General features: G+C 44.4%; 1 long non-coding RNA gene across 1 annotated transcript; it reads right to left on the reverse strand.

Annotated features, from left to right (window-relative positions):
• Positions 1-26,557: 26,557 nt before the first annotated feature.
• Positions 26,558-105,784, reverse strand: LOC126101172 (uncharacterized). The gene is made up of 4 exons (XR_007522285.1): positions 105,697-105,784; positions 89,824-89,934; positions 51,332-51,476; positions 26,558-26,742 (listed from the first exon to the last, which is right to left on the reverse strand). It is a non-coding gene; the product is annotated as an uncharacterized LOC126101172 (long non-coding RNA).
• Between the last annotated feature and the right edge of the window lie 38,395 nt (positions 105,785-144,179).

Raw genomic sequence — 144,179 nt, forward strand, 5'->3', positions numbered from 1 at the left:
CAACAACGCAGTAGCACCTGCCAAGAGGCTTCAGCTGCAGAGCAGTGATCCCAAAAAACGCTTCTAAACTGCACAAAGCGTACGTCAATAGGAAAAGAAATGTCGAAAACTGAAGAATGTTATTTGGTCAAGTCAGTCACCTGACTTAAATCGCACTAAGCTCTTGGACCGCAGCATCTGCAAAAAGACTACAAAATCTTATCTCCAGAATGCCAAGAGTTTGTGCAGCTACTCTGAGGGCAAACGATGCGTACTTCGAAGACGCTAATATATAAAGCATACTGTGTTATACTTCATGATAGAGAGAGAAAATACACTTCGTTTGTCTATTTAGTTCGAGCGATGTGTATCTAAACTGAAATGAGGCATATAGTTTTTATCACGAGTGATCGAAAACTTTTGACTGGTAGATTAGATATTTAAAACATACAAAAAGCAAAAACTATGAAACTTCCTGGCAGATTAAAACTGTGTGCCGGACCGAGACTCGAACTCGGTACCTTTGCTTTTCGCGGGCAAGTACTCTACCAACTGAGCTACCCAAGCACGACTCACGCCCCGTCCTCACAGCTTTACTTCTGCCAGTACCTCGTCTCCTATCTTCCAAACTTTGCAGAAGCTCTCCTGCGAACCTTGCAGAACCAGCACTCCTGAAAGAAAGGATATTGCGGAGACATGGCTTAGCCACAGCCTGGAGGATGTTTCCAGAATGAGATTTTCACTCTGCAGCGGAGTGTGCGTTGATATGAAACTTCCTGGCAGATTAAAACTGTGTGCCGGACCGAGACTCGAATTCGGGACCTTTGCCTTTCGCGGGAGAGCATCTGTAAAGTTTGGAAGGTAGGAGACGAGGTACTGGCAGAAGTAAAGCTGTGAGGACGGGGCGTGAGTCGTGCTTGGGTAGCTTAGTTGGTAGAGAACTTGCCCGCGAAAGGCAAAGTTCCCGAGTTCGAGTCTCGGTCGGGCACACAGTTTTAATCTGCCAGGAAGTTTCATATCAGCGCACACTCCGCTGCAGAGTGAAAATCTCATTCTGGAGCAAAAACTATGTTGGCCAGGTGTTTGCATACTGCTGTCGTGAGCATCTGCGCAAAGTGGTTCAAGGACTGTGAATCAACCTGTAGGCGACACGGTATTCGATGTCTACACCTCATCACAGAACCTCCAGGTCGGAGGCTCGTCCGCTCTGTGAAGTAGGCTAGTCGGCGAACGATGACAGAGCGCGATGCTGCCGCAGGAGTAAGTGTTTCGGGACACACCGTTCAACGAAACTTTTTGGAAGAAGTGTCTCCGCAGCACTGGACCCTTGTATGTTCGCTGTTGACCCAACAACACCATCATTTACGATTGCATTGGGCAGAGGATCATCTAAATTTGGCCGTGCATCAATGGAAACGGGTCGCTAGTTCGGCAGGTTCACGTTTGTTGTAACACCAGGTCGACGGAGAGACCAGCTACTCAAAACGTGGATCGCTCTACAGATGCAGCTCGTTTTTGGCAGTATTATGCTGTGGAGAGAATGGCAGAGGGGTTAGTGGGAAGGGAGAGGGGAAGGGGGGACATTCATCTAGGCTCCCTTTGGAATTCTGGCAGTTCGAGGACGCCATGACAGCTGCGGGCTACGTACACACCACTGCCGACCACCTGCACCTCCTCGTGATTGATGCATCTCTGACAGCGATAGCCTCGTCCAGCAGGCTAACAGTGTCACGAAGTCAGAATCGTGCTACAGCAGTTTGATAGTAAACTCCCGTCGATGTCTAGACCACGGTACAACGCATGATATGAACCCGATGGACCCCACCTGGAAGACTTCATCTCCGCACCCACGTCCCACCCGTCCGTAATTTACCGAAATTGCGTGATCTGTCCGTAGACAATTGGTGCCACATACCTTCGGAAACCTACTGAGGCCTTGTCGAGACACTGCGATGCAGAGTCGTCATTCTACTGCGTTCCAAAGGTGGACTAACGCATTATTAAGCATGTGCTCATTGTGATGCAAAACAAAGTGACGAATAATGAAAAAATTTTACCGAGACTGGCATTAGAACCCAAACCTGCGCCTCAGGAGGCAGATGCGCTAACCAATACACCACCTTGGTGAAGTGGCTTTTTATAACTGCATGGACTACCTTACCACCGCGTCCTCGTCAATTCAGCTACTCACGCCTCAGCCCACTTCCATTCGCCCTAAACTCGAATAGGATTGCTGAAGCTCTCCAGCTGTATCCTGACCTTGGTACGAATTTTCGTTCATCACTTCAGACTGCATATCATAGTTGTTTGAGACTTGAGACGGACTCTGGAACTACATAATTACATATGATGAAAAGCACCTGTGCCTGCGTTTCAGGAAGGATCCTCGATTTACGTTCGATGCTATTCCAATACAATTGGATAGTCTCTGTAATCCGAGTTTGGGAGGGATACCAAATATACTTAAGCGTGAATGGGAATTTGAACTAAGGAGAAAGGCGTGCTAGATTCGTCCGTGCAGGTGGGAAAATCCTCAGCGCCAGGGTGACGTAGCCGTTAGCACCTGGGTTCGATTCCTCGCCTTGGTGCAAATTTTTATTCGTCGCTTCTGTCTGCAAATGTACATCATAGACGTTTGAGACTTGAAAAAGTATCTCGAATCACATATTTTCATTTGAGTGATCATTATGTTTTGTCTCGTCAGTGCATGTTCAGTGTTTCCTCTGAGACGACTATTGCTTCTGCAATTGCAGCAGACAGGCGACCACATGCACACTCATCGACCGTGCGGGACAGTAGTTACCAACGGGGCTCCTTCTCGGTTTTTGTTCCTAGTCTTTTTAGAGCTGTTGTTGTTTGAGGGAAACTCGAGTGTACTGACAAACGAAAGCAAGAAGAAAGACTGTCCACAGTTGCAGTTCCAGCCACCTGTGAAAGAAATATTTCTGATGGTGACTACACTAGGATTGTAGCAGCCTGTCCTGAATTTTTTTCTCTCTCCAGCAGAGTCAAGGCCACTGGTTTTCTGTTCTTTTTGGCTGCTGTGTCATCGACATCAGAACCTTGATACCCTCCTGGAAACTCGGATTTCACGCGGAAGTCGTTACCGCCGCTATACTAATTGAGAGTGTACCGGATGTGGTAATTGCGGGCAGTAGTTACAACAAACGTTTTTGAGTGCTGGCGAATACATAACTTTATTAGAGAGGCGATTAAAAGCCCATAAACCGAGACTTGTCGTGGTTTTTTATGCTGGACTACAATTAATGTGAAGATCCTCAGCTTTCATAATAACCGTAAATCCTCCAACACAATACGAGAACGGAAAATTCCGGGAGCATCGCGAGCGAGATAACGATGTTGCCCTCGAGCTGAGCACAAACTGGGCTCCCTAAGCGTTCGCTGTGAGCTGCAAACTGCGCCTGCTTGCTGGTGCTGCCTGTCATCGTGCGGAGTCCTCCTGTATAAACCTTAACTTGCAACTCTCTACCGAGCACGTCGTTTGTGCTTATTCGTTGAGGTGCCAATCAACAATTTCCTCTTTGATCATTAAAGAACGCAATTTCTTACTAGTAAAATCGAGTCGATATAACTGACGAACTTCTCATTGTTGGGGTTAACAGTCGTGTAGAACATTTTAAAGGAGATCAAATTCGCCGTTGAGTGTAAAGATTACTTATTTCACAATTACAATCTCGGCTTTAAGGTCATTATCAAGTGGTACTCAAAAACCTAATAATTAAAAAAAAATGAAGCACAGAATGAGCAAATGGAACTGCACTCACATACCATGTATACAGTAGTACATTTTGCGTCAATAAATGTCAGACTTTTAAATCCTCAAACATGTATACATATCTTCGTCTGAACTGCCTCTTTTCACTGTAATATTACAGCAGCATTGCAGGAGAGCTATGTTCCGTACATAGTCAGATGATAAAATTTTATGAACTATTGCCATTGTTAACACCCGTTACACAAATCGCCATAAACCGATGTTCTTACACACTGTAGAGGTGAAATCAGGAATCTGGCGTGAACATACATTCACAAGTCATATTTCTTTCCTCTTGTCAGAGATAGTACATTCTAAGAAGAACGATTGGAGGCTTAGTATCATAAAACAGTTTTACGTTTGTTGATAAAGTACAACTTTCTATGTAACTACACAGTCGTGCAACGGAGAGGGACTGAAACGGAAAATTTATTCATAACAGAGTAGCGTGAAAATAAATATGTTGTCTGTCCTTAGGGCTGAAAATGGCTAGGGCGTTCATGGCTACAGTAATCTTACATATCACCTCGCATGGGTGTACACTACACCTGATGAAACAGTACTGAAGGCACAAGATGCTCGGTCTTTAATCCCTACAACAAAACGAGATAGTAGCTAGCAAATACAGGAAATGTCTCTTTTACCAATCTCTGATATGTGACATGTGATGTAATTATGCAAAAATGCTTGTGACTATAATCATACAATTCCGTGGTGCTTAGAATATTATAGAGAAAGGTCCAAAACGCAATACAACATTGCGAACGGCGTTTCCAATTAGAAGTTATGAAATACTGACCTATACAACACTAGTAGCATGGAGGTGGGGTCCCACGTGACCTTGGATATTCAAGGACCATTATGTGGTATGTCGTAAATTACGTTTGTGTAGCCACTTCTATGCCTCCGATTACAGCCCCATCTGTGGTGAAACGAAGAAAATGCTTCAGATGAAACGTATTTAGATCTTGCCTTAGAATCGTAATGTACAATAAAAACTAAGGTTCCCATTGAAGATTTCGAAGTTGCCCCTGCCACCGAATTACGGTGTGGGCTGGGGGTCGAGTGTGGAATTATTAAAAATCCCGCTCCGGTGTAAACAAATTGTTGAACATTGAGCGCCAAATCACACAACTTCTATGCGTTCCTGCGTTGCCCCAACGACATGGTCAATTATGATTGCAGTGGGCACATCATCACTGAGTTTCCACCGTGAATCTACATCTACAGCTACGTGATTACTCTGCTATCCACAATAAAGCGCCTGGCAGAGGGTTCAATGAACCACCTTCCTGCTGTCTCTATCGTTCCACTCTCGAACAGCACACGGGAAAAACGAGCATTTAAATTTTTCCGTGCGAGTCATGATTTCTCTTATTTTATCGTGATGATCATTTCTCCCTATGTAGGTGGGTGCCAACAGAATGTTTTCGCAATCGGAGGAGAAAACTGGTGACTGAAATTTCATGAGAAGATCCCGTCGCAACGAAAAACGCTTGTTGTTTTAATGATGGCGACTCCAATTCACGTATCTTGTCTGTGACACTATCTACCCTGTTTCGTGATAACACAAAACGAGCTGCCCTTCTTTGTACTTTTTCGATGTCATCCGTCAGTCACACCTGATGCGGATCCCACACCGCACAGCAGTACTCCAGAATAGGGCGGACATGCATAGTGTAAGCAGTCTATTTGGTAGAGCTGTTGCACCTTCTAAGTGTTTTGCCAATGAATCACAGTATTTGGTTTGCTCTACCCACAATATTATCTATGTGATCGTTCCAATTTAAGTTATTTGTGATTGTAATCCCTAAGTATTTAGTTGAAATTACAGCCCTCAGATTTGTGTGACTTATCGCGTAATCGAAATTTTAGCTGATTTCTTTTAATACTCATGTGAATAACTTCACACTGTTCTTTATTCAGTGTCAATTGTCACTTTTCGCAGCATGCAGATATCTTATCTAAATCATTTTGCAAGTCGTTTTGATCATCTGATGACTTTACAAGACGGTAAATGACAGCATCATCTCAAACAATCTAAGACGGCTACTCAGATTGTGTCCTATGTCGTTAATATAGATCAGGAACAATAGAGGGCCTATATTACTTCCTTGGGGAACGCCGGATATTACTTCTGTTTCACTCGATGACTTTCCGTCTATTACTACGAATTGTGACCTTTCTGACAGGAAATCACGAATCCAGTCGCACAACTGGGGCGATACTCTGTAGGCAGGCAGTTTGGTTAGAAGGCGTTTGTGAGGAACGGTGTCGAAAGCCTTCTGGGAAACTAAAAATATGGAATCAATTTGACATCCCCTGTCGATAGCACTTATTACTTCATAAGTATAAAGAGCCAGTTGTGTTTCACAATAACGATATTTTCTGAATCCGTGCTGACTATATGTCAATAAATCGTTTTCTTCGAGGTGCTTCATAAGGTTCGAATACAGTATATGTTCTAAAGCCCTACTGCAAATCGACGTTAGTGATATAGGCCGGCGATTTAGCTGATTACTTCCCTTTTTGGGTGCTGGTGTGACTTGAGCAATTTTCCAGTCTTCAGGTATGTATCTTTCTGTGAGCGAGTTTTTGTATATAATTGCTAAATATGGAGGTATTTTATCAGCATACTCTGAGAGGAACCTGACTGGTATACAATCTGGGCCGGAGGCCTTGCCTTTATTAAGTGATTTAAGCTGCTTTGTTACACAGGGAATAGCTGCTACTATGTTTCTCCTCTAGGCACTTGTTTTTGATTGGAATTCAGGAATATTTATTTCATCGTCTTTGGTGAAGGAGTTTCGGAAAACTGTGTTTAATAACTCTGCTTTGGTGGCACTGTCATCAGTGACTTCACCGTTCTTATCGCGCAGTGAAGGTATGATTGTGTGTTGCCACTGGTGTGCTTTACGTATGACCAGAACCTCTTTGGGTTTTCTGCCAGATTCCGAGACAGAATTTCGTTGTGGAAATTATTAAAAGTATCTCACATTGAAGTACGCGCCATATTTCGAACTTCTGCAAAACTTTGCCAATCTTGGGGATTTTGCGTTCTTTCATATTTGGCATGTTTTTTTTTCATTGCTTCTACAACAGCGATCTGACCCGTTTTGTGTACCATGGGGGATCAGTACCATCACTTATTAATTTGTGTGGTATATATAAATGTGACGCCTGTTCTACCAGATCGATGGTTGTGTCCTTACAGGCCGACATCTAGGCGACTGGCTGCACCCAAATGTGCACCGCGCCACAGATGCAAGCTGGTGAGGGCAGAATTACGGTGTGAGGTACATTGAGTTCGACTTCCATTGGTCTATGGTGGTAATCGAAGGCGTCGTCACTTCATGCTTGAAATCTGGCGACGACATCTTCCAGCAGGATAACAGTACGTGTTGCAAGGTCAGAATCGTGATGCAGTGATTTGACGGTCATTGTAGTGAACTCAAATTGATGTCTTGGCCAGCAAATGTGCCTGATCTGTACCCATCGCAAGAGACATCGGGCGCCAGCTGCGTGCTCGTAAACCACCATCCCGTAATTTGCGCGAATTGCTTGACCTGTGCGTTGGCATTTGGTGCCAGATACTTCTGGAATCATGTCAAGCGCTTGTAGACTCCATTTCGAGCAGAATCTCTGTTGTACTGCGTCCGAAAAATAGAACAACGCGCTATTAAAGAGGAGATCATAGTGTTTTGGCTCGTCGGTGATTTGCAGGTGGTCTGCAGCAGCATTAACGCATCCTGCAGCTATCACGGTGCTTTCGTTTACTACCACAAGTTCAACGGAAGCTCAGTTGAATGCCCCCCCCCCCCTCTGCCACCGCCGGCCTCTGCCAGTGGCACGGTACACGTATTGAGTACATGTCTGCGTGGAGAGGGGTCGTGTGCTGCTGAACTGCATGTTCAACGGTGCGCGTTGCATGGTGTGCTGCGAAACACTCGTGCCTGCGTGCCTGCATCAGCACTGTGCTCTGTCGTTAGACCTGCCACAGATCGCCCCCCGTCCTGTTTTGCAGGGCGAACAAGCGTCCGATCCCCGTGACGAGGCGTGGATGCCTGACGCCTTTGTCGACTGCTCGTCGTCTCACCGTCCTTCAGCCATTTCCCATAGATGCTAGTGGCAGGCGCACGCGAGTACCCAACCGCCTTCTCTTTTCCCGAGATGCTCGTACCCTTTTTTTTTTCTTTTTACTTTATTGTTATTTTAACACCTGAGCGAACAGGTAGGCTGGCAGCGGCATGCTACGCCGCTCTTCAGCGAGAGAGTAGACAATCACAGTACAAAAAATGGAGAATAAAAATGAACATAGTGGCGGGCAAAAAATAGTGGTCACGGTCACACAAAAAACACGGAGTCGTTCACACTCGACGAGAAAGTCACTGAAAACACGTTGACACGGCGCACAGAACACTGATGAATCCGATGGCACAAGTGAACGGAGAAGCGCGACGGTGGACACTAAAAACACTAAACGACGTCACACACATGAGACACAGATGGCGAAGATCTCCGGCGCGCGAAAGTCCACGTAGCGTGTGCGAGTCCGGGGACCTGCCAAGAGGGGAAGCAGGGTGAGGGTGGGTGGAGAGGGTGAAGAGGGGAGAACAGAGATGCCAACGGCTAAGGAGAGGGAGGAGGAGTAGGAGGACAGCGGAGGGGAGGCCCGGGGGAGAAGTGGGGAGGAGGGGGGGGAGGGATGGAGGTTGCCCAAAGGAACAGATACAGGAAGAGGGAGGGAGGATCAAAGTTGGTAGGAGGGGTAGATGGAGGGGAGGAGGACATCATCAGGGAGGGGGAGCTGGCGGAAGCCACCTTGGGAGAGGGTAAGGAGGGTGGAGAGATGGAGACCAGGTGGGACGTGGGAATACAGGCGCGGCAGCGGGCGGGGGTGGGAGAGGAGCGGGGAGACGAGCGGGTGAGGAGGATCGAGTTTGCGGGAGGTGTACAGGATCCGTATCCTTTCAAGGAAAAGGAGGAGGTGGGGGAAGGGGATGAGATCGTACAGGATCCGCGTGGGGGAGGGGTGACAGATGCGACAGGCGAGGCAGAGAGCATGACGTTCAAGGATTTGGAGAGATTTATAAAAGGTAGGGGGGCGGAGATCCAAGCTGGATGGGCATAACAAAGGATAGGGCGGATGAGGGACTTATAGGTGTGGAGGATGGTGGAGGGGTCCAGACCGCACGTACGGCCAGAGAGGAGCTTGCGGAGACCTCTCGTTCCCATTCCCCGACTCATATTAGCAGCCCCTTCCCAAAGTCACTTTGTAGATATTCGCATATGGAATCCGTATCCTCGTTACAACAATCCCCCAATCTTTTCTGCTTCCCTTATACAGGTTCGTCCATTGATAGCGACCGGGACAAATATCGCACAAAATAAGCATCAAACGAAAAAACTACACAGAACGACACTCCTCTAGCTTGAAGGGAGAAACCAAATGGCGCCGTGGTTGCCCCGCTAGATGGCGCTGCCATAGCTCAAACAGATATCAACTCCGTTTTCTTAAATAGGAAGCCCCCTTTTTATTACATATTCGTGTAGTAGAAATATGAATATTTTAGTTGTACCAATTTTTTCGCTTTGTGACAGATGGCGCTGTAGTAGTCACAAACATATACGTACGTGGTATCACGTAACATTCCGCCAGTGCGGACGGTAGTTGTTTCGTGATACATTACGCGTGTTACAATGGACCGTTTACCAATTGCGGAAAAGGTCGATATCGTGTTGATGTATGGCTATTGCTATCAAAATGCCCAACGGGCGTGTGCTATGTATGCTGCTCGGTATCCTGGACGACATCATCCAAGTATCCGGACCGTTCGCCGCATAGTTACGTTATTTAAGGAAACAGGTAGTGTTCAGCCACGTGTGAAACGTCAATCACGACCTGCAACAAATTATGATGCCCAAGTGGGTGTTTTAGCTGCTGTCATAGCTAATCCGCACATCAGTAGCAGACAAATTGCGCGAGAATCGGGAATCTGAAAAACGTCGGTGTTGAGAATGCTACATCAACATCGACTGCACCCGTACCATATTTCTATGCACCAGCAATTGCATGGCGACGACTTTGAACGTCGTGTACAGTTCTGCCACTGGGCACAAGAGAAATTATGGGATGATGACAGATTTTTTGCACGCGTTCTATTTAGCGACGAAGCGTCATTCACCAACAGCGGTAACGTAAACCGGTATAACATGCACTAATGGGCAACGGAAAATCCACGATGGCTGCAACAAGTGGAACATCAGCGACCTTGGCGGGTTAATGTATGGTGCGGCATTATGGGAGGAAGGATAATTGGCCCCCATTTCACCGATGGCAATCTAAATGGTGCAATGTATGCTGATTTTGCTACGTAATGTTCTACCGATGTTACTACAAGTTCTTTCACTGCACGACAGAATGGCGATGTACTTCCAACATGATGGATGTACGGCACATAGCTCCCGTGCGGTTGAAGCGGTATTGAATAGCGTATTTCATGAGAGGTGGATTGGTCGTCGAAGACCTATGGCAGCGCCATCTAGCGGGCCAACCATAGCGCCATCTGGTTTCCCCCTTCAAACTAGTCAAGTTTCGTTCTTTGTAGTTTTTCGTGGTCCACGAAACTATTGTTCCTAACGTTTCGTCTAGAGCTGCACTGGATATCTTCAGAGGCGTTGCTCCTCTGCTGAGTCTTACCGACTGACGGGTCGGAAGTCTGAGAGCGATATATGTACCGTAGACCAGGGGGTGTGGCAGGAGATACACGTGATAGGCAGAGAGTATCCTTGTCAAAGATTTCAACTGTCGATTGTCGTCTTGTCAAAGATAAAAAACTCTTTAGCGATTCTGTAGAGCTACTGTCCATATGTCGCTAAGTTTCATGGTCTCTTCTTCCCTATTAAAATTATGCCTATGTTTACATATTTCAATGGTTTCAATGACTTCATCGATAGAAGAATACAGTTCCCTCCCTTTTGTTAAAAAAGCAACAGATCAGATCGGAAATATTTTACAGAAACTTGGCATTAGACCGGTTTTTAGACTAACAAAGAAAAGGATAAACGCCCTCTTCTATCAGCGCGCACGTGTCGTAAATTTTATATTAGAACATGCTGTGTTGGCAGAAGAGCCAACACAGTGTTACTAGTGGAGGCCGAAATGCACCCGTTTTAGCTCACGCAGGCTGGCGTGAGTAAGGAAGGACTATACTGACGTGAGGTCTGGAACATGACAAGGAATTAGAATTCAGAAAGCGGACGTAATTAGTTTGATACTTAACTTTAATCCATTAATGATGACCGTCGCTCTTGACGGTACATGATTCACAATATTATCTGTTCAGAATACATTCTTGAAGAATATGGCGCCTTGCTAGGTCGCAGCAAATGACGTAGCTGAAGACTATGCTAAACTGTCGTCTCCGCAAATGAGAGCGTGTGTAGACAGTGAACCATCGCTAGCAAAGTCGGCTGTCCAACTGGGGCGAGTGCTAGGGAGTCTCTAGACTAGACCTGCCGTGTGGCGGCGCTCGGTCTGCAATCACTGGTAGTGGCGACACGCGGGTCCGACGTATACTAACGGACCGCGGCCGATTTAAAGGCTACCACCTAGCAAGTGTGATGTCTGCCGGTGACACCGCAGAACAACCAAAATAAGCGTGATTACACGAGTAAAGGAACAGAAATGTCTTTGCTGAGAAGGGAAAATAGACAAATCGGCTGTACGTTTTCTGAAACAAAAATTGTATCTACGACGACGAATTATATTCCAAGCTTATGTAGCGAAGACATTGAAATACACTGAAGAGCCAAAAAAAAAGCTGGTATAGGCATGCAAATTCAAATACAGAGGTATTTGCGGTCGGCAGCGCCTATATAAGGCAACAATTGTTTGCCGCAGTTGTTAGATCGGTTACTGCTGTTACAATGGCAGATTATCAAGATTTCACTGAGATTGAATGTGGTGTTACAGTCGGCGGATGAGCGATTCTACACAGCATCTCCGAGGTAGCGATGGAGTTTTCCCGTACGACCATTTCACAAGTATATCAGGAATCCGGTAAAACATCGACATCGCTGCGGCCGAAAGAAGATCCTGCAAGAACGGGACCAACGACGGTAGAAGAGCATCGTTCAACGTGACAGAAGTGCAATCTTTCCGCACATTACTGCAGATTTCAATGCTGGGCCATCAGTAAGCGTCAGTGTGCGAAAAATTCAACGAAACATCATCGATATCGGCTTTCGGAGCCGAAGGCCCACTCGTGTACCTTGACGACTGAACGACACAAAGCTTTACGCCTCGCCTGGGCCCGTCAACACCGACATTGGACTGTTGATGACTGGAAACGTGTTGCCTGGTAGGACGAGTCTCGTTTCTAATCGTATCGAGCGGATGGACGCGTACGGGTATACAGACACCCTCATGGCAGATGTGACGGTTTGGCGGTCGGCTGGTTCGGCATGCAACCTCGACTCCCATATACTGCGGCCGATCTGCACAGCAATCACTGCCTCAGGATCGTCTGGAGCCTCTGAAACGACTTACGTGTAACTGTCAGCTCCCTCTATATACTGCACGTTTTTTGAAATCAGGGGACCATCTATATCGTGTCTAGTGATGTTGCTTTTTATCAGCTGCTGAATTACTTATCTCATTGCATACGTGACCCAGTATGTACTTTATAGTGTCGCTGGCTTGCTCAGGAGATTGATACTAGAGACACCTTTAAGTATCTGCTAACCAATTTTGTGCTGGGAGCTGTTTAACTCACAGTGTGATAACTTCTTCCAAGCTGATCTCTGCAGACTGCGAATAATGCAGCTTGTGATATTTTCCCAGGAGCTACTGATTTCAGGTCATTTGTTGGCTTATGAAGATAACGTGCCCTAATAAAGTATGGCGGTACCCTTGGAGACATTATTCTGTGCCTAACATTCTCCAGGCATTGCGCATTCGCCTGTACCAACAAATGACAATAGGAACTGCAGTCTGTGAAGATACATACAGCTCACGGGAAGATACCCTTAACGAAACATAGTAAACGAGAATTTTGTGGCTGTGTCAAGTGTCTTACACGTGAATTTGTGTTGTCCACTACCTAGAGTTTTTATGTGTGTGTTGTTAACTCGTCGACTTTAGCCTTTCCGTTAGTGTCGCCGTGGTGAGCCGATATTTTTTAAGTACTAGACTCCAGGAACACAATGTAGCCACATTCAGTAACGCTGACATGAGCAGTCACATCGTTTAACTGTTGTTGCTATGTGAAGTAAGTGTGTCATCCACTATCACTACCATTATTTTTTATTTGCATATGTGGTAATTACTTAGGTTGTCATATGTAGCGCAACTTGTAACTTTACTTCTGTATATTTTTATAACTTTTGAAATTGTAATAAGTTTACAATTATGTCTACAGCTTTTTATAAATTACAGAATATCGTCATACAGCAATTTATTGCATATCAGTTTGTGGAAATTGCACCAAACTGGGAAGTAGCTTCTACACAGGCGCACTTGTGCGATGTTCATCTTGTCCCTCACATACCCGGAACTTTTTTCAAAAAGCGTCTTCGGACAGCTGGTATAGGAGACATGTAAGAACCTTTCATTAAGGAATGTTGTACCACAGGTTTGTTATTACAGTGCACCTGCTATTATACTTAATTTTATCTCTGTATAATTTGATATTGTATCCATGCTTACTGAAACTGGTAATCGACAGTAAAGATCGTTTAGAAACGATATTAGTGAAGAAGTTCGCCGTCTCTCAAGAAATTATTATAGATAGCCCATTACCATTCAAGATCAGTAAACTAATGGGGCAGATTTCGCTAGAGGATGTCATTGCATGGTGAAATTTGTTACAGTTTTGCTGTGATGTCAGTTAGTGGAGAATTTTTTATAATTTTGCTGTTATGATGTGAATTTGTTACAATTCTGGTGTAATGTTGTTGTATATTGTGCTGTTTGTTACAATTTTCATTAATGTGGTGATGTATGGAGGCTAAAGAGTCATGTAGTCTCTATTGTGTGATGGTGTAAGCTAGCGGTATAAGCGAAAGATGAAAAACATTTTGTACTGTTGGGTCAACCTTACCATGGGGGTCACTATAACGTTTGGCTGACTTTGATAAGTTTTTGACAATTTTAGGCAAAGGAATAACACTGTTTGCTTTCCTAAAAAGATCAAACCGTTCTCATCAATATGTGCAGTTTCAGCTGAAAGTTAGAATAGCAACAGTGCTCATGTTTGTTTAGTAATATTGGAGAACAAATTTTTGTGTTATTTGATAAATTTAATGCATGGTACAAAGATCGAACCAAGCTCGTCGACAAAACGACCATTCTTTGAGTAGTGCGAATAAGCACTACTATGTTGATAAGTAATACAGACAATTTAGAAATGTTAATATTTAATTTGTGGGTCTATTGCGCCCTGCAATGCAATGTACAATAACAGAACTTCGGCTGTCGCCAGTGAACCTTAATCTGTAAGTACAATCAGCCAATATGCAAGCCATGTGTGTTTTCTATGTTACTAAGTTATGACGGTAGTAGCATGCACGTTTTGTGCTCGAAATCTCACTATTTTGAGAAACTATTTTATTTTGGTGCAAAGATCACATTTTTATTTGCTCCTAGAGATATGTAATTATGTATTATGGCAAGCTACCTGTGTGTAAGTTCATATACTCGATATCTTTTCTTATTTTGATAAATGATTTTATTTTATCGTAACGATCAAATTTTTGATTGCAACCCGAGATGTGTGGTGCAAAGGAATATCAAGTGTGAAAACTTGTTCCACTATTGTCTTTGGCCATTCTGTATTCTATACATTACGAAAGTGTTACAACGGGGAATAGAGATCTCATAAAAATGCCTTCTACCCATATGTTTCTTGGTCGGGGCGTTTATCTTTGGTTATGTTGTGTGTTTACATCTTTTTTTTCTTTTTTTTAGCATTACAATTATATTTTGTTATTAGGTAATAGCTGGTTACGGAAATACAGTTTGTAGATGTTTTAGAAAGCCTTGAGACAATAGTTCCGATTGGTAAATGTCGCAGCCTTCAGCAAAACTTCGTTTTGTACTTTACCTCTCGTGGGGCTAGAATAAATGGCATAAAAAGTAATAATAGCCATATAATATTATCGATTATATTTTTGCAGCATAGAACACGAGAACACGATACATTATCTCCTTCTTCATTAAAATGGTGTTTATTAACGTCATGAATTACGGAGAAACTACTAAACTGTTAGGTGCTCATACTTCGTACCATCACTAACCTAGCCTTTGGCAGGAATACCAATATCCTTTACGTAGTCTGACATACACTTTAGATGTGGATATATCATTGTACCCCTTAAAAGTGAGTGTGTGTGTGTGTGTGTGTGTGTGTGTGTGTGTGTATGTGTCTGTGTTTGTGTGTGAATTGATGATATATTTTTATAAGATGCGAAAATAACGTTGACATATACATTGTATTGATGTTGAAGTTTAAGTCTTCTTTCAGATATGTTAAACGTTGAATTAACACTGTATCTCTCGACAAGCATCATATGTTTTATAGAACAATCTTTAATTGTACCATTCATCTATATCTTCACACAAACTCCACAAGCCACGATATGGTGTACGGCTAAGGGTACCACGTACCATTACTACTCATTTCCTTTCTTGTTTCCCTCGCAAATAAAGCGAGGGAAAAACGACTGCCTATATACCTCCATACGAGTTCTAATTTGTCTTATCTTGATTTTCTAATCCTTACACGAAATACACGTCAGTGGCAGTAGACTTGTTGTGCAGTCCGCTTCAAAAGCTTCTTCGCTAAGTTTTCTTACTTTCATCATTATCATCAGGATCATTTAAGACTGATTATGCCTTTCAGCGTTCAGTCTGGAGCATAGCCCCCTTATAAAATTCCTCCACGATCCCCTATTCAGTGCTACCATTGGTGCCTCTTCTGATGTGAAACCTATTACTTAAAAATCATTCTTAACCGAATCCAGGTACCTTCTCCTTGGTCTGCCCCGACTCCTCCTACCCTCTACTGCTGAACCCATGAGTCTCTAGGGTAACCTTGCTTCTCCCCTGCGTGTAACATGACCCCACCATCTAAGCCTGTTCGCCCTGATTGTTTCATTCCCAGTTTTTCTTTGATTTCCTCATTGTGGACACCCTCCTGCCATTGTTCCCATCTACTAGAACCTGCAATCATCCTAGCTACTTTCATATCCGTAACCTCAACCTTGTTGATAAGGTAACCTGAATCCACCCAGCTTTTGCTCCCATACAACAAAGTTGGTCGAAAGATTGAGCGGTGCACAGATAACTTAGTCTTGGTACTGACTTCCTTCTTGCAGAAGAGAGTAGATCGTAGCTGAGCGCTCACTGCATTAGCTTTGCTGCACCTCGCTTCCAGTTCTTTCACTATGTTGCATCCTGTGAGTATATGCATCCTAAGTACTTGAAACCGTCCACCTGTTCTAACTTTGTTCCTCCTATTTGGCACTCAATCCGTTTATATTTCTTTCCCACTGACATTACTTTTGTTTTGGAGATGCTAATCTTCATACCACGGTCCTTACATTTCTGATCTAGCTCTGAAATATTACTTTGCAAACTTTCAATCGAATCTGCCATCACAACTAAGTCATCCGCGTATGCAAGACTGCTTCTTTTATGTTCACATATCTTAATCTCACCCACCCAGCGGGTTCTTACTTTGTATCACGAAAATAACATTGTCTTCACCATCTGTGAATCTTATTGGAGTTCATAAAGCATCTCCGTAATACTCACATGTTGATCGAACCTACCGGTAACAAATCTAGCAGCACGCCTCTGAATTGCCTCGATGTCTTCCTTTAATCCGACATGGTGGAGATTCCTAACACTCGAGCAATGGGATAGATGAGCTACACCTCTCTAAAATTCTCTCAATAAACTGGAACTGACAGTTGGCCTTCCCTGCTACCGTCCTTACGCGGTCATACCATTTCACATTGCTTTCCAGCGTTACAACTAGATATTTAATCGACGCAACTGTGTCAAATAGCACACTACTAATGCTGTACTCAAATATTACACGATTCTTTTTCCTACTCATCTGCATTATCTTACATTTATCTACATTTAAAGGTAGCTCTCATTCATCACACGAAATGTAAATTCTGTATCTATCAATTCACTCGATAGCGACTCTATTGCACATACCATGGCGTCATTTACCTAGTGTTTTGGATTGCTACTCACCCCATCCATTTGACCATTTATGTACATAAGGAACAAGGGTGGTCCTGTCACACTTCCCTGGTACACTCCTGACGATACCTCTGTCGCTGATGAAAATTCTCCGTCGAGGATAACGTATTGGGTTCTGTCTAAGAAGTCTTCGAGCCACTCACGTACAAATATTTGGGAAGCTATTCTGTTTGCTCGTAACTTCGTTAACAGTCTGCATTTGGGCACCGTAACAAAAGCTCTCTGTAAGTCTAAGTATACGGAATCTTCCTGTTGGTTCGCAGGATAGATGTTGTTTTAGATGTTTGGTTTGTGGGGCGCTCAGATGCACGGTCATCAGCGCCCGTACTGAGTCCCAGTTGTTTCATAGATCAATTTTTTACACAATCCGATCTAGCCACTGTCTCGAATGATGATTATAACGATGAAATAATGAGGACAGCACAACCACCCAGTCCCCGGGCAGAGAAAATATCCAACCTGGACGGGAATCGCACCCGGGACTCCGTGATCCAGAGGCAGCAACGATAGTTCGCAGGGTATCGTGTGAGGAAAGGAAAAGCTGAGTTTCGCATGACTGGTGTCTCCTAACATCCGTGCCGATTTGTGGACACAAGGTTTTCCGTCTCCAGAAAATTTATTGTATTCGAAATCAGAATATGTTCAAGAAGTCTGCTGCCTACCGATGTCAGGAATATTGCTCCCTAATTTTGCGAGTCCGTTCCTTTACCCTTTTCATACATAGGAGTCACCTGCTCTTTTCACCAGTTCCTTAGTTCTTTTCACTGGACAAATGGAACTTTGGGCATTGATATTTGCTGCTTAACCCATAAATTAGATCACGAGTGTCAAGTTACACTGGTATTATCAGTATCTTTATGTATTTGATAAATAATAGGACTCTTTCAAATATGGCGCCAATTTAAATAAAATTCAGGTAAAGCTGACATATTTTTGACCTGGAAATATTGCAGTGTTATCAATGTCTTTATTTTTAACATAATGCGAACTACAAACAGATGGTATACTTTCCACCAAGGTGTCATAAAGGCTGCTGGCACATATCAGCTACACTCCTGGAAATTGAAATAAGAACACCGTGAATTCATTGTCCCAGGAAGGGGAAACTTTATTGACGCATTCCTGGGGTCAGATACATCACATGATCACACTGACAGAACCACAGGCACATAGACACAGGCAACAGAGCATGCACAATGTCGGCACTAGTACAGTGTATATCCACCTTTCGCAGCAATGCAGGCTGCTATTCTCCCATGGAGACGATCGTAGAGATGCTGGATGTAGTCCTGTGCAACGGCTTGCCATGTCATTTCCACCTGGCGCCTCAGTTGGACCAGCGTTCGTGCTGGACGTGCAGACCGCGTGAGACGACGCTTCATCCAGTCCCAAACATGCTCAATGGGGGACAGATCCGGAGATCTTGCTGGCCAGGGTAGTTGACTTACACCTTCTAGAGCACGTTGGGTGGCACGGGATACATGTGGACGTGCATTGTCCTGTTGGAACAGCAAGTTCCCTTGCCGGTCTAGGAATGGTAGAACGATGGGTTCGATGACGGTTTGGATGTACCGTGCACTATTCAGTGTCCCCTCGACGATCACCAGTGGTGTACGGCCAGTGTAGGAGATCGCTCCCCACACCATGATGCCGGGTGTTGGCCCTGTGTGCCTGGGTTGTATGCAGTCCTGATTGTGGCGCTCACCTGCACGGCGCCAAACACGCATACGACCATCATTGGCACCAAGGCAGAAGCGACTCTCATCGCTGAAGACGACACGTCTCCATTCGTCCCTCCATTCACGCCTGTCGCGACACCACTGGAGGCGGGCTGCACGAAGTTGGGGCGTGAGCGGAAGACGGCCTAACGGTGTGCGGGACCGTAGCCCAGCTTCATGGAGACGGTTGCGAATGCTCCTCGCCGATACCCCAGGAGCAACAGTGTCCCTAATTTGCTGGGAAGTGGCAGTGCGGTCACCTACGGCACTGCGTAGGACCCTACGGTCTTGGCGTGCATCCGTGCGTCGCTGCGGTCCGGTCCCAGGTCGACGGGCACGTGCACCTTCCGCCGACCACTGGCGACAACATCGATGTACTGTAGAGACCTCACGCCCCACGTGTTGAGCAATTCGGCGGTACGTCCACCCGGCCTCCCGCATGCCCACTATACGCCCTCGCTCAAAGTCCGTCAACTGCACATACGGTTCACGTCCACGCTGTCGCGGCATGCTACCAGTGTTAAAGACTGCGATGGAGCTCCGTATGCCACGGCAAACTGGCTGACACTGACGGCGGCGGTGCACAAATGCTGCGCAGCTAGCGCCATTCGACGGCCAACACCGCGGTTCCTGGTGTGTCCGCTGTGCCGTGCGTGTGATCATTGCTTGTACAGCCCTCTCGCAGTGTCCGGAGCAAGTATGGTGGGTCTGACACACCGGTGTCAATGTGTTCTTTTTTCCATTTCCAGGAGTGTAGTTCAGCCATCTTATGTTTTTTCAATTTTTTTATTTTTTCCCAATTTCTCATTAGAAATACCGTGTTACATCCTCAATCTTGTATTTTTAATTTTCCCGCTTCCAACATCTTGCTGACATCAGGCATTCAAGGTAATTGATGACGTCATTGCCCCTGGCATGTAGAAAGCCTACAAGCCTCCCCTTGAATGCTAATCGAGTGGATCGGGCGCTGAATCATTTTTTCACTTCTTCTCCCTGCTATTCGTTCCACAACATTGTCTGCAGGAAAGTTTCGAGAACATTTTTCCACACAAGCAGCAAATCATTTGGGGCCGACCCTTCTACCCTGCTTCATACATTAGCTGTCGTTCTTTGCGCTTTTGTTAAGACATTTAAAAATAAAGCAAGATCTATTGGGTGTGGTATTGAGTTGGTTTCGTTACTAATCATCATCCATTTCATTTACAGATTTTGCACTAGGACACCTTTGGCACTGCTCATAGTTTGGCTCCCCCAATAGCTGCTTGCGTAGTTTGAGCTTGATACCGGCCTTGTGTGTCAGCGACGTACACTCGGCGCACAACACTCGGTGTGCATCCAGGCAGCACTCTGGTCAACCTTCTTAATTCTGAACGTGCTAGCTCCTCGCAGCCGTAGTTGTGGTTACACGAAAATGCCATGTGATCTGAGGCGATCCGAAAAACCATTCTCGATACACGCATTGAGGAGCTCTACCATTATGTACCACACCGTGAAGGGGTAGTTTAAAAGTCATCCGATCTTCAAACTCATTTTACATCCAAACGGTGCATTTGAGGACATGGGTTCCATATCAAAACTTTATCTGTAGAACCGCTCTGAGCCTGGAGTTAAAACTGTGAAACACCCTAATAGATAATGTTCAAACCTCCCCTAGGACCAAACCTTGACGAGGCTCGGGGCTCAGTACTCAAGGATCCAGGCGACCAATGCGGTGCAGTCTATTTCTGATATCTGGTAAGATAAACCACTGTTAAAAAAGGAATATTTATGTTTTACACCTTCTCTTATTCACATAACATTATCAATAGCATCTCCGTCATTGAACCGATTTTTTCTGCTCCTATCACAGATACTCATACTTTTGAAACATCACTGAAGTATAAGACGTTCCATTTCTATTATTTCCCTTGCACTTTTAAGTTACAAATCACAACATTTATTCCATCTGAAATCGCTTGCTTCAGTAAGAGAAGATGATTTTTTGAGGCAACGAACCTAGTGAGCGATGCAGTAGTGATGCCGCAGTATATGGAAAGTCCTGCCCCCTAGCTTTTGCCTATAGTAGCACGTTCCACAGCGGAAGGGACTTTGCTCTTTGCAGATCTGGTGCGTGATTCTGTTTTCGAACGCCCTTCCTAAGGGCAAGTCGCTCTGAGTGAAGCGGAACGACACTGCGTTAATTCTGTCCAGCCCATGACCCGAAGCTGCGTCTCCAGGCTTAAGAACCACGCCGAGTTTAGGCGCAAAATACACTACCGGCCATTGAAATTGCTGCACCAAGAAGAAATGCACATGATAAACGGGTATTCATTGGACTAATATATTATACTAGAACTGACATGTGATTACATTTTCAAGCAATTTGGATGCATAGATCCTCAGAAATCAGAACCTCTGGCCGTAATAACGACATTGATACGCCTGGGCATTGAGTCAAACAGAGCTTGGCATGTACAGGTACAGCTGCCCATGCAGCTTCAACACGATACCACAGTTCATCAAGACTAGTGAATAGCATATTGTCTCGAGCCAGTTGCTCGGCCACCATTGGCCAAACGTTTTCAATTGGTGAGAGATCTGGTCTGGAGAATGTGCTCGCCAGGGCAGCAGTCCACCATTTTCTGTATCCAGTAAGGACCTGCAACGTGCGGTGGTGCATTATCATACTGAAATGTAGGTTTTCGCAGGGACCGAATGAAGGGTAGAGCCACGGGTCGTAACACTATTCAACGTGCCGTCAATGAGAACAAAAGATGACCGAGACGTGTAACCAAAGGCATCACGCCTGGTGATACGCCAGTATAGCGATGACGAATACACGCTTCCATTGTGCTTTCACCGCGATGTCGCCAAACGTGGATGCGACCATCATGATGCTGTAAACAGTGCTGTAAACAGAACCTGGATTCATTCGAAAAAATGACGTTTTGCCATTCGTGCACCTAGGTTCGTCGCAGGCACCTAGGTTCGTCGCAGGCGCTCCTGTCTGTAATGCAGCGTCAAGGGTAACCGCAGCCATGGTCTCCGAGCTGATAGTCCATGCTGCTGCAAACGTCGTCGAACTGTTCGTGCAGAGGGTTGTTGTCTTGCAAACGTCCCCACCTGTTGACTCAGGGATCGAGACGTGGCTGCACGATCCGTTACAGACATGCGGATAAGATGCCTGCCATCTCGACTGCTAGTAATACGAGGCCGTTGAGATTCAGCACGGCGTTCCGTATTACCCTCCTGAACTCATCGATTCCATATTCTGCTAATTCTATTCGACCAACGCGAGCAGCAAATTCGCGATACGATAAACCGCAGTAGCGATAGGCTACAATCCGACCTTTATCAAAGTCGGAAACGTGACGGTACGCATTTCTCCTCCTTACTCGAGGCACCACAACAACGTTTCACCAGGCAACGCCGGTCAACTGCCGTTTGTGTATGAGAAATCGGTAGGAAACTTTCCTCACGTCAGCACGTTGTAGGTGTCGCCACCGGCGCCAACCTTGTGTGAATGCTCTGAAAAGCTAATCATTTGCATACCACAGCATCTCCTGTCGGTTAAATTTCGCGTCTGTAGCACGTCATCTTCGAGGTGTAGCAGTTTTCATGGCCAGTAGTGTACGACGGTCGGTGATTTTAGCGGCAACTTGATCTTGGTAGCAGAAACTTTGACTGTATTGTCTTTGAAAGAACAAGTAAACTCTCTGAAAATAAGTGCATCTGCAAAAGAGAGGTATTGTAATGTTACGCACTCGCTCTGTGCTGATGGCAGGAGCTGATTCCAAACTCATGCAACAAACAGTCGCTTCTTTTGGCAAATCATTTTTTTTACGGCTTGAATTTTGAGATCAGCAGAAAATATAAAAAACAGTACTGAGCTGCAGAGAGCAAAGCATAAATAGAAGTTCTTCAAAAAAATAACTTGTCCTTACTGAATCAGGTGTCCCGTGAGATTGTGCACTTTGGCTTCTCGTTTCCCGATTTAAGTTCCTTGCAAATATTTGTTATCCGTGCCTTGTCTCTGTACCCAAAAAATGGTCTTCTGACACGGTCTTCTCACTGAAAGTCAAGCATTGTAAAATGATTCAGCTAAATCTGATTTACACATCTGAGCCTCTTTTTTACTTTCTGCTGTTATTTCATTAAAAACAGTCGTGGCCCCTCTTGACCTGCTAATCTGTTTCAAGGAAAACATTCTCCCAGCATAAGAGGCGTAATTCATTCAAAACCATAAACGTTGGTTCTACCGATGGAAATGCAGTCATTGAGATACTTTTTCAACATTTCACGTCGAACACTATCCTTAATAATGAGAACAAAGTCTTCTCTCTTCAGGAGTGAACGTGCTGGGCTGCTTACCTCTTGTGGCTTGATACACACAGGATATGGTAAGTGCTGCTCTCGTTAATACACGCTTCTACATTGGTACCATTGTCTTTCCGTCTCGTGACATCTCGATGTAACTTATTATATTGCTCAGTGTGTTACAGATGTATCGTGTCGCCACATGAATTTGCTAGATTTTGGAATCAGATAGTGTGTCTCTTATTGTGTTATGTATTCCATGGAACAGAGTTCCGTTTGCAACGTCAATAGCTAGCAAGTTTCTTCCAGTTTCTGTCAAGCCTAAATCACTTATAACATTCTGATAACTCACATGAGTAGTCGTGTGTTTGTTGTTGGAGCTACCATGTCCAGACTTAGTTACTTCGGTGCTTGTTGGACAGGCACTTTGTATTTTGTTGCTCCCTCGAGTTTTCACGTGGTGTAGATACGCGCTTGCTTTCAAATATATAATGACCTGAACGGTGGCATACAAAGAAATGTCATGTGATATCTGGGAAGTGCATTACGATCCACGCGTTTTTACGTTAAGTGGCAATATTTTTCTTCCTGTCTGCTGCTTCCTGTCACTGATTTTCTGCAATAGCTCAAATTCAGTCCCAACTTAGGAGATCGACACGTTATATGTCAATGTCAAGCGAACAGAACGGTATTTCTTGGCAACGCGTGATAGATGGCGCAATGGGTATTTAATTTTGTTACTAAAAGCATTCTGTCATGCGTGTGAGTTCTTTCGTGGTACATTAAATTACGATGTCGCTTAAAATGTTTTCTTCATGAACTACACAAATATTTGCCCCTTTAACTGTCGGGCGATACACTTAACTTTGAGCCGGCCGGTGTGGCCGAGCGGTTATAGGCGCTTCAGTCTGGAACCGCGCGACCGCTACGGTCGCAGCTTCGAATCCTGCCTCGGGCATGGATGTGTGTGATGTCCTTAGGTTAGTTAGGTTTAAGTAGTTCTAAGTTCTAGAGGACTAATGACCTTAGATGTTAAGTCCCATAGTGCTCAGAGCCATTTGAACCATTTGAACTTAACTTTGATGGATATGCCTAAAGTATGTTTTTCTTTTAATTCTTGTTTTAATCGTAGTTTTTTCCGCACTGTGAACATGTATTTGTTTTTTACCTTTACTCATCATGTTTGTGATAATGTGATCCTAGTTCGGGCTGAGTAAGGAGAAGAACCTTGCTCCACAACAAAATCACAGAACATCAACGAAAACTACTCAGTCGATACGTATAGACGGAAGTCTCGTGGATCTTCGGCCGTTCCCGTGAGAGATACTGTCCGAAGATGCGCTTCAGGGGCCAGACATAAAACAGTGGGTATGTCATCTATCTGCTGCCGTCTGAACTCTCGTCTCTGACTGTGCGCTGAAACGAAATCTGCTGGCTGTTTAGAAGTATGTGCCGGACCGAGACTCGTACTCGGAATTTATGTCGTTCGCGGGCAAGTGCCTCACCAGATGAGCTACCCAACCGCGATTCTCGACCCGGTAGCATATGAGATTCTGGAGGAAGTGAAGCTCTAAGGACGTCTCGTGAATCGTTCTTAGGTAGCTCCGTAGGCAAAACACTTGCCCCGTGACAAAGGCCTCGAGTTCGAGTCCCGGTCCGACACTGAGTTGTAATACGACGGGAACTTTCAAGATCTGATCTTGTTTATAAACGTCGTCTATGTTGGTTGAACCTGTTGATATTGAGTAAGAAAAACTTTCTGTTTAGGAAGGAGTTAAAGAAGTTCCCGAACAGTTCAGTTTGCTTTTGAAGTTAATTTTATTTTCCATTAAATGCTTCACCTAACTTGGCAGCCGGTCAAAGATTCTTTTATGGCTGAATACGTCACTCCTCTCTGGGCACCACTAAGGTCCGGTGACGGGCAGTGTCAGTTACTTCTACTTCAAGTATCGGATTTATGATTGTTACTGTAGCTTTCAAACCGATAGATCGCTGATAACAAAAATCGTAAAATAGTAAATGTACTGCGAGACAGTTGGTCAGTATGCACAACTGTTTAAAGGGCTTGTGTGCAACAAATACCTTCCTTCTTGACTAAGAGTTGCTACAGAATATGGTGCCATAAAACATTAGTGAATGAGGACAGGAAATGCCAGTCAATATTTTGACACATCTCCAAAACCTGATGTAATCCGTAATTCGAATGTTGCAGTACTAAGTCATTTAAGATATGTGGCATGTGACTTCCACTTCAAAGTCTCACCAATACAAGCACCTAAGAATTTAGAATATTCTATTTCAATTGCTTTTTTTCCGTCGTACATTATTTGTAACGTTACTCGCAAGCCTTGGGCGATGCAGATGTGCACTATCGTGTTTCAGCTAAGTAAAATGACGACTCATTGTAAAGGAGTTGTGGGTTAAGACTTGTATGTATTAATGATGCGTTGTAATAATGTGAGACAGTACAAAAGCCTGAATAAAATGTGAAAGATTCAGTTAGCACTGTACATAAGTTTAGTCGGAAAGCTGGATTCCTTTATCCAAGCAGGAATGAACAAATAGACACTTGTAACAAGAACTAGAATGGCCACTGATGGACTGTCAATACGATATACGTGAACAATGTTCAATTTATTATAATGTCGATTTTAATATAGAGATAATGTAAGTTTTTCTCTTACTTCATTTCAGACTGTGAGAAAATCTACTGCAAAGAATGCCACAGCGGATTACTGTGAGGTAACTTTCTGATAACTCACATGAGTGGTCAAGTGTTTGTTGCTGGAGCAACCATCTCCAGACTTGATTACTTCGATGCTTGTAGGACAGGCAGTGAGAAATACATTACGATCCACGCTTTTTTACGTTAAGTGAGAACATTTTTCCCCCATTCTGCTGCTTCTTGTTACTGATTTTCCGCAATAACTCAAATTCAGTCCCTTCTGAGGAGATCTACACGTTATATGTCAATGCCAAGCGATCAGAACAGTATTCCTTGGCAGCGAGTTAAAGATCGCGCAAAGGATAGTTTATTTTCTTACTACAGCCATTCTTTTATTCAACATAAATACATGAGATGATGGTTAGACGGTCCATCTGCAGAGATTAGTTACTTATTTAAATGGTGATGTTATTTATGTTTCCAACTTTGGACTTTTCTCCATTAAGCTAACGCTGTGCACACATTTCCACTGCAACAACAGTACGAAAGATCTCTGAACTGGTACTTCCAACACAATAGTCTGTCTTCTTGCTACACACTTACCAACGTTTTTATTCTTTCTTTGAAATCAGACAAACAATCAAATCATCATCATTGCCGATATATTCGTCACTAGAGATTCCGCGTTACAATTACAAGAATAGGAGAAAACATACAGTTTGGATGACACTTGGGATTTTATCAGACAGCGTAAGTGAACTGGCTGGGAAGCAGCAGGAAAACAGTAATCAGACATAAACAGTAATTTCGATTAAACTTTATTTTTGGAAGAAAGTCTACTTAATACGAAGTTATGAGGGCTACGTGAAGCATAGAAGCTCCGAATATTAGAACCGATGTTTGAAGCTGAGTCTTGCAGTAATCGCAGTGTGCGAAGCCATCTTCATTACGGAAGTGGTGGAGCTGGAATCTCTTTGGTCGGCTGATCATTTCGCTGGGAACTTTCTGGGCATTCTTTGTCGTAGTATACCTGCAAAAATGAAGAGACTGTTTTCATTTACCCATACTAAAAACCAAATGAAAATATATAAATATTTGTAAAAAGTGGCTCATAGGATTTAAAATGCGAATATATTTTTTCTATATCTCAAAAAGAAAAGCTGGTGTCATAACTAGACGAAATCTGCCTTATAAGTACACAGAAATGAATGTATCATTTGTGGGACCAAAACGTACAATGTTCACTGAAGTTAAGGGTCTCTGAAGTATCGACATTGCTGTTGTAGTAGTTGTTGTTGTGTTCTTCAATACGAGGACTGATTTGATGCAACTCTCTACACAAGTCTATCCCGTGCAAGCCTCTTCATCTCTGAAAACTGCAGCCTACATCCATCTGATCCTGTCAACCAACCCCTTCTTTTATTCAAGTTGCACTACAAATTGCTTTTTTTTCTCTGTTCGATTCAGTACCCCTTAGTAAGTGATACCCTCTGCCCATCCAATATTCAGCAGTCTTCTGTAACGCTACAGTTTAAAACCTATTCTCGTCTTGTCTAAACTGATTACCATTCACGTTTCACTTCCGTACAAAGCTACACTACAAATACCCTCAACTACTTCACTGGAGTAGAGTATTTTGTTTGGTTGCCGCGAATAAAATTCAGAGAATAACATTAAGTAAGTGAATGTCATCTCGTATAACTTACGATTGCAGGGAAACTATTGGTTAAAAAGTTTGATTATTTCAAATTGTAAGTCTCACATCGCAGCATGACGACGAGGTGGTTATCTTTTCGTTATTCTTCATCTTCACTACGATACTTCAAAACTGAGTAACTCACTGCCCGTTGTTCGAATAATTTGCAGTTAATTAAGAATCTAAATTACGACAGCTAATCCGAGGGAAGCAGAAATTGGCAGTCTGAAATTGTCGTCATATTTCTAAATGCGTCTCTCAACGATCTGTACAAGTGTTTTAAAATTTTGTATATTACTCCCCAAGAAATTTCTGTATGCCGTTCAAGGAGTGGTACCTGGTGGGTAGGTAGTCAGACAGCGCACAGGATAAGGTTAAGGTTGTGGATGGGGACGTAAACAGTTACTGTGAGTTGCACAATCAAACATACAACTTTATTTTTCTAAGAACCACTGATTTACACATTGGCTTAAAAGATGACAATTAAACAATACGGCTGAAGGCCTACTTTAAAAAAACTTGAGATGCTTTCTGGGCTGAAGGCCCAAAACCATACAGCAAACCGAAGAACGGCTGAAGGCCTGGCTTAGAAATCGAAAACAATTAAAAATAGAAGGTAAAAACAATTGTAAAAACATGCAATGAAAACAATTAATGGCTGAAGGCCTGCACTACACGTCTGAAGGACAACTATAATTAAGGCACATTAATAAACAATTTTTTAAGCAAGAAAATTACTTTTAAGACTACAACAGAAAGGCCGAAACCTGATAAACTTATTGCACGGATGAAGGCCACAAACAAATTTGAAACAACGGCTAAAGGCCTGAACAACAAGTCAGACAAATAATTTAGAATAAACCCCCTGCTTCTTATTAAAAAAAAATCCTTTAGAGAATACACGTGATTGAAGGCCTTATTAAGGGGTTCACGCCAATCCTCGGCTGAAAGCCACACATAACACATGGAAGAACTAACGGCGTAGGGCCTGGATTACAAACAATTTCAGATAGAACAATTTCTAAGAAAAATTTTTTTTCTCTAGAACAGTCAGTGCTCAAAATTTTAATTTAACACGGATGAAGGCCTTCATGTAAAATTTAAAAAAAACGGAATTAATACACGGCCAAAGGCCTTGTAAAATAGTTAAACTAAAATGAAAATCAAAATTTAAAACAAACAGAAAAAGTGGTGCTCAGAAGTGTTCCAAGGATCGGCCTGGGAAGGTAGCTCAAACGTGAGGTGAGACAGGCAGTCAAGAGTTGAAGTTAGGTAATCTGATGGCAACCCAAAGTAGGGACGGCCCAAGGACCGACCAACAATTTAACCAATTGCCTTCTGTCCGACCAACGGCACGATGATGGAGAATGTCGGCCGAGGACGAGAATACGAACAGCACTACGCCTCTAGAAATTGGCGTCTAAAAACAGCCAGGGGAACAATAATCACCCCAAGCAAATACGAACCAAACAACTTGAAGGGCTGTCGAACTACAAGCCGTGCTGGACTGCAACAACGCGACGAGGAAAAGGGACACTGCCTACAAACTACGCTAACGACCATGGCAGGAAACTGGGGCGATAACGGCCACAGGGCAGAAAATACTGCTGGTTCACTTCACTGATAAGTAACAGTCAATTTAGTAATTAGTCACGACATAGGAAGATGTGTGCAAGATTTCGCTGACTCCAACACATCATACGACGCTGCTAGCCCGAATGGCCAAGGAGACAACAACCCGCAAATGAACGGAGAGGTGTCACAATAGTTGAGGTTCCATAACAGATTAACTGATCACTCAACTCCAGCGTCCAGGTTCCGTAGGCAACGAACCTGTCGCTCTCGCAGCTAGAGCCTCGCGATCCGACAGCGTGTGCACACCGCCAGCGGCCCTCGCCTGGCCGCGCGCCACAGAGACTTGCTTGCTGATCCGTCCCAACCGACTCACTGCATCCAACATGCAGACGTCGTTACAATAACTTGTCGGTCGAAACCACAAGCTGCACACAGTTCCGCGGGAACACTTCCAGAAACAACTCGAACGATACTAAAAGTAGTCACTGAGGAACAACAAGGACGAATCACAAGTCGACGCACACGGAGAATCCAGAAACGTTCGGCGTCCGAATACACGTCGTCCGGTAAGACGACTGACCGAACGAACCAACCGAGGTCGTCCCACTCGAGTGATGTGTGTCGGCAACGGTCGGGCGAGTCGCGGCTGTCCGAACCTCACTCTCGCTGCTTCCCGTCTCCCTTCGGACGCACACCGACCCAGAGACACTGGCTAGGACCCAACCATGCAGAGGGAACACTTGGCCATTGGCCGCCTGACATCTCCGCACAAGCAAGGAACCGACCCACGTCCCACAGGATGACCAACTGAAGGGGACTGGAAACGGTCGGGCGAGTACTCGCTGTCCGGACCTTACCGGTGCCCAACCCCTACTGAACTCACAGCACACGACGGCCCGGAAATACTCGCAGTCGCATCAAAGATAGTACGACAGTGCTCTTATCGATAATCGCTGCTGCTGCCACTCACGGGCAGGCAAGCCAGCAACTCAGTGACGCCAGTAAATCGAATAAGGAACGAGACGACAACACCGCAAAGACAAGATGCCAAGTAATAAACGGCACGAACAAGAGTCGCGCACGGCTCAAGGAGATCGTGTCCATGTCTATATGATCTTCTAAAGGCCTATATCTCCTTCCCGCTAGTGAAGACTCGTTTACAACTCTTCTGAACTATATCGATGTGGTGTCACCGCCAGACACCACACTTGCTAGGTGGTAGCTTTTAAATCGGCCGCGGTCCGCTAGTATACGACGGACCCGCGTGTCGCCACTGTCAGTGATGGCAGACCGAGCGCCGCCACACGGCAGGTCTAGAGACAGATCCTAGCACTCGCCCCAGTTGTACAGCCGACTTTGCTAGAGATGGAACTGACAAATAGCGCTCTCATTTGCCGAGACGATAATTAGCATAGCCTTCAGCTACGTCAATTGCTACGACCTAGCAAGGCGCCATTACCAGTATATTGAGATATTAAAACCTGTACAGTCAACAGCGATGTACACCTATTATGGATTAAAGTTAAGTATTCCAGCAGCAACGTACTTTATTTGCTACATTAAATTACATTGACCTGTTCCAGACCTCACGCCATCCTGCGTGAGCTTAGCGTGCATTTCGGCCTCCTCTAGCAGCACGGTGTTGGCTTTTCTGCCAACACTACAAGCGAAGTATCCAAAAAAATAACATCTTTTGCCCTACCACGCAAAGAATCGAGTTCCCATGCATGTTTGATATTGACTCAAGGGAAAAAGAAATCTGGAAATTGAGTCGTCTGCTGCGCCGCTGGAAAACTTTCTTTGTACGTGCGAAATAAAACTGCATCCCATGCTGCGGTTAACATTACGCATAAATAATTGAAAACCACAGATTTCGGATTCATATGTTTTTTTTCGCTTTGCAGTCGTTCTGAAACGATTGTAATCAACTGGATGTTACTCAGTCGACTTGCATGTCCCTAACCACTTATCCAGCCGGCGAATGGGAGCTAGAATGCGAGCCACGTTTCGTTTCTGGCGAACCTCCACATCCCTAAGAGGTGAATACTAGGTTAAAAGGCAAAGTGAAAAACAAGTGACCGTGCCAGGATTCGAATCTCCAATCTTTCAGCTTCTACCATCAGACCATCACACGAGATGCGAATTTGGTAGCGCTTTGTACTGCCACAATACACTGCTACTCTCTCGAGTAATGGCGGCAGTTCGCTGGCCCCAGTGGTATCATTTTCACAATTTAACTTTAATGCGTAATAATTCATTCAACTTTAACTGAATATTTATAAATAATATACAAAACCAATGCTCGTGAATCAGGGTATCTATTAATCAAAACCGGATCACAATCCCCATATTTGTTTCTACAGGTACTTACGGACGAGGAAGCAAGTTCAGTTTACATACACATAGCAATGTCAAGAAATTCCTCTTTTTCATAAATTCGTTTCTTGCGATAGTTAGTTTACATATTTTTATATCCTCTCTTTTCGAGTATCATCAGTTTTTGCCGTCCAAACAGCTAAACTCATCAACTAGTATTTCATTCTCAAGCTAATTCCTTCGTCACCGTCTGATTTATATGAACTACATTCTTTTACATTCTTTTAAATTGCCTGGTGTTCATCTTATAACCTCTTTCCAGGACACTGACCATTCCGTTCAAATGCTGCTGCAAGTCCTTTGCTGTCTCTGACACAATTACAGTGCCGTCGGCAAACCCCAAGGTTTTTATTTCTTTTCCCTGAACTTTAATTTCCTTTCCAAATTTCTCCTTGTGTTACTGTACTGTTTGCTCGTTGTACAGACTCAAAACATCTTGCATAGGCTACATCCTTATTTCAGTGCTACTGCTTTCTGAATCGCTGCTTCCCCGTCAAGTACTTCGATTGTTATAACTGTAATCTGGTTCCTGTAGAAGCTGTAAATAACCTGTATTTTCCCCTGCTACATCTAGAATTTCAATGAGTGCATTCTAGTCAACAAAGTCAAAAGCTTTCTCTAAATCTACAAACGCTGTAGACGTAGATTTTCCTTTCTTCATCTTATCTTCTACGGTAATATGTAGGGTTAGTATTGCCTCACGTGTTCCTACATTTCTTCAGAACCCAAACTAAGTTGCCCACAATCGGCCTCTGCCAGGTTTCCCATTCTTCTACAAATAAATAATTAGTATCAGCATTTTACACCCATGACAAATTAAACTAATGATTCGGCACAGTGCCATGGTGTAATGTGAGCTGCCCTCCATGGTGCCACAGTGTAACGTGAGCAGCCCTGCATCGTACCATAGTGTAATGTGAGCAGCCCTCCATGGCGCCATGGTGTAACAAGAGCAGCCCTGTATGGTGCTATGGTGTAACGTGAGCAACCCTGCACGGTGCCACAGTGTAATGTGAGCAGCCCTGCATGGCGCCATGGTGTAACATGAGCAGCCCTGCATGGTGCCACGGTGTAACGTGAGCAACCCTGCATGGTGCCACAGTGTAATGTGAGCAACCCTGCATGGTGCCACAGTGTAATGTGAGCAACCCTGCATGGTGCCACGGTGTAACGTGAGCAACCCTGCATGGTGCCACAGTGTAATGTGAGCAACCCTGCATGGTGCCACAGTGTAACATGAGCAACCCTGCATGGTGCCACAGTGTAATGTGAGCAACCCTGCATGGTGCCACAGTGTAATGTGAGCAGCCCTGCATGGTGCCACAGTGTAACATGAGCAGCCCTGCATGGCACCGCAGTGTATCTTGAGCAGCCACAACAGAGACAAGAGCGTTGAGAATAGGAAGAGTAGGAGAAAGAGATTAGTGTTTAACCTACCATCGACAATAAGGCCATTAGAGACAGAGCACAAGCATATTAGGGAAGGCTGGGGATGGAAATCTGCCATGTCCTTTCAAAGGAACCATTCTGGCATTTTCCTCAAGCGATTTAGGGAAATCATGGTCAACCTAAATCAGTATGGCCTGACATAGGTTTGAATAGTCCAGAATGCACCTCGAGAATTTGCTGGGGCAGATGAGTCAGTGTGTCCCAAGGCTGCATGCTGCGTCCACTGCCCTTACGGTCACGGAGATGATTTTATGGTAACACTTAAGTGGAATAAATGTATGTCTCACTCATGCCATTTCATTAGTGAGCAGAGCGCCAACTGGCCTTTACCACCGAACTCCTCGCTTTGAAATCCTGCAACCCTAAAGGTCTCGGCCCAGGACCTTACAAGTCCTAAAGAGTATCTGATGACTGCTAAGCAACTCACTCCATTTCGAGGGCGTTGCTCATTTAAGCAGTATTTGCCTGAAAATACAAAGAAAGTTGGATCTAAAGGTGGTTGCGGTAGTAGAAACGGAAATTTCTTGTCGCGCACATTTCAGGTAACGGTATATGGCTTTCAAATGTTCATAACATCTTGTTACATAAAAGACTCAGGAAGAAATACACCCATTGATAGCTGACATACTGGTGTCCAGCATGCCACGACCTTGATCAACTTGAAACTGACTAAAGGGAGACTGCACAAGAATAAACGCGAAATTCCTGCTGAGCTCCTGCCCAATAAATACAAAGACGTTGACTTCAAGTTTGCTTTGTTTTACAAGACAATGTGTATGTGTTTTACGTTCCCCTGAAGTCTCACTGTTTAGTTCTAATATAAGCAATGTTGACATATGTGAAGATACAGGTGTCTCCATAAAAATGTGACTCTATAACTGCACTAAGGGAAAGCTGGACGTGTGCGAGCATCTGTGCAACGCGCATAATAAGTACATGGCCCCTCGCTATGTTCTAATTTTTTAACATCTGCTCATTAAAGTCTTATCTCCTTCACAAAATGGTCCCAATAAAAAGATAAAATAAAAGGACATTTCTTAAGGAGTTTAATACTAATATATAATGGAAAAATTATCAGGAAATTTGCAATAGCTAAATATCCCACATTATTAGGGAGGACGAAGTTGTGTCTGATGGATACAGCAACAAAAGCACCAAATCAGCAATAGCAGGAGGAGCATCAAAAACACGAGGAGATACGAACTGGGCCAAATATTGCAGAAAATAAAGTGACGTCACACTGCCCTTAACATTGTGTGCTACTTGTAGGGGAAGTGTGTGCGAAACGCTTCCCAAAAATGTTTATCAAACTGAGGTATTTTGATGCTACAAAACTTTTGGGCTATAATTCGTAAACACTGTTTACGTTCGGTACTAGTATTTCCTTTATTTTGCACGTAACGTGTCATTAAGTTCCAATGAGTAAATGCTGCCTGTGTTTAAACAACTCAGTTTTTTTAATTATTTCCTTTTTATCAACGAACAATTGTTCTTATTGACTAAAATATAGTTTTAAATAAAATTATATAAATATAATTCAAAATATATATACATAAACATAAAACATCTCCCAAGTGGAGCACAGTTGTCAAAAAAGAGAGCGGCAAATCTGTGAAAGACTAGTCGCAGGTCACCTGAGTGCTGAATGTTGTTAATCCTTCTACATCCTTCATCCCTTCAGCATCAAGTTTTCAAAAAGCATCAGACCAAAACGACATGCGGAAGGTATAAAATTACCTCAATTCTGGAGTGAATACGTGCATAACGTAAAAACACACGAAAGTAAAGAACCAGAGAAAGAGGACATACGCGAAGAAACTTAAAAGCTTCGTTTTGCGAAGGATACGTATGATAAGGTGGGTAATCCTGTGGCAAAAAAGTAGAACTATCAAAAAGAAAAAAAAATTGTGCCTGGAGAGAAGGCTACAGTGCCTTTGCAACAGGAACGGAGAAGGCCAACGTCAGAGTGCATCGGCAGGTTTCTGCGAGAAACCGGTGCACGTTACAAAACCGTGAAACGTATATCAGAACGTTCTGCTCTTTTAGAGCACAGCTATCTGATCAAATCTGTGAAGCGGAAACTTCCAACTACTGAAAAAAAGTATAGTTTACAATTATAATGAGATTTCTGTAGATGGTATCATCGCATAAAATCCACGCCTAACAAGGTATCTTGCTAGCTACCAAGGTTCTAAGAAACAGAGCCTGTTGGTTGCACATATTTAAGGGTCTTACTGTTCGTTACTGAATGTTTTTCCGAAACTGTTCAGAATTTCATTTTGACGTAGAGATTTCCCTTAACTTTGTGTGGTCTGGTAGGATAATGAGAAATGAGTTTTTAAAAACTCGAACCAATTAAGAATCATCTTAGGTCCAGTATGAGTCAAGCTCTGCTCTCTAAATGGCTCTGAGTGTTGTGGCTTGGCAAGACAGCCAAGCCACTATGAGGAAGCCGAAAGGCACGCGTTTAAGCTCACGCAGGCTGGCGTGAGGTCTGGAAAAGGACACGGAAATGAGACTAGTAAAAAACGTACGTATCTTCTGGAATACTTAAGTTTAATCCATAATTGGTGAACATCACTCTTGACGGTACATGTTTTACAGCATCAATAGTGACTGGTAATGGCGCCTTGCTAGGTCTTAGCAAATGACGTAGTGAAGGCTATGCTAACTATCGTCTCGGCAAATGAGAGCGTAATTTGTCAGTGAACCATCGCTAGCAAAGTCGGCTGTACAACTGGGGCGAGTGCTAGGAAGTCTCTCTAGACCTGCCGTGTGGCGGCGCTCGGTCTGCAATCACTGATAGTGGCGACACGTGGGTCCGACGTATACTAACGGACCGCGGCCGATTTAAAGGCTACCACCTAGCAAGTGTGGTGTCTGGCGGTGACACCACACTGAGCACTATGGGACTTAACATCTGTGGTCATCAGTCCCCTAGAACTTAGAACTACTTAAACCTAACTAACCTAAGGACATCACACACATCCATGCCCGAGGCAGGATTCGAACCTGCGACCGTAGCGGTCACGCTGTTCCAGACTGAAGCGCCTAGAACCGCACAGCCACACCAGCCGGCTCTGCTCTCTAGTTTTTTAGTTTTGACAATCGAAAGAAATACAGCTACAGGTGACGATTTTTACCCACTGTTTCAAAATTTGCTTCAAAGTTGGAAGGGAGATTCATGTTTTGGATCTGTAGCTCTTGTATTTCTTTTCGTGTTTGCAGTTAAATTATTGGATGAAGGTTCCGCCTTTTATGAAAAAAAGGTTATTTTTTCGTTACCCAAAGATGTTTCGGCACCTCTATGCCATCATCATGGGTATCGTTTATTGAAAACTGTAAAAAGTGTATATACTTTAGGCTGTAACTGATATAACAAAGTGAGGTCTAAAGAAGATTTTTGTTCATTTTTCTTCTTATTGTGATTTTACATTATATGGTTTTGCAGGACCATCTGCATGGTGTCCTGCACTGATACCTTGTCGTCTGCAAACCAAGCAATGCAAATGTGAATTTCATTGGCAAGTTAACACATCCCTTGTTTTTTAAGAAACGTTATTTTGGAATGGCAAAATTCTTTGCGTATATATTCGTTATTACTCACGTTTTGTTGTGACTGATCCTTCTTCTTTCGCATTCTGAGAGCACTGCACACACATATTAATGTACTTTGCGTAATTTCGGTTTTACAAATGCCTTTTCACTTCACACACCGCAGTGAGCACTATGTTGTAGTGTTTCCCAATTCCATCGGCGTTCATTAGTTCCCGAGAGAGTTTAGCGCCGAATTTGAATTTTGTTTCTATACAGTGTGGTCCATTGATCGTGACCGGGCCAAATATCTCACGAAGTAAGCGTCAAACGACAAACTACAAAGAACGAAACTTTTCTAACTCGAAGGGGGAAACCAGATGGCGCTATGGTTGGCCCGCTGCCATAGGTCAAACGGATACCAACAGTGTTTTTTAAAGATAGGAACCCCCATTTTTTATTACATATTCGTGTAGTACGTAAGGAAATATGAATGTTTTCAGTAGGACCACTTTTTTCGCTTTGTAATAGATGACGTTGTAATAGTCACAAACATATGGCTCACAATTTTAGACAAACAGTTGGTAACAGGTACGTTTTTTAAATTAAAATACAGAACATAGGTACATTTGAACATTTTATTTCGGTTGTTACAATGTGATACATGTACCTTTGTGAACTTATCATTTCTGAGAGCGCGTGCCGTTACATCGTCATTACCTACAAAAACCACATTAATGCAATAAATGCTCAAAATGATGTCCGTCAACCTCAGTGCATTTGGCAATACGTATAACGACATTCCTCTCAACAGCCAGTAGTTCGCCTTCCGTAATTCTCGCACATGCATTGACAATTCGCTGATGCATGCTGGCAGGCGTTGTCTTTCAACTTTCCCCACAGAAAGAAATCCGGAGACGTCAGATCCGGTGAACGACCAATCCACCTGTCATGAAATATACTATTCAATACCGCTTCAACCGCACGCGAGCTATGTGCCGGACATCCATCATGTTGGAAGTACATCGCCATTCTGTCATGCAGTGAAACATCCTGTAGTAACATCGGTGGAATATTACGTAGGAAATCAGCATACATTGCACCATTTAGATGGCCATCGATAAAATGGGGGCTAATTATGCTTCCTCCCATAATGCCGCACCATACATTAACCCACCAAGATCGCTGATGTTCCACTTGTCGCAGCCATCGTGGATTTTCCGTTGCCCAACAGTGCATATTATACCGGTTTACGTTACCGCTGTTGGTGAATGACGCTTTGTCGCTAAATAGAACGCGTGCCATCGTCCCGTAATTTCTCTTGCGCCCAGTGGCAGAACTGTACATGACGTTCAATGTCGTTGCCACGCAATTGCTGGTGCATAGAAATATGGTACGGTTGCAATCGATTTTGATGTAGCATTCTCAACACCGACTTTTTTTAGATTCCCGATTCTCGCGCAATTTGTCTGCTACTGATGTGCGGATTAGCCGTGACAGCAGCTAAAACACCTACTTGGGCATCATCATTTGTTGCAGGTCGTGGTTGACGTTTCACATGTGGCTGAACACTTCCTGTTTCCTTAAATAACGTAACTATCCTGCGAACGGTACGGACACTTGGATGATGTCGTCCAGTATACCGAGCAGCACACATAGCACACGCCCGTTGGGAATTTTGGTCACAATAGCCATACATCAACACGATATCAACCTTTAACGCAATGCATTTTAACACGCGTAATGTATCACGAAGCAAATACCGTCCGCACTGGCGGATTGTTACGTGATACCACGTACTTATACGTTTGTGAATACTACAGCGCCATCTATCACTAAGCGAGAAAAGTGGTCCAACTAAAACATTCGTATTTCTTTACGTACTACACGATATGTAATAAAAAATGGAGGTTCCTATTTTTAAAAAAACGCAGTTAATATTGTGGTGTCACCGCCAGACACCACACTTGCTAGGTGGTAGCTTTTAAATCGGCCGTGGTCCGCTAGTATACGTCGGACCCGTGTGTCGCTACTATCAGTGATTGCAGACCGAGCGCCGCCTCACGGCAGGTCTAGAGACAGATCCTAGCACTCGTCCCAGTTGTACAGCCGACTTTGCAAGGAACGGTTCACTGACAACTACGCTCTCATTTGCCGAGACGATAGTTATCATAGCCTTCAGCTACATTTGCTACGACCTAGCAAGGCGCCGTATTCAATTGATATTGAGATTCTATTAATGTATCATCAAGAGCGATGTTCTACAAATGTGGATTAAAGAAAAGTATTCTAGAAGCTACGTACTTTTCTTTATAGCATTCATTACGTATCCTGTTTCAGACCTCACGCCAGCCTGCGTGAGTTAAGCGCGTGCCTTTCGGCTTCCTCTCATTGTGTCTAGGCTGTCTTGTCTAGACACAACAAATATCCTTTTGATCTATGAGAGCGCCATCTAGCGGGTCAACCATAGCGCCATCTGGTTTCCCCCTTCAAGCTAGACGAGTTTCGTTCGTTGTAGTTTATTCGTTTGATGCTTATTTCGTGAGATATTCGGCCCGGTCACTATCACTGGACCATCATGTATATGGCTTTGAAAATGGCGTCTGTAGCGTTCCAAGCAGAGACGTGTCATTGTATTTTTTTCAGCGGAAAACAAGAGCACTCAGATATTCACAGACGCTTGCAGAGTGAACCGCTGGGTGAGGCGTATGTCGTCATCGCAAAAAAGTCCAGCGCAAACAAGTCCATCCGCCGTGCGCCCGCCGGCTGGACACAGCTGTGACTCCAGCAGTGCTGGAACGTGCGGCAGTGTGTCGCGTCCAGGGAGCGGTGCAGACACTCAGTGCACTGGAGACTGGAGAAGGTCCGTCCAGTCAGCTAACGTGGAGATGGCTAACGGGAAGTTTGAAAGAGTTATAGAACTCTGACGGGTAATAATCGAGCAAAGGTAAGACTTGAATAACTGCAGTCTTTAATTGCTTATCTGAGTCACTTTGGATAATGACTTGAATGAAATTACACTAGTCCTGATTGCAAAGTCCCATGGAGGGAGGTACACGGCTACGTATGAGCGCGAGGAGAGTCAGGACAAATACAAAAAGTCCAGCTCCCAGGCCAGACCTAAACAGGTCCCTCTTGGACTGCTGAACTGTCCCACGAGCTACGCCACCTCCGCCGTTGTACTGTGCGGGCAGACCACAGTGCTGGCGCTTCTGGGCACTGTCCTGTGCGGCCTCCAGTGCGACCACATCATGGCCACAACCAATGCACTGCGGCCCTCGCGGCTCAACGTATCAGCTCACGTGATACCTCGTGAGTGTACGTAACATTTATGGCCTTTGCAAAAACAGACATAATGTCTTATGGGATAACAGCAATCAGTGATTTTATAATGTTGCTTAAAATCCGTCTTGATTGCAAAAAAATTTTTTATTATTCATGGCGGAAACCACGGAAGCAGACCGTAGAGGAAAACAAGTTCACACCAGCACCATAGATATATAAATCGCCCTATGTTTTTAGATCGTATAAAAATGATAATTTTACTGTTTTTTAATCCTGAAAAGTACAGATTTTAACTTTGACATCTACATATTTTAGCCAAATATTTTTAATATAAAAAGATCTACTGAATACGGTATGTACAAATGGAATGTAACAAATGTGCCAGACGCCACCTGTCGATAATAGTGCTATAATTAATATAAATGACGTGCACTCTGCCAACCAATTTTATGTGACGTAGCATGTGAAAGTTGCTGGATTTGGACGGGTTACTCCTGTAACTGAAATATCAGGTACGTTCTGGTACATTTGATGTTGATTAGATAGGATGAAAAACATTTGCTTCCGTGAAATGGTAAATTAGTATAATTATTTTTACAGATCTGAAGATGGTTCTGAATGAACCGAAACCGGTCATATGAATAATAAAAAAAATTTTTGCAATCAAGACGGATTTTAAGCAACATTTATGGCCAATGCCCAAACCAACGCCCTTCCTGTGGCGTCTCCCTTGAACTCTCAGAACTTTCAAGGTAAGTTATTCGTTCTGGCTCCTGTTCGGTAGCCTTCCAGGTGTTGCATTTTTTTTAAATATGCGACAATTCTCATTCGAGGTGATCGTCTAATCACGATCAAACACCCCGCTGCCGGCTGGAGTGGCCGAACGGTTCTAGGCGCTACAGTCTGGAAACGCGCGACCGCTACGGTCGCAGGTTCGAATCCTGCCTCGGGCATGGATGTGTGTGATGTCCTTAGGTTAGTTAGTTTTAAGTAGTTCTAAGTTCTAGGGGACTGATGACCACAGCAGTTAAGTCCCATAGTGCTCAGATCCAAACACCTCGCTGATCAACTGGATGTCTCTGTTGGTAGTGCTGACAGATTCGTCCACAGTGGCGACTCATAGGTGTATACTCTGAATTAGCATGTGCTCTATATGGTTCAAATGGCTCTGAGCACTATGGGACTTAACATCTGTGGTCATCAGTCCCCTAGCTTAGAACTACTTAAACCTAACTAACCTAAGGACATCACACACATCCATGCCAGAGGCAGGATCCGAACGTGCGACCATAGCAGCAGCGCGTTTCCAGACTGAAGTGCCTAGAACCGCTCGGTCACAGAGGCCGGTCATGTGCTGTATAATAGTTATGCTCATCAACATATTTGTACAGCTTCAACTGCTGTCAATAATGACAATAATAACAATAATATCAGTAATAATAATAATATTAATAATAAAGTTAATAATGTCCATAATTTGAAAAAAGGATGAATTGTTTGTGTGGAATTCTGTTGTTTTGTACATAATTGAGCAGTGGCTGGCTCGCGTCATGCCTTGTTTTTTATCATTGGTTGCAGTCCAGCAGAGGTTGTCAGGACCAGATCTTTAGCTTACGGCAAATAATGGAGAAGTGTTATGAGTGGAACAGGGAATTGTATCTATGCTTTATAGAACTAGAAAAGGCATACGACCGGGTTCCTAGGAGGAAGTTATTGTCTGTTCTACAAGATTATGGAATAGGAGGCAAACTTTTGCAAGCAATTAAAGGTCTTTACATGGATAGTCAGGCAGCAGTTAGAATTGATGGTAAATTGAGTTCATGGTTCAGAGTAGTTTCAGGGGTAAGACAAGGCTGCAACCTGTCTCCACTGTTGTTCATATTATTTATGTATCGTATGTTGAAAACAATAGACTGGCTGGGTGAGATTAAGATATGTGAACACAAAATAAGCAGTCTTGCATATGCGGATGACTTAGTTGTGATGGCAGATTCGATTGAAAATTTGCAAAGTAATATTTCAGAGCTAGATCAGAAATGTAAGGACTATGGTATGAAGATTAGCATCTCCAAAACGAAAGTAATATCAGTGGGAAAGAAATATAAACGGATTGATTGCCAAATAGGAGGAACAAACTTAGAACAGGTGGACGGTTTCAAGTACTTAGGATGCATATTCTCACAGGATGGCAACATAGTGAAAGAACTGGAAGCGAGGTGTAGCAAAGCTAATGCAGTGAGCGCTCAGCTACGATTTACTCTCTTCTGCAAGAAGGAAGTCAGTACCAAGACTAAGTTATCTGTGCACCGTTCAATCTTTCGACCAACTTTGTTGTATGGGAGCGAAAGCTGGGTGGATTCAGGTTGCCTTATCAACAAGGTTGAGGTTACGGATATGAAAGTAGCTAGGATGATTGCAGGTACTAGTAGATGGGAACAATGGCAGGAGGGTGTCCTCAATGAGGAAATCAAAGAAAAACTGGGAATGGACTCTATAGAAGTAGCAGTCAGGGCGAACAGGCTTAGATGGTGGGGTCATGTTACACGCATGGGAGAAGCAAGGTTACCCAAGAGACTCATGGATTCAGCAGTAGAGGATAGGAGGAGTCGGGGCAGACCGAGGAGAACGTACCTGGATTCGGTTAAGAATGATTTTGAAGTAATATGTTTAACATCAGAAGAGGCACCAATGTTAGCACTGAATAGGGGATCATGGAGGAACTGTATAAGGGGGGCTATGCTCCAGACTGAACGCTGAAAAGCATAATCAGTCTTAAATGATGATGATGATGATGATGATGATGCAGTCCAGTGGTGCCTTATTTCTTCTTCAGTTACCGCCATAACGTTGCTGTCTTCACTCCGTGAATGCCAGCAGCAGAGTGTATCGATACTAGTACTGCCATACTGTCTTTGGTGTGGGGGATGTATTTTCCGGCTGCGCGGTGTGTGGCATTCGGTCAGTTGGGGCAGAGCAGCGAGGAAGTCTCCGTGGCGCGTGGTCAGGCCGGAGCCTCTGGCGGCGTGCACGCGCGGTTGGAGTTGTGAGGCGCTTCTTGCGAGGGTTGCAAAAATCGTCGCCCACCGATCCTGGACACGAAGGTTGAGTGCTCACTTATCCTACTATCAAGCCTCAACTACTATCACATCTCTTCGTTTGATCCCGGTTGTCGCTTTCTGGGAGATTCCCGCGAGCAACAACGTGTGTGCTTTGAAGTTGGCTAGAATTGCAGCCGTCTTCCTGTCTGGTACTTAACTTAATTTAATTCATTCCTTCATTAATGAAGTATACCAGCAGTCTCTTCTGACTTGTGGCCGTTGACGTTCCGGTTACCTGCCCTGGTAGTTGATGCAGTTTTTGACAGTGTATTTTCTTCGTCGTGTTGATGCTGTCCAGCACGGCGTGTAGTTCGACAGCTCAGGTGTTGTTGGTAGTTCTGGGCATTTATTCTGAGTTGGCTGGATTGGGCACCAGTATCCAGAACGTTGTGCTATTGACATCTTGTTCGTTTTGCTGGTCTGGTGGAGCAGAATTGATCTTGTTGGTTGGTTCGTCGACTGGCTTTCGGTTGGGTTGCCTTCCAATTAAGAGGCTGTCGGTCTGGCTGCCTGTCTCACCCAAACGTGCGCTAGTGTTACTTTCCCAGGCCGACCCTTGGAACTTTCTGAGCGCCGCTCCTTGTGTTTCACATAGTGATATCCTTTATAGTCTTAAGTACTCTGTATGGCCTACAGCCGAGCTTATTAAAATTGCAAGGCTTTTCTTCTTAGGCCTTAAGCCGTAAAAAAAATTGTTTCTTGTTTGATATGTGGCCTTCAGCCGAGTTTCAGCATTACAAAATTAAAACTGAAAATTCGTTGTGCCTAGGCTTTAAGCCATAAATTGGTTTCAGTTTGGTATGTGGGCTTCAGCCGTGTTTTCAGCCTTTTCAACTCTAAAGTTGAATAATTTTGTCTAGGCCTTAAGCCGTAAGAAATATTTTCTAGTTTTTATGTGGCCTTCAGCCGAGTTTTCCAGCTTAAATTGAAAATTGGAAATTTCTTTGTCTGGCCTTTAAGCCATGAGATTGCTTGGGTTTCGTATGTGGCCGAGAGTTATGTGAAGCATTTTAGGATAAGGCCTTTAGCATATTTTAGTTGAAATTTAGAAGCTCTTCCCATTAGGCCTTTAGCCATAAAATTGTTTTCAGCATGGTGTGTGGCCTTCAGCCGAGTTTTAACTCTCTTAAATTAATTGCTGTTAAGTCATAAGATTCTTATTCCTTAGTATGAGGCCTTCAGCCGAATTTCACACGAAATATTTCAAGATAAGGCTTTCAGCCTTTTCAAATTGAAACTCTTCTTCCTAGGCCTTAAGCCATTAAATTCCTTTGTTGATATGCGGCCTTTAGCCTAGTTTTCAGCCTATTTAAAATTTGAAAATCTTTGTCTCAGCGTTAAGCTGTAACACATTTCTTGATTAATGTGAGGCCTTCGGCCGAGTTCTACGTAAACAATTTAAGCTAAGGCTTCCCACCTATTTACATTGAAGATAAAAAAAAAATTCTAAAGAAGTGATACCTCCAGAAGAATTCCTGTATCTCAGTTCCTTGCTTACGCCTTGTGCCTTGCATTTTCGATGTGGCCATCAGCTGATCTAAATTTAATCAAAGGAGGTCTTTCGTTAAAACTTTGAGAGTTTTGAGTCTTGCTTGTGTGATTGTGTGTTTTAAGAAATAAAGTTTATATGTTGAGTGCAACTGACAGTAACTTATTTTGGCCCCTTTCCACAAATATAACCGCATCCGCTCTGTCCTGCTAGCCCAGTGATTTCACTGAACAACAACAAAGACTAATCACAAGTCGACACACACACAAAGCCGATAGTCGGTCAGCGACCAAATACATGTCGTCTCATCAGACGACCGACCGAACGGCCAAGCGAGGCCATCGCCACTCAGGTTAAGGTACGTTGTCCAAGACGCGACGGACACTAGCAACTCCGACGGGTCGCTACGTGACGTCAGAAGTTGCCTGCTGGCGCGTGTGCAGTTCGAGTTTGGGATGCGACGCGCGACTGTTGCGGCAGCTGCCGCAGCACTGCACCAGTGAGCAGTGTTGCGACGGGAGTCGCACGACACAAAGACGTACGGCTGCCAGAAAGATGTCGAGCCACTCAAGGAAAACTGAAATGAGCCACTCACAGGATGTGATGTTCTGTCAGCTGGTCTCGCAACATCCTTGCCTTTACGATTTGAAGAACCCTAAATATAGAGACACTATGTTCAGAGACAGAATTTGGGAAGAAATTGGTGCACAGTTGAAACTGGCAGGTGAGTGAAATATATAATATTTTCCCATTAATGCAGATTTTTCAGGCCTGTTATGAAAATCAGTATAATCCATGCAGATATAGAATTAGAATGATGAAAATGAACTTGAAGGTCAATTTTCGCATTACTCTTTTTTGTGACGACAAAAATTGAAAACGGCAAGTACATTATAAAATGAACAATCTAAAGTACAACGAGAAAGTTACATTTTACAATACCTTCACTTTGAAAGTAAACGGTAGATTGGTGTCTTGATGATACCTTCGAGTTGTGAAAAACCACCACCAGATTGTTGTACAGCTTTCTGTAATCAATAGATGTTCGTTTTTGAGGAAGGCGTTTCTCAACAGATTGCGCAAACAGTATGCTGCAATAAGTAATTTGTCACATTCACTTCAATTCATTGGTAGAAGATGGTGCTCAAAAAACTTGTGCCAAAAGTGCACTATTGTTTTACAAGGCCCTTCTGGTCTGACACAGTTCACAATTGAAATTCGTCTTTTGTAAATCCTGGAGTCATGTTTGGAGTGCAGCTTGGCAAGATTAAATGTTCATGTCATCCATAACGATGTATGCTGTCAGAATATAAGAATATGGAAGTTCATTTGGATGGGAATAAAGAGTCAGTCGGCTATGAAAGTTGCCTTAGCTTGTTCCAAAAGTTTCTGCATGGGAGAAACTGACAAGTATAATTTGGGGAAATTTTGTGAACAAGCACAGACATTATTTCTCCCACATTTCTGCCAGTGTATACTGTAGACGCTCAGAATGAAAATTCTAGAGATGTTTAAGGTGTAACCCTATCTGTTGTCAAGAACTTGAAACAATGCAATGACGCTAGCGTGCGCTTATTGTTAATAAACTTATCTTTCAATGGAATTTTAGGTAAATGTGCAAAAACAGATGGAAGAATATTCGGGACTCGGATCAGAGAAATAAACGAGAAAGAAAGCTTGGAACAGGTTCAGATGCCTCAGCAAAACCAAAAAAATGGGTTCTGCTTGATCAATTGGCTTTAAGAAACCTACATTTCGTGGCATTTTAAATGAAATTGTGAAGAGCATATGGAGAAATATTAGTAACTCATACCGGAGAAATATATGACATAAAATGGTTTCATTAGGTCCAAATGTGTCAGCGAAACAAAACAAATGCATTCTCTATCGTGTGATGACCACACGATTCTCGTTGCGCGTCGACAGAACTGCCGGCTAGTCGCGACGCTCCCGGAGATATATGAGCCCAAATCTCGGAAATGGAGATCGATATCATTCTGATCTGAACTTTAAAAATAATTTCGATATGTTAGCTTCTTTTCATCGGCAACGATGTATGACCTAACGTGAACCATACGTAAAGTAACCAGCGACCACATTTTTCACTGTACACAATTCAAATGTTATGAAGTAGGTTACTTGTAAATTAAGTATCGGAATAACTGTAACGAATATCGGAAAAATAGACACCTCATTATCAAGCTGTGATGTGAAACTGTAAGATACGCAAACATCAATTTTTTGTGCCTTTTACTTTCCTCACAATTGATAGAGAAGTAATATACAGGGAAAAAAACACGCAAAACCGGAAGAGATACTTTTCAATTTTTTAAAGTAAAAGGAGAATCTGTATCGAAAAACTAACTCTGGGAGCCGATGTAACTTTGTTGCATTAACATACAGTATTTTTTACAGCAAGAAAATCAGAATTCTTATTTCTCTTATGTATTTGCATCCGCCGCCGTCGACCGGAGCTTGGGAAACGGCGACGACTCCTGTCGTGTTGCGGCCTTGTCGCCGTCTGCCAGGGTGGGAAAAGAGGAGGGGGAAGCGTCGCAGTCGCAGCCAACTGTCACGTCTTGCACAATGTAACTTTATGTGTGTCGGCAACAGTCGGGCGAATCATGGCTATCCGGGACTCACTGATGCTGCGCCCCGACTCAACTCGATGTCCGTTCGGAACTCGGAGACACGGCAACCCGGGCACACTGGCTCGGAGCCACCATGCAGAGGGAACACTGGCCCATTGGCCACCCGACATCTCTGCACAAGGGAGGAACTGACCCATGTCTGGCAAGATGACCAGCTGACGAGGCCCAGAAACGGTCAAAAGACCAAATACACGTCGCCCGATGAGACGACCGACCGAACGACCAACCAGCTGTCGTTCCCGCTCGAGTCTCCTTCCGTCGGACAGTACATGTGCGTGGCCAGCGGCCGGCAAGTACTGGCTGTCCGCGCCTCACTGGCGCTCCCTCCCCGACTGCTTCGTCCCCTCGACTGAACTCCGTGCCCGACTGAACTTCAGTGCTGCTGCATCCCGACTCCTGCTTCGTCCCCGATTGGCGCTCCGTGCCCGACTTCACTGCTGCTGCGCCCCGACTGAAATCACAATTGCCACACACAGCACACCCGGAAAATATATCCGCCACACCAAACATAGTACAGCAGTACTAGTATAGACACACTCTGCAGCTGGCACTCACGGAGAGAAGACACCAACGTTATGGCAGTAACCGAAGAAGAAATACGGGCACCATTGGACTGCAACCAATGATAAAAAACAAGGCATGACGCGAGCCAGCCATGGCTCAATAATTGAATACAGTTTATGCAAGAACGAAATAATTTTTAAACTTTCGTTACTATCCGTTTCGCACTTTTGTGTAAGTGGGAATTTACGTCCTGTTGATGAATCCATACTTAACCCTTTCTGCGTCTGCGATTCCAAATAGCATCATTAAATATTCCTGGTTTTTTCTTGAGCTTCCCAATGCTTCAATGATACCGTCTGGCATCGCTTCACGTAGTTCCAAGTTTGGCCAACAGATGACAGTGGCGTTTCCTTTCATGACTCGCCATTTGTTTGAAGTGCAGAACAGAGAAGTGTCGTGAGTTGTGCTACTGCATTTGTGAGTGAACAATAACTGTTGTGTTTAGTTTTATTCTGTGTATACTGAAATTCTTGGTTGTGGAACCAACTTTATGTAGTTCCTCAAGGGCAAGGGAAAGAAATACGGTAAGTTTACAATACAGTTATGTATGCATTTTTTTGAGTAATTATTATGTAATTTCTAATGATGCCATTTGGAATCATTATTTTATTTATTAACCAATAGCTTCAAAAGAACTTTTGCAATGGATATGGCATATGTGCAACATATACAGTAAATATTCATCGCAAAAAAAATTTCCTCAATTTTTTTCTAAATGTGACGCACATAGGATAAAAAAAGTTTCTTTTTTTTTTTACATCTATCAGTTTTAGGCTGAAATTCGTCCATGGAGCATGGAACAGAGCTTGTTCCGGAGAAATATTGCATACGTAAAACGAAAGACACACATTCTGGAACACGGAGAACACATTTAAACAGTTCATCGATCGCCTCACAGAAACACAGCCGTCAGTAGATTCAGGGAACAGACCAAATTGCTGTGTTGTGTTGTGCTGTGCTGTACTGGACTGTCCAGGCACGGCCGCTTAACCAAAGGTGTTAACATGTAAAGATCCTGCTCGGCATCTGTCTACTGCTATCATATTCGTTTCAACCAAAGCTAATGACTTAGGTGCGAGAGTCTGAACCGAAAAATATGTATAGATACTAGCTCAATTTAACAGTAGAATGCAAGAATTAGTTACAATTATTACGCTGTGAATACATAAATGAAATATTCAGTTGAACGGACTACAGATATGGCAATCAAGCGGAAAAGACACCATATAGTTATTCAGTCAATTAACAGAAACTTCGTAAAAACAAAAGTAGAACACAACCACTATGTACAACACAAGAGGAACGAAAACCAGAGCTTACAAAAAGTCGTATCGTCGTTACACAACTAAAACAGTAAGTAACTGCCATAATACAGAACTTTCAGGATTGTTTGATATAAAAAAGGGAACTACAAGTATCCTGTCGTCATTACGTATGTAAATAATTTGAATCACACAATTTCATGGGTTCAGTCGTCTCTTTAAAAACAAAAATAGTGTAGACACTCTTATGTACAATATACCTGAAACAGTAATCATCCTGACTATTGAATAAAAATGGGTGTAAAAATCATATTGTCATTACATCTGTAAAAATATAAACGCACCTGAAATACAGTTGTTATATTCGCTACTGAATAGAAGCTCAATGGCCAAGAACAAAGTGGGCCTTTCTGTTGTCAACAGTAAGCATCGTATCTGAATATAAAAACCCAGTTTCCAAACAAAATACACGCTACATACCGTCGATTTTTCTACATCTACATCTGCATGGATACTCTGCAAATCACATTTAAGTGTCTTGCAGTGCTTTTTAATCTTTTCGGAAAAATATAAAAGGTCTCTAATTCATGTATTACTTAACGAAGTAACTTCCGGGCTGAAAATCTGGCACTCTTACATTGTACCCTCACATTATTATACACTTCTTTGTTAAATGTTCGCTGGTAGTCATGCTTATTTGCAGTACAGATAAACTTGACCCACCATGAGATCAACAGATGTCAGAAGCATGAATAAATGCTACAGTCTCACAAGCGACGATGATGTGCTTTATGGTTCTCACCGCCTCTAATGGATTACTGTATGATAAATTTCAAAACTTAATGTACTACGGCACCAGTCCCCTAAATTCATCCTTTGCCGATCATCTCTTAATTACTGGACACGTGCCTAAAGCCATTGGCGACAACAATATTCCGCATGCCGAAAATAAGGGGCGAAGGTTAGATGTTTTAGAGGAATTGGAGATTTTCAAACATCTACCTCGTCATGATGGCCTCATTCTCAACGAACAGCTGCAGCTGCGAAATAAAAACTTTTTCGACTGTATTAAGCCGTTGCTCGATCTTTGATACAGATTTACTCATGCAGTTTGCCGAAATATTATTTTCCTGTTACGTCTTTGCTGTTTTCTTGTTCAAAAATGGTTCAAATGGCTCTGAGTGCTATGGGACTTAACATCTCTGGTCATCAGTCCCCTAGAACTTAGAACTATTTAAACCTAACTAACCTAAGGACATCACACACATCCATGCCCGAGGCAGGATTCGAACCTGCGACCGTAGCGGTCGCGCGGTTCCCGACTGAAGCGCCTAGAACCGCACGGCCACACCGGCCGGCTGTTTTCTTGTATGTCATAACTGACCTTTTTTTACGTTACAAAATGTATCTCTGTTTAAAGCAGATAAATATGTAACTTCATCTTATTATTATTAGTGCTTACGTTGTACCTGAATTTGCTTCATTACAGTTTCACGTGTCTAATTTTGAATGTATAGTAGCCTAGTTCTTTCTGCAGCTACTAGATGGCGCTCGTAGCAACACCATGTTTACTTGCCCACACTTTCTAACGTTGGCACCTCAGTTTTGTTGCAACCCGTGTTCACTCAGGTACGAGCAGCCCTTAGCAGCTCGCCATCTTATCTTATTTACAACTTTTCATGACGTCGCCTTTCAGGCTTAGATTTTTTAGAATGTGACTTGTAAGTACTGCATCTCTTTCCAGTCAGTACACACTTTAGTTTATTAATGTCTTATATACCTATTACGTTTTAGAACAGTTACCCCCTTCACTTTTCCTCTCCTTCCTCCCCCATTTTTCCTGTCATCTGACCAGTTTTCCCCCCACCTGCTCTCGGGTGTGGTATGTCATATTTGGGCCATTTTTTTAGTGCAGTGTTTTCGTGAGTGTTCAGTGTTGTGCGTCTTTCCACAGTGTTGCGAACAGAAATCATGCTGTCGCTGGGTGTGCATTTTATCTCTCTTGCGAACAGAAACCAGACTGTCGCCGTGTTTTTTAATTGTCTGTCTCTTATTTTTTCTGCTTCCTGTGTATTTTATTAGCATCATCCACCCTGTGTTTTTATGTTTTAAGCTCCAGTATTTTTCTGCCATTTTACCTTTAAGTCACCGATTTTATCGCCAACTGTTATTATTTTTATTATCTTCCTCTTTTTAAAACAACTTCTGTAGGCTGAAGAGCGGCGTAATAAGATGCTGCCAGCCCGCCCCCTTTAGGGGGAATCGAAACTCAATAAAGGAAAAAAAAATAGAACAGTTAGTTTAATTCCGAAGACGAAGCTCATAGTAGCGTCGAAACCTGGTCAATTTTGACTTAATATTTGTAACCGAGGACTTATTTGTTCTAATATAATAATATGGAGTATTGCGATCCTGCTTTCAGAAAAAAAGTGTTGCATTACTTATTTAACGCCCATCGTATTATGATCGTTGCTTCTCAGTAGACTTCCCACCTCTCTCTCTCTCTCTCTCTCTCTCTCTCTCTCTCTCCTCCCTCGCTACATTTTAATCATTCATTTTTCTTCTCGAATGCCTGATAAACCGATTGTGATAAATATGTTAAGCTTACAATTGACATGTAATAAGAAGTGAGTCAGTCACCGTTTTGTGCGCCCAGTGTCTCGGCTCCTCTTGCAGTTACTGCTGCGCCGGCCACACTCCTTGCGTTCCACCGTACAGAGCCAGCGGCACATCTGCTTCGCCTTGCGCTCGCCAGGTGTCATCCCAGTCAGAACGTTTGCGACCACTGAAACACATCGCGCGACCGCCGAAAAATATGAACACACTTATAAAATGGCACATAGAGCTAACGGAAAGTTTGAGCACTCTAGTGAGAGTCAAGAGAGTCAAGAAAACCACAAACTTTAGTCCTCGACGCACTCACTCACACACACACACACACACACACACACACACAGACTCCCAAACGTGTACGCACACACACAAACCTTGCCTACACTTCCTTTGTAAAAATTGCAACATCCAGAAATAGCAAGCGCACTACACATCCTAAGCAAGTAATCGACCCTATGAACATGTGTAAGATACAAACACGTTCGCAGACACACAATAGCATTTATATCTTTGGCCAGGACAAGGTATAAAAGAGCTGGGCTTTGACGGAGCTGTCATCTGTACTCCAGTGATTAGTGTGGAAAGGTTTCTGACGTGATTATGCCCACACGAAGGGAATTAGCAGACTTTGAACGCGGAATGCTACTTGGAGCTAGACGCATCGTCCCTGAAATTTAAGAAACATTCAGCACTGCAGTTCCAAACACGTAATTGGGAGGTTTCTGCTGATTGCACAGGTGAATGCCAGAAAAGGAAAGCCCTTCGAAACATTTCCAATCGAGACTCTCCCCCCCACCCACTTCCTAACTTACTGTCGGCTCGTCAGCCACGTGGCTGGAAATGCTTGGGACTGGGACTCGAACAGTTCACTCTGCTCTTTGATGCAGAGAATTAAACGTGTAAAAGACTCACCTGACCGTCTGGTTTGGACCTGGGAGCAGATTGCAAGGTCTAGGCCAGAGATTCAGGCAATTCTACGCTGGTATCAGATGCGAATTTGTCGGTCTACGCTATTAGGCAAAGGATTTTAGGGTTCCCCTTAATAGATCATGCGTGCACTGCACGCAGAAAGTGACTAGTGGGGTAGTGGATTACGTGTGGCGTGCACATGGAGGTTTCTTAGGTTACAGAAGTCCCCCTTCCCCTTTTCGGATTAGAGCCGAATTGCCTACCTAATTCGAAAATACATCCGCAACAATGTCCTCAGAGAATTTTTGTCATTGCAGATCCGATGTAGAGCGGATTGTTATTATACTACTAAACTGCAGTTGCATCCAGGGAAAGGTGCCAGAATTAGTATAGTGTATTGAAAATTATAATGCACACTTACACTGCGTTGAATAGAGTCATCGGACACCCCCAAATACCATGTCGGACCTCCTTTTGCCCGAAATAGTGCAGCAACTAGACATGAAAAGAATATCTTCGAACGTCCAGGTGGCATGTTGACAGCTCCCCCTAGACGTTCCCATCTGTGAAGACATGTCAGAGATACACATAAAGTGCACTCTACCGAAGCCTTCTGTACACCGTCATCCTTGCTACAACACGTCCAGTGGATGCTGCGAGATCAGATGCCAATTGCCCTACAGTACCAAGGCGGTACCGTCGTGTCCGTACAGCCAAATAACGATTTTGTCTTTCAGATGTTACACGTGGTCGGCTGCGTCCAAGGTCTTCAGGATAGTTTAGTTATAAACTGTCGCCACATCCTAAAAATAACAGGACGACTCACATTAAGCCATAGGGTGGTGGGGTTTCGGGTTCCGCTAAATATGTCAGGTGTCCACTACACACAGGAGGCGGGCTGAGTGGCGTGGACTGGGCGTTTTTTAGGTTAGACAGACTTGGGAAAGATAAAAAAGGGCTCCAGTCTCAAAGGGTACAGGGCAAAGAAATGATGAGAATCAACCAAGCAGCAGTCGGTATTGTAGTTGTAAATTGTCGTAGCTGTGTTGGGAAAGTACCAGAGCTTCAAGCACTGATAGAAAGCACTGAAGCTGGAATCTATATGGGAACAGAAAGCTGGCTAAAGCCGGAGATAAATTCTGCCGAAATTTTTACAGAGGTGCAGACCGTGTTCTGAAAGTATAGCCGGCCGCGGTGGTCGTGCGGTTCTAGGCGCTCCAGTCCGGAGCCGCGCTGCTGCTACGGTCGCAGGTTCGAATCCTGCCTCGGGCATGGATGTGTGTGATGTCCTTAGGTTAGTTAGGTTTAATTAGTTCTAAGTTCTAGGGGACTGATGACCACAGCAGTTGAGTCCCATAGTGCTCAGAGCCATTTGAACCATTTTTGAAAGTATAGATTACATAAAGTAGGTGGTGTTGTGTTTGTGTCTGTTGGTAGTAGTTTATCTTGTAGTGAAGTTGAGATAGATAGTTCCTTCAAATTACTATGGGTAGAAGTTATATTCAACATCCGTACCAAAATAATAATTGGCTCCTTCTATCGAGGCCGGCCGCGGTGGCCGTGCGGTTCTAGGCGCTCCAGTCCGGAGCCGCGCTGTTGCTACGGTCGCAGGTTCGAATCCTGCCTCGGGCATGGGTGTATGTGATGTCTTTAGGTTAGTTAGGTTTACGTAGTTCTAAGTTCTAGGGGACTGATGACCACAGCAGTTGAGTCCCATAGTGCTCAGAGCCATTTGAACCATTTTGAACCTTCTATCGACCCCCGACTCAGATGATATAATAGCTGAACGCTTCAAAGAAAACTTGAATCTCATTACAAATTAGAAACCCACTCATACAGCTATAATTGGTGGATACTTCAATATACCCACGATTTGTTAGCGAAAATACATGTTCAAAGTCGGTGGTAGGCAGAAAACATCTTCCGAAATTGTACTAAAGGCTTTCTCTGAAAATAACTTTGAACACTTAGCTCATGAACCCACACGAATTTTAAATGGTTGTGAAAATACACTTGAACTCTTAGCCACAAATAATTCTGATCTAATAGAGAGCGTCATGACGGATACAGGGATTAGTGAACACAAGGTCATTGTAGCGATGCTCAAAACCATGTCTACAAAAACCACTAAAAATAAACGCAAAATATCTCTGTTGAAAACAGCACATAAAAGTTCGCTTGATGCCTTCCTAAGAGAGAGTCTCCATTCCTTCCAAGCTAATTATGTAAGTGTAGACCAGATATGGCTCTAAGTCAAAGATACAGTATTGACATAAATAGGTAGATTCATACCGCATAAGTTAATAAGAGACGGGACTGTTCCACCATGGTACACAAAACACGTCGGAACATTGTTGCAGAAGCAACGAAAAAGACATGCCAAATTTAGAAGAACGCAAAATCCCCAAGACTGGCTAAGTTTCACGGAAGCTCGAAATATAGTGCGGACCTCAATGCGAGATGCTTTTAATAGTTTCCACAATGAAATATAGTAGAAAACCCAAAGAGATTCTGGTCGTATGTAAAGTACACCAGTGTCAAAAAACAGTCAATACCGTCACTGCGCAATAGCGATGGAAATTTTAGCGATGATGGTGCCACTAAAGCGGAGTTACTAAATACAGTTTTCCGTAATTCCTTCACGCAAGAAGACGAACTAAATACTCCAGGATTCGAAACCATAACAGTTGTTAGCATGAGTGACATAAAAGTAGATACCTTATGTGTTACGAAACAACTCAAATCACTTAAGAAAGGCAAGTCTTCCGGTCCAGATGGGTATACCAATCAGGTTCCTTTCAGAGTATGCAGACACAATAGTGCCTTTCTTAGCAATCATATACAACCGCTCACTTAACGAAATGTATGTTCCTAAAGACTGGAAAGTAGTACAGGTCACACCAATATTCAAGAAAGGAAATAGGAGTAACCCATTGAATTACAGACCCATATCACTGACTTCATTTTGCAGTAGGATTTTGGAGCATATAGTGTACTCGAACATTATGAATCACCTTGAAGAAAATGACTTATTGATACATAACCAACACGGATTCAGAAAATATCGCTCTTGTGCAACACAGATAGCTCTTTATTCCCATGAAGTAATGAGTGCTGTCGACAACGAATCTCAGATCGATTCCATACTCCTAGATTTCCAGAAGGCTTTTGATACCGTTCCTCACAAGCGGCTATTAATCAAATTGCGTGTATATGGAGTATCGTCTCAGTTGTCTGACTGGATTCGTGATTTCCTCTCGGAGACGTCACAGTTCATAGTGACAGACGGTAAATCATCGAGTAGAACAGAAGTGATATCTGGCGTTCTGCAATGTAGTGTCATAGGCCCTCTGCTGTTCCTGATTTACATAAATGGTCTAGGTGATAATCTGAACAGCCCCCTTAGATTGTTTGCAGATGACGCTGTAATTTACCATCTAGAAAAATCATCAGACGACCAATTCCAATTACAAACTGATCTAGAGAGAATTTCCATACGGTGCAAAAAGTGGCAATTAGCACTAAACAAAGAAAAGTGCGAGGTCATCCACACGGGTACTAAAAGAAATCCGATAAATTTTGGGTATACGATAAATCGCACAAATGTATGGGCTGTCAATTAGACTAAATACCTAGGAATTACAATTACGACAACTTAAATTGGAAAGACAACATAGATAATATTCTGGGGAATGCGAAACAAAGACTGCGCTTTGTTGACAGAGCACTTAGAAGATGCGGCAAACCCACAAAAGAGACAGCCTACATTGCACTTGTCCGTCCTCTGCTGGAATAATGCCGCGCGTTATGGGACCCTTACCAGGTAGGATTGACGGAGGACATTGAAAAAGTGCAAAGATGGGCAGCTCGTTTCGTGTTATCGCGCAATAGGGGTGGCAGTCGCTGAAACACAGGCGGTTTTCTTTGCGGCGAAATCTATTTACGAAATATCCATCACCATCTTTTTCTTCCGAATGCGAAAATATTTTGTTGACACCCATCTACATTGGGAGAAATGATCATTATAATAAAATAAGAGAAATTAGAGCTCGAACGGAAAAATTTAGGTGTTCCTTTTTCCCACGCGCCATTCGGGAGTGGAATGGTAGAGAAGAAGTATGAAAATGGTTCGATGAACCCTCTGTCAGGCACTTAAGTGTGAATTGCAGAGTAACCATGTAGATGTAGATGTAGATCGGGCTTCATCAGTTTGCGACTGTCCTGCTTCCCTGCATTCTATGGCTCTACACCGTAGAAAGTCTGGTAGGGATCTTCTCTGCGCCATACTGCACCGTCTGTGAGTGTACACAGCGATTGTGGATGTGGGACTTCTCGGCAAACACTATCCCATTTGATTGCTACCCTGACGTCATCACTGGCTTGGTTGTATGTAGACCAGAGTGCCATCTTTCGTTCAGGACACGATCGTATGGACACATGTTGACAGTTTGTATGATTATATCGCGAATTAGACACAGCAGGAGGAAATAGTGGTCTGCTGCTTTAATTTTGGACACCAGTGTATGTTGTTCGAAGCTTAAAGTGACGACACGTGTTTCCCTCACCCTTTCCGCGTAATCCTTTGTGAAACTCTCGCTAGGCAGTGACGCTTAGTTACCGTAACAGAGAGCAATTACGCATGAAAACATAATAGGAAGTCACAATCTCTGTCTTCCCCTACAATTTTTACACTCTACAGCTCCCTCTACTACGATGGAGGTTACTCCCTGATGTCTTGATATAATACTATAATCCTGTCCCTTCATACCATATCGCAAAAACTTTGATTTGCTTCTCTTTCAGTTTCCCCTGGTTAATGAATTACTTCCTTATATTGCTGTACTCTAGACGTATAAGGGACAGCAAAATGAAAACAAGACAGTTCGAAAACAGAAACTAAACTCTTCATTATTTGGAAAGTAATTGACATAACTGTTTAAATATTTATCCCACTGTGAGACGAGGTGGTCGCCTTCTGCATCCGCCTTCCGTTCCCCATATGACTCCACTGTGACCTCATCCCCTTCCCCCACCTCCTCCTTTCCCTACAACATTTGCACACCCTTTACACTCTCCACATGCTTCATCCCTCCCCCCCTCGCCACCTGGATTCCTCCTTCCACTCCACCCCCCTCCCATTGCCGCACCACTATCGCTGTATTCCTTTCCCTCTCTACCTCCACACCCTCCATCTCCTCCATAAGGGCAATTTCCAGCACCTCTCACTCACGTATGATGAACCTTGCCAGGATCTCGACCCTTCCTACCAACTGTAGCCTGGCCTTGTCCCCCCCCCTCCCTAGGACCCTCTTTCTTCTCCCCTCCTCCTTTTGGAGCTGTTTCTCGTCCTTCCCCTCCCCTGAGTCTCTGCATCCCCTCCTCAGCCATTTCCCTCTCCCATTCTTCCCTCCCAGGCCCCCTTCAGCGCCCCCCCCATCCCGTCTCCCCTTCTCTCCCTTCCCCCTCTAACACCCCCTCCCCACCTTTCTTCCCTTCTCCCTTGTATCCATACTGCTAGGAGATCCAGTTTGTTCTTTGTCATCAGTGTGCTATGTCATTGTTGTGTCTGGTGCTGTTCTACAATGACATCAAGTGCTGCGACTTTAATCATGTGCTGGACTTGTACATGGTATTGCTGTCTGTGGTTGTTTTGTGATATTCCACCCGTCGCCACTTTCATGCTCCAGCTGTACTTTACCTTGTGTTTCTTAATCGTCACAGCGGTTATTTTAGATTTTTATCTCCATTTTCACAGTCATCCCCTTTGTATTTTATATTCCATTACGTAACCCCCTTTTTTAAACCTATGTCTCACCATATTCCCTCTTTATGTTGTTTTAAATATTCTGTACTTACTGTCTCTCGGCTGAAGAGCGGCGCCTATGCTGCTGCCAGCCAACTCAGATGGGGAGTTGAAATGCAATAAAGAGAAGAAAAAGAGGAGAACATTGCTTTCATGGAAAAATATGTGAGGTATGGAGGATTTGTAAAGGATTCGCAGTGAAAGTTTTCCAATACACTCGAAAAGATCTTGCCAACAAGTGGGTTGACATTTTGTTGGCAGGTTGTTTTGACTATGCTAGACATGTTTCGCTAGGAAACCCTTACACATCCTGCATACCTCAATATTCGATTTCCATATTTTTAGAGTTATCAAGAAGGAAATTAGAGGCCATAGATTTGCTTCAAACGAAAAAGAGCGCTCTTGGGGACTACCGTGATTCGGTAGACAAGTGCAAACTTTTTCCATGAAGGCACTGAACACCAAAGTATACTTAATTTTTTTCAATCTTTCACCTTTTCATTTGACTGTCCCTTATATACTGCACTGATATTGTTATTAAAATAGTATGCATATGGCATATTAAATGTGGGGATGACAGCAAGATAAATTTCGCGATGGAGGAGGGGGGAAAGAAACAATAAAAAAGTATGAACGCTCTTTCTCCTCCCCAGAACCAAACACTTGATCTACATTTGCTGGTTTTAAGGTAAATAGTAGTAGATTAAGACAGGAATAATTTTTTTAGCAAAGTTAGCTAAGGAAACGAATTGTAAATTGATTGCTTCTGATAATCCTAATTAAAAACAAAAAACAGACAACTGCAAGTAGGATTCGTGCTCTGAGGGTTCTGTGCAAACTTAATTGTATGTATATAGATAATAATAATAATTTCGTGTGGACCAGTATGCAAGTTTTCCTGTTGGAGACGACATCGGCGACCTGCGAGTCCTTAATCTACGCCAGTTGGCCACGTGGTGAAAGTTGACAGAGTAACGTGGAATCCGAACCACGTGTCGTTGCTGGCGACGCCTCACATTGTTGAGAGTTGAAGGCTAGGTTAAAACGAAGACTGAAAAATTCGTGGTTCGACCGAGATTCGATCTAGCAACATCTCAGTTTCCAGGCACGCCCTTTACCGCCTTTTCTTTTGTTGAAAGCTAGAGTGTAAAAAAGTGACCCAGGTAGCGTTCGATCCAACAACCCTTCGTTTCCTAGCCAGACATTTTACCGCTTTTCTATGCTAGTTTAAAAAGCAGAGAGAAAAATATTGACACAGTCCGTATTCGATCCTACAACTTATTGGCTTCTGACCAGACGTTTTTCCGTCCTTTTCATTATTATTATATTATTATTATTCGAGCCAAAGCTGCCTTGTTTATTATGCAGAGTCAAATTATAAAATAAAAAACATTACACCCAGACCTGTAAGTGAACTATCCAACTCGAGCCCTCCAACGCAAAACTCTCCTCACTACACTTCATTTATTTATTTTCATTTTATTTTATTGTTTAATGCTGAACATCTGTAGTGTTATGTATCCACTACCCATCAGACAGCACTGTAAGTCAAGTCATCTCTCACATGAGTGTTCGTATACAGCTTTGCTACAGAGCATGGCATTACAAGCCTCTAGCATTCGCACCTGGCCTTAGCTTATGCCCTGCCGGTGAAACGTAGGGTGAGCATGTTGTCAAGAGAGTCCTTAAAGCGGCTGGCTGCTCCAGTAGGCGGAATGCATGTACTGGTGAAACGCAAAGTGAGGGTTCCCCATCACCAGAGACCACGGAATGTACAAAATTTCGAGGCACCCAGATTACTGTATTGTTTTTCGTTTTCCGGAAAAATAAAGTTACAAGCCCCCGAAAGATATCAGTGGTGTAGACGGGGTCAACAGACCTGGCATGGAAAGCCAAGTGTTACGGAGCCAGTTCCAGTTTGCCAAATGCAGGTAAGTCGATGCTGGATGCTGTCTATAAGCGCACGTTTGTTACATCTACATCTAAATCTACATACATATCCCGCAATCCATCATACGGTGCGTGGCGGAGGATACCTCGTACCACAACTAGCATCTTCTCTCCCTGTTCCACTCCCAAACAGAACGAGAGAAAAATCACTGCCTATATGCCTCTGTACGAGCCCTAATGTCTCTTATCTTTGTGGTCTTTCCGCGAAATATAAGTTGGCGGCAGTAAAATTGTACTGCAGTCAGCCTCAAATGCTGGTTCTCTAAATTTCTTCAGTAGCGATTAACGAAAAGAACGCCTCCTTTCAGCCAGAGACTCCCACCCGAGTTCCTGAAGCATTTCCGTAACACTCGCGTGATGATCAAACCTACCAATATCAAATCTAGCAGCCCGCCTCTGAATTGCTTCTATGTCCTCCCTCAATCCGACCTGAAAGGGATCCCAAACGCTCGAGCAGTACTCAAGAATAGGTCGTATTAGTGTTTTATAAGCGGTCTCCTTTACAGATGAACCACATCTTCCCAAAATTCTACCAATGAACCGAAGACGACTATCCGCCTTCCCCACAACTGTCATTACATGCTTGTCCCACTTCATATCTCTCTGCAATGTTGCGAAAAATGGCTCTGAGCACTATGGGACTTAACATCTGAGATCATCAGTACCCTAGAACTTAGAACTACTTAAAGCTAACTAACCTAAGGACATCACACACATCTATGCCCGAGGCAGGATTCGAACCTGCGACCGTAGCAGTCACGCGGATCCGGACTGAAGTGCCTATAACCACACGGCCACCGCGGCCGGCGCAATGTTACGCCCAAATATTTAATCAACGCGACTGTGTCAAGCGATACACTACTAATGGACTATTCAAACATTACGGGATTCTTTTTCCTATTCATCTGCGTTAATTTACGTTTATTTATATTTAGATTTAGCTGTCATTCTTTACACCAATCACAAATCCTGTCCAAGTCATCTTGTATCCTCCTACAGTCACTCAACGACGACACCTTCCCGTGCACCACAGCATCATCAGCAAACAGTCGCACAATGCTATCCACCCTATCCAAAGATCATTTATGTATATAGAAAACAACAGCGGACCTACCACACTTCCTGGGGCACTCTAGATGATACCCTCACCTCCGATGAATACTCACCATCGAGGACAACGTACTGGGTTCTATTACTTAAGAAGTCTTCGAGCCACTCACATATTTCGAAACCAATCCCATATGTTCGTACCTTAGTTAGGAGTCTGCAGTGGGAAGTCTAGGAATGTGGCATCTGTCTGGTACCCTTCATCCATTGTTCGCAAGATATCATGTGAAAAAAGGGGGACTTGCGTTTCGCAGGAGCGATGCTTTCTAAAGCTGTGCTGATGCATGGACAGCAACTTCTCTGTCTCAAGGAAGCCGACCGTGGTGGCCAAGCGGTTAAAGGCGCTACAGTCTGGAACCGCGCGGCCGCTACGGTCGCAGGTTCGAATCCTGCCTCGGGCATGGATGTGTGTGATGTCCTTAGGTTAGTTAGGTTTAAGTAGTTCTAAGTTCTAGGGGACTGATGACCTTAGAAGTTATGTCCCATAGTGCTCAGAGCCATTTGAACCATTTTTGTCTCAAGGAAATTCATTATATTCGAACTGAGAATATGTTCGAGAATCCTGCAACAAACCGATGTTAAGAATACTGGTCTGTAATTTTGAGGATCCGTCCTTCTACCCTTCTTATATACAGCCGTCACTTGCGCTTTTTTCCAGTCGCTCGGGACTTTACGTTGCGCAAGAGATTCGCGATAAATGCAAGCTAAGTAAGTAGCCAATGCAGTAGAGTACTCTCTGTAAAACCGAATTGGAATCCCATCAGGACCTGGCGATTTATTTATTTTCAACCCATTCAGCTGCTTCACAACCCCAGGGATGTCTATCACTATGTCCTCCATACGGGAATCTGTACGATCCTCCTGCGTGAAAGATTTCTCAAATGCTAAATTTAAAATTTCAGCTTTCGTTTTGCTGTCTTCCGTTGCCAGGGCAGACTGATCAGTGAGTGACTGGATGAAAGCCTTCGACCCGCTTACCGATTTTACGTAAGACCAGAATTTCCTTGGGTTTTCAGCAAGATATTTTGCTAAGGTATGACGGTGGTAGTGGTTGTATGCTTCGCGCATCGCTCTTTTTACAGCAACACGAATCTCTACTAACTTTTGCCTGTCCTCATTCTGCCGATCTTTCTTGGACCGCGAGTGCAACTGCCTTTGCTTCCTGAGCATTCTCCTAATTGCACTGTTAAACCACGGTGGGTCTTTTCCGTCCGTAACCCACTTTTTCGGCACATACTTCTCCAATACGTGATTTACAATGTGTTTAAAATTTGCCCATACTTCTTCCACCTCCATCGTACCGGAAGTAAATGAAGTCCATTCATTTACTAAGTGGGATGCTAACAACTGCCTATCTGCTCATTCTAGTAAGAATACTCTCCTAGCCTTCTTGACCGACTTTTAAACTTTCGTAACCATAGTCGTAATGACAACATCATGATCACTAATCCCTGTGTCAACACTGACACCGTCGATGTGGTCTGGTCTGTTCATGGCTACCAGATCTAAAATATTTCCATTACGCGTTGCCTGTCGATTTAGCTGCTCAAGACAGTTTTCGGACAATGTGTTCAAAAGTAATTCACACGACGGCTTGTCTGTACCATCTGTAATGAATCCATAGACATCCCAGTCTATACTAGGTAGGTTGAAGTCGCCTCCGACTAATATAGCATGATCCGGGTACAGAGTGTAGACTCCCTTTGAATGAGTCTAGGACTGTGACGGTAGAACCTGGAGGCCGATAATAACACCCGACAATTAACTTTATTTCTTCTAGCCCTGTTAAACATGTCGAGATAACTTCACAATCACACTCTACTTCGACCTCAGTAGACACAATATTCTTGTCAACTGCAATGAAGACACCACCTCATACGGTGTGTAATGTGTCTTTCCGATACACGTTCCAACCCTCACTAAATATTTCAGAACTTCCTATCTCAGGGTTCAGCCAGGTCTCAGTCCCGAGAATAATTTGCGCGCCACACGCTTCCTGGAGGTTTGTAAATTCAGGAACTTTATTCCTAACACTCTGAAAATTTACTGCTACATTTGTCTGTGTTACCGATTCAGTCCGATGCAAACGGTCATCGTTGGGGATCAATTTATTTACCGCTCTGTACAAAGAAGAGACCACTGTCATGGAAAGAAACGGGAAACTAATACTGTTCCACGCTGTCTTCCAGAGGACAGCAGTTCTATGGGAGTGGGACAGACAATCCTTTCCGAGCGAGCTAGCAGAGACCAGGTCGCAGGTACCGGCCGCTGCAGTAAATCGGAACCCGAACAGCCCACGGCAAGGTAAGATTCTCTAACGTGTCGTAGTTTAAAATCAAGGCGACCAATATTAACAGGTAGAGCAAGACTTGGTGGGTGCACATGTCAGAATAGCAAGTCTTGAAATTATATGATTCCTGGATAATAATCAAAACCGTGTACCAAATGTACACTCCTGGAAAAGGAAAAAAGAACACATTGACACCGGTGTGTCAGACCCACCATACTTGCTCCGGACACTGCGAGAGGGCTGTACAAGCAATGATCACACGCACGGCACAGCGGACACACCAGGAACCGCGGTGTTGGCCGTCGTATGGCGCTAGCTGCGCAGCATTTGTGCACCGCCGCCGTCAGTGTCAGCCAGTTTGCCGTGGCATACGGAGCTCCATCGCAGTCTTTAACACTTGTAGCATGCCGCGACAGCGTGGACGTGAACCGTATGTGCAGTTGACGGACTTTGAGCGAGGGCCTATAGTGGGCATGCGGGAGGCCGGGTGGACGTACCGCCGAATTGCTCAACACGTGGGGCGTGAGGTCTCCACAGTACATCGATGTTGTCGCCAGTGGTCGGCGGAAGGTGCACGTGCCCGTCGACTTGGGACCGGACCGCAGCGACGCACCGATGCACGCCAAGACCGTAGGATCCTACGCAGTGCCGTAGGGGACCGCACCGCCACTTCCCAGCAAATTAGGGACACTGTTGCTCCTGGGGTATCGGCGAGGACCATTCGCAACCGTCTCCATGAAGCTGGGCTACGGTCCCGCACACCGTTAGGCCGTCTTCCGCTCACGCCCCAACATCGTGCAGCCCGCCTCCAGTGGTGTCGCGACAGGCGTGAATGGAGGGACGAATGGAGACGTGTCGTCTTCAGCGATGAGAGTCGCTTCTGCCTTGGTGCCAATGATGGTCGTATGTGTGTTTGGCGCCGTGCAGGTGAGCGCCACAATCAGGACTGCATACGACCGAGGCACACAGGGCCAACACCCGGCATCATGGTGTGGGGAGCGATCTCCTACACTGGCCGTACACCACTGGTGATCGTCGAGGGGACACTCAATAGTGCACGGTACATCCAAACCGTCAATGAACCCATCGTTCTACCATTCCTAGACCGGCAAGGGAACTTGCTGTTCCAACAGGACAATGCACGTCCGCATGTATCCCGTGCCACCCAACGTGCTCTAGAAGGTGTAAGTCAACTACCCTGGCCAGCAAGATCTCCGGATCTGTCCCCCATTGAGCATGTTTGGGACTGGATGAAGCATCGTCTCACGCGGTCTGCACGTCCAGCACGAACGCTGGTCCAACTGAGGCGCCAGGTGGAAATGGCATGGCAAGCCGTTCCACAGGACTACATCCAGCATCTCTACGATCGTCTCCATGGGAGAATAGCAGCCTGCATTGCTGCGAAAGGTGGATATACATTGTACTAGTGCCGACATTGTGCATGCTCTGTTGCCTGTGTCTATGTGCCTGTGGTTCTGTCAGTGTGATCATGTGATGTATCTGACCCCAGGAATGTGTCAATAAAGTTTCCCCTTTCTGGGACAATGAATTCACGGTGTTCTTATTTCAATTTCCAGGAGTGTATAAACTAGAGGGAAACCCCCGTAAGACAGTAAGTGTTTCTCGCGTCGTGATCGCATAGCGCAACCTAAATGTGTAACGTCTCCATAAAACCGGCCAGAAAACAGCGGAATTTTTTTTTCCATCATCGCAGGGGTCAGTACCAACTGGGCAATGTAAAATAACTTACACAAGACGTATGCATCCAAGATGCGAACGTCTTGGGGAACTGTAACATGGGGCCAGTCGTGTTCCAGTGTGCCCCTCTAGACATTGTCAATTTTCCAGTTAGGTGTCGCCATTTTAAGAGGGTAACAATCAACGATGGCACCCAATGGCGTACTCCAGCCTACAGCAGTAGCCCACGGGCAGCAACGTCATCGAAGCTCGCTAGTGTGAGAATTTTATTTTTGCCCCCGTCAGGAACTCAACAATAATTTTACATTGGAAACTCACTACGACGGAGAAGGACCACCACGTCTGGATACGCCTGAACAGTAAGGGTTGCACCAGAAACACTCATTCTACGTAACTGCAATGGGAGACGGCGAAGCAGTAGTTCCAGAGACGGGACAAGTAAGGAAATGGAAAGCGGGCTGCCCTGGGGCACACACCGACTGATCGCGATCGACGGCGTCAGCTGACCATCGGCAAGTGTCTTTGCGACGATGCCTTATGTGGGAGAGAACTACAAGAGCCTCAGGGTGAAATCGATTACCTGCAACGCACAGGTAAAATAACTACACTCCTGGAAATTGAAATAAGAACACCGTGAATTCATTGTCCCAGGAAGGGGAAACTTTATTGACACATTCCTGGGGTCAGATACATCACATGATCACACTGACAGAACCACAGGCACATAGACACAGGCAACAGAGCATGCACAATGTCGGCACTAGTACAGTGTATATCCACCTTTCGCAGCAATGCAGGCTGCTATTCTCCCATGGAGACGATCGTAGAGATGCTGGATGTAGTCCTGTGGAACGGCTTGCCATGCCATTTCCACCTGGCGCCTCAGTTGGACCAGCGTTCGTGCTGGACGTGCAGACCGCGTGAGACGACGCTTCATCCAGTCCCAAACATGCTCAATGGGGGACAGATCCGGAGATCTTGCTGGCCAGGGTAGTTGACTTACACCTTCTAGAGCACGTTGGGTGGCACGGGATACATGCGGACGTGCATTGTCCTGTTGGAACAGCAAGTTCCCTTGCCGGTCTAGGAATGGTAGAACGATGGGTTCGATGACGGTTTGGATGTACCGTGCACTATTCAGTGTCCCCTCGACGATCACCAGTGGTGTACGGCCAGTGTAGGAGATCGCTCCCCACACCATGATGCCGGATGTTGGCCCTGTGTGCCTCGGTCGTATGCAGTCCTGATTGTGGCGCTCACCTGCACGGCGCCAAACACGCATACGACCATCATTGGCACCAAGGCAGAAGCGACTCTCATCGCTGAAGACGACACGTCTCCATTCGTCCCTCCATTCACGCCTGTCGCGACACCACTGGAGGCGGGCTGCACGATGTTGGGGCGTGAGCAGAAGACGGCCTAACGGTGTGCGGGACCGTAGCCCAGCTTCATGGAGACGGTTGCGAATGGTCCTCGCAGATACCCCAGGAGCAACAATGACCCTAATTTGCTGGGAAGTGGCGGTGCGGTCCCCTACGGCACTGCGTAGGATACTACGGTCTTGGCGTGCATCCGTGCGTCGCTGCGGTCCGGTCCCAGGTCGACGGGCACGTGCACCTTCCGCCGACCACTGGCGACAACATCGATGTACTGTGGAGACCTCACGCCCCACGTGTTGAGCAATTCGGCGGTACGTCCACCCGGCCTCCCGCATGCTCACTATACGCCCTCGCTCAAAGTCCGTCAACTGCACATACGGTTCACGTCCACGCTGTCGCGGCATGCTACCAGTGTTAGACTGCGATGGAGCTCCGTATGCCACGGCAAACTGGCTGACACTGACGGCGGCGGTTCACAAATGCTGCGCAGCTAGCGCCATTCGACGGCCAACACCGCGGTTCCTGGTGTGTCCGCTGTGCCGTGCGTGTGATCATTGCTTGTACAGCCCTCTCGCAGTGTCCGGAGCAAGTATGGTGGGTCTGACACACCGGTGTCAATGTGTTCTTTTTTCTATTTCCAGGAGTGTATGAGAAACATGGTCAGATGCCTTGTTAACATCTAGGAAAGCAGGGCACAGTGGGGAGAAGTGCCTGCAGAAGCTGAAATCACATCTCAGTTCTCCGACACTGGAGTCAAAATTGAGCGACCAGAAAGACAACTCTGATGTTCGTCAGTCACATTCGCCTACGGACAACATAACCTGCTATTGATTGCCGTCGCTACAGTTTTATAGTCAAAATTACTTGAAAGGACGAAAAGAATCCACAGAGACACGGCCGTGTTGTTTCGGTATTAATACTAAAGTCTACAGGCACAGTTCTCCCCTGCGTAACCTCGTTTAACATCGTCGTAAACGTAGCATCCAAGAGGGCCCCAAAGTGGACATAAAGCTGGTTAGAGAGACCATCCGGGCCGGCCAGGCTGGCCGAGCGGTTCTAGGCGCTACAGTCTGGAACCACGCGACCGCTACGGTCGCAGGTTCGAATCCTACCTCGGGCATGGATGTGTGTGATGTCCTTAGGTTAGTTAGGTTTAAGTACTTCTAAGTTCTAGGGGACTGTTGACCGCAGCAGTTAAGTCCCATATTGCTCAGAGCCATTTTGAACCAATTCACTTAAATCGGGACAAAAATTATAATGTGGGGTCTGATTGCTTGGACGTACAACACAATTAAAATCACCCTCAGTAGCTCAGCATTTGTTTGCTGGTTAAGGGCTCTGGCGACCCCAGGGTTCCTGACATGGGGACTCGTAAACCGCGAAGCTCTGGTCATGTTTCAGCGATCACTGTCCCGTGAGACGGTGGAACGTCGTGTACCACAGGGAATGGGGATCTTGGCTTGACCGCCCAGATCGCGAGGATTACAAAAACTCTCAGTCTTACAATGTCCTGCGTGGCAATGTGATACATACTTGTTGTGGTGGAACAGTCATTAGCGGGCACACTTGTAACGCTGAAGGTAGAATGTAGATTCTTAGATTAAGTAGCTTAGAACCCCATAGCGGTAAGACTAGAGTAAAACTAATAGAAGTACCTGTAGTGTAGAATAAAAAGCTGCATTAACTGTATCATTATTAAGACCCACTAATGTAGTTAGGTAGTGGGTTATATGAATATAATGTATTGAATAAAGATTTTTTTTTTAAAAAAAAACCTCAGGTGAACCTGCCGCGCCTTAGATGTATAAGGTTTACTCAGTCATGCTTTGTCAGGGCGAAGTGTTCGTTTCTCAACTGCTGGTGGGATCACTATGGCATCGACGACTTTCTATGAACTTCCTCCCGAAAATTTTGGTTGTCTGTTAGGTAGTACTCACAATCATCCTTCAAAGCGAGACAGGAGATAGACATCGTGAGAAATCTTCCTCAAACGTTCAGGCACTGTGTCGTAACACGGAGCACCCAGAGTGTCAAAATGTCTGTTGTGATCAGGGGACAAGATGGTTGAGTAGGTATCGCCCTTCTACACCCAGAAAGACCTTAATGTATCGGCTGCAGTCTCAAATCTGTTAAACATTTGCGTAACGGCACATTGCTATTCGAAACAGCCACATCACAGTGAGTTAACAACCTCTTGGAGTCCAAAGTTTTGGGTATCCTACTGCAGCTTCCCCCATGGACCATGGACCTTGCCGTTGGTGGGGAGGCTTGAGAGGCCAGACAAACGTGTGGTTCCTGAAGAGGGGCAGCAGCCTTTTCAGTAATCTATATGATTGACTAATCTGGCCTTGTAACAGTAACCAAAACGGCCTTGCTGTGATGGTACTGCGAACGGCTGAAAGCAAGGGGAAACTACACCCGTAATTTTTCCCGAGGGCATGCAGCTTTACTGTATGGTTAAATGATAATGGCGTCCTCTTGGGTACAATATTCCGGAGGTAAAATAGTCCCCCATTCGGATCTCCGGGCGGGGACTACCCAAGAGGAAGTCGTTATCAGGAGAAAGAAAACTGACGTTCTACGGATCGGAGTGTGGAATGTCAGATCTCTTAATCGGGGAGGTAGGTTAGAAAATTTAAAAAGGGAAATGGATAGGTTAAAGTTAGATATAGTGGAATTAGTGAAGTTCGGTAGCAGGAGGAAAAAGACTTTTGGTCAGGTGAATACAGGGTCATAAATACAAAATCAAATAGGGGTAATGCAGGAGTAGCTTTAATAATGAATAAAAAATAGGAGTACGGGTAAGCTACTACAAACACCATAGTCAACGCATTATTGTGGCCAAGATCGACACGAAGCCCACGCCTACTACAGAAGTACAAGTTTATATGCCAACTAGCTCTGCAGATGACGAAGAAATTGATGAAATGTATGATGAGATAAAAGAAATTATTCAGGTAGTGAAGGGAGACGAAAATTTAATAGTCATGGGTGACTGGAATTCAAGAGTAGGAAAAGGGAGAGAAGGAAACATAGTATGTGAATACGGATTGGGGATAAGAAATGAAAGAGGAAGCCGCCTGGTAGAATTTCGCGCAGAGCATAACTTAATCATAGGTAGCACTTGGTTTAATAATCATGAAAGAAGGTTGTACACATGGAAGAACCATGGAGATACTAAAAGGTATCAGATAGATTACATAATGGTAAGACAGAGATTTAGGAACCAGGTTTTAAATTGTAAGACATTTCCAGGGGCAGATGTGGACTCTGACCACGCTCTATTGGTTATGAACTGTAGATTAAAACTGAAGAAACTGCAAAAAGGTGGGAATCTAAGGATATGGGGTCTGAATAAACTGAAAGAACCAGAGGTTGTACAGAGCTTCAGGGAGAGCATAAGGGAACAATTGACAGGAATGGGGGAAAGAAATACAGTAGAAGAAGAATGGGTAGCTCTGAGGGATGAAATAGTGAAGGCAGCAGAGGATCAAATAGGTAAAAAGACGAGGGCTAGTAGAAACCCTTGGGTAACAGAAGAAATATTGAATTTAATTGATGAAAGGAAAGTTTAAAAATGCAGTAAATGAAGCAGGCAAAAAGGAATACAAACGTCTCATAAATAAGATCGACAGGAAGTACAAAATGGCTAAGCAGGGATGGCTAGAGGACAAATGTCAGGATGTAGAAGCTTATCTCACTAGGGGTAAGATAGATTCTACCTACAGGAAAGTTAAAGAGATCTTTGGAGAAAAGAGAACCACTTGTATGAATATCAAGAGCTCAGATCGAAGCCCAGTTCTAAGCAAAGAAGGGAAAGCAGAAAGGTGGAAGGAGTATATAGGGGGTCTATACAGGGGCGATGTTCTTGAGGACAATATTATGGAAATGGAAGAAGAGGTAGATGAAGATGAAATGGGAGATATGATATTGCGTGAAGAGTTTGGCAAAGCACTGAAAGACCTAAGTCGAAACAAGGCCCCGGGAGTAGACAACATTCTATTAGAACTACTGACAGCCTTGGGAGAGCCAGTCCTGACAAAACTCTATCATCTGGTGACCAAGATGTATGAGACAGGCGAAATTCCCTCAGACTTCAAGAAGAATATAATAATTCCAATCCCAAAGAAATCAGGCGTTCACAGATGTGAAAATTACCGAACTATCAGTTTAATAAGTCACAGCTGCAAAATACTAACGTGAATTCTTTACAGGCGAATGGAAAAACTGATAGAAGCCGGCCTCGGGGAAGATGAGTTTGGATTCCGTTGAAATGTTGGAACACGTGAGGCAATACTGACCCTACGACTTATCTTAGAAAATAGATTAAGGAAAGGCAAACCTACGTTTCTAGCATTTGTAGACTTAGAGAAAGTTTTGACAATGTTGATTGGAATATTCTCTCTCAAATTCTGAAGGTGGCAGGGGTAAAATACAGGGAGCGAAAGGCTATTAGAATTTGTACAGAAAGCAGATTGCAGTTGAGGGGTATGAAAGGGAAGCAGTGGTTGGGAAGGGAGTGAGACAGGGTTGTAGCCTATCCCCGATGTTATTCAATCTGTATATTGAACAAGCAATAAAGGAAACAAAAGAAAAGTTCGGAGTAGGTATTAAAATCCATGGAGAAGAAATAAAAACTTAGGAGCGCCGAAGACATTGTAATTCTATCAGAGACAGCAAAGGACTTGGAAGAGAAGTTGAACGGAATGGGCAGTGTCTTGAAAGGAGGGTATGAGATGAACATCAACAAAATCAAAACGAGGATAATGGAATGTAGTTGAATTAAGTCGGGTGATGCTGAGGGAATTAGATTAGGAAATGAGACACTTAAAGTAGTAAAGGAATGTTGCTTTTTGGGGAGCAACATCGAGTATAGATTTAAATGTCAGGAAGTCATTTCTGAAAGTATTTGTATGGAGTGTGGCCATGTATGGAAGTGAAACATGGACGATAAATAGTTTAGACAAGAAGAGAATAGAAGCTTTCGAAATGTGGTGCTACAGAAGAATGCTGAAGATTAGATGGGTAGATCACATAACTAATGAGGAGGTGTTGAATAGAATTGGGGAGAAGAGGAGATTGTGGCACAACTTGACTAGAAGAAGGGATCGGTTGGTAGGACCTGAGGCATCAAGGGATCACCAATTTAGTATTGGAGGACAGCGTGGAGGGTAAAAATCGTAAAGGGAGACCAAGAGATGAATACACTAAGCAGATTCAGAAGGATGTAGGCTGCAGTAGGCACTGGGAGATGAAGAAGCTTGCACAGGATAGAGTAGCATGGAGAGCTGCATCAAACCAGTCTCAGGACTGAAGACCACAACTACAACAACTGCAGCTGAACAACACCGCGCCCTTAACTACTGTCAGGCAGTGATCACATGCAGTGACATTATGCACATGAACACTGCAGAGCAACAGGAGGAATGGGCTGACGATGGGGTCACAGAGGTGAAGCAATTAATGCATCATGTGGATGAAAAACTGGGAAAATCAGACTCATTTACACTGATGTTCAGTTCGCCGGCTTTGCTGGATCATATTAAGGCTGGGTTTTTAATAAAGCCATACCATACTTCGTCAACCCTGTGAAGTGTTTCATGTGCCAGAAATTCGGGCGCACGACTCTCGCGTGTAACGGACGAGCTACGTGTGGTACAGTGTGGTATGGCCACCGATGGTGATGGAACTACATACACCTTCCCTGCCCTTTATGTCAATTGTTCAAGGTCTACATCCAGCTTGGAGCAGAGAGTGTATGGTGTACAAGGAGGAAAAGAAAATCGAAGAGTTAAAGGTGACTAAACGTTTATATACGCTGGAGCGAAGATGATGTGCATATTGCTTCAAACCCAAAGCCCCTCACATCATTTGCTGCAGTACTCTCGAAGAAACCCTCGACTATGAATGTTTATACCCAGACGTCACGTGTGGACCCTCATACCAAGAAATGCTTTTGCAAGGAGATCTGTGGCAGCGACAGTTCAGATGAATCTGTTGCTGTCACCACGCACACTCATACGGTCACCACTGCTTCATTTCCTGCTGTTGCTGTCTCCACCCAAACTCCAACGGTGAACACTACTTCGCCCCTGATATTGCTGTCTTCACGTGAACTCCAACAGTGACCACTGCTTCCTCTCCTGGTGTTGCTACTACTTTGGCAGGGCAAGTGCTGTACATTGGGACGGCACAGCATACCTCGGCGTCGTCGAATCTGAAGCAGAAGACTGAGGTTAAGTGTACTATCAAGAAGGCAAAATCGAAGCAGATGGATCGTCAGGTCCAGGAACACTTAGAAGATTACGACACGGCTTCGATGAACCTTTGAGTCTACTCGGTTTTCAACCTTCTGAAGCGGGTTCAAGCAAGAGGAAAACATAAATCCCCCAGACAAATGGCTCCTGTGCTTCAGTGGAACATGAACGAGTACAGAACACAAATGGAGGAGCTGGGACTGTTGACACAGGAGAAGCCCCTTTGTCTGCGTCTACAGGAAAGGCACTTTAAACATCCCTATGCTCAGGGATACAGTCCTCATCGGAAAGATGACTGCGGTGGAGACAGGGCTAAAGATGGAGGGGCTATCTTTGTGAATGACATGTAATACGCCTCTCTCCCTCAGTGCAGTTATTCAGGTAGTTGTTCTCACGGTGCATATTCCATTTGCTCTTACCATCTGTAGTGTGTATCCGCCGTCCAACGAAATTTGGGATAGGGTCGGTCTTTCTTAACTGATTTCACAACTCCCTCCACCCTTCCTACTTGTAGGAGTTTTTAATGCTCACAATGTGCTACGTGGATCTTCATCAACATGCCCCAGACGTAGGGTTGTGGAAAGCCTTACCATGTCAGAGGAGTTATGCCTATTTTAATGCTGGTGGTAGTACACACTTTTGGACTATCATGGGGTCTTCTCGGCCATAGCCTTTGCTTTCTGTTCTCCAGCCCTTGTCGATGCTGCACACTGGGAAGTGGTCGCTGACTTGTATTCCAGTTGACAATCCCCTATCTGGATTCACCTCTCAGATAGAGCTGTCCCTGAAAGGAAGCGCCAAGGTGTATGTTAAGCAGAGCGGACTGGAGACTGTTTCTGAACGTCGAGTTAGGGTCCAGGACTGGATGGCTCACTGGATGGCTGATGCGTCCGTCCCCAAGTCTTCAGATCGACCTCGGAGGCGGCATGTCCCACGATGCAACGATGAGTGTCGCTCCACCGTCAGGGAGAGACGCTCGGCCCTGTGACGATTCAAACGTCAACCTTCTGCTATGAACCTCGCAGCGTTCTGAATCGTGAGCGAAAAGGCACGATAGAAAATCAGCGAGAACAAGTGTTTCTGGGCTCGATCAATCGTTCCGCTAACTCTTCAAAGGTATGGAAATCCACACAAAGGATATTTGGAAAATGTTCCAGACGACCTGTAACTGCTGTATTTCGGCAGGGGTATCTACAATCTACACGTGGAAGCATAGCGAATGCCACAGCGGATTACTGTGGTTCGATCACTGCCAATGGAAATCGACGTCCAGCTTTCCGCCGCCATCGAGCATTGGTGGGGAGAGCTGGTTGAAATTTTAATTCTACCGACACCGAAGATTACAGTCGCCCTTTCTCCATGTGAGAGATTTAGTGTGCCCTGTCTCGGGTCAAGGATACTGCCCCAGGTAAGGATCGAATCCCATACAGCATATTACAGCACCAGGACACAAAAGGAATACTCTTGTCCCTTTTTAATGCGACTCGGTTGACCGGGGACTTTCCTGACCCGGTGGAGGTTAGTGTCCCTTCCAAAACTAGCGAAAGGCCACATGTTGGCCAATAGTTATCGCAAAATGGCCGTCACTAGATGTATAGGAAAGACACGAGAACACATGGTCAACTGATTTGGGTCCTAGAATGGCTGGACCTACTTAGTCGCTTCCAGTGTGGATTTCGGAGGTATCGTTCAACCTTTGAAAATAATCCTGCTAGAGAAGGAAATCCAACAATCCTTTCTACACAGACAGCAGATTGTAGATGTCTTCTTCGATCTTGAGAAATCGCATTATACAAGCGACGCATTCTGACAAACAAATCCAGTTCCCTAATCTCACTGCAGTTAAAACAAAGCACTACGTTTAAAGAATTCATTGTGACCCTGTCCTAATTACAACGGTGGTTCCCTTAACGTTACGAGGACACTGTCAGTCTTACAACTGTATTCAGTCTGTTTCCGAAACCGTTCGCCTTTTCAGGTGAAAGCGCGCCACACATGTGCAGATGGAACTGATGGTTTTAATGTCAAACTCTTTTACATTAAAAATTGCCAGGACTTCTGCATTGCTTTTAGAGTTTTCACGTCTCCATAATGAGGCTCCAAACGTGTTGCACTATTTCGATCGACATATTTATGAGAAAGATCTTTTCTCGATTATGAAATTAAATAAGTGATGACTACGTGGCAACTCAAGTGCCATAGTCTGCGACATTGTCTGCATCTGTCCTATGCCGACGGTTTGAACCAGATAAAAATTATATTATGTCTTCTACACGCCAAAAATAATTAAATAACATTGAAAATTTCTTTCACTGTCTTCTATGTCGTTCCGAAATGTGAACTGTAAAACCAAGTCTTATGTAGTGAGACTGCACTGCCATTTACATTCGTCACGTTCGCAGTTTTCCCTTCTCCGCTCTCCAATCGCTCAGGCAACGTGGCGTGATAGTGGTGGAAATGTGCAGCGGACATAAGTGCCAAGGCACTGGCTGCGAGTTGAAATCTGGGCCGCCCTGACCTACGGCTTTTGTTGGGTTTGTTTGTGAGTATCAAAGTATTATTTAGTGATTTATTTATGGCTTATTTGGCCCACCTACATTACATCTGGCAAGGAACAACACAAAAGATATTGCACAAACATTCACATAAATAATAATAATAATAGTAGTAGTAGTAGTAGTAGTAATAATAATAATAATAATAAAAATAATAAGTGACAATAATAACGCTAATGAAAATAATAGATAACACTAATAATAACCATGATAACAACAACAGTAGGCATTAAGAATGATACAGATTTGTTTAACACCTCTGAATATATGTTCGGTATTATAGAAGCGGAAGGGAGAAAGAAAGAGGAGGAGATTCGAATGACAGTGACAGCGGCTATTAGGAGAGAATAGAATTTCCATAAAGAACTCTGTCAACATGTGTGAAGGAAGATCTGTGGGGGAGGGGGGATTGACAAGTCTAAGCAGCAAACCAGTATATTGGAGAGATGGCTGTTGTGGCAGAAGGTGGTCATTAACTGCGATTTGAAGTTTTGAAGGAATTTAATTTCTCCTATTTTTTGAGGAATATTGTTCCAAAGTCGGGTTCCTGACACAGAAAATGATTTAGAGAACATGGCAGTGTTATGTGATGGTGCAGAGAGGATTTTACACTGTTCAGATAGTAGTGTAAGAGCAGAAGCTAAATAAGAGCGAGGGCAATGGTTGAGAAGACGATAGAGCAAACGTAGCGTATGATAGTCTCTACGCTTGTCGGCACGCAGCCATGGTAACGGTTCATAGGCAGAGGTGATAAGGTCGAAATAGCGTACATCACAACTATATTGCACACAAGCATTCATCGCCATTCTACCTGCGTCAGCTTTCGTACGGAACTCACTGGACAATAGCATCATCATAGTCAACTCCGAGTGGTACTACCGACTCACCCATCTCCTTTTTAAGTTCTAAAGAAAATACTTTTTTATATTTCTGTAGTGAACGAAGTGATGTTGAGTCTTCATACAAATTAAAGTTGTATTATCAATGCAGTCTAAGTGATTGTCCAGGATTAACCCGAAGTTCTTTGCAGAAGAGCAAAAGGTTATTTCTGTACCGTTCAGAAGTGCGGAGGGAGAACATTCTCTGACTGGTAATAAGTCTTTTGTGAGCGAATAAGTTTGCTTTCTCCGCGCTCACATAGATAAGGCAAGTAAATCAGCATTCACATGATGGATGGCTGTATTGAACTTGTCGGACTCAGATATAACTGGAAGTCGTGAGTGTATAGGTGATTCTGCAATAGAAGAGAATGGTTGACACATCATTAACGTATAATGAGAAAAGTTATGGTCCCAATACTGATCCTTGTGGAATCTCTGATATGACATCCCTATATTGCGACCTTTTAATTCTGTATATATGTATATATGTAAGATGCGAGTGGAACCATTGCACAGCACTAGAAAAAAATATTGACTTGTGAGTTTAGCAATTACAGCGTCTAAATCGACAGTGGTGAAAGCATCGCTGAAATCCAAAAAAGTGCATAATTGTAGCTGTTGCTCGTTCATAGATTGTTTCATTTCGTCAGTCACTATTATAGGAGTGATCGTAATGTTGCGATTTTTCCGGAAACTCGACTGGTATACGTTTACAAGGTTATTTGATATTAAACCTGTTGGTACACTGTATATTCTAAAACCTTGGATAAAGCAGGTAGAATGTAAATGGGTCTGGAGTCGGGAAGTTATTTGGCAGATTTCTTCTTGGGTAATGGATTCATGAGTCCCTGCTTCGGGGATGTGTAGTAGAAAAGTAGAGGGGAAAGCTTAGCACAAGATAAGAAAAGTAGAGTAGAGAGTAAAACGTTCGAAACATATTACTGTTAGAAGATATTGAGAGTAGTAGTTAAATACGGACTAAAAGCTTAGCAGAAGATAAAGAAAAGATCAGGACAGTATCAAACAAGGTGGAAGAATGATTTCTTTTAATATCCCTTAGCTCTTAGAAGAATGATGCCTATACAGAGCGTTTCACGAGGACGAGTAAATATTTTAGGAAATTGTATTATAGACTAACTCAAATGAAAGATTACATGTAACATGTGGTGCGGTTTTTATTGGTTACAGTGATACAGCTAGTTACACAGGAAAGTTTCTTGATATAGGTCTATTTATGGAATGGCATTTTTGTTTTGAAGTTCCAAGTAGAGGATTTCTCATCTGTGACTGTGACCTGTTTGCCACTTCTGCTGTATCATTTAAGCATATCACGCGTCTTTAGAATTACGTGTTGGCTGATGTAACACAAGATCTGTCACATGTGTGCGAGTTTTCCAGTGGAAACACTGCTTTTACAGAATACAAAAGATGATTTCCTTATGGCAGACTACCAGATTTCTCGTAGTTTGATAATTAGAGTGAGGTTGGTGCACTGCCCTACAGTCATACCTCACCTGAACGTGGTGTGCGTGAAGCAGACGACGTTATTCAATTGGGTGAATGTACTCTTAGTCCTTCAACAAGCACACACAGAACTGCTAGACATACCAGTTTTCCACTTACAACTTTAGAGAGGAACTTAAAGATAGACGATTAGGATTCTGTCAGTGCCTAGTTGTAAATCATTGAGGAGTCTCATGAATACTGCTAACTAATGAGGCTAGTGTGGTGTGCATACTGTAAAACCTTCGGTACACACACCATCAGATTATTTGACTTGTCGCTCTAACGAAGTAGGCGAGTGTCAGCAACATGTCTCGTGGTCTTATCGTGGCGTGTTTATCTTCTGCCGTTAGGTCAGACGATAGAAATGCCACTTGCAAGCTTAGAGGAGCAGATTGACGGTGACCAACTTTAAACAGAACATGATTAATTTTCACACACATTTATTAAAATAATAAAAAGCATAGACATTACGTAACTTGATTCTGGATGCTGTTTACAATTGACAATCTGAAGTTCCTTTGGTCTTGGTACGTTAATCTTATTCTTACATATCTCTGATGCTTGACAAAGTGTCTGCCTCGTGATGACTGGTTGTTGTGTGATGTCCTTAGGTTAGTTAGGTTTAAGTAGTTCTAAGTTCTAGGAGACTGATGACCATATATGTTAAGTCCCATAGTGCTCAGACCCATTTGAACCATTTTTTGAACTTCACAAAGTATCTATACATTTATCTTCATGGCGATGTACAGGAATATGATAATCTTATTAGGCGCAGACTGAAACTTGACTATAGACTGATACAGACTAATGCAGACTGGTACAGATTGGTGCAGACAAATGCAGACTGGCCAATCAGAGATCTATACACTCGTTATAATACCTCGCGCATTCAGGTATCACTGCTCGAGTGTGCTCTGCGAGGAGAAAAGGTTCTACGTTAGCAGCAATCTCATTGGCTGCGTTACATATTAATACGCAGATCGGCGGAAGCAGGATTTGGTCCGTCTCTAAGGCAGCACCATCTCGTAGTGCGGAGACGGACGAGCGCTGCGCCTGCGCTATTGTGCTTAGCGGGGCGCGCTCTAGTGGGAAAGTTGTGTACGCGCTGACTACGCGGAACTATGTACACAACAGCTAGTTTCACTCCTGACGCTATCAATAACACCTGTAACTCACTTAGATAGTTTGACGTACACTGAGATGGCAAAAGTCACGGCATAGTGATATACTCATTTATAGAAGTTGGTAGTACAGCGTATACAAGATACGAAAGGGCAGTGCATTGGTGGAGCTGTCATTTGTACTAAGGTAATTCATGTGAAAAGACCTCTGGCACGATTATGGCAGTACGACGGGTATTAATAGACTTTGACGCTGAGTGGTAGTTGCAGCTAGATGCGTGGGACATTGTATTTCGGAAATCGTTAGGATTTCAACATTCCGAGATCCACAGCGTCAAGTGTATACCGAGAATACCAAATTTCAAGGATTGTCCCACACCACTCCCAGCACAATGGCCGACGGCCTTCACTTAACGATCCGGAGCGGCGGCGTTTGCATAGAGTTGTCAGTGCTACCAGACGAGCAACGCGGCCTGAGGTAACCACAGAAGTCAGTGTGCAACGTACGACGTACGTGTGCGTTAGGAGTGCCTATGCTAACAAAGACATCGCCTGCAGCGCCTCTCCTGGGCTGGTGACTACATAGTTGGACCCGAGACGACTGGAAAATCGTGGCCTGGTCTATTGAGTCGCGATTTCAGCTGGTGAGAGATGACGGCTGGGTTCAAGTGTGACGAAGACCCCGCGAAGCAATGGACCCAAGTTATCAACAAGACACTGTGCGAGCTGATGATACATCCATAATACTGTGGACTGTGTTTACATGCCGGCCGAAGTGGCCGTGCGGTTAAAGGCGCTGCAGTCTGGAACCGCAAGACCGCTACGGTCGCAGGTTCGAATCCTGCCTTGGGCATGGATGTTTGTGATGTCCTTAGGTTAGTTAGGTTTAACTACAGGGCTATTACAAATGATTGAAGCGATTTCATAAATTCACTGTAGCTCCATTCATTGACATATGGTCACGACACACTACAGATACGTAGAAAAACTCATAAAGTTTTGTTCGGCTGAAGCCGCACTTCAGGTTTCTGCCGCCAGAGCGCTCGAGAGCGCAGTGAGACAAAATGGCGACAGGAGCCGAGAAAGCGTATGTCGTGCTTGAAATGCACTCACATCAGTCAGTCATAATAGTGCAACGACACTTCAGGACGAAGTTAAACAAAGATGCACCAACTGCTAACTCCATTCGGCGATGGTATGCGCAGTTTAAAGCTTCTGGATGCCTCTGTAAGGGGAAATCAACGGGTCGGCCTGCAGTGAGCGAAGAAAGTCGACGAATAAAGCAAGCAGGGAGCTAAACGTACCACAGCCGACGGTTTTGAAAATCTTACGGAAAAGGCTAAAGCAGAAGCCTTACCGTTTACAATTGCTACAAGCCCTGACACCCGATGACAAAGTCAAACGCTTTGGATTTTCGGCGCGGTTGCAACAGCTCATTGAAGAGGATGCGTTCAGTGCGAAACTTGTTTTTAGTGATGAAGCAACATTTTTTCTTAATGGTGAAGTGAACAGACACAATGTGCGAATCTGGGCGGTAGAGAATCCTCACGCATTCGTGCAGCAAATTCGCAATTCACCAAAAGTTAACGTGTTTTGTGCAATATCACGGTTTAAAGTTTACGGCCCCTTTTTCTTCTGCGAAAAAAACGTTACAGGACATGTGTATCTGGACATGCTGGAAAATTGGCTCATGCCACAACTGGAGACCGACAGCGCCGACTTCATCTTTCAACAGGATGGTGCTCCACTGCACTTCCATCATGATGTTCGGCATTTCTTAAACAGGAGATTGGAAAACCGATGGATCGGTCGTGGTGGAGATCATGATCAGTAATTCATGTCATGGCCTCCACGCTCTCCCGACTTAACCCCATGCGATTTCTTTCTGTGGGGTTATGTGAAAGATTCAGTGTTTAAAGCTCCTCTACCAAGAAACGTGCCAGAACTGCGAGCTTGCATCAACGATGCTTTCGAACTCATTGATGGGGACATGCTGCGCCGAGTGTGGGAGGAAGTTGATTATCGGCTTGATGTCTGCCGAATCACTAAAGGAGCACATATCGAACATTTGTGAATGCCTAAAAAAACTTTTTGAGTTTTTGTATGTGTGTGCAAAGCATTGTGAAAATATCTCAAATAATAAAGTTATTGTAGAGCTGTGAAATCGCTTCAATCATTTGTAATAACCCTGTAGTTCTAAGTTCTAGGGGACTAATGACCTCAGCAGTTGAGTCCCATAGTGCTCAGAGCCATTTGAACCATTTTTTTGTGTTTACATGGAATTGACTGGGTGCTCTGGACCTACTGAACCGATAATTGACTGGAAATGGTTATGTTTGGCTACTTGAAAACCATCAGTTTCCCAAACAACGATGGAATTTTCGTGGATAGCTACGTGCCATGCCACCAGGTAAAAATTGTTCCAGATTTGTTTGAAGAACGTTCTGGCCATCTCGAGCGAATGATTTGGCCACCCAGATCGTCGGACATAAATCCCATTTATGTGGCATAATCGAGATGTCTGTTCGTGCACACTTGGGTAGTTATGGACGGCTATATAGGCAGTACGGCTCAGTATTTCTGCAGGGTACTTCCAACAACTGTTGATCCATCCCACGTCGAGTTACTGCACTACGCGAGAAAAAGCACATCCGACCGATATCTGGCGGTATCCCATGACTCTTTGCACCTCAGTGCACAAGAATATGGCGCACACTATGGATACAGAGCCTCCGTCCTTATCATTTACAGCAGATTCAGCACCTTAGAGAAGGAGATAAAGTTAGTCGATTAGAATTACGTCACTGGATAATTTGAAACTGATGAGTTGTCTCATGAATATACACTCCTGGAAATGGAAAAAAGAACACATTGACACCGGTGTGTCAGACCCACCATACTTGCTCCGGACACTGCGAGAGGGCTGTACAAGCAATGATCACACGCACGGCACAGCGGACACACCAGGAACCGCGGTGTTGGCCGTCGAATGGCGCTAGCTGCGCAGCATTTGTGCACCGCCGCCGTCAGTGTCAGCCAGTTTGCCGTGGCATACGGAGCTCCATCGCAGTCTTTAACATTGGTAGCATGCCGCGACAGCGTGGACGTGAACCGTATGTGCAGTTGACGGACTTTGAGCGAGGGCCTATAGTGGGCATGCGGGAGGCCGGGTGGACGTACCGCCGAATTGCTCAACACGTGGGGCGTGAGGTCTCCACAGTACATCGATGTTGTCGCCAGTGGTCGGCGGAAGGTGCATGTGCCCGTCGACCTGGGACCGGACCGCAGCGACGCACGGATGCACGCCAAGACCGTAGGATCCTACGCAGTGCCGTAGGGGACCGCACCGCCACTTCCCAGCAAATTAGGGACACTGTTGCTCCTGGGGTATCGGCGAGGACCATTCGCAACCGTCTCCATGAAGCTGAGCTACGGTCCCGCACACCGTTAGGCCGTCTTCCGCTCACGCCCCAACATCGTGCAGCCCGCCTCCAGTGGTGTCGCGACAGGCGTGAATGGAGGGACGAATGGAGACGTGTCGTCTTCAGCGATGAGAGTCGCTTCTGCCTTGGTGCCAATGATGGTCGTATGCGTGTTTGGCACCGTGCAGGTGAGCGCCACAAACAGGACTGCATACGACCGAGGCACACAGGGCCAACACCCGGCATCATGGTGTGGGGAGCGATCTCCTACACTGGCCGTACACCACTGCTGATCGTCGAGGGGACACTGAATAGTGCACGGTACATCCAAACCGTCATCGAACCCATCGTTCTACCATTCCTAGACCGGCAAGGGAACTTGCTGTTCCAACAGGACAATGCACGTCCGCATGTATCCCGTGCCACCCAACGTGCTCTAGAAGGTGTAAGTCAACTACCCTGGCCAGCAAGATCTCCGGATCTGTCCCCCATTGAGCATGTTTGGGACTGGATGAAGCGTCGTCTCACGCGGTCTGCACGTCCAGCACGAACGCTGGTCCAACTGAGGCGCCAGGTGGAAATGGCATGGCAAGCCGTTCCACAGGACTACATCCAGCATCTCTACGATCGTCTCCATGGGAGAATAGCAGCCTGCATTGCTGCGAAAGGTGGATATACACTGTACTAGTGCCGACATTGTGCATGCTCTGTTGCCTGTGTCTATGTGCCTGTGGTTCTGTCAGTGTGATCATGTGATGTATCTGACCCCAGGAATGTGTCAATAAAGTTTCCCCTTCCTGGGACAATGAATTCACGGTGTTCTTATTTCAATTTCCAGGAGTGTATGTCTACCGTGTACGCCCACGTCCACAACCACACTGTACACAGTCACAGTCAGCGCAGTAAGCCACGGAAAAGACGCTTACGAGGTTATCTACGGTGGAGGGCCATGGGAAGAATGGAAGCAGGACAGTAGCAAAATGATGTAGTCCGATGGCTTAATGCAGGGGCGGGCAAACGTTGCACGCGGCTCATGAGCGCACAGCGCTGCACGTGTGCTGCTCGCGTGCAGGCGTCGACCGGGGCTGTGGCGACAGCCGGCAGGTTGCGGCAGTGTAGTGCCAGGCTAAGCTGCGGACGTTGATGCGAAGCGAGCACTATGTAGTGAACGTTGTATTTCAAGAAACGGAGAAGTGGAGATTTGCTATCTTTTAAAAAGTAATGGGAGAATCATTTTTTCTTTGTGCAAAAACGTGAAAATTCGAAATGTTTAATATGTGGCAGTATTCTCGCTGGTCAACGGAAGTTTAGTATTGAAGGCCATTATAATAAATTTCACACGGACGAGTACAATTTATTGTCGGATTCTGAGCGGATGGGGAATTGACTGAGCTTAAGAAGAGCGGTCTGACGATACCAGATGAATCTGTCGTAGTTGGCCGGCCGCAGTGGCCGAGCGGTTCTAGGCACTACAATCTGGAACCGGGCGACCGCTATGGTCGCAGGTTCGAATCCTGCCTCGGGCATGGATGTGTGTGATGTCCTTAGGTTAGTTAGGTTTAAGTAGTTCTAAGTTCTAGGGGACTGATGACCACAGCAGTTAAGTCCCATAGTGCTCAGAGCCATTTGAATTTGTCGTAGTTGCTGTTGTCACCGCAGATCTGCGACTTTCTCTCGTCATGTCTCTCATCTAACTGATTTAACATTTTATGGAGCACTGCTTTCAAGTTTTCAGGACGACAACAATAATAGCCCAGCGGTATGTGCAAGTGGAAAACCGTTTGCTGAATTAATAAGTCTCGGTTAAGAGCAAACATCAGTGATGAAAATTTACGTAACTGTTTGTGTTTGTCTGTATGTAGAAATTTCGTACCAGATATTAAACGTATTGTAAACTCCACCTGTGGTAATTAAATAAAACGTATCGTAGGTAATAGGTACTCTTTCAAACCATGATTTCTTTCAAGCACTCCTACTAACCTAATTCATTCACTCAATAAAGCAAGCTAGGAAACAAAACGCATTACAGAGGAAGGTGCGGACAGAAGGTATGGTGGGGATGGGAGATAAGCGGGTGGCCCCTGTGTGCACGCGGAACACCTGTTAACTGCACGCGTGCAAGTGCACCGCACATGTGCAGGATTCCTGCCCGCCCCTGGCTTAATGTTAATTGTTCTGTTGTTTTTCGGATGTGGCGACAGTTTTTAGACATCGAAACTGTATCCCGAAGAACGAGCGGGGCCGACCACGAGTAACATCCAAGAGAAAGAACCGTTATTTGGTTGTAAAAGCACGTCGGTACTGCCTTAGTACTGTGCGGCAACAGGCATTTCAGCTCACAGCATCCACTGGACGTGTTGAAGCGAAGCAAACGGTGTACAGAAGGCTTCGGCAGTGCCCTTTATTCTCAGAGACCTGCTGTATGTGTACCTCTGACGCGTCTTCACAGAAGGGAACGTCTACAGTGCAGCCGTCACTACGCCACATGGACTGTCGGACAGGGGCCAATGTTCTTCTCACAAATGAACCCCGATTTGGTCTGGACAGTGATTCTCGACGATGGAGGGAACGTGGAGCAGGATTTCTGGAACCAGTCATTATGGAAAGAGACCGATATCGAGGATGATCCTTAATTGTGTGGGCAGGATTATGTTGACCACTTAACCTCCTCTTCATGAAGCTGTATGTTTAAATCGACAAGGTTTAACTGCTGTCAGATATCGTGACGAGATTTGGGACCTCATGTACTGTTGTTGTGGGGTGCTGTAGACCCAGACTTCGTATTGATGGAGGATAATGTTGAACCTCATAGAGCACGGGTGGACGATGTTTTCTTGAAAACGGAAGATATTGCACACGGGGCTTAGCCTGCACGCTCCCCTGATTTGAATCTCATAGAGCACGGGTTGCATCACGTCAGTATCTACCAACCATTCTCCAAGACTTGCGAGCAGCTACACAAAAAGAAGCTGAATTATTGTCTCAACAAGAGACATCACATCAGCCACAGAATGCCCTGTCTGCACTGCTGCCAGAAGCGGTCCCGCACCATACTGAGCGCATTAACCAGTTGTCGGAATGTGTGTGTAAATCCGCTGGGTTGGATTAAAACGAAGAACATTTTTGTCCTCCGTTATGCATTTTTTAATATTGTTTCTGCTTTACTTTCACCTGATTTACTGTTTGTGGCAACCTAGCAAAATTTCGGTTTCTTACTTTACTTTTGGACACCAGTGTACTATCAAGAGCACTTTGCTTTATGAAACTTCCTGGCAGATTAAAACTGTGTGCCCGACCGAGACTCGAACTCGGGACCTTTGCCTTTCGCGGGCAAGTGCTCTACCAACTGAGCTACCGAAGCACGACTCACGCCCCGTACTCACAGCTTTACTTCTGCCAGTATCTCGTCTCCTACCTTCCAAACTTTACAGAAGCTCTCCTGCGAGCCTAGCAGAACTAGCACTCCTGAAAGAAAGGATATAGCGACAGCCTGGGGGATGTTTCCAGAATGAGATTTTTACTCTGCAGCGGAGTGTGCGCTGATATGAAACTTCCTGGCAGATTAAAACTGTGTGCCCGACCGAGACTCGAACTCGGGACCTTTGCCTTTCGCGGGCAAGTGCTCTACCAACATCCCCCAGGCTGTGGCTAAGCCATGTCTCCGCTATATCCTTTCTTTCAGGAGTGCTAGTTCTGCTAGGTTCGCAGGAGAGCTTCTGTAAAGTTTGGAAGGTAGGAGACGAGATACTGACAGAAGTAAAGCTATGAGTACCGGGCGTGAGTCGTGCTTCGCTAGCTCAGATGGTAGAGCACTTGCCCGCGAAAGGCAAAGGTCCCGAGTTCGAGTCTCGGTCGGGCACACAGTTTTAATCTGGCAGGAAGTTTCATATCAGCGCACACTCCGCTGCAGAGTGAAAATCTCATACTTTGCTTTATGTTTGTTGTGTGATATGACAGGCAGTCGGTTAATTCGGCCTGTTGTGTTACCGTGTCGTCTTACAGGGAGCCGTAGTCTGGAAGTCCTCAAAAACCGAGTTCTCATGTTTATCGGGGAAGGCGCTTCTGGCTAGAAGAATCGGTATGTGCTTCCAGCGTTTTGGTTGTCAGTTAACGAATCGTCTAACTCCAACATTCCTCATAAGATGTATTTGGAAAAAAAAATGGTAACGTTTCTTGACTGCAAAGGTCCTCGGACCTTACCCTTTTATATCAATGCCTGTTAGGATGATTTAAAGGCAAAGTTTTGCGAAGAAAATTTAAATGCGACAAACGAATTTATGATTCGGATTATGAATACTGCTCCTTGATAAAAGACGTCAGGCGACACCAGAAGAGTTAAACATTGCCAAGAGAATGCAGTAGTTCATTGATTTTGGAAAAGTGAATTTACAAAAGTCAACTTGCAGCTTAATCATTTGCATAACACCTTCTGTGTGTAATATTACGTGTTGATACCATCCTATTGGAGTCTCAAAGTTGGCAAGGGCAACGCAAGCTTACATCAGATGCCGCTAGGGATCACGCAGTAACTGGTGGACCCAATGGTGCACGCCCACAGAGCCACACTTCCAATGGCTCCGTACGATAAGCGCCCCCCCAAGATACAATGGCCAGCAGCAGCCACACTGCCCACTCACACTCGCAGCCACTTTGCTACTTGACGCTAGACAGACGCCGCCTAGTCGCGACACCGACACCACCTTTAGTTCAAAAATGTCTCTGAGCACTATGGGACTTAACTGCTGAGGTCATCAGTCCCCTAGAACTTAGAACCACTTAAACCTAACTAACCTAAGGACATCACACACATCCATGCCCGAGTCAGGATTCGAACCTGCGACCGTAGCGGTCGCGCAGTTCCAGACTGTAGCGCCCAGAACCGCTCGGCCACCCCGACCGGCCCCACCTTTTGTGCTTTTGTGTTTACTTGTTGACATTGAGAGCTGGACTCTATTTTGTGCTGCATTATTTGTAATGAGTCTTTGCACACTTGGAGATAGACAAGTTAAGTAAATCTCATATTTACTGTCTTCCAATGGCTCTGAGCACTATGGGACTCAACTGCTGTGGTCATAAGTCCCCTAGAACTTAGAACTACTTAAACCTAACGAACCTAAGGACAGCACACAACGCCCAGCCATCACGAGGCAGAGAAAATCCCTGACCCCGCCGGGAATCGAACCCGGGAACCCGGGCGCGGGAAGCGAGAACGCTACCGCACGACCACGAGATGCGGGCTTACTGTGTTCTCGTTTATTGATTATGTAAGGTGGCAACGGCCTTGCACCTTACATGAGTCCATTTAACGTGACACTACGTTTTGTTGGGGAAATACTTTAAATTACGGTGTAGGAAATCTATGTGGAAAGGCATCGGCACGCGAGAATTCCGCGATTTTGTAATTATAAGATTTTGCGGAAAGGCAGTACGCGAGACAGAGCTCGGCTACGTCCCCGCCTAGCCGCCGAAGGTCACAGCCTAACGGTATGAATGGTGAACTGGGGGATTTATGTAACCCGTTTGGAGAGGCCACAGCGGCCGCCAACCTCTGAGGGACGCGCGGCGGCAGGTGTTCGAGTGTTTACCAAAACAGAGCGGGGGATAGCTGGACGGGCTTTCCTGTGCGTGCTCTCGCCTATGTCCCACTAATTTTACACCTTCGAGTAACTCAACTGGGGCAGGCCAGGAGTTCCGAATAACAAACTTTCAATGCAAGAGTCTGTGTTCGCTACGACGGGGAATCTTGCCGGGAAAATTTCGAGTTGTCTCTTGGGAGAAAACTTCCCGTAAACGTGTTATTGCCCACAGCTGTGGTTCTTCCCAGAGGGCGAGGGCGGAGTTTACTCGTGAAATTTTGTAGAAATAAAGGAACTGTGGAAAAGAGTTCTATTCGCAGGCCGTACATTGGTTGGCACTGGCAAACTGGGTATTTGGAGAGCTTCCACTGATGTGATTCGCTCGGTAAGAGTTGAGGTGAGAAAATAAGGGTGAAGAGCGATCTTGCTGGACTCGGTAGAGGCCTTCCGTTCTGGGCTCTCGTACTGAGAGGACGTCAGCCAAGTCGTCTCCCCTCTCGGTCTTTCGTTCTGAGAGGACGTCAGCCGCGCCAGCTCATTGCTGGCGGAAACATTGACGCAATTAGAGGAGTTTACGGACAGCAGTCTGGTGTTCGAATAGGGTAGGATTGTACTTCCCGAGACGCCACACGCCGACCGCACGGCTGCACCGTCGCCGTCGGAGACCGCCGCTACAACAGGAATATTACGGTGAGATCGCTCCCGCTTCGCACTGTGTTAGGAGTAACATTAAATAGTTGGATCAATTGCAATTGCTGTGTCCACAAAGGTTTCACAGTACTTTGGAGTGTTATAAGAGATCGCGTTTTGGTTCAAAATGGTTGAAATGGCTCTGAGCACTATGGGACTTAACATCTGTGGTCATCAGTCCCCTAGAACTTAGAACTACTTAAACCTAACTAACCTAAGGACAGCACACACATCCATGCCCGAGGCAGGATTCGAACCTGCGACCGTAGCAGTCCCGCGGTTCCAGACTGTAGCGCCTAGAACCGCTAGATCACCGAGATCGCGTTTTGGACCGATTTTAACAGAGTTACTGCAAATGTTTTATTCAGCATTGATCTGAAGGATATAATAAAATTATTGTGATTCAGTAGAGCCTTTACTTTCAGTAGTTGGTCCTGAATTCACCATTTTGCTTTATTTTATTTTGCGTATGTGTTTGATGTCATTGAACACCCTAAGTGTTCGTAATCGTTCATGTTCGGAAGTAAAAATAGGTGTGAATTATCGTCAACACTACCACCGCAGGTTAATTAGGGGTGACACGGCCACATTTAAATCTAGCGTTATCCATTTTTGCGTATAGTTCCACTCCCAATTTCTCTGTAAGTTGTTTGTCAGGGGCGAACACACGCAAAAGTCGGACAAGCGACGGGTGGGGTGTTACAATTATTCTGCTCCTGTCCAGCTTTTGTACTACGACGGCTGCCACACAAATTTGTAACCCAACAATGCTTACAGTTGTGTAGGAAGTCGTACACAACTGACACTATGAGTATTCGAAAGTTCCTGGCAGATTAAAACTGTGGGCCGGACCGAGACTCGAACTCGGGACCTTCGCCTTTCGCGGGCAAGTGCTCTACGATCTGAGCTACCCAAGCACGACTCACGCCCCGTCCTCCAAACTTCACAGGAGTGCTAGTTCTGCAAGGTTCACAGGAGAGCTTCTGTGAAGTTTGGAAAGTAGGAGACGAGGTACTGGCGGAAGTAAATCTGTGAGGAGGGGGCGTGAGTCGTGCTCAGGTAGCTCAGATGGTAGAGCACTTGCCCGCGGAAGGCAAAGGTCCCGAGTTCGAGTCTCGGCCGGGCCCACAATTTTAATCTGCCAGGAAGTTTCATATCAGCGCATACTCCGGTGCAGAGTGAAAATTCTGGACTGTGAGTATTCCTTTGGGTTATATTCTGACGGCTGTACCTCTGTAACCAGTAACAGTCGAACACATGTTATATGGAACGGTTTCCTTTTATTAGTCTGTACGACAACCTCCTCAGATGCTTACTACTCCTCGTGAAACGTTGAAAGTATCGGTGGCAGGCAGAGAGGCGGCGCGGCACTCACACAGCCCTGGGGTCGACCACGCCGGCGCCCACGGGCACGCTGTGGCCCATCGACTGCAGCGCCACCAGGGTCTGCAGCTCCGCCAGCCGCTGGTCCGACAGCCGCTTCCACCTGAGCACACAAGCAGACCCAGCGCTACATAGCCAGCTGCCCGTCTGTAGCGACCGCTTACTGCACAAGGGCAACGTGTCCACATTTCCTACCATCAATTACAGACAAAAAAAACTAAATAAAACCGATTTAATGTAATTTATATCCTGACATGCATTTCTGGTTGCCTTAGGTAGGTAATTTTCCTTATTATATACACTACTGGCCATTAAAAAGGCTACACCAAGAATAAATGCAGATGATAAACGAGTATTCATTGGACAAATATATTATACTAGAACTGACATGTGATTACACTTTCACGCAATTTGGGCGCATAGATCCTGAGAAATCAGTACTCAGAACAACCACCTCTGGCCGTAATAACGGCCTCGATACGCCTGGGCATTCAGTCAAACAGAGCCTGGATGGCGTGTACAGGTACAGCTGCCCATGTAGCTTCAACACGATACCACAATTCATCAAGAATAGTGACTGGAGTAATGTGACGAGCCAGTTGCTCGGCCACCATTGACAGATGTTTTCAATTGGTGAGAGATCAGTCGAACATTTTCTGTATGCAGAAAGGCCCGTACAGGACTTGCAACATACGGCCGTGCATTATCCTGCCGAAATGTAGGGTTTCGCAGGGATTCGAATGAAGGGTAGAGCCACGGTTCGTAACACATCTGAAATATAACGTCCACTGTTCAAAGTGCCGTCAATGCGAACAAGAGGTGACCGAGACGTGTAACCAATGGCACCCCATACCATCACGCCGGGTGATACGCCAGTGCTGCGAATACATGCTTCCAATGTGTATTCACCGCGATGTCGCCAAACACGGATGCGACCATCATGACGCTGTAAACAGAACCTGGATTCATACGAAAAAATGACGTTTTGCCATCCGTGCACCCAGGCTCGTCGTTGAGCACACCATTGCAGGCGCTCCTGTCTGTGATGCAGCGTCAGGGGTAACCGCAGCCATGGTCTCCTAGCTGATAGTCCATGCTGCTGCTAACGTCGTCGAACTGTTCGTACAGATGGTTGGTTTCCTGCAAACGTCTCCTTCTATTGACTCAGGGATCGAGACCTGGCTGCACGATCCGTTACAGCCATGCGGATAAGATGCCTGTCATCTCGACTGCCAGTGATATGAGCCCGTTGAGATCCAGCACGGCGTTCCGTATTACTCTCCTGAACCCACCGATTCCATATTCTGCTAACAGTCATTGGATCTCGACCAACGTGAGCAGCAATGTCGCGATGCGATAAACCGCAATCGCGATAGGCTACAATCGGACCTTTATCAAAGTCGGAAACGTGATGGTACGCATTTCTCCTCCTTACACGAGGCATCACAACAACGTTTCACCAGGCAACGCCGGTCAACTGCTGTTTATGTATGAGAAATCGGTTGCAAACTTTCCTCATGTCAGCACGTTGTAGATGTCGCCACCGGCGCCAACCTTGTGTGAATGCTCTGAAAAGCTAATCATTTGCATATCGCAGCATCTTCTTCCTGTCGGTTAAATTTCGCGTCTGTAGCACGTCAACTTCGTGGTGTAGAAATTATAATGGCCAGTAGTGTATATACATGTAAATGTCATCAGTGGCATAAGGCGAAAGAGAGAGACGAATCTGTTGATTGGACATGTTCCCTTTCTGCAGTACACTGGGTGTTCAAATTAATTTTAAGACTAATTGTTTTACAGTAGAATCGTTAATATAAACTTCTTTTACTGTAATACACATTTTTGGCACTAATTTCTGAATAATACGCCCTTGCCGCAGTGGTAACACCGGTTCCCGTCAGATCACCGAAGTTAAGCGCTGTCGGGCTGGGCTAGCACTTGGATGGGTGACCATCCTGTTTGCCGAGCGCTGTTGGCAAGCGGGATCCACTCAGCCCCTATGAGGCAAACTGAGAGCTATAAGGGGCGTTCAAAAAGAAACGAGCCGGAGGTGTAATTACAGAAATCACTACCTGTATTGACCCTGGCTGTTGAGACACTTTCCTAATTTGACACAAGGCGGTGAATGGATGTCTCAGAAAATTTCCGGGGCTGTGATGTTAACCAGTTCCGCACGCACAGCTGGACGTCGTCGTCTGAGGTGAATCGTTCGCCCCTCAGAGCCTTTTTAAGGGGACCTAAAATGGCCGCCTTCTCATTCACTTGCTGCAGCACGGGACAACAGCGAACGTCCAGCGTCACTCGCAATCCTTGACCACCCTTCGCCTAGCGATTAAATCAAAACGACCAGGCAAACTCACCCGTGGGGTCATTCTGCTCCACGACAGTGCAAAGTCTGATACGGCCAACACAGTCGCGGCACTCCTGCAGAAATTCAAAAGGGATGTTGACGGGCACCCTGCGTATAGTCCGGACCCCTCTGCCTGTGATTACGACATTTTTGGTCCCCTTAAAAAGGCTCTGAGGGGCAAACGATTCTCCTTGAACGACGACGTCCAGCTTCGCATGCGGAGCTGGTTAACATTGCAGCCCCGGAAATTTTATGAGACAGCCATTCACCGCCTTGTGTCACAGTGAGTTCAAATGGCTCTGAGCACTATGGGGCTTTAATGCTGAGGTCATCAGTCCCCTAGAACTTAGAACTACTTAAACCTAACTAACCATAGCGAGTCTGCTTTTGATGTCCTCCTTGCTCCGTCCGTCATTGGTTATTTTACTGCTTAGGTAGCAGAATTCTTTAACTTCATTGACTTCGTGACCATCAATCCTGATATTAAGTTTCTCGCTGTTCTCATTTCGACTACTTCTCATTACCTTCGTCTTTCTCCAATTTACTCTCAAACCGTACTGTGTACTCATTAGACTGTTCATTCCGTTCAGCAGATCATTTAATTCTTCTTCACTTTCACTCAGGATAGCAATCTTATCAGCGAATCGTATTATTGATATCCTTTCACCTTGTATTTTAATTCCACTCCTGAACCTTTCTTTTATTTCCATCATTGCTTCCTCGATGTACAGATTGAAGAGTAGGGGCGAAAGGCTACAGCCTTGTCTTACACCCTTCTTAATACGAGCACTCTTATTATTCCCTCTCGGTTGTTGTACATATTGTATATGACCCGTCTCTCCCTATAGCTTACCCCTACTTTTTTTCAGAATCTCGAACAGCTTGCACCATTTTATATTGTCGAACGCTTTTTCCAGGTCGACAAATCCTATGAAAGTGTCTTGATTTTTCTTTAGCCTTGCTTCCATTATTAGCCGTAACGTCAGAATTACCTCTCTCGTCCCTTTACTTTTCCTAAAGTCGAACTGATCGTCACCTAGCGCATTCTCAATTTTCTTTTCCATTCTTCTGTATATTATTCTTGTAAGCAGCTTCGATGCATGAGCTGTTAAGCTGATTGTGCGATAATTCTCGCACTTGTCAGCTCTTGCCGTCTTCGGAATTGTGTGGATGATGCTTTTCCGAAAGTCAGATGGTATATCGCCAGACTCATATATTCTACACACCAACGTGAATAGTCGTTTTGTTGCCACTTCCCCCACTGATTTTAGAAATTCTGATGGAATGTTGTAGGTTGTAGGGGACATCAAAACAAATATTTTTCCCTAATGTCATTTTTTCCTATGAGGTGTATTTAAACCGGTAGAGGAAGATTTCTCTGGCGGCAAATTAATTAAACCAACAAATAGTTTTCCATTTTTTTATCACCAAGAGACAACATATTAACACAACCCAATTTCAAATACAGTAGATTTTCAAAAATGTCTCCATTGACACGTAAACAAAAGTTACCCCGTCGGATCATGTTCTGTCTGACACGGGCAAAAACTCCAGGAGTATCCTGAATTGTTCCTGCTGCTGCTACTATCCGGGCAACAAGATCATCTTCTGATGCAACAGGAGTAGCGTAAACAAGGTTGCGCATCTCTCCCGACACAAAAAAATCCGGAGGGGACATATCTGGGGATCGAGCAGTCCATGGTACAGGACCACCTCTGCCAATCCACGTTTCTGGGAACCGTCGGTCCAGGAATCGACGCACACGACGACTGAAATGTGGCGGCGCCCCGTCATGTTGGAACCACATGCGTTGTCTTGTAGAGAGCGGGACGTCTTCCAGCAACTCTGGCAATGCTCTGGCGAGAAAATTGTAGTAGTGCCTGCCATTTAATGGTCTAGGTGGCAGGTACGGCCCAATTAACAGTCCCCAACAACACCGATCCACACATTAACGAAGAACCGCACTTGATGAGCGCTAGTAAGTGTGGCACGTGGGTTATCCTCACTTCAAACAAGCGAATTGTGCATGTTGAAGACTCCATCACGCCCGAACGTTGCTTCATCGGCAAACAACACAGAGGATGGAAATATAGGATGCATTTGACACTGTTCCAGGTACCACTGCGAAAACTGTGCTCTGGGTGGATAATCAACTGGTTTCAGGTTGTGGACACACTGTAAGTGAAATGGACGTAACAATTGCTGTCGAAGGACTGTTCTTACATTCGTCTGATTCGTCCCCATGTTACGTGCAATTGCACGAGTGCTGATTGAAGGATCCCGCTCCACATGCTGCAAGCACATGCTGCAAGCAGCGTTCTTACCGAGCGACGGCGTCCCTGTCCAGGTAATCTGCTAAATGACCCGGTCTCACTCAGACGTTGGTACACAGCGGCAAATGTCGTATGATGCGGGATACGGCGATTAGGATATTGTTGTTGACAAACCCGCTGTGCAGCTCGTCCGTTGTGGTGCGCTACGTAGTACGCACGAACCAAGTGTATCGCTCCATTAGTAAACAGAGAGAATGCACTACTACACTGGTGGACAGCAGTTGCCTACAACTGAAGAGCGTAATACGCCCTTCAACAACTGAAAATCGTAGTACGGCCTCTAACAACTGAAGAGCGTAACACGACCGCCACCGGTTTGAATAATCCTCACAGGAAAAAATTACATCAGGCAAAAATATTTGTTTTGATGTTCCCTACAATCTCCCAGAGTTTGTCGGTTTAAATACTTTTCACCCTGTACACACGGACAGCACGCCCACTGACACTGCATACATCGTAGGTGTGTCTGACTAGCAGTCATTGCTTGACAGGTGACGCTGCTATTGTCTGGACGGTTTTATGTCAATAGTATGTCGGAGGCCATAATTTACTGGCTGATGTATTCTTATCTATAATAGTCTTAGCTATCATGCTTCTCAACTTAACCTAAAGTTAATCTGGCTATCTGCAAATGAAATTAAATGTAGAGAATAATTGTCAATAATACTCAGACTGGCTTTGTCACAATCACACAATGGCTAACTGTTGCATTTCGAAAACTAAACGACGTTAGAAAACGGCTCTACTGAATTTATATGAAACTTTTGTATATGGAAACTGTTTCTAATTTTCTCTCAAATATTCGTTTAGACCCTACAGTTGTTTGCTACCTCGAAACGGATAGTTGGGCTCTACTACATCAGCGTATTGCAAAAGTATTAAGTGCGTAATCCTTTTAATGCCGTACCAGTAACTTGTACAGACATGCCCTATAATCTTTTCTCAACACTGCTATACACCATAAAAATTATTTTTACGCACGATATTAAATAACGCAAGATTCACTCTTTGTTTTCCTAATGGAAATATTTTTGACTAACAGTGGAAGTAGAAAGGTAATTTGAATGCTGAACACATGACTGATAATTCACCCTGGATACCAAGTAGTAGATACTGTTAAACAACTATGACAGCCAAAGAATGCGCATCACTCATGTATTTGGGTGTGCAAAGATGCTTACAGTGGCAAACATACCAAACAAATTGAATACTTTGAAAGATATCGAAAACTACACATCGGATTAAAAAAGTTATAATTCCAATTTGTTTGTCTCGGATGCGATTAGCAACGATACCACACTCGACCTGTGGGTGGGTGATGGGTCCCAACTTTGAAATCTTCACTGGAAACCCCCGTTTATTATTACGGTTCTACATGAAAATCTGCATCCGTTTTGTCTGTAGCATTTCCTTCGTTTCGCCGCAATTGGCGCTGTAATCGGAGGACTAGAAATGGGTACACAATCGTAATGTACGACATGCTACTCAGTGACCACTGAATATACAGTGGCACGTGGGACACCACCTCTATGCTGCGAGGGTAGGACAGACCAGTTTCTCATATCTTCTAACTGCAAACCCCATTCGCAATTCTGTATTACTCCAATATATCGAACAGGGGACCACTCGTCACGCCACGGTGGCCGTGTAGACAACTACGACTCTCATAACAGGCAGTACACTGCGACCGGAGCTCACGTATCGTGCAGACGTAACGACCCTAAACATTACAGTACTTGCCTAGTTTTTATTGCCTCCACACCTACTTATCATTTTGAGAACAGACGTGCAAGTGGATGATAAATGTTACAAAAAAATGACTCTGAGCACTATGGGACTTAACATCTGAGGTCATCAGTCCCCTAGAACTTAGAACTACTTAAACCGAACTAAGGACATCACACACATCCATGCCCGAGGCAGGATTCGAACCTGCGACCGTAGCAGCAGCGCGGTTCCGGACTGCAGCGCCTAGAACCGCGTGGCCACCGCGGTCGGCGATAAATGTTACAATCACAGAAGAAAAAATTGAAATAATGCTGATTTATGGAGGATGTAGGAGTGCTTTCCAGAGAAAGCTCTCTCTCGTTGGTTTTTTTAAGTGAACGCCTTTATGACTGATGGCAGCGCACACACCTGCAAAAGGAAGCGAAGCAAACGGTGTGCAGGAGAAGCTAATGAAATAGCTGTACTAGCGGCAGTGTAGCAGAACACACGGATAAACGCCCAGCAACTACACCGTCATTCCGGTATGTTCGTAGGTAGTGTTGTCACAATACTGCATCGTCATACGTATCATCCAACCCACGTGTTACTGCATAAAGAAATACATGACGCCGATTTCCATAACTGGGTACTGTTTTGTGAATGAGCACGTCTACAAGTGCAAAAGAGCCCCACTTTCTTTGTTGAGTTACTATTTTCCAATGAGTCTACATTCACAAGCCATGGTAGCGTTAACCAGCATAAGGTGCATTACTGGAGTGTAGACAATCCCCACTGCTTACGGCAAGTTGACCATCAACGTCTTTTGTGGGTTAATGTATGGTGTGTCATCGTGCGAAACAAACTTAATGGTCCGTCTTTTATAGACGGCACGTTGAATAGACGCAGATATCGAATGTTTTTGGAAAGGAACCACCGGTACTACTGCAGGACATCAGAAACACGTGTGCTGACATTTCCGTAGATATGCTTCTCTCCTGTGGTGGTCATTTGAAAAGCGGATCACTAAGTATACTGAAGTTGGCGGTGCTATGTTTGAACAGTTACTGTAATTGGAAAAGCAGAGTAGCTTTCACCTCGAGCCACGACCACAGTGCTACGTCGAGTAGTGCCCTGTTCGATATGTCTGAGGAATGCAGGGTTTCCGGTTAAGAAATAATGGCCTGTTCTACCATCGTAGGATGGAGATAAAGTCTCACGTCCCATTGGATATTCAAGGGCCATTGAGTAGCATGTTGTAAATTACGACTGAGTGCCCATTTCTGTTCCTCCGATTACAGTGCCATCTGTGACGAAACGTAGAAAATGCTTGAGACAAAACGTATGTAGATTCGGCAGTAGAATCGTAATCTGCAATAAAAAACGACGGTCCCATTGTATATTTCAAAGTTTCCCCGAGCCTCGGATACACGGGATGGGATGAGGTCGGCGGGGGTCGAGAGTGGCATCATTGGCTGTCCCCCTCCCTGTTTAAACATATTGAAATTATAACTTCTTTTAATCCGCTGTGTGGCTTTTGAGATATTTCTGTGCCTTCAATTAAAGTGAACACCCTGTATTCATCTTTTAAAGATAGCTGCAAATGTAATGTATTGCGAATACATGGAAAGAAGGATCCTTATTGTATGACTATATGATAGCGGAACAAACACTGGTAGCAGTTACTTCTGTAAAATATCTGGGAGTATGCGTGCGGAACGATTTGAAGTGGAATGATCATATAAAATTAATTGTTGGTAAGGCGGGTACCAGGTTGAGGATCATTGGGAGAGTCCTTAGAAAATGTAGTCCATCAACAAAGGAGGTGGCTTACAAAACACTCGTTCGACCTATACTTGAGTATTGCTCATCAGTGTGGGATCCGTACCAGATCGGGTTGACGGAGGAGATAGAGAAGATCCAAAGAAGAGCGGCGCGTTTCGTCACAGGGTTATTTGGTAACCGTGATAGCGTTACGGAGATGTTTAGCAAACTCAAGTGGCAGACTCTGCAAGAGAGGCGCTCTGCATCGCGGTGTAGCTTGCTCGCCAGGTTTCGAGAGGATGCGTTTCTGGATGAGGTATCGAATATATTGCTTCCCCCTACTTATACCTCCCGAGGAGATCACGAATGTAAAAAGATCACGAATGTAAAATTAGAGAGATTCGAGCGCGCACGGAGGCTTTCAGACAGTCGTTCTTCCCGCGAACCATACGCGACTGGAACAGAAAAGGGAGGTAATGACAGTGGCACGTAAAGTGCCCTCCTCCACACACCGTTGGGTGGCTTGCGGAGTATAAATGTAGATGTAGATGTAGATGTAGATACTTCTTTTCTGTGCCGATATCGTGATCACTTTTCGTTGGCTGAGCACTCTCAAGTAAGTTAAGACGGATCCACGTATGGCATTGCCAGATGTTTTTACTTTCATCTCTTGTCTTTCAGTGTTTTATTGAGTTGTAAAAGGCGTGAAAGGCTATAACACCACTTCGATGTGTAACCGTCAGCTTCGAAGTGTACCCGTACTTTTTCAGATATGCTTTGCTAGATACGTTTCTGCGTCTACTATTATGCTGTGTGTAGTTATTCACATTGAAAGCACTGGTCTCCGTTGTAGAAGACTCTGGTCTAACCGACATGTCTCAGACTGATTCCCTACCTGCAGTAAATACAAAACTGAAGGCGCTGCCAGACCTGTGATATCGTGCAAACAGGTTTCTTTTATGCGCCGTTTCCGACTTATTTAGCATTGGAATTAGGCAATAGCGTCATTGCGTGCACAAATTCATACACTCGCACGTGCGCGTAACACATCTAATGGTCTGTGAGTTACCACAATGCACATTACCAGCTAAAATATGCCTTTTTTTGAAAATGATAAATTTAAGCTGGTTGATCGAAAGATACGTTTGTTCGATTTGAGGAAAGCGAACGACACTGTTTCCGGCAGGCTGCAGCAACTTGCACGTACGGCGACCTGATTCGCTGACTTCGATGCTAAATAACTCGCTAACGGCGTAACGTATCGATTTTTTTCTTATTATTACCCAGCACTCAGCTTTTTAGATAGTTTCCGACCGCCCTGCGTACCCAGTGTATGGTGAGCGCCTGATGACCCAGCAACACGCGACGCAGCACTGCCCGGCGGGTTGCCGCCATACGGACGCGGCTACATTTCTCTGCGACATCCCGTGCAATGGCGTTTATCTTAAGGCATGTGGACTTTCTGACGACAATATTTGTGGATTTTGGGAATTAGTGTAGCCAGATAGGTGAAACCAAGCCTCATAAGTCAAAAAGATTCGATCTAAAACACCATGTCGGTTTATAAATCCCTGAAACCATGAACGACACCCTATTCGCTTCGCATGGTCCATACAGCGTGACTTTTGCACAACAGTAATTTTATATGGACACAGCCCTAGCTCTTTGGTTACGGCATTCTGTGCTGCCGTACGGCAGCCTTTAGGCTTTTGCGATAATCTTCTCACTAATTTTGATGGACTCTGCAACGTTACGTTCGAAATATCGTGAAACTTCCGTTCTGTTGAACTTGTGACCCTACCAGTTCGTGGTGCATCATGAACTGAACCTTTTGTGTGGAATTTGCAAATTAAATCACATTCACGATGTGAACGTCTCGAAGCAGGAAAACGCAATCTAAATTGCCGCCTCACATGCACCGTAAAGTTACCTCATGTACGGAAAACCTCTTCCATTAAAACCGCTCTCTCTGCAACAGAAGCCATTCGCACTAGACTCAGGTCATACAAGAAGTAGACGATAACACGACTAACAGCAGCAGTGACCGCGTAACACTACTATCTCCACCCTGTCACTGCAGGTGCCCGGAACACGAGCAGGCGAGATTTGAACCTGCTGGCAACCTCACGCGCAACGCAAAGCGAAACACGCGAGGATCGCGCTGTGCAGAGACGTAAGTGTAGTCAGCGCAGTAACAACGATGGCAGCTTGAACTGACAACAGTAAACAACGGATACCCATTCGACCACTCATCTATTATCAGGCAGCGTTCAGTAGTGAACGGGCAGCCGAAGTCTGTTGACGTTGTTGTGTCACAAATCGCAGTGGAGCAACGATCTGAACGTTTATTAATTATCCGTTGAAGATATTGCTAAGAAAATTTTCAAGAAGAGAAAAGTTTTTGTTTGTGCCAAGTGCGTCTCGCACACGGTGATTCGTCAACAGATACGACGAGACGTGGACGCCTGAAATGAAAGATGCGGAAATTTTTACCCGGAAAATATCATCGCCGATGGCAGGACTTGGTGGTATAACTACGAATCTACCACGAAACGAGAAACTGCAGAAGACATCTCTGGTGGTTCTCCAGGACCGAACCAAGGTCGATTTTCATGCGTAAGTTGAACAACATCTGGAACCTGACTGTTCATATGTATAAACGAACGTTCCTCGCACTGTACTCAAAAACCACCATTTTAACTTTTCTCTATTTTTTATTACTCCAGGTAGGAATCTTTAAAGAGTGATGAGACTGGTTTGATGCAGCTCTCCATCCTACTCTATCCTGTGCAAGCTGCTTCATCTCCCAGTACCTGCTGCAACCTACTTCCTTCTGAATCTGCTTAGTGTATTCATCTCTTGGTCTCCCTCCACGATTTGTACCCTCCACGCTGCCCTCCCGTAGTAAATTGGTGATCCCTTGATGTCTCAGAATATACCCTACCAGCCGATCCCTTCTTCTAGTCAAGTTGTGCCACAAACTCCTCTTCTCCCCAATTCTATTCAATACCTCCTCACTAGTTATGTGGTCCACCTATCTAATCTTCAGCATTCTTCTGTAGCATCACATTTCGAAAGCTTCTATTCTCTTCTTGTCCAAACTATTTATCGTCCACGTTTCACTTCCATACATGGCTACACTCCATACAAATACTTTCAGAAACGACTTCCTGACACTTAAATCTATACTCGATGTTAACAAATTTCTCTTCTTCAGAAACGCTTTCCTTCCCATTGCCAGTCTACATTTTATTTCCTCCCTACTTCGTCCATCATCAGTTATTTTGCTCCCCAAATAGCAAAACTCATTTACTGCTTTAAGCGTCTCATTTCCTAATCTAATTCCCGCAGCATCACCCCTTTTAATTCGACTACGTTCCATTATCCTTGTTTTGCTTTTGTTGGTGTCTATCGTGTATCCCCTTTTTCAAGACACTGTCCATTCCGTTCAGTTGCTCTTCCAGGTCCTTTGCTGTCTCTGACAGTGTGCATTATACCCTACAATACAAAGTTTATCCCTGACGCCAACAATGCCTGTCAGGAAGCACAGCAGATAAAGAGGAAAAACACTTCACTTCTTGGTGAGCGACACCCCTGCCAGGAGATAAATGCAGCTTCTCTCTGCTGTGATAATTTCATAGTAGCAGCTCGCAGCAATAGTCTGGATGTATTTTTATACGCCTTGCCGCAGTGGTCACAATGATTCCCATCAAAGTTAAGCGTTGTCGGGTTTGGCTAGCATCTGACTGTGTCTGCCAGGTGCTGTTCGCAAGTGGGGTGTACTCAGTCCTTGTGAGTGCAATTGATGAGCTACCTGACTGAGAATTAGCGACTGCTCACAGAAGCTGACAACGGCTCCGGGAGAGAGAGGCACTGACCACATGCGCATCCGGCGATCGGTCAATAGCGTTGGGTCGTCATGGCCTATTTGGAAGAAATTTGAGTTTTGTTTCATAATGCTTGTTGCATTCTTCACTGAGATGACAAAAGTCATGAAATAGCGATACGTACATATAAAGGACCTGTATCCACGGACCCAACCAACCAACTCGCGCACGCGCGCCCAGACAGTGACATGGCTGGCCACAGTTCCTGTCGCGGCCGTCGGCGTCTCAGGGCGTTACCGCCGACGGAAGAGGTCGCGCCATGGCTGAGCTCGGGTCCGCAGCGCCCTCTGCCTTTTGCATATAAGGAGGAGCGCTGGCCCCGAGACGAACAGTCTATTGCTTATAGTCTATTGTCTGCCTTCCGTGGAGTTTATAGCGGAGCCATTGCAGTGTGATATTTGCTATTTTATTCGACTAGGCTCAGTACGCGAATTACTCTTGCATATTACTTGGACTTGTATTGCTGGTGCACGTTCCGTCAGAAATAAAGATAAGTTATCTCTTCATTCTAGCTGGCGCAATTCCTGTCGTTAATTATTTTTCAGCCAACAGACATAGCTACATCCTGGTCACTACCCACGCTTTATACAATTTATGGCGGCTGCCCCAAAAGTACCGCAGAGGACCTTGGGTTAGGGAACCGTCACGAAAAAGAAGGCAGTAGCATCGTACACACAAGGTAAAAACGGCTGTCTCTTGGCAGACCTGCCATTTGTACTCATGTGATCATGCCCGCATGACAGGAATGAACAGACTTTGAGCGCTAAGTGGTAGCTGGAGCTAGATGCACGAGACATTCCATTTCTGATATCGTTAGGGAAGTCAATATTCCGAGATGCACAGTGTCGAAGTGTGTGCCGAGAAAACCAAATTGCAGGCGCTAGGTCTCAGGACGCAGAGGCCGTTGGCCTTCACTAAACGACCGAGAGCAGAGGCGTTTGCGTAGACTTGTCAGTGCTAACAGACAAGCAACACTGCGTGAAATAACAGCACAAATCAATATGAAAGGTGTGGTGAAATTTGGTGTTATTGGCTTATGGCGCGAATTCCTTTGCTAACATCGCCTGCAGCCCCTTTCTTGGGCCCGTGACCACATCGGTTGGACCGTAGACGACTGGAACATAGAGACTTGGTCAGATGAGTGCCGATTTCACTTGGTAAGAGCTGATGGTAGAGTTCGAGTGTAGCGCAGATCCCACGAAGCCATACACAACAAGGTACTGTGCAAGCTGTTTATGGCTGGATAATTGTGTCCTGTGGGGTGAACTGATAATTAACTGGAAATGGTTATGTTCGGCTAATTGGAGGCTCCTTGCAGTCTTTCATGGACTTCATGTTTCCAAATAACGATGGATTTTTTATGGCTGGCAATGCGCCATGTCACCAGGCAACAACTAGTTCAGAGTGGTTTGAAGAACATTCTGGAAAATTCGAGCGAATGATTTAGCCATCCTGATCGACATGAACCCCATGAAACATTTATGAGACATAATCAAGAGTTTAGTTTGTGCACAAAATCCTGCACCAGCTAAACTTTCGTAATAATTGACGTCTGTAGTGGCAACATGGTTCAATACTTCTGCAGGGGACTTTCAACAACTTGTTGAGCCCCTGCCACGCTGAGTTGCTGCACTACGTCGTGCAAGAGGAGCTCCGACACCATATTAGGAGGATCTAATGGCTGCAAAAAGGTGGGAAAAGGAAGGAAAATTCAGTGAGCAAGATGTATGAGACAGGCGAAATTCCCTCAGACTTCAAGAAGAATATAATAATTCCAATCCCAAAGAAAGCAGGTGTTGACAGATGAGAAAATTACCGAACTATCATATTAATAAGTCACAGCTGCAAAATACTAACGCGAATTCTTTACAGACGAATGGAAAAACTGGTAGAAGCCAACCTCGGGGAAGATCAGTTTGGATTCCGTAGAAATATTGGAATACGTGAGGCAATGCTGACCCTACGACTTATCTTAGAAGAAAGATTAAGGAAAGGCAAACCAACGTTTCTAGCATTTGTAGACTTAGAGAAAGCTTTTGACAATGTTGACTGGAATACTGTCTTTCAAATTCTGAAGGTTGCAGGGGTAAAATACAGGGAGCGAAAGGCTATTTACAATTTGTACAGAAACCAGATGGCAGTTATCACAGTCGAGGGACGTGAAAGGGAAGCAGTGGTTGGGAAGGGAGTGAGACTGTTGTAGCCTCCCCCTGATGCTATTCAATCTGTATATTGAGCAAGCAGCGAAGGAAACAAAAGAAAAGTTCGGATCAGGCATTGAAATCCATTGAGAAGAAATAAAAACCTTGAGGTTCGCCGATGACATTGTAATTCTGTCAGAGACAGCAAAGGGCTTGGAAGAGCAGTTGAACGGAATGAACATTGTCTTGAAAGGAGGGTATAAGATGAACATCAACAAAAGCAAAACCAGGATTATGGAATGTAGTCGAATTAAGTCGGGTGATGCTGAGGAATGAGATTAGGAAATGAGACAAAGTAGTAAAGGAGTTTTGCTGTTTGGGGAGCAAAAAACTTATGATGGTCGAAGTAGAGAGGATATAAAATGTAGACTGGCAATGGCAAGGAAAGCGTTTCTGAAGAAGAGAGATTTGTTAACATCGAGTATTGAATTAAATGTCAGGAAGTCGTTTCTGAAAGTATTTGTATGGAGTGTGGCCATGTGTGGAAGTGAAACATGGACGATAAATAGTTTAGACAAGAAGAGAATAGAAGCTTTCGAAATGTGGTGCTACAGAAGAATGCTAAAGATTAGATGGGTAGACCACATAACTAATGAGGAGGTATTGAATAGAATTGGGGAGAAGAGAAATTTGTGGCACAACTTGACTAGAACAAGGGATCGGTTGGTAGGACATGTTCTGAGGCATCAAGGGATCACCAATTTAGTAATGGAGGGCAACGTGGAGGGTAAAAATCATAGAGGGAGACCAAGAGATGAATACACTGAGCAGATTCAGAAGGATGTAGGCTGCAGTAGATACTGGAAGATGAAGAAGCTTGCAAAGGATAGAGTAGCATGGAGAGCTGCATCAAACCAGTCCCAGGACTGAAGACCAGAACAACAACACATGGCTTTTGTCATCTCAGTGTACTTTTTCAGTTAAAATCATATTTCATCCCTTGAGCCAATCATTTTCTGACTCCAAAATAGGTCAACATAGGGAAATAAGCAGTGTCACTGCAGGAGGTGTAATTGTAAAAGGATGAGGTACACGTACGCAGGGGACAGGTCTTGTAATTGATAGGCACAAAAAATATTAAAAAGTTAAGCGTTGTCCGCCTGCGTTATTAGTTGGGTGGGTGACCGTCCGGTCTGCCGAGCGCCGGCCGGGATGGCCGAGCGGTTCTAGGCGCTACAGTCTGGAACCGCGAGACCACTACGGTCGCAGGTTCGAATCCTGCCTCGGGCATGGATGTGTGTGATGACCTTAGGTTAGTTAGGTTTAACTAGTTCTATGTTCTAGGGGACTGATCACGTCAGATGTTGAGTCCCATAGTGCTCAGAGCCATTTTTTTCTGCCGATCGCTGTTTGGAAGTCGGGTGCACTCAGCCCTTGTGAGGCAAACTGAGGAGCTACCTGATCGAGAAGTAGCGGCTCCGGGAGAGCGGTGTGCTCCACACATGCCCCTCCATATCCGCATCATATGTGGGCTGAGGGTGACACGGTGCTCAGTCGGTGCCTTTCGGCATTCATGGCCCATCCGGGAGGAGTGTAGTAGAAGTTTAGATGTCCGCCATCTTTCGCTAAGCTGGACTTGGAGTTTGAAGCCTTGCGCTGTATTCAGGATCGAGAGAGATAGTGTACCTGTGGGACGGGTGAGCGTCGCTCGCAGAGACGGAGAGAGCTAGGAGCGCGACCACGGCCAGTGCTGCAGTCGAGGGTGCCATGGCTGCGGGCAGACTACGCGGCATCTGGCGCACACAGCGGCCTATATACCCTCCCGCGAGCGGCTGGCGCTATTAAGGCAAAGTAAACGTCCACGGCGCGCGCCGTCCATCTGGCTGATTGAGCGCTGATGGGGCTCCACGCTGCAGGCCGACCTCTCCCCGCCCCCGCCTGGTGCCAGACGCCGCGCTGCCGTGTCAACAGAGAGGGGTCCCGTGTAGCGCTGGCCGGGCTGCGAGTGCCCTCCCCCACCCACCTCTGGACAAGCGGAGGAGGGGCCGCTCTTAGTTTATCACTCCAGCCGCTTCCGCAGGACGGTTTTATAGCTTTCTGTTAGGCCGCAGTAAAAGTCCGGTGTGTTTAGCCGGTAACCGGGGCACGTGCACACAGAAGTAAAACTGACTCCTTTCCACACAAAAGAAGCCACGTCAAGGTCACTTACTAACATTTTACCCCTGGCGGGTCTAGACGCACTGCATTATTTTCTCACCAAGTAGCTACTGTTGTTTTTTTTTGTGGTTTTAGGGCGCACAACTTCAATGGTCATTAGCGCCCAGACTACGTTAGGAATACAACGCCAGGCACAAGTTTAAAACAGCAACTAAAAGGGAAAACACGATAAAAGACAGACTGACAGGCATAGGAATAAAAAAAAAAAACAGCATGATCAAAGGTCCTTAGAGAGGTTGGTCAAGCTGATAAAATGAAGAACGCGAGCAGCTGCTCTTGGGTCATCCGCTAAAATGGCATCTAGGGCAGGCCAAGATCAAGACGCAGTGTGTTAAAATCCGGGCAGGACGTTAAAATGTGGCGGACCGTCAGCAATTGCCCACATGGGCAGAACGGCGCCGGCGCAGCCGTCAGCAGATGGCGATGGCTGAACCGTCAATATCCAATTCGTAACCGGGCCAAAACGACCTCCTCCCGCCGAGAAGGGCGGGAGGAGGACGTCCAAGCCACGGGAAGAGGTTTCAAGGCCCGAAGCTTGTTGTGCAGCCCAATCGGCATGCCACAGCGATAAAATTCGCCGACAAATGACCCTGCTACAATCTGACGAAGGGACACAACAAGAAGCTGTCCGAGGCTGGAGGACCGCAGCCTTGGCCGCGGCATCTGCAGCTTCGTTCCCAGGGATACCGACATGGCCAGGAACCCACATAAAGCTAACCGGAGAACCGACGTCCACCAGCTGCTGAAGAGAGCGTTGGATCCGGTGCACGAAAGGGTGAACCGGATACGGATCACTGAGGCTCTGGATGGCGCTCAGGGAATCGGAGCAGATGACATAAGCAGAATGTCGGTGGCGGCAGATGTAAAGAACAGCCTGGTAGAGGGCAAAGAGCTCATCTGTGAAGACCGAACAATGGCCATGGAGCCGGTATTTGAAACTTTGTGCCCCGACAATAAAAGAACGCCCGACCCCGTCATTGGTCTTAGAGCCATCTGTGTAAATGAAGGTTATATTAATGAACTTCGAACGAAGTTCGACAAAACGGGAGTGGTAGACCGAACCGGGGGTAACCTCCTTTGGGAGCGAGCTGAGGTCAAGGTGAACGCGGACCTGAGGCTGGAGCCAAGGTGGCGTGTGGCTCTCGCCCACTCGAAAGGTTGCAGGGAGTGAAAAATTAAGGTGTTGAAGGAGGCGACGAAAGCGAACTCCAGAGGGTAGCAGGGCAGAGACATACAACCCGTATTGACGGTCGAGAGAGTCGTCAAAGAAGGAACGATAAGATGTGCTTACAGTCATTCGTTGACCAGTCTGGAGTGGTAGTTGAAGACAGCAAAACCAAAGTCGAAGTTTAACGTACCCCGTTTAAGGGATCGTACGCGCTGGAGAATCGTACAAACGTACATATCATCGTTTGACCATCGCAAAGACTCCCGTCTGGACGACATAGTAGTAAGCATCCCTGGCGCAGAGGTACAACTGATAACTGAAAGAGTTGAAAACAAATAAGGCGTCATGTCAAGACGGAATCCCAGTTCGATTTTACGAAGAGTGTTGCCCTGGCCGCTTACTTAGCTGGCACTTATCGCAAATCTCTCGCCGAGCGCGATGTCCCGAGCGAATGAAAAAAAAAAAAAAAAAAATGCAGGTGACTCTGCTGTGTATACGAAGCGTAAAAGAGCAATGGTTCAAATGGCTCTGAGGACTATGGGACTTAACATCTGATGTCATCACTCCCCTGGAACTAACGTAAGGACATCACACACATCCATGCCCGAGACAGGATTCGAACCTGCGACCGTAGTGGTCGTGCGGTTCCAGACTGAAGTGCCTAGAACCGCACGGGCACAAAGGCCAGCCGGAAAAGAACAGACCAGGAAAAATATTCCGATTTAGAATATAATAAATTTCCTAGAGACGGGAAAGCTCATGTTCACGAATCACGAAAGATTTAGAAAGCATCGCTTGCGTGAACATCAACTTTTCCTTTTCTCACATGATATGTTGCGAACTGTGGATGAAGGGAAATAAGCACATTCCATATTTCTAGATTTCCGAAAAGCATTTGGTACGGTACTCCACTACAGACTGTTAACGTAGGTACGAGGATACAGAATAGGTTGCCAGACATGTGAGTGTCTGGAAGACTTCTTAAGTAACAGAACGCAGTATGCTGTCATCGATGGCCAGTGCTTCCAGCGACGAGGGTGTCGTCAGGGGTGTCCAAATGAAGTGCGACAGGACTGCTGTTCATTTTCTACACACATGGCGGAGACGGTGGGCAGCGATCTGCGCTTGTTTGCTGATGATGCTGTGGTGTACGGTGATTGGAGAAGGATACGAGACGACTTACACAAAATGTATACAGGGTTATTACAAATGATTGAAGCGATTTCAAAGCTCTACAATAACTTTATTATTTGAGATATTTTCACAATGCTTTGCACACACATACAAAAACTCAAAAAGTTTTTTTAGGCATTCACAAATGTTCGATATGTGCCCCTTTAGTGATTCGGCAGGCATCAAGACGATAATCAAGTTCCTCCCACACTCGGCGCAGCATGTCCCCATCAACGAGTTCGAGAGCATCGTTGATGCGAGCTCGCAGTTCTGGCACGTTTCTTGGTAGAGGAGGTTTAAACACTGAATCTTTCACATAATCCCACAGAAAGAAATCGCATGGGGTTAAGTCGGGAGAGCGTGGAGGCCATGACATGAATTGCTGATCATGATCTCCACCACGACCGATCCATCGGTTTTCCAATCTCCTGTTTAAGAAATGCCGAACATCATGATGGAAGTGCGGTGGAGCACCATCCTGTTGAAAGATGAAGTCGGCGCTGTCGGTCGCCAGTTCTGGCACGAGCCAATTTTCCGCGGGCTACGCGTGAAACTTGCCCGCAAGCGTTCAACCGTTTGTTCTCTCACTGCAGGCCGACCCGTTGATTTCCCCTTACAGAGGCATCCAGAAGCTTTAAACTGGGCATACCATCGCCAAATGGAGTTAGCAGTTGGTGGATCTTTGTTGAACTTCGTCCTGAAGTGTCGTTGCACTGTTATGACTGACTGATGTGAGTGCATTTCAAGCACGACATACGCTTTCTCGGCTCCTGTCGCCATTTTGTCTCACTGCGCCCTCGAGCGCTCTGGCGGCAGAAACCTGAAGTGCGGCTTCAGCCGAACAAAACTTTATGAGTTTTTCTACGTATCTGTAGTGTGTCGTGACCATATGTCAATGAATGGAGCTACGGTGAATTTATGAAATCGCTTCAATCATTTGCAATAGCCCTGTAGTTGGTGTGATGAATAGCAGGAAGCTCTAAATGTAGAAATCTGTAAGTTGATGCGGATGAGCAGGAAAAAACAAACGGGCAATGACCGGATAAAGCATTAGCAGTGTTCCGCTTGACACAGCCACGTCGTTTAAATATCTGGGCATAAAATTGGAAAGCGATTTCAAATGGAGCACGCATGTGAGGATTGTACTGCAGAAGGCGAATGGTCCAACTCGATTTATTGGGACACTTTTAGGCAGGAGTGGTTCAGCTTTAAAGGAGACCGCATACAAGAGGCTAGTGCGACCTATTCCTGGGCACTGCTCCAGTGTTTGGGACAAGCACCAGGTCATATTAGAAGAAGACATCGAAGCAATTCAGAGACGGACTACCAGATTTGTTACGTGTAGGATCGAACAACACTCAGGTGTTATGAAGATGCTTCGCGAACTCAGATGGGAATCCCTGGAGGAAATACAACGTCCTTTCCGAGGAACACTATTGAGAAATTTAGGGACCCGGCTTTTGGTGCTGACTGCGCTGCGATCCTATTGGTGCTATCATACATTTCGCGTAGGGAACACGAAGATGAGATATCAGAAATTAGCACTCATACGGAGAATACAGACAGCCGTTCTTCCGTCGCTGTCTCTCCGAGTGGGAAAACAGGAAAGGAATCGAGTAGCAGTGGTATAGGGTACACTCTGCCACACACCGTACGCTCACTTGTGGCGTATGTAGACGTAAATGTCAGCAGTCAGTTGCTTTGGTACTCAGGTCTGTGCTGAACTCTCTCAAAAGAAGCTGATGGAAATTGACTACTGATATGAGATCATAATACATAAAGTTCATTACCTCCCCATGAACCATGTACCTTGCTGTTGGTGGGGAGGCTTGCATACCTCAGCGATACAGATAGCCGTACGGTAGGTGCAACTGCAACGGAGGGGTATCAGACAAACGTGTGGTTCCTGAAGAGGGGCAACTTCAGTAGCTGCAGCGGCAACAGTCTCGATGACTGACTGATCTGGCCTTGTAACACTAACCAAAATGGTCTTGCTGCGCTGGTACTGTGAACGGCTGAAAGCAAGGGGAAACTACAGCCCTAATTTTTCCCGAGGGCATTCAGCTTTACTGTAAGGTTAGTTATAATAATTCCAATCCCAAAGAAATAGGTGTTGACAGGTGTGAAAATTACCGAACTATCACTTTAACAAGTCTGGTTGCAAAATACTAACACGAATTTCTTGGGAAGTTTAGAATTCATAGAAATGTTGGAACCCGCGAGGCGATACTGACCCTATGAGTTATCTTAGAAGATAGATCAACGAATGGCGAAAGTACGTTTCTAGCATTTGTAGGTTTAGAGAAAGCTTTTGACAATGTTGATAGTAATACTCTCTTTGGAATTCTGAAGGGGAACAGCGGTTGAGAAGGGAGTGAGACAGGGTTGTAGCCTATCCCCGATGTTATTCAATCTGTATATTGAGCAAGCAGTGAAGGAAACAAAAGGAAAATTTGGAGTAGGAATTAAAATCCAGGGAAAAGAAATAAAAACTTTGAGGCTTGCCGATGACATTGTAATTCTGTCAGAGACAGCAAAGGACTTGGAAGAGCAGTCGAACGGGATAGACACTGACTTGAAAGGAGGATATAAGATGAACGTCAACAACAGCAAAAGGAGGATAATGGAATGTAGTCGAATTAAGTCGCGTGATGCTGAGAGAATTAGATTAGCAAATGAGACACTTAAGGTAGTAGATGAGTTTTGCTATTGGGGCAGCAAAATAACTTATGATGGTCGAAGTAGAGAGGAGATCAAATGTAGACTGTCTATGGCAAGGAAAGCATTTTTGAAGAAGAAAAATTTGTTAACATCAAGTATAGATGGAGGCGTCACTCCCTTCTCAACCACTGCTCCCCTTCAGAATTTCAAAGAGAGTATTCCAGTCAACATTGTCGAAAGCTTTCTCTAAGCCTTTCCGGAGAGTATTTGTACCGAGTGTGGTCATGTATGGAAGTGAAACATGGGCAATAAACAGTGTAGGCAAGAAGAGAGTAGAAGCTTTCGATGTGGTGTCACCGCCAGACACCACACTTGCTAGGTGGTAGCTTTTAAATCGGCCGCGGTCCGCTAGTATACGACAGACCCGCGTGTCGCCACTGTCAGTGATGGCAGACGGAGCGCCGCCACACGGCAGGTCTAGAGAGACGTACTAGCACTCGCCCCAGTTGTACAGCCGACTTAGCCAGAGATGGATCACTGACAACTACGCTCTCATTTGCCGAGACGATAGTTAGCATAGCCTTCAGCTACGTCATTTGCTACGACCTAGCAAGGCGCCATAGCATTTGATATTGAGATTATAACATGTACCGTCAAGATCGATGTACACCAGTTGTGGATTAAAGTTAAGTATTATATCAACTACGTACTTTATTTGCTACTATTAATTCCCTTAACTGTTCCAGACCTCACGCCAGTCAGCGTGTAATTAAACCCGTGCATTTCGGCCTCCTCCAGCAACACAGTGTTGGCTCTTCTGCCAACACTTCATTCGAAACGTGGTGATACAGAAGAATGTCGAGGATTACATGAGTAGATCACGTAACTAATGAGGAGGTAGTGAATAGAATTGGGGAGAAGAGGAATTTGTGGCACAACTTGGCTAGAAGAAGGGATCGGCTGGTAGGGCATATTCTGAGGCATCAAGGGATCACCAATTTAGTATTGGAGGGCAAAAATCGTAGATGGCGACCAAGAGATGAATACACTAAGCAGATTCATAAGGATGTAGGTTGCAGTAGTTATTCGGAGATGAAGAAGCTTGCATAGGATAGAGTAGCATGGAGAGCTGCATCAAACCAGTCTCTGGACAGAAGACCACAACAACAACAAAAACAACAACAACACCTTCTATCCCACGAACAGTTTCTGAATGAGGAGGTAGTGAACAGAATTAGGGAGAAGAGAAATTTGTGGCACAACTTGACTAGAAGAAGGGATCGGTTGGTAGGACATGTTCTGAGGCATCAAGAGATAGCCAATTTAGTAATGGAGGTCAGCGTGGAGGGTAAAAATCGTAGACGGAGACAAAGAGATGAATACACTAAGCAAATTCAGAAGGATGTCGGTTGCAGTAGGTACTGGGAGATGAAGAAGCTTGCACAGGATAGAGTAGCATGGAGAGCTGCATCAAACCAATCTCTGGACTGAAGACCACAACAACAACAACAACAAAGCTAATGAGCATATTCTTAAGTTCGGATGTAACAAATTTTCTTCACACAGATATTTTCTTCATCTGGAAATCAGCATGGATTTAGAAAGCGTCGCTCGTGCGAAACTAAGCATGCCCTCTTCTCACAAGGCATACTGCGAACTATGGACGGAGGGCAACTGACAGGTGCCAGACTGCAAATTGTTAACGAAGGTCCGAGCATAAGGAAGAGGCTTCCATGTATGTGAGTGGCTGAAGATCTTGTATTAATAGAACCCAGTACGTCGTTCTGAGTGGCGAGTGGTCGTCAGCAGCGCCACCGCGAACTGTGACAGGCCGAGTGAATGGCCGTCTGCGGCTGTCTGCTGGTGACGCGGGAAGGTGTCGTACAAGCAGATCACATGACAGATTTTTGTAATAGTATTTATGGTACGTCAAATTCACAGCTCAGACATCAATTACCCAAACCAGATCAATGCAGCTTTCAAATATTCTCGAGAAAATCGCCTTCGAGGTTTTGCGAACGTCGTAGACACCCTAAATCAAGCTCAACTTATCGAAAGGTGGCTCTGCGGTAGAATGCATTCCTGCCCTGTGGGCGGGCTTGGTTTGTTTCCCGGTCGATGCTTATCTTCAAACAATGGTACATGTTGAAACTTCCTGCAGATTAAAACTGTGTGCCCGACCGAGACTCGAACTCGGGAATTTTGCCTTCCACGGGCAAGTGCTCTACCGACTGAGCTACCCAAGCACGACTCACGACCCGTCCTCACAGCTTCAATTCTTCCAGTACCTCGTCTCTTACCTTCCAAACTTCACAGAAGAAGCACTTGACCGTGAAAGGCAAAGGTCCCGAGTTCCAGTCTCGGTCCGGCAGACAGTTTCAATGTGCCACGAAGTTTCATATCAGCGCACACTCCGCTGCAGAGTGATAATCTCATTTTGGAAATGGTACATGTTCTACGATCATTTCCGTACAGCGTAACATACACAAATATCAAAGAATGTAATTTGTAATGATTTTAATCTAAATAAACCTACATTAACAATATTTTATAACTGATCGGTAGTTAAGAATTTATATTTCCAATGACAACGGTATTTTTGTATGTGATAAGTAATTGTAAATAAGACGACGTGGATTTTTCTTAAAAATTACAATTACATATGACTTCATTAGCATACAATAGATGAATTTTATATTTAAATGATGTAGGTATACGAATTCAAACTGAAAAGGAAAAAGATGAGAAAAATAATAAACAAAACGAGGCTCGAACCAGTGACGAAGTGCTTACCAGTCTCGAGTGCTACCGCTTATAAGACGGCCGAGCATTCTTCGGCAGAGCCACGGAACCCACCGAAAATCTGTGCTTGATTCATGGTATTAAAGACGCTTGCAAAACTTTAAAGTCGATTTTCTCGATAATTTTTGAGAGATGTATCAAACTGCTTAGGGAAATTGAAATTTGAGGCCTGAACTTGACGTACCATAAACAGGGAAAATTACAAAAATCCGACCGCAGTGGGGTCTGATTGTCAGACACAATTTATGTTTGTTGAGATTTATGACATCTTGCTCTAACTGTAGAAAACTGTAACTTAAAGCAGTTGAGTTCTATCTTTCACTTGTGCCTTTATCCCGCAGTTTTCGCTGGGTCGGCATTGTTACAATCAGTTTTTGCCATGGTTAATTTAAAGGAGTGGCCGAATGCCCTTCCTGCCGCCACCCCATACCACCCCAGGATGGAATCTGTGTACCCCAGCTGTCTGCATCTACTGTAAACCATGAAATAGTGTGAACGCACTGCAGACATCTGCGAGTCGTGTAACTGAGGCGGGATGTGGGGACCAGCCCGGTATTCACCTAGTGGGTTGTGGAAAACCGCCTTAAAACGAGATCTAGGCTGGCCGGCACACCGACCCACTTCGTTAATGCTCCGTGCGGATTCAATCTGGGGCCAGCGCGCTTACTGGAGGCACTCTCGGGTCTTAATGCAGTTGAGTAGGAAAAAATAATCCTTTAGCGTTCGAATACAGTATTAGTGTTGTGCTGAAATGTCATGAGTAACTTTGCAAAGAGATATGAAATGGGAGATGCACGTCATATTGGCAGCAGAGAGAGCGAATGTATGACTTTGGTTTATTGGGAGACTTTCAGGAAAGTGTAGCTCCTCCAAAAAGCCGCCACTGGTGCGACCCGTTCTTCAGTACTGCTCATGTGTTTGTGACCCCCACCAGCTCAGATTGAAGGAAGACACCGAATCAGTTCAGAGGTGTGCCGCTAGATTTATTAGTGGTAGGTTCGACCCTGCTTCGTGAAATCAAATAGGAATACGTGGAGGAAAGATGCCGTCTTTCTCGCGAAACGCTATTGACAAAGTTTTTGAAACTAGGGGTAGAATGCTGCCGGCCGGAGTGGCCGAGAGGTTCTAGGCGCTACAGTCTGGAACCGCACGACCGTACTGTCACAGGTTCGAATCCTGCCTCGGGCATGGATGTGTGTGATGTCCTTAGGTTAGTTAGGTTTAAGTAGTTCTAAGTTCTTGGGGACTGATGACCTCAGCAGTTAAGTCCCATAGTGCTCAAAGCCATTTGAGCCATTTGGTTGAATGCTGTGCGATTGTACTACTGCCAGCGTACATTTCAGGTAACATCCGTGAGGAAAAAGATAAGAGAAAAAAGGACTAGTACGGAGGCATATAGACAGTCGTTATTCCGTCGTTCCATTTACGACGGCAACAGTAAAGGTAATCATCGCAAGAAGCGGTTCAAGGTACCTCCCGTCATGCACCATAAGCTGGGATGCGGAGTATGTGCATACATGTTAATGTAGATGTAGACAAAAATATCAAAAGTTAACTTGATCTTTTTTTTATTTTCTGTCACTAACGACTTGTGACGCCATATTCGGAGGAAAGTCTTCAGTTATGAATAAACTATTTGTTGCAGAGAAGGGTGTAAGTAGGATAATGTGTGGTGTCCACTAAGTATTTGGTTGTGCTCACAGCAGCCTCACAGTACGCTTTTGCTGCCATATCAGTGTCACATAGAAAACAAAGGCAATGTTCAAATAAGCGCACCACTCAAAGTATTATTCACGCATTTAAGAGAGCGCACTAGGAATTCAGCACTACAGACGGCGTGGTCTAGGGGTAGCGTCTTTGATTCATAATCAAAACGTCTTCGGTCCCGGGTTCGATCCCCACCACTGCCAAAACTTTGATAAATAATCAGCATTGGCAGCCGAAGACTTCCGGCATGAGAAGTCAGCCTCATTCTGCCAACGGCCTTGTCAAAGAGGGCGGAGGAGCGGATAAAGGTTCAGGGCACTCTCTTGTCCTAGGGGTGCGAAATTGCCCCTAAAGGCGGAAGAATCAGCAATGATCAACGACATGAAGATACAGAAGGCAATGGAAACCACTGCATTAAAGACAGGTAACGTGTATCCACAGGACATGTGGCCTGTAATTGAAGAAGTGTCATGATGATCTCTCCATTGGCAAAAGATTCCGTAATAGTCCCCCATTCGGATCTCCGGGAGGGGACTGCCAAGGGCGAGGCTACCATGAGAAAAAGATTGATTAATCAACGAAAGGATGTCCGAAGCTTGAACGTGGTAGGGAAACTAGAAAATCTGAAAAGGGAAATGCAAAGGCTCAATCTAGATATAGTAGGGGTCAGTGAAGTGAAGTGCAAGGAAGACAAGAATTTCTGGTTACATGAGTATCGGGTAATATCAACAGCAGCAGAAAATGGTATAACAGGTATAGGATTCGTTATGAATAGGAAGGTAGGGCAGAGGGTGTGTTACTGTGAACAGTTCAGTGACTGGGTTGTTCTAATCAGAATCGACAGCAGACTAACACTGACAACGATAGTTCAGGTATACATGCCGACGTCGCAAGCTGAAGATGAACAGATAGAGAAAGTGTATGAGGGTATTGAAAGGGTAATGCAGTATGTAAAGGGAGACGAAAATCTAATAGTCATGGGCGACTGGAATGCAGTTGTAGGGGAAGGAGTTGAAGAAAAGGTTACAGGAGAATATGGGCTTGGGACAAGGAATGAAAGAGGAGAAAGACTAATTGAGTTCTGTAACAAGTTTCAGCTAGTAATAGCGAATACCCTGTTCAAGAATCACAAGAGGAGGAGGTATACTTGGAAAAGGCCGGGAGATACGGGAAGATTTCAGTTAGATTACATCATGGTCACACAGAGATTCCGAAATCAGATACTGGATTGTAAGGCGTACCCAGGAGCAGATATAGACTCAGATCACAATACAGTAATGATGAAGAGTAGGCTGAAGTTCAAGACATTAGTCAGGAAGAATCAATACGCAAAGAAGTGGGATACGGAAGTACTAAGGAATGACGAGATACGTTTGAAGTTCTCTAACGCTATAGATATAGCAATAAGGAATAGCGCAGTAGGCAGTACAGTTGAAGAGGAATGGACAACTCTAAAAAGGGCCATCACAGAAGTTGGGAAGGAAAACATAGGTACAAAGAAGGTAGCTGCGAAGAAACCATGGGTAACAGAAGAAATACTTCAGTTGATTGATGAAAGGAGGAAGTACAAACATGTTCCGGGAAAATCAGGAATACAGAAATACAAGTCGCTGAGGAATGAAATAAATAGGAAGTGCATGGAAGATAAGACGAAATGGCAGCAGGGAAAATGTGAAGACATCGAAAAAGATATGATTGTCGGAAGTACAGACTCAGCATACAGGAAAGTCAAAACAACCTTTGGTGACATTAAAAGCAACGGTGGTAACATTAAGAGTGCAACGGGAATTCCACTGTTAAATGCAGAGGAGAGAGCAGATAGGTGGAAAGAATACATTGAAAGCCTCTATGAGGGGGAAGATTTGTCTGATGTGATAGAAGAAGAAACAGGAGTCGATTTAGAAGAGATAGGGGATCCAGTATTAGAATCGGAATTTAAAAGAGCTTTGGAGGACTTACGGTCAAATAAGGCAGATGGGATAGATAACATTCCATCAGAATTTCTAAAATCATTGGGGGAAGTGGCAACGACTATTCACGTTGGTGTGTAGAATATATGAGTCTGGCGATATAACATCTGACTTTCGGAAAAGCATCATCCACACAATTCCGAAGACAGCAAGAGCTGACAAGTGCGAGAATTATCGCACAATCAGCTTAACAGCTCATGCATCGAAGCTGCTTACAAGAATTATATACAAAAGAATAGAAAAGAAAATTGAGAATGCGCTAGGTGACGATCAGTTTGGCTTTGGGAAAATTAAATGGACGAGAGAGGCAATTCTGACGTTACGGCTAATAATGGAAGCAAGGCTAAAGAAAAATCAAGACACTTTCATAGGATTTGTCGACCTGGTAAAAGCGTTCGACAGTATAAAATGGTGCAAGCTGTTCGAGATTCTGAAAAAAGTCGGGGTAAGCTATAGGGAGAGACGGGTCATATACAATATGTACAACAACCAAGAGGGAATAATAAGAGTGGACAATCAAGAACGAAGTGCTCGTATTAAGAAGGGTGTAGGTCAAGGCTGTAGCCTTTCGCCCCTACTCTTCAATCTGTACATCGAGGAAGCTATGATGGAAATAAAAGAAAGGTTCAGGAGTGGAATTAAAATACAAGGTGAGGATATCAATGATACGATTCGCTGATGACATTGCTATCCTGAGTGAAAGTGAAGAAGAATTAAATGATCTGCTGAACGGAATGAACAGTCTAATGAGTACACAGTATGGTTTGAGAGTAAATCGGAGAAAGATGAAGGTAATGAGAAGTAGTAGAAATGAGAACAGCGAGAAACTTAATATCAGGATTGATGGTCACGAAGTCAATGAAGTTAAGGAATTCTGCTACCTAGGCAGTAAAATAACCAATGACGGACGGAGCAAGGAGGACATCAAAAGCAGACTCGCTATGGCAAGAAAGGCATTTCTGGCCAAGAGAAGTCTACTAATATCAAATACCGGCCTTAAGTTGATGAAGAAATTTCTGAGGATGTACGTCTGGAGTACAGCATTGTATGGTAGTGAAACGCGGACTGTGGGAAAACCGGAACAGAAGAGAATCGAAGCATTTGAGATGTGGTGCTATAGACGAATGTTGAAAATTAGGTGGACTGATAAGGTAAGGAATGAGGAGGTTCTACGCAGAATGGGAGAGGAAAGGAATATGTGGAAAACAGTGATAAGGAGAAGGGACAGGATGATAGGACATCTGCTAAGACATGAGGGAATGACTTCCATGGTACTAGAGGGAGCTGTAGAGGGCAAAAACTGTAGAGGAAGACAGAGATTGGAAAACGTCAAGCATTATACGTAGGTTGCAAGTGCTACTCTGAGATGAAGAGGTTAGCACAGGAAAGGAATTCGCGGCAGGCCGCATCAAACCAGTCAGCAGACTGATGACCAAAAAAAAAAAAAAAAAAGATGGCGTAGAACTACCACTGGGAGTCACTCCCGTAATTAAAGGTTCCCCCCTTTTCTCCAGATGAGTAACGGCGTCAAGTATGCGCAGTAAAAATAATATTTAACTTTCTGAAAATCTGTCATCTGTGAAAGACAGCGATATGTGAAACTTGTTATTATTATCTGTTTTAAGAAAGATGTTAATGGCTATGAAATGTAATGGACCGGTGTAAAAAAAAGCTGTCTTGCTACTAAGTCCCGTAGGCGATTAGATCTTGTTTGGAATAAGGTGTTTCTTGATCGATGTAGCTAAGGTGAATTATTAAATGCGAATCTGATATGTGTGTGTACACTGAACGTCATTAAAAGCATTAAAGGTATTTTGTTGTGTGAAGATCACGTCTTAAGAAGGACCTGTTTCCTTAAGCGTTTATTACCGATTCTATCAAGAGTTGCAGTATTTACATTAGGCGAATAGTTTCGTTCATTTTCAAGCCTGGCCTACTGAGGCCGTCCAGACAGTGCCTGATCCTAACAATAAACTTCAAAGTGGCAACACATGACTCATAAATATCTGCAGAATGAACGCCAAAATCCACAAGTGCCTCTCACCAAGTCAATCATCTTGATTTTGAGTTGTTAAGAGGCATGTGTGGTTTGTGGCACTCATTCTCCAAACATTTATAAAACATGACTTGCCACTTTGACGTTTATTATTAAGATAAGGCACTGTCACTAGGCACTGTCAGTTGGCTAGATTGAAAATGAACCTGTAAGGTTCGAAACTAGTCACGTAACATAGATGCTGCAATTGACAGAATCGTTAGTAAATGCTTTAAGAATTTAATAAAGTTGCTAGTTCCCTATCAACAAAATGCTGAAATTGAAGAGCCTCTTTCATTTTAGATAAAAAGCAAAGATAAATTTTATTCGATTCAAGTGACATAATTAAATAATGAAATTTTTCGTTTGGTTCACGATTATGGCAAAAGCCAGTTTCTGCGTAGTTACTATTTGCACATCACATTCATTAGAAGCTGCAATCACTTATTTTTCTCCAAGTCCGATAACTTTTCTGAGTGCGATATTCCGAAAGGAAACTTCACTTAATTTGACGGCCAGTAAATTAGCAAACGAATTGTTTCAGATAACTGTGACCATACATATTTTGCAGTTTTAAAGGAAATGAAAGTTAATAGCATTATTATCATCCTTGACTTTTACGAAAGTAAATGAGACTAAACCAAAGATATAATTTGGTCCCAATTTTCTTATAGCGGTACAGGGTAAGAACAGAATTCGAGTAAATAATTTCATTTGATCCATTATAAATGGTTTTTGAGTCTGTAATGTTATCTCTGTGAACTACCTGTAAGAAGATCTTTGTAACTGTTTTGTTTATATAAGATATTTTCGATTCGTAAAGTGTACAACAAGTTGTGTGTGATGTTAAGTGTGTGTGAGACTCTACACGAATGGACCATTAGAAAACTGTAAGTACAAATTGTTCTAAATTTTAGCTACTAACCTCACAAAAAGGATTGATACCCAACTAAAAATCGCGTTTCTTATGTATTACAGTAAAAGTCAACAAAATGAAGCAGACTCACACAGACTGACAACATCAAAAGAAATGGCTTAATACACACCAAAAAAACGGACTTGAAATTGGGAATTATTCCTTCAAACGCGTCGTGCGAATAGTAAAATAAAGAAAAATCGTGACTGGCAGCAGAAGATTTATTTATTTATAAACAAACCTATTAAAAAATTTTACGTAACTTTTGACGCTCTCGATTATGAGATTCAGCATACAAAGTCAATTTGTTGTAGTCACAGGTGGTTAGTTGATAACGTGTTTCTCGAGAGTGGTCCTAGTCACGACAGTGTAGTGCTGAGCGTCTGCCAGTCGGTTGAGTGCAATCAGTTCAGTAAAGGTGGGTCAGTGTGCAGACTTGACGGCATGAAAGAAAAGAGACATGGTATTTGGACGTGTCCAGGAACAAGCCGTGAAAGAAGAAGCCCGATTTGTCGATGTATCATCGCTGGTTGTCCAACGTGTCTACAAGCAACGTTGTACCCGTTGTACCAATCACAGCCGCGTAACGCGGCGTAAGAACAGCGGTAAAAAAAAAAAAAACACTCACCGAAGGAGGCGGGCAGCGGCGCTCTCGCCCTGTCATCGGTAATCGGTTTCAGACCGTACACGAATTGCCGCTGTCAGTGAATCCAGGTCTACCTCCCAATTTAAGTGGGAACAATGTGAAGGAAACTGCGTGCTGTGGACATTTGCAGAACGGTACCGCGCAAAAGGCCATTATTCACAGCGACACGTCAAACTGCACGTCTTCGTGAGAGCAGAAACAACAAATTGGATGAAACTTTAAACATGGCTGCTTTGTCAGCGACCATTAAAAGGTAAAATTGAAACAATTATAGCCCTCGATCGTGAAAATGAAGTCTTTTTGATCTAGGTTTCTTAGAAGTGGCAGAAAACTAGGTCAAAAACACTTCATTTTCGGGAGCGAGGGCTATAATTGTTTCAGTTTTAAATTGGATGGAGCTGAATACAGGCGCCTACCTCGGTCCGATGCGTCGCTATGTTCCCTCTGTTCAAATGACGTGTCGAGCGCACCGACGGTCCAGAAAAGCGGTCAACCCACTGTACGTTAATGGTACGAATCTATTTTGGTGGTGTTTTTTTTCTGTGGTGACAGACGTACTCGTCAAGGTTGCTGTGAACATGAACCAAGTTGTCGATTCCATCTTCGATGACCAGCTGTTGCTCTGTCTTCCGCACTTTCACGGAGAATATGCTGTGGACACTGCCAACTTAACAAGACTACAAAGTTGCAAGCACACCTCCCTGTCTAACAAACACTCAGGAAGGCGATCGCATCTGCACTGGTTCACTGAATCGCCCAATCTCATTCCCAAAGAAAATGTTCGAGGCTGACTGGAGCGACAGGTGAAATGCAGCAATCGCCGTCCCCGCAATTTCGTAGCTCTACGGAATCTTACCATCACTGAAACGATTCCGTTGACAGTGGTACGCCTGAAGAAAATAGTGAGCTCTCTTCCTCGACGAGTTCAGGACATTAACGAGCCTAGGGACGGTGTGTAAGCGTGAAGTCTTCTGGTGATGACTAAATTTTTGTCTGATACACTAGTAAGCAAAATGACTTAAACTATGCATCATTTAGCTTCGGTGTGACGCAGTAAGGGCTACGTTACACTACTGGCCATTAAAATTGCTACACCACGCAGATGACGTGCTACAGACGCGAAATTTAACCGACAGGAAAAAAATGCTGTGATGTGCAAATGACTAGCTTTTCGGAGCATTCACACAAGGCTGGCGCCGGTGGCGACACCTACAACGTGCTGACATGAGGCAGGTTTCCAACGGATTTCTCATACACAGTTGACCGGCGTTGCCTGGTGAAATGTTGTTGTGATGCCTCGTGTAAGGAGGAGAAATGCGTACCATCACGTTTCCGACTTTGATAAAGGTCGGACTGTAGCCTATCGCGATTGCGGTCTATCGTATGGCGACATTGCTCCTCGCGTTGCTCGAGATCCAATAACTGTTAGCATAATATGGAATCGGTGGGTTCAGGAGGGTAATACGAAACACCGTGCTGGATCCCAACGGCCTCGTATCACTAGCAGTCGAGATCACAGGCATCTTATCCTCATGGCTGTAGCGGATCGTGCAGCCACGTCTCGATCCCTGAATCAACAGATGGGGACGTTTGCAAGACAATAACCATGTCTACGAACAGTTCGACATTTGCAGCAGCATGGACTATCAGCTCGGAGACCATGGCTGCGGTTACCCTTGACGCTGCATCACAGACAGGAGCGCCTGCGATGGTGTACACAACGACGAACCTGGGTGCACGATTGGCAAAACGTCATTTTTTCGGAGGAATCCAGGTTCTGTTTACAGCATCGTGATGATCGCATCCGTGTTTGGCGACATCGCGGTGAACGCACATTGCAAGCTTGTATTCGTCATCGCCATACTGGCGTATCACCTGGCGTGACAGTATGGGGTGCCATTGGTTACACGTCTCTTGTTCGCATTGACGGCACTTTGAACAGTGGACATTTCAGATGTGTTACGACCCGTGGCTCTACCCTTCATTCGGTACCTGCGAAACCCTACATTTCAGCAGGATAATGCACTACCGCGTGTTGCAGGTCCCGTACGGGCCTTTCTGGATACAGAAAATGTTCGACTGCTGCCGTGGCCAGCACATTCTCCAGATCTCTCACCAATTGAGAACGTCTGGTCAATGGTGGCCGAGCAACTGGCTCGTCACAGTACGTCAGTCACTACTCTTGATTAACTGTGGTATCGTATTGAAGCTGCATGGGCAGCTGTATCTGTACACTCCGTCCAAGCTCTGTTTGACTCAATGCCCGACGTATCAAGGCCGTTATTACGGCCAGAGGTGGTTGTTCTGGGTACTGATTTCTCAGGATCTATGCACCCAAATTGCGTGAAAATGTAACCACATGTCAGTTCTAGTATAATATATTTGTCCAACCCGTTTATCATCTGCATTTCTTCTTGGTGTACCAATTTTAATGGCCAGTAGTGTATTTAGCCACAAAATTGTTTGGCCACTCAGAGAAGAATAGAATCTTACAGATGAACAAATTTATTTAAAATACGAGGCTATTCGTAACTACCTTCGGGGTTTGAGAAGACGACTTCGCGAAAACTACCCTTTGCAGTTCAACTGAAAGGACACTTCCTGCAACACCGTAATTGCCTGCCATTGCGACGCAGAAGCTTGAAATTTGGCTCAAAGGTGCTTACAATCTTCCTCCGTGGTGGTGCAAAATCGTGGACCCCTGCGGCGTCGAACTCGGTGTGGTCGACGTTTCAAACATTGAGGTGTCGACACATGTGAAGAAAGGCTAGACCGCATAAGTTCACGTGACGTGGGTTAATGGTGTCACATCGGCACCAAATTTCGCCACAGTGCTTCCCAGCGCCACTGGGGACATGTACTACGATGGGGACGTCGTCACACCCCTCTTACCATTTAAACCCTTCTAATGACGCTTCTGCGGTGGTGGTGAGAAACGCGACGCACAGCACAGAAGTCACGTGGTTTTCCTGTGGGTGGCCGAGGAAAACACTTAAGACACATCACCCTTCAGAATCGACCTCCTGAGTGGAAGGGGGGGGGGGGGGGACACACAAACGGCGTCAATGAAACAACCCCTTCTCTTGGGCCATTGACTCCTACACAGTTGCCAGTGCGATCAGCAACAGGATTAGATTAGATTTACTTTCATTCCAATTGTTCCGTAGTGAGGAGGTCCTCCAGGATGTAGAACATGTCAGAAAAACAACAATACATGACATGACAAATATTTACAACTAAGACAAATAAGCTAATGTACCATCCCACAGGTCCCAAGTGGAATGATCGTCATTTTTTTAATGAACACATTTTACGAATACTAATGAACTACATTTAAAACAAAAAAAGTTTTTTAAATTATGTACAAGGTAATAAACGTGTAATACAACTACTGTAATACTTATTTACAATGAACACATTACTGCACTGAAATTGTGCACAAGTTATATTGTACTTTTATATACACAAATCAGTTGGTTTTACTGAGAAATTCATCAAAGGAGTAGAAGGAGTTGGCCAGCAATAAATCCTTTACGGTTCTATTGAACTGAATTTCATTGGTTTTTAAGCTTTTTATGGCTGCTGGCAAGTTATTGAAAATGTGTGTTCCTGAATAATGCACACCTTTTTGTACAAGACTAAGTGACTTTAAATCCTTGTGAAGATTATTCTTATTTCTAGTATTGATTCCATGAATTGAGCTGTTGGTTTGAAAAAGTGATATATTTTAATGACAAATTTCATTAAGGAATAAATACATTGCGAAGCAGTAGTTAGTATCCTTAGTTCCGTAAACAGGCTTCTGCAGGATGTTCTTGAGTTCACACCACATATAACTCTTACTACACGTTTTTGTGCCCGGAAAACTTTAGCTTGGTTTGCTGAATTACCCCAAAAAATAATCCCATATAACATTATGGAATGAAAGTAAGCATAGTATGCCAGCTTTTTCATTTTTATATCTCCTATGTCTGACACAATTCGAATTGCAAATAGAGATTTGTTAAGACGCTTCAGCAGTTCTGTGGTGTGCTCCTCCCAGTTGAATTTATTGTCAAGCTGTAATCCCAAGAATTTAACACTGTCCACTTCTTCTATCTGCTTGTCATTGTATGTTAGGCATATACTCGTAGGACACCCTTTACAAGTTCTGAACTGCATGTAGTGTGTTTTTTCAAAGTTTAGTGACAAAGTATTGGCTAGGAACCAGTCATTAAGATAGCTGACATTTCACACTGACTGAGTTAAAATTTGGTAGAGTTAAAATATCTGCTGACTGTAGAAAATTCTTAGCCAATAGCTGTTTATGCTGATGTAATAAGGTTGAATTAGGTTTTTTGGTTTCTTTCTCAAACTGAAGGTTTCTCTCAGTTCTTACCTCTCATAAAATTTTGTTTCTTTCTGTCCTCCCTATCCTAAAAAAGGCTCTTTTCTGAACCCTATAACCACTGGTATTTTACCACTCATGACAGTGCCTCCCCCCTTTAACTTTCCTGCTATGTTATTAACAATGTTCGATTCACACACCCCTCCCCCAGGCGGAAACTACACCGAGAGATACGCACCACGACCCAATTAATCAGTTACAAAACCGTGAAGAACCAGAAAGTAAGAAGCAAAATAGACTATGATGACCTCGAAGTGAACTTGCGTCTAAGTCGACTGGAAAGGAAAGGAGTTTTTCAAACTGCGCTAAGACTGGCAACAACACTGAATCACACATTGGGCGACACTATTTGCTACCCCACGACTGAGCAAATAGACAGAATAATTCTGCGAACTGAAAACGTACCAAAAGATAAACTCGAACTCTATAATCTTTTACGCAAATCATGTGGACAAAGAAATGAAGACCTTGACCTTGACAATGTCTACAAGGACCTGGTAAGGGCGCATAGACACGTGTACCACGATTACACCCAAAGCAGGCCGAAGTTCTTTGTTATTGCTAAATTTCCATAGTGAAAGTCTTGCAGCTAAACTGTATTGGTAGCACGACGGTGGCCGCAGAGTTTGGAAGGCTGGTCAACGAGGTATGCGCAGCCACATTGTGTCTGCAAGAACCGCACACACGAGATGGAAGAATTCCAGGCCTTCCGAGGCAGTTTATGCAAATCACAAGCACAATAAAGGTCAAGTCTGCAAACATCGCAGTAAACAATAACATTACAGTAACACAAATAACGCAGTTATGCACACAAAATACGGTTGCAGTCCAAATAACTTTACGGACGCCAGAGGACTAATAATAGTCGACGTTATTGTCACAGAGTGATGTACTTCTCGCAAGTGAGAGACTGTTTGTTTACTCTTTGGACAATGTATCTTTGACTTGTTGTATTGTATGTTCTGTGACTATGGAATAAAGTGTTGTTGGACTGCTAATCGCTGCTCTATTGTGATTCACGACATATTTTCTGTTAGTTCGTCCGTCGTTTGAAGATTTCCTGTTTGATCCTGGCTAATTTTGAACCAGAAAAATCTGGTCAAGTCTTTGTCCTTTTCGCTCAAGGTTAATTGAAGGAAAGCTTGTGTGATGTCCGCGACGATAGCCGTAGAATATAATCTGAAACGCAGTAAAATTTCCATAATCTCTGGTAATAGGTTCGGTCCTGCTTCTAATACCTCATTCAGAGAAGGTGCATTGTTTTCGTGAGATGAGGCGTCAAAGACTATTCTCCACTTAGTGGTTCCGTATTTCTCCTTCCTCACTGCATGATGAGGGAGATAAAATAGCTCCTTTCCTGAGAGTGGGGTGGGAGCGACCTCTACTTGCCCCTTCGTAATGTAGTCTAGCATAAGATCGAAATACATTTGCTTAAATGTCTCTTGACGTTGAAATCTTTCCCTGAGGTGCTTGAATCGTTTTTCCGCGATAGGTCTGTTACTCGAAAGCACTTTATGTTGCATTTTTGGAAGGCATTAACCACCAAAAAATCTTATCAGTTCCTCGCCCACCACGGTATTACTTGGAAATTCATTGTCTCCCGTGCGGCTTGGTGGGGAGGATGGTGGGAAAGAATGGTGGGCACTATAAAGCGTTGCCTACGGAATGTATTGGGACTCGCAAAGCTCACTGAGGAACAACTGAATACCACCTTGATCAGTATTGAAGCCGCGGTGAACTTGGATATCTAGCTTACCTTCATTGTCACATATACGTGTCCCTAGATGGATTGCTACAGCTCATGGAAGAGACTCTCAGCTGCACGTATTCTGTGACGCCTCGGAAAAGGCATATGGAGCAGCTTTGTACATTCGTACTGTCTTAGATGATGACGTCGTAACCCATTTAGTCTGTAGCAAGAACAGACTTGCTCCTATTAAGAAGGTGACATTGCCTCGACTCGAACTTTTAGCGGCAGTAGTTGGGACCAGACTATTGTGTTACTTTTGCCGTGCAACAGACTTTAAAATTGCCCATGCGATATTGTGGACGGATTCTACAATAACACTAAGTTGGATTCGCTGTGATCCTAACAGATGGAAGACCTTTGTTTGTAATCGGGTAACTGAGATACAAACACACACGACTCCCACGCAATGGAAACACTGCCCAGGACCAGACAATCCTGCTGACCACCTCTCACGTGGACTCCTCGGCTACCAAATGAATTCTCTGGATATTTGGTGGCATGGGCCGCCTTGGCTTACACGCCCTCCTGAATGGTGGCCAAATAACGATACTCCAACGATGGTACGACTTCCTCCCGAAGAAAAGAGGAAGAAAACCCAGAGCCAAGTTTTGTCGATATCTACGCCAACCAGCCTTTTGAACTTACTTAAATTCAGCTCCTACTGGAAGCTCATTCGTATCACAGCATGGACTCTCCGTTTCCTACACAACATTCGTCAGAAGAATAAATCTTCAGGAGAACTTACAGCCACCGAATTATCAGCTGCCAAAATGTATTGGATTCGAGTGGGCCAGAGAGATTCCTTCCCCAACGAATTACATGCACTTCAGAATAACTTACCACTGCCAAGAGAGTCAAAAATCGCACGATACAATCCTTTCCTAGAAGATGGACTGATACGTCTAGGAGGTCGACTGCAGTGCACTAGCCTAAATAGGGAACAAAAACATCCTGTACTCCTTGACGGTTCCCACCACTTCACACAATTGGTTATTCGAGAGACACACATCCGCCTTCATCACTTTGGTGTTCGTTCTGTACTATCCGAACTGCGAACCGAATTTTGGATCCTTAGAGCTCGTCAGGCCATCAAAAGAATCCTATACTCATGTCTCGCATGCAAGATCTTGAAGAATCCACGAGGGCAACAGATCGAAGCACCGCTGCCACCTGAACGAGTTTCACCTGCCAAACCATTTGCTGTAACCGGAATAGACTTTGCTGGCCCACTATTCATCAAAGTGGGGAAGGAAACGCACAAGTCATATATCACTCTTTTCACATGTGCTACCACACGAGCTGTCCATCTCGAACTCTGTACAGACTTGTCAACGGACAAGTTTCTTATGGCACTTCAGCGATTCGCCGGAAGACGCGGACTACCCCACACGATATATACAGATAACGCGAAAACATTCCACGCCACGAATATGGAACTAGCCCAACTTTGGAAGGCATTAACCACCACAAAATCTTATCAGTTCCTCGCCCACCACGGTATTACTTGGAAATTCATTGTCTCCCGTGCGGCTTGGTGGGGAGGATGGTGGGAAAGAATGGTGGGCACTATAAAGCGTTGCCTACGGAAGGTATTGGGACTCGCAAAGCTCACTGAGGAACAACTGAATACCACCTTGATCAGTATTGAAGCCGCGGTGAACTCCAGGCCCATCACACCAGGAGATGATTGTGATGCACTCACACCATCCCATTTTCTGACGGGAGAAAAACTTACGACTATTCCGACGGGACCAGAGCCTTCAGCGAGCACAAATTTAACAAAGGAATTCCGACTGAGACAGCAACTCTGTGACAGTTTTGGAACCGTTGGGTTAAAGAATACCTATTGGAGCTCCGGAACTACCATGAAGTTAAACGCCCATCGGGACGAGTCATCCCCTTTCGCCCTGGCGACATCGTGCTGATCCAAGAGGACCTTCGTCCGCGACATATGTGGAAGAAGGCCAGGATAGAAAAGGTACTACCAGGAAGAGACGGCAGGGTAAGGACGATAATACTCCGGACACCAGAAGGTCACATCATTAGTCGTCCTGTGCAGCTGGCCGTACCTTTGGAGGTCGACCAGGGTGGGGAGGATGTCACAGAGTGATGTACTTCTCGCAAGTGAGAGACTGTTTGTTTACTCTTTGGACAATGTATCTTTGACTTGTTGTATTGTATGTTCTGTGACTATGGAATAAAGTGTTGTTGGACTGCTAATCGCTGCTCTATTGTGATTCACGACAGTTATAAACGAATGTAATGTTTTCGTTTTAAACAAACCAGGCCACTCCCCAACTTGTCACAGAAATAATAGGCAGCAACATAAACATATCTCTGGCAAACAGCGCATCATTAAGGGGACACAGTTGCGAGGGAACTCCCATAAGGAATCAATGCTAAAACGAGCAAACGTCAGGTACACATTCTGAAGTAACTAATGGAGATACTGAGAGACCTGAAACTTTTACAGTGTACAGCTGAAACAACATTCTCAAATCACATAAAAAATGGTTAATGTATTTTATATATTTCATGAGTAATCTTTTTTTCTTTTTTTTGTTCTATAAAACAAAAATTTAAAACTTTTCTATACACCTTGGAGCTTGTAAATCTGTTCTTTTATCACTGCTAGTCTATTTTTTTATCTAATTAATCATCGTTGTATTAACAAGAGATACTGTAAGTCTGATGTCTGTAGCAGTTATAGTTTTTGAGAAAGGTGTACCAGAAGGTCAAAAAAATGTAGTTTTGAGGAAAATGGTATTGAAGTTTTACATGCAAGAAAGTAATGTACAATGTCATACAGACACACTTTTAAAACATTCCAGGGCTATACTGTGGCTCATCTTCTTGATCTTTACCTTCTTTTCTTCTTTTCTTCGATCTTCTGGCTATCCTGGCCTCCTTGGTAGCATTTCCTGCAGAAATATCAGCATAACGGATACGGTCCATGTCAATCTTTTTCAGTCCCCTTTCAGTATTGATACCATCCTTTGTTCCCAAGAGTCTTAATACATCAGTCTTCTTTGACACACCAGCATTGAAGCACATCACTGCATCATGAACACGAAATTTTAGTGTTTCTTTTCTAACTAAAACAGTTTTTGGTGGCCTTGTCCAAATGACAGAATTCAAACTTTCATTTAGGTTTTGATTTTTTCCATGGAGACACTTTTTCAAGAGCTCTTGTTGGCTAAGGTCTCTGAAAATGAGTTGCACAGCTAGCAGGATTTTTTCTGGAATTGAATGTTTGTGCTTATAGCAGGAAGATGTAGCTGGGTTGTTGAATTTGCACCAGCTGTCAGGTCCCTGTGGGCAAAGGTTATGTTGTGGTTCCTCATGTGTTGAAATTTTATGAAAGAATATAGCCCAGATCGCTCTCCTCATTGCTTCTACATTGTTGCAGTTATTTCTAATGGCCATATCATAATAAGTCTGGATCCTGTCTATTTCAGCCTTTATCAGGCCCCCTTTACCACCTAACTTTTTTTCCTTACATATCTTTAGAAGTCGTGATCCCATTCTTTTCTGTAAATGTCCTATACATTCCAGTTTATTAATTTTGTCTCTATGCCCATAAGGTTTCTCTTCTACCACTTTCTGATAAGCCTTACTGTCCCCGTCCCCAAGATAGTCTGTACAGAGGAAACCTCTTGACTGCACAGACCTTTTGAAAATGTTAGCAACACCAGCCACTTCCATGCCTCCACTAGAACCATCATAGTCCTTTTTGCACACATGTTGTATAGTGGGATTTTTGCTACAGATGTCACAGAACTTAGTAATAATTTCAATATCCAGAACCTTACCAGTATCAAAAGAAGTTGCTGACACAATGCCATTTAGGGATGTATGCCCACGTTTCTGCCAACTGCCATCAAAACCAGCAGAAATTTGCCTTGGGTCAGATTTCGTATCATTCAACTGAACTGCTTCTTTGGCTGCTTTCAACATTGTAGATTCACTTACCTCAGCTACAACTGCACCAATAGTCTTGTTGTAAACATCAAACTTTCTTGGAGGTGGAGGAATGTTCATCACTACACAAAGAACAGCACCTGCACTTCGCCCTTTTCCAATAGATCTAAGTGCATATTGTTTTCATACAATCTGCTTCTGTTACGTGCGATGACATTGTATTGGCAGTACAGCTACATTCCAAACATGTCAAAACTAAATTAGAGACAATTCCCTTGGTTTTCACCACATCTTCGTGCAAAATAACGTTTCCACCACCGTTTTTACAATTTGTGTGTTTTTCGATAAGCTCACGTAATAACCTCATGGAGATCAGAATGTTTGTGTCAGTAACAACAGAAACACTGTTCAAACCACATATTGCATTGTCACGTATTTGAGAGGCACCTGCAAAACCGGCAGCACCTAGAAGCTTCTTGCTTGAAGCACTAACACTCTCACTGACTTCACTTTTAATACTTTCAAAACTGGCAGTTTCGCGGTTTATTTTTACATATTTATTTCCACGAAAGTTAGGCTTATATCCAAACTCCCCCCCATGAACCATGGACCTTGCCGTTGGTGGGGAGGCTTGTGTGCCTCAGCGATACAGATAGCCATACCGTAGGTACAACCACAACGGAGGGGTATCTGTTGAGAGGCCAGACAAACGTGTGGTTCCTGAAGAGGGGCAGCAGCCTTTTCAGTAGTTGCAAGGGCAACAGTCTGGATGATTGACTGATCTGGCCTTGTAACAATAACCAAAACGGCCTTGCTGTGCTGGTACTGCGAACGGCTGAAAGCAAGGGGAAACTACGGCCGTAATTTTTCCCGAGGGCATGCAGCTTTACTGTATGATTAAATGATGATGGCGTCCTCTTGGGTAAAATATTCCGGAGGTAAAATAGTCCCCCATTCGGATCTCCGGGTGGCGACTACTCAAGAGGACGTCGTTATCAGGAGAAAGAAAACTGGCGTTCTACAGATCGGAGCGTGGAATGTCAGATCACTTAATCGGGCAGGTAGGTTAGAAAATTTAAAAAGGGAGATGGATAGGTTAAAGTTAGATATAGTGGGAATTAGTGAAGTTCGGTGGCAGGAGGAACAAGACTTTTGGTCAGGTGACTACAGGGTTATAAACACAAAGTCAAATAGGGGTAATGCAGGAGTAGGTTTAATAATGAATAGGAAAATAGGAATGCGGGTAAGCTACTACAAACAGCATAGTGAACGCATTATTGTGGCCAAGATAGATATGAAGCACACACCTACTACAGTAGTACAAGTTAAAATGCCAACTACCTCTGCAGATGACGAAGAAATTGAAGAAATGTATGATGAAATAAAAGAAATTATTCAGATAGTGAAGGGAGACGAAAATTTAATAGTCTTGGGTGACTGGAATTCGAGTGTAGGAAAAGGGAGAGAAGGAAACGTAGTAGGTGAATATGGATTGGGGCTAAGAAATGAAAGAGGAAACCGCCTGGTAGAATTTTGCACAGAGCACAACTTAATCATAGCTAACACTTGGTTTAAGAATCATGATAGAAGGTTGTATACATGGAAGAACCCTGGAGATACTAAAAGGTATCAGATAGATTATATAATGGTAAGACAGAGATTCAGGAACCAGGTTTTAAATTGTAAGACATTTCCAGGGGCAGATGTGGACTCTGACCACAATTTATTGGTTATGACCTGTAGATTAAAACTGAAGAAACTGCAAAAAGGTGGGAATTTAAAGAGATGGGACCTGGATAAACTGACTAAACCAGAGGTTGTATAGAGTTTCACGGAGAGCATAAGAGAACAACTGACAGGAATGGGGTAAAGAAATACAGTAGAAGAAGAATGGGTAGCTTTGAGGGATGAAGTAGTGAAGGCAGCAGAGGATCAAGTAGGTAAAAAGAAGAGGGCTAGTAGAAATCCTTGGGTAACAGAAGAAATATTAAATTTAATTGATGAAAGGAGAAAATATAAAAATGCAGTAAGTGAAGCAGGCAAAAAGGAATACAAAAGTCTCAAAAATGAGATCGACAGGAAATGCAAAATGGCTAAGCAGGCATGGCTAGAAGACAAATGTAAGGATGTGGAGGCTTATCTCACTAGGGGTAAGATAGATACTGCCTACAGGAAAATTAAAGAGACCTTTGGAGATAAGAGAACCACTTGTATGAAAATCAAGATCTCAGATGGAAACCCAGTTCTAAGCAAAGAAGGGAAAGCAGAAAGGTGGAAGGAGTATATAGAGGGTCTATACAAGGGCGATGAACTTGAGGACAATATTATGGAAATCGAAGAGGATGTAGATGAAGATGAAATGGGAGACATGATATTGCGTGAGGAGTTTGACAGAGCACTGCAAGACCTGAGTCGAAACAAGGCCCCCGGAGTAGACAACATTCCATTGGAACTACTGACGGCCTTGGGAGAGCCAGTCCTGACAAAACTCTACCATCTGGTGAGCAAGATGTATGAAACAGGCGAAATACTCTCAGACTTCAAGAAGAATATAATAATTCCAATCCCAAAGAAAGCAGGTGTGGACAGATGTGAAAATTACCGAACAATCAGTTTAATAAGCCACAGCTGCAAAATACTAACACGAATTCTTTACAGACGAATGGAAAAACTAGTAGAAGCCGACCTCGGGGAAGATCAGTTTGGATTCCGTAGAAATACTGGAACACGTGAGGCAATACTGACCTTACGACTTATCTTAAAAGAAAGATTAAGGAAAGGCAAACCTACGTTCCTAGCATTTGTAGACGTAGAGAAAGCTTTTGACAATGTTGACTGGAATACTCTCTTTCAAATTCTAAAGGTGGCAGGGGAAAAATACAGGGAGCGAAAGGCTATTTACAATTTGTATAGAAACCAGATGGCAGTTATAAGAGTCGAGGGGCATGAAAGAGAAGCAGTGGTTTGGAAGGGAGTAAGACAGGGTTGTAGCCTCTCCCTGATGCTATTAAATCTGTATATTGAGCAAGCAGTAAAGGAAACAAAAGAAAAATTCGGAATAGGTATTAAAATCCATGGAGAAGAAATAAAAATGTTGAGGTTCGCCGATGACATTGTAATTCTGTCAGAGACAGCAAAGGACTTGGAAGAGCAGTTGAACGGAATGGATATTGTCTTGAAGGGAGGATATAAGATGAACATCAACAAAAGCAAAACGAGGATAATGGAATGTAGTCGAATTAAGTCGGGTGATGTTGAGGCTATTAGATTAGGAAATGAGACACTTAAAGTAGTAAAGGAGTTTTGCTATTTGGGGAGCAAAATAACTGATGATGGTCGAAGTAGAGAGGATATAAAATGTAGACTGGCAATGGCAAGGAAAGCGTTTCTGAAGAAGAGGAATTTGTTAACATCGAGTATAGATTTAAGTGTCAGGAAGTCATTTCTGAAAGTATTTGTATGGAGTGTAGCCATGTATGGAAGCGAAACATGGATGGTAAATAGTTTGGACAAGAAGAGAATAGAAGTTTTTGAAATGTGGTGCTACAGAAGAATGCTGAAGATTAGATGGGTAGATCACATAACTAATGAGGAAGTATTGAATAGGATTGGGGAGAAGAGAAGTTTGTGGCACAACTTGACCAGAAGAAGGGATCGGTTGGTAGGACATGTTCTGAGGCATCAAGGGATCACCAATTTAGTATTGGAGGGCAGCGTGGAGGGTAAAAATCGTAGGGGGAGACCAAGAGATGAATACACTAAGCAGATTCAGAAAGATGTAGGTTGCAGTAGGTACTGGGAGATGAAGAAGCTTGCACAGGATAGAGTAGCATGGAGAGCTGCATCAAACCAGTCTCAGGACTGAAGACCACAACAACAACAACATATCCAAACTTCCTTATTCTACCCATTGTGTTACAACGTTTCACAAAATCATTTCATTTGTATCACCAAAACGTAAACAACTAGGATGAAGAAACTGACAAACGATAGTCGAAATGCAGACAGGCTGGCAAACATCAGAATAACAATTCTCTTTTGAAACCCAAATAAAGAGTATTTATATCCGTGGAACATAAATGATTGTTGTACTATAGTCAATGCTGACTACTGCGCAAGACACAGCAAAAATGGACGTGGTGCTAGTTACCATGCTTCACGAACAAATTAATAACTCCGAACCTAATAATCAGATTTGTATGAAACAAACGGCATTTTGTAGCCAAATAATTGGAGCATAGATTAAGACCAAAAAAAATTCGATTTTTTTGAGCCTGTTTGCGACTGTGTCCCCTTAATACTGGTGGGTGCTCGATAAGAGAACACTCAGTGATCACAGCACAATAATTATACACACTAAAACAGACACAGACACATTACCACACCCAAGGTTGCTACTACCCAAAGCAAACAGGCAGAAACTAAGGCAAGTGATTGAAGAGTTTCCTTTGTGTGGCACCCAACGCAGCATAGATTACAGAGCTCACGTTCTTGCAGACGTTTTACAGAGAGCACAAGCTACAGCAATGCCTGCAGCACGCCATGCACCCAAACAAAGGGCACCATTGTCAGCGCTATTAACAAGACTAAGAAAAGGCCACATTACCAAAAATCAAAGACAGCGCAGGAAAGAGAAATTAGATTTCAACATTACCGTGACACTACAATACGATACAACGACGAACTACATAAGACCAGGAAAGACCACTGGGACACATACGTTAGGACAAACTTACAGAACAACATCTGGGGGAGCCGATTAAACTGCAGACTGAACGAATAAAGACTCCTGTAGTACTATCAACAGTGAAGAAACCAGATGGTACTACCACAAGAGACAGGAGATGCGCAGCACAGTATCTTCTCAACAAACTACTTCTTGACGAAGACCACTGTCAGGACGACCAACTTCAAACTGCTCTTCGTAGACTTTCTTTTTCTTTTTTGTCATCAGTATTCTGACTGGTTTGACGCGGCCCGCCAGGAATTCCTCTCCTGTGCTAAACTCTTCGTCTCAGAGTAGCACTTGTAACCTACATCCTCAGTTATTTGCTGGCTGTATTCCAATCTCTGTCTTCCTCTACAGTTTTTCCCATCTACAGCTCCCTCTAGTGCCATGGAAGTCATTCTCTCATGTCTTAACAGATGTCCTACCATCCTGTCCCTTCTCTTTGTCAGTGGTTTCCATCTGTTCCTTTCCTCTCCGATTCTGCGCAGAACATCCTCATTCCTTCCCTTACCAATCCACCTAATTTACAACATTCGTCTGTAGCACCACATCTCAAATGCTTCGATTCTCTTCTGTTCCGGTTTTCCCACAGTCCACGTTTCACTACCGTACAATGCTGTACTCCTAACGTACATTCTCAGAAATTTCTTCCTCAAATTAAGGCCGATATTTGACATTAGTACGCTTCTATTTTCCATTGCTAGCCTGCTTTTGATGTCCTTGCTACGTCTGTCATTTGTCATTTTACTGCCTAGATAGCAGAATTCCTTAACTTCATCTAGTTCGTGACCATCAAACCTGCTGTTAAGTTTCTCGCTGCTCTCACTACTACTACTTCTCATTACCTTCGTTTTTCTTCGATTTACTCTCAATCCACACTCTGCACTCATCAGACTGTCCATTCCGTCCAACAGATCATGTAATTCTTCTTCACTTTCACTCAAGATAGCAATGTCATCAGCCAATCGTGTCATTGATATCCTTTCACCTTGAATTTTAATTCCACTCCTGAACCCTTCTTTCATTTCCATCATTGCTTCCTCGATGTACAGACTGGACAGTAAGGGTGAGGGCTACAACCTTGTCTTACACCCTTCTTAATACGAGCCCTTCGTTCTTGGTCGTCCACTCTTATTATTCCCTCTTGGCTGTTGCACATAATGACCCGTCCCTCCCCATAGCTTACTCCTACTTTTTTCAGAATTTCGAACATCTTGCACCATTTTACATTTTCTAACGCTTTTTCCAGGTCGACAAATCCTATGAACGTATCTTGATTTTTCTTTAGCCTTGCTTCCATTATTAACCGCAACGTCAGAATTGCCTCTCTCGTGCTTTTACCTTTCCTAAAGCCAAACTGATCGTCATCTACTGCATCCTCAATTTCCTTTTCCATTCTTCTGTATATTATTCCTGTAAGAGACTTGGGTACATGAGCTGTTAAGCTGATTCTGCGATAATTCTCACACATGTCAGCTCTTTCCGTCTTCGGAATTGTGTGGATGATGCTTTTCCAAAAGTCAGATGATATGTCCCCAGACTCATATGTTCTACACAATAACGTGAATAGCCTTTTTTTTGCCACTTCCCCCCAATGATTTTAGAAATTCTGATGGAATGTTATTTATCCCTTCTGCCTCATTTGATCTTAAGCCCTCCGAAGCTCTCTTAAATTTTGGTTCTAATACTGGCTCCCCTATCTCTTCTAAATTCTATTTCTTCTTCTATCACATCAGACAAATCTTACCCTTCATAGAGGCTTTCAATGTATTCTTTCCACCTATCCGCTCTCTCCTCTGCATTTAACAGTGGAATTCCCGTTGCACCCTTAATGTTATCACCCTTGCTTTTAGTGTCACCGAAGATTGTTTTGACTTTCCTGTGAGATGAATCCGTCCTCCCGACAATCATTTCTTTTTGAATGTCTTCATATTTTCCCTGCAGCCATTTAGTCTTAGGTTCCCTTTACTTCCTATTTATTTCATACCTCAGCGACTTGTATTTATGTATTCCTGTGTTTCCCGGGAAATTTTTACACTTTCTCCTTTCATTGAGCAATTGAAGTATTTCTTCTGTTACCTATGGTTTCTTCGCATTTACTTTCTTTGTACCTACGTTTTCCTTTCCAACTTCTGTGATGGCCCTTTTTAGAGATGTCCATTCCTCTTCCACTGTACTGCCTACTGAGCTATTCCTTATTGCTGTATCTATCGCCTCAGAGAACTTCAAGCGTATCTCGTCATTCCTTAGTACTTCCGTATCCCACTTCTTTGCGTATTGATTCTTCCTGACTAATGTCTTAAACTTCACCCTACTCTTCATCACTACTATACTGAGATCTGACTCTATATCAGCTCCTGGGTACACCTTAGAATCCAGTATCTGAGTATCTCCGTCTGACCATGATGTAATCTAACTGAAATCTTCCCGCATCACTCGGCCTTTTCCAGGTATATCTCTTCCTGTTGTGTTTCTTGAACAGAGTATTCGCTGTTACTAGCTAGAACTTGTTACAGAACTCAATTAGTCTTTCTCCTGTCTCATTCCTTGTCCCAAGCCCATATTCTCCTGTAACCTTTTCTTCTACTCCTTTCCCTACAACTGCATTCCAGTCCCCCACGATTATTAGATTTTCATCTCCCTTTACACACTGCATTATCCTTTCAATATCCCCATACACTTTCTCTATCTCTTCATCTTCAGCTTGCGGCATGTATACCTGAACTATCGTTGTCGGTGTTAGTCTGCTGTCGATTCTGATTAGAACAACCTGCTCAATGAACTGTTCACAGTAACACGCCCTCTGCCCTACCTTCCTATTCATAACGAGTCCTACACCTGTTATACCATTTTCTGCAGTTGTTGATCTTACCCTACACTCATCTGGCCAGAAATCCTTGTCTTCTTTCCACTTCACTTCATTGACCCCTACTGTATCTAGATTGAGCCTTTGCATTTCCCTTTTAAAATTTTCTACTTTCCCTACCACGTTTAAGCTTACGCCATTCCACGCCCCGACTCGTAGTACGTTATCCTTGAGCTGATTATTCAGTCTTTTTCTCAAGGTAGCCTCCCTCTTGGCAGTCCCCTCCCGGAGATCGGATTGGAGGACTATTCCGGAATCTTTTGCCAATGGGGAGATCGTCATGACACTTCTTCAATTACAGGCCACATGTCTTGTGGATAGACGTTACGTGTCTTTAATGCAGTGGTTCCCATGGCCTTCTTCATCCGCATGCCGTTGATCATTGCTGATTCTTCCACCTTTAGGGGCAATTTCCCACCCCTAGGACAAGAGAGTGCCCTGAACCTCCGTCCGCTCCTCCGTCCTCTTTCACGAGGCCTTTGGCAGAATGAGGCTGACTTCTTATGCCGGCAGTCTTCAGCCGCCAATGCTGATTATTAATCAAACTTTAAGCAGTGGCGGGATTCGAAACCTGGCCGAAAGATGTTTTTTCAAAAAGAATCAAAGACGCTACCCCTAGAGTACGGGTGCAGACTACTGTCTCAAAAATATAAAAACGAAGCTCGCAAAGAAGTTCCACTGACAACACACAAAATAAAAAACAAAATGTCTCCTGGCCCTGATGGCATCCACCCCGTAACCGTCAAACAAGCTGCTCCACTTATCGTACCATACCTGACAGACTTACTGAATGATGCTCTTCTAGAAGGACGAATAGCGAACATATAGAAGACGGCAAATGCAGTTATAATAAAGAAAACGGAGGACGAAGACCCGACTGACTCTAAGACGTACAGACCAATAAGCCTCGTTAACATTCTGGCAAAGGTACAAGAGAGACTGCTGTGCGACAGACTTCAGTCGCACCTGCAGCTCTTCGCGTTTAGCCCACATCAGTTTGGTTTTCGAGCACATAAATCCATCGGCGAGGCAGTAAATAGGGTCATAGAAATACACAGACAATACAAGACAAATACACTACTGGCCATTAAAATTGCTACACCACGAAGATGACATGCTACAAAAGCGAAATTTAACCGACAGGAAGAAGATGCTGTGATATGCAAATCATTAGCTTTTCAGAGCAATCATACAAGGTTGGCGCCGGTGGCGACACCTACAACGTGCTGACATGAGGAAGGTTTCCGGCTGATTTCTCATACACAAACAGCAGTTGACCGGCGTTGCCTGGTGAAACGTTATTGTGATGCCTCGTGTAAGGAGGAGAAATGCGTACCATCACGTTTCCGACTTTTATAAAGGTCGGATTGTAGCCTATCACGATTGCGGTTTACCGTATCGCGACATTGCTGCTCGCGTTGGTCGAGATCCAATGACTGTTAGCAGAATATGGAATCTTTGGGTTCAGGGGGGTAATACGGAACGCCGTGCTGGATACCAACGGCCTCGTATCACTAGCAGTCGAAATGACAAGCATCTTATCCGCATGGCTGTAACGGATCGTGTAGCCATGTCTCGATCCATGAGTCAACAAATGGGGACGTTTGCAAGACAACAACCATCTGCGCGTACAGTTCGACGACGTTAGCAGCAGCATGGACTACCTGGGTGCACGAATGGCAAAACGTCATTTTTTCGGATGAATCCAGGTTCTGTTTACTGCATCATGATGGTCGCATCTGTGTTTGGCGACATCGCGGTGAACACACATTGGAAGCGTGAATTCGTCATCGCCATACTGGCGTATCACCCGGCGTAATGGTATGGGGTGCCCTTGGTTACACGTCTCGGTCACCTCTTGTTCGCATTGACGGCACTTTGAACAGTGGACGTTACATTTCAGATGTGTTACGACCCGTGGCTCTACCCTTCATTCGATCCCTGCGAAACCCTATACTTCAGCAGGATAATGCACGACCGCATGTTGCACGTCCTGTACGGGCCTTTCTCGATACAGAAAATGTTCGACTGCTGCCCTGGCCAGCACATTCTCCAGATCTCTCACCACCTGAAAACGTCTGTTCAATGGTGGCCGAGCTCATCACAATACGCCAGTCACTACTCTTGATGAACTGTGGTATCGTGTTGAAGCTGCATGGGCAGCTGTACCTGTACACGCCATCCAAGCTCTGTTTGACTCACTGCCCAGGCGCATCAAGGCCGTTATTACGGCCATAGGTGGTTGTTCTGGGTACTGATTTATCACGATCTATGCACCCAAATTGCGTGAAAATGTAATCACATGTCAGTTCTAGTATAATATATTCGTCCAATGAATACCCGTTTATTGTCTGCATTTCTTCTTGGTGTAGCTTTTAATGGCCAGTAGTGTATTATATCCAATGACTGAGGGAACAGTAGAACAACCATAGACAACATTTTTGTTCATTCCTCATTACTAGAAGGGCATTCTGTTAGCAAAAAGGTGTTTAGGAAAGCTGATCCAGTTGCTGTAGAGACCTTTATAAACCTTATCAAGGAACAAGAGGGGCAAGATGTTTATAGCGCTGATACAGTAGACGATAAATATAGTGCTTTTCTCAAGACTTTTCTCGTGCTCTTTGAAAGTTGCCTTCCGTTAGAACGTTCAAAACAGGGTACTAGCACAAACAGGCAGCCTGGTTGGCTGACTAGAGGGATAAGAATATCTTGTAGAACAAAGTGGCAATTATATCAAAACGTTAGAAACAGTTGAAATCTAAATGCAGCGGCCCGTTACAAACAGTATTGTAAGGTGCTTAAAAATGTTATTAGGAACGCAAAAAGTATGTGGTACGCAGATAGAATAGCTAAGTCTCAGGATAAAATTAAAACCGTATGGTCAGTTGTAAAGGAAGTGGCTGGTCTGCAGAGACAGGTCGAGGATATAGAATCAGTGCGTAGTGGGAATGTCCGTGTTACTGATAAGTCGCATATATGTACAGTATTTAATAATCACTTTCTGAATATTGCAGGTGAACTAAATAGAAACCTAGTCTCAACAGGGAATCATATAGCGCTCTTAGAAAAAAGTGTTCCGAGTCTGTTACTTGAAATGCTCCTCCATGATACTGACAAGAGGGAGATTGAGTTAATAATTAAATCACTAAAGACCAAGAACTCTCATGGATATGACGGGGTATCTAGCAGAATACTGAAGTATTGTTCTATGTATGTTAACCCAGTACTTAGCCATATATGTAACTTTTCCTTTAGTAGTGGTCGGTTTCCTGACCGATTAAAGTACTCGGTAGTGAAGCCACTTTATAAAAAGGGAGACAGGGATAATGTTGACAATTATAGACCTATTTCTATGCCATCGGTGTTTGCTAAAGTTATCGAGAAGGTTGTATATGCAAGGTTACTGGAGCATTTAAATTCACATAATTTGCTGTCAAATGTTCAGTTTGGTTTTAGAAATGGTTTAACAACTGAAAATGCTATATTCTCTTTTCTCTGTGAGGTTTTGGACGGATTAAATAAAAGGTTGCGAACGCTAGGTGTTTTCTTTGATTTAACGAAGGCTTTTGACTGTGTTGACCACAAAATGTTACTGCAGAAGTTGGATTATTATGGAGTAAGGGGAGTAGCTTACAATTGGTTCGCCTCTTACCTTAAGAACAGAAAGCAGAAGGTAATTCTCCACAATATTGAGAGTGGTAGTGATGTTCAGTCCCAATGGGGCACTGTTAAGTGGGGCGTTCCCCAAGGGTTGGTGCTGGGGCCACTGCTGTTTCTTATTTATATAAATGATATGCCTTCTAGTATTACAGGTGATTCAAAAATATTTCTGTTTGCTGATGACACCAGCTTGATAGTGAAGGATCTTGTGTGTAATATTGAAACAGTATCAAATAACGTAGTTCATGAAATAAGTTCGTGGCTTGTGGAAAATAATTTGATGCTAAATCACATAAGACTCAGTTTTTACAGTTTCTACTCACAATTCAACAAGAACCGATATTTTTATCAGACAGAATGGGCATATTATAAGCTAGACGGAACAGTTCAAGTTCCTAGGAGTTCGGATAGATAGTAAGCTGTTGTGGAAAGCCCACGTTCAGGATCTTGTTCAGAAACTAAACGCTGCTTTATTTACCGTTAGAACAGTATCTGAAATAAGTGACACTTCAACATGAAAAGTAGTCTACTTCGCATGTTTCCATACGCTTATGCCGTATGGTATTATTTTTTTGGGGTAATTCTTCTGATTCAAAAAGGGCATTTTTGGCTCAAAAACGGGCTGTTCGAGCTATATGTGGTGTAAGTTCGAGAACCTCTTGTCGACCCCTATTCAATAGTCTGGGAAATCTGACATTGCCCTCACAGTATATATTTTCTTTAATGTCGTTTGTTGTTAGCAATATTAGCCTATTCCCAAGAGTTAGCAGCTTTCACTCAGTTAATACTAGGCAGAAATCCAATCTGCATGTGGAATGCACTTCCTTGACTCTTGTGCAGAAAGGAGTGCAGTATTCTGCTGCATCCATTTTCAATAAGCTACCACAAGAACTCAAAAATCTTAGCAGTAGCCCAAACACTTTTAAGTCTAAACTGAAGAGTTTCCTCATGGCTCACTCCTTCTATTCTGTCGAGGAGCTCCTGGAAGAGCTAAAAATTTAAGCAGATTCCAGTGTTACATTGTTGATTTTCTTTATTTAAATTTACGACTTGTCACCTGAATATGTTTTTTTATATTTCATTTTATCTGTTTCTAATATCGTGTTATAATTTCATGTATTGACTCGTTCCATGACCATGGGGACTTCTCCTTAATTTGGTCCCACGGAACAATAAATAAATAAATAAATATATATATATATATATATATATATATATATATATATATATATATATATATATATGTACGAACTGCTATATAAAAACAGGCAGCATCTTTACTTGAGAAATAAGTAAATAACCCGCCCCTCCCCCCAGACGATTCATGGCTTCTCTAAAGACACCATATGGCTTCAAACGCAGTGAACATGATCTGATGCACACTAACTTCTGAACTGTGGCGGGCTTTTTCTTTTCTTTTCTTTTCTTTTTTATATACGTGTGTCGACACCATGCTGTTTGAAACGTTGTCAAGCCCGAGGGTGACGTCACGGGGCGCCACACCTCTGCACCATCACCTTTGAGGCAAATCAGAAACTTCTGCGTCCCAATGGGAGACAAT

This window comes from Schistocerca cancellata, chromosome 9 (genome assembly GCF_023864275.1).
Source record: "Schistocerca cancellata isolate TAMUIC-IGC-003103 chromosome 9, iqSchCanc2.1, whole genome shotgun sequence".
Taxonomy (NCBI): Eukaryota; Metazoa; Arthropoda; class Insecta; order Orthoptera; family Acrididae; genus Schistocerca; species Schistocerca cancellata.